The sequence below is a fragment of the Balaenoptera musculus genome, chromosome 10, assembly GCF_009873245.2.
Source record: "Balaenoptera musculus isolate JJ_BM4_2016_0621 chromosome 10, mBalMus1.pri.v3, whole genome shotgun sequence".
Classification (NCBI taxonomy): domain Eukaryota; kingdom Metazoa; phylum Chordata; class Mammalia; order Artiodactyla; family Balaenopteridae; genus Balaenoptera; species Balaenoptera musculus.
The window spans coordinates 97,986,407-98,125,599 of record NC_045794.1 but is presented as its reverse complement, the minus strand read 5'-3'; the positions used below and the strand labels follow the sequence as shown (position 1 = coordinate 98,125,599).

Below are 139,193 nucleotides of genomic sequence, written 5' to 3'. Positions count from 1 at the left end.
GGCGGGCTCTCAGCAGTCTCCCCCAGCCTCTTTTTTTTTTTTTAATATATATATATATATTTTTAAATTTATTTATTTATTTATTTTTGGCTGTGTTGGGTCTTCGTTTCTGTGCGAGGGCTTTCTCTAGTTGTGGCAAGCGAGGGCCACTCTTAATTGCGGTGCGCGGGCCTCTCACTGTCGCGGCCTCTCTTGTTGCAGAGCACAGGCTCCAGACGCGCAGGCTCAGTAGTCGTGGCTCACGGGCCTAGTTGCTCCGCGGCATGTGGGATCTTCCCAGACCAGGGCTCGAACCCGTATCCCCTGCATTGGCAGGCAGATTCTCAACCACTGAGCCACCAGGGAAGCCCCCCCAGCCTCTTTATTGACTAATTCATCATTCCTCCTCCTCAATTTGAAATGCCACCTTTATACTTAGGTCTATTTCTGGACTCTCAAAGGGTTCCATTGATGTCTACTCTGCATTGGACAGAACCAATTATTCTCATCTAGGGAGAGCAATAGGGCTTTCCGTGGGGCTGGGAGCCTCCTCTCACCGCCTGCTCCCGCTTCAGTTTCCCTGTGTAGGGGAGGAAAACTTCCGGCTACCCTCTTAGGTTCTGTGGCCGAGAATTAACTGACATAAGACAGATTACCAGGAGAAAAGCATATAAACTTATTTAGTATATTTAGGTGTAAAACATGGGAGTCTCCAGAAGAAAAATGAAGACCCAAAGAAGCCGTTGGGCCCCAAAGCTTATATACCTTTTTACGTAAAGAAGACACTTTGTGGGGATGTGACAGGATGAAGGGGCTGGGGCCCGGGCAGTAAGTTGTAGGACAGTGACAAGGAAATATGTGGGGAAAACTAATAGAAAATCAGGGTTGTTTTTTTTTTTTTAATTAATTAATTAATTTATTTATTTATTTATTATCTATTTGGCTGCACCAGGTCTTTGTTACCACCTGTGGGATCTAGTTCCCTGACCAGGGATTGAAGCCCAGGCCCCCTGCATTGGGAGTGAGGAGTCTTAACCTCTGGACCACCAGGGAAGTCCCAACTGGGGTAATTTTAGCAGTTTGTACAGATCCCCTTCAGCATCGAACCCCAGTCTCTGGTGATAAGAATGTTCTCTTCCTGGTGCAGGGAGGGCACCTTTCTCTTGGGAAGTGTATGACCTGCTTTTAGGTAGAAAAGGGAGGGCAGAGAGTCCCTCCTGCATCTTCTGTTTCTCAAGTACATTTAGCTCAAAGTAATCAGTGTTCCAAAGCAGCATATTCTGAGGTGAGATGTTCTGAACTCTTTTACCTGGAAGGGATTTTTTCCCAACACTTAGATCTCTGGCCCGTTATGTCACCATCAGAGCATTAGATTTGTTAAAATTGATGAACTAATATTGATACACTATTATTTACAAAAGTCCACCATTTACATTAGAGTCCGTGCTTGGTGTTGCGCAGTGCTATGAGCTTTGACAAATGTAAAATGTCACGGATCCACCATTACAGTATCACACAGAATAATTTCACTGCTCTGAAAATCCACTGTTCGTCCTTCAAAATCCACCTATTCATCCTTCTCCCCACTCCCCCAGAACCCCAGGTGTTGATCTTTTTACTGTCTCTATAGTTTTGCCTTTTCCAGAATGTCATATAGTTGGAATCATATAGTATATAGCCTTTCCAGACTGGCCTCTTTAACTAATCAATAGCATTTAAAGCTACTCCGTGTCTTTTTGTGGCTTGATAGCTCATTTCTTTTTAGCACTGAATAATATTCCGTCGTATGGATATATACTCCACTATCCATTCACCTAGGGAAGGACATCACTGTTGCTTTCAGGTTTGAGCAATTATGAATAAAACTGCTATAAACATCCACGTGCACGTTTTTGTGTGGACATAAGTTTTCAAGTCAGTTGGGTAAATACCTAGGAGTGTGATTGCTGGATCATATGGTAAGGCCGTGTTTAGCTTTGTGAGAAACCACCAAACTGTCTTCCAAAGTGGCTGTTTTGCATTTCCACCAGCAATGAATGAGAGTTCCTGTTGTTCCACCTCCACGTCGGTATTTGGAGGGTTTTTTTGTTTGTTTGTTTGTTTGTTTTTCAGTTTTTTTGGTTTTAGCCGTTTGGATTTTAACAGGTCTGTAGTGGTATCTCACTATTGTTTTAATTTGCAATTGCTTAATATATATGATATTGGCCATCTTTTCCTGTGCTTATGTGCCATCTGTATATCTTCTTTGGTGAGGTGTCTGTTTGGATCTTTTGTCTGTTTTAAACTGGGTTTTCTTATTGCTGAAGAGTTTCTTATTAGAAGAGTTCTTTGTATATTTTGGATACAAGTTCTTTATCAGATATGTGTTTTTCAAGTATTTTCTCACAGTCTGTTACTTGCCTTTTCATTCTCTTGAGTTCTACTTTAAAAAGCCCATTGTTGCCACCATCTACACTGCAGCCTCTAACCCAGCTTCCATCAGTAGTAAGAAGGATATATCGATCCCTGACTTCCTTGTCCTCCTCTCAGTGGGTTTGAACTTGGGCCGGGGAAAAGGGTCCATGTATTAAGCCCCTAAAACCCTAATCCCTACTCCTGCAAGTGTTGTAATGAAGATCAAATGGTGTGGTCTTTATAAAGCCCTTGGAACAGGGCCTGGAATATAATAAATGCTCAATTACCTTAGATAATTATAATAACAAGCATTATCTCTTTTAATAGCTAATGGAGTCAGTCCTTCCTCATTACTCTTCCTTTTCAGAATTTTCCTACAGCTGTTCTCACACATTTACTCTTCTAGATGAATCATTTGATTAATTTTTAAATATCCTGTTCGAATTTTATTAAATGATTAAGTAATTTAGAAAAAATAGACATTTTAATGATGTTGGGTTTCTCATACAAGAATAAAGCCTGTCTTTTCATTTTTTAATAAATTTATTTATTTATTTATTTAGGCTGTGTTGGGTCTTCGTTGCCGCATGCGGGCTTTCCCTAGTTGCGGCGAGCGGGGGCTAAAAGTTCTCATTGCGGTGCGCGGACTTCTCATTGCGGTGGCTTCTCTTGTTGCAGAGCACGGGCTTCAGTAGTTGTGGCTCACGGGCTCTAGGTGCGTGGGCTCAGTAGTTGTGGCACAGGGGCTTAGTTGCTCTGCGCTATGTGGGGTCTTCCCGGATCCCGGACCAAGGGCTCAAACCCATGTCCCCTGCGTTGGCAAGCGGATTTTTTACCACTGCACCACTAGGGAAGTCCCTAAAGCCTGTCTTTTTATTTAAGTCTTTATACCCCTTTCTTCACATAGAACTTACACAATCCTTGGTAAAGGATTTTTTCTTAAATGCCATGATGAATGAGGTCTTTTCTTCGGAGACATTCTAATCAATTACTATATATCTATATTTATGAATAGACAATTGATTTTTTTTTTCTTTTTTTCCTTTTTTTAAGTTCTTTTTGACAATTGATTTTTTTAATAAACTATTTTTTGGAGCAGTTTTAGGTTCACAGCAAAACTGAGTGGAAAGGTACAGAGATTTCCCATATACTCCCTGCCCCACATGTGCAGAGCCTCTCCCATATCGATGTTCCCCACCAGAGTGGTGCATTTATTACAATTGATGAAGCTACATTGACACATCATTGTCACCCAAAGTCCATTAGGGTTCATTCTAGGTGTACATTGCATGGGTTTGGACAAATGTGTAATGACATGTGTCCACCATTATAATCTCACACAGAGTAGTTTCACTTGATTTTTAAATATTAATTTTTTCTAATCTCCTTGAAGTTTCTAATAGTTTTTCTAATTGATTCTCTTAGCTTTTCCGGGTAATAATCTAAACACAGTGAAATTTTGCATCTGCATTTCCAACACTTAATCTATTTTATTTGTGTGTCCTAATTGCCTGGGTTAGCTCCCCCAGAACAGCATTAAATGGTAGTGGTGACAGGAAGTCCTTGCCTTATTCCAGAAGTTAATGGAAATGCATCTACTGTTTCACCAGTGAATATAATACTTGTTTTTAGTGTCATATATTTACATATTTTTATCATGTTAAAGCATAAAATCTGCTCCTATATCAATAAAGTCATTTTCTAAAATTAAGAATGGATGCTGGACTTTATCAAATACCACCTTAACATCTACTGAGAGGCTTATTTGGTGTTTCTCCCATAATCAATATATTTGGTGAAAGATAGGATTCTCTACAGTTCAGTAAACAAGGCTCACAGAGGTCAGGTCACCTGCCCAGGGTCACACAAGGGGCAGGTGGCAGAGCTAGGGTCTCTTTCCTTGAGCCCAATGTTGCCTGCTCTGAATGCCTGTGACCTTGCAGCTCCTGGGACACCCGCACCCCTGGTCCCCTGCCAGGCCTTACCCACCCCTTGCTGGCACAGTCCATATAGCTTCCGCGGTGCCCATGGCCCTGCTCTCCTGCAGGAGAAGCTGGCCCAGCTCAGCAGCCGCCCATGTCTCACCTGTGAACACAGCTTAACACAGGAGACTAGCCTTGGTGAGTGGAGAGGTATCGAGCAGGCCCCGGGTCACAAGTAGGAGGGTAAGAGAGAAAGACGTTTCCCTCCCTTCCACCAGGTTTGATAAAGAGGGAGGAGCGGGCCGCTGCCCTCCAGGCAGAGGCAGGATCTAAAGGGGGCAGAGAGAGCAGGTTCCGGTGGGCATGTGGGCTCAGACGAAGAACCTCAGGCTTTATATCAAGTCTACCCTGGTCATCCCAGGTCTCTGCCCCGGCTTTGCTGTGTGATCTGGACAGGGCCCCAGGCTCTGTGTGCATACTGAGGCACAGAGACCCATGAGGAGGACCCTGGGGTTCTGGGCTGGGACGTGAGGTAGGCGGCAGGGGAGGAGCTGGCCCACTTCGCTTTCTGCTCTGGGTGCCACCGCCAGGCGCTGCCTGCCCACCCCCACCTGGAACAGCTGAGCCTGGAGGTGTCTCAGAGCCCCAGCAGGACGAGCATTTATTATGGTGACTCTGCCCTAGGAATATATATATTTAAAAAAATATATATTTTGCATGCATTGTCTCATTTGCTTTAAATTAACTTATTGTAATTAAATCCTCAGAATAGTCCCACCTGGAAGATGACGAGGTCTTCTCAGTGTTGAGTGTTTTATATACCATCTCATTTACCCCATTTTACAGAGGAGGAGATTGAGGCCCAGGGAGGGAAAATAACGTACCCAGGGTTGTTCAGGGGGGTGGTGGCAGGGATGTTAGTATTCCAGCCTTCTGTAGACTTTCTGAGACCTACAAGGTCACCGCGGGGCTCCGTCCTCCTGTCACCACTTGGCTACACCAGTGAAAAAAAACGGTGTGAGGGGCAGGAAGGGACTGCCAATTAGCTGAGGGCCTCCTGGGATTGAACCCCACTTTACAAATGACAAAACTGAGAATTCCAGTGGCCTGCCTGAGGCCCCGGAGCAGGTAAGAGGTGGAGGCCAGATTCAGATGGGGTTGCCTGACGCTGCTCTGCGTGGGAAGTGAGGGCAATGCCCGTTTCCTCTCTCCTTTTTCAGGGTTTTCAGTCATTCTCATATTGTCCACCTGGGGGCGCTAGATAACAAGGCTGCGGCGGGAGCTCTGCAGAGAGATCTGTGCGCCGACTGGCCTAGGACGCCTCCCCTCTGGGCTGCACTGTTCCCTCCTGCTTCCGCTCACCTGCTCCTCCCCAACACCTGCCCAGCGGCCCGGGCAGACCACCAGGGGGCATCTTTTGCTCACCCTCCAGAGCCCTGAGTGTGAGAGGCCAGGCCTGTGCTGACCAAGATCACACATCCGGCCTAGATCAGGACAAGGGCGGTCTGGCCCTACTTCTCTGGCCTCTCACCTGACCAGCCAGGCCCCGGGCCCTGCCCCCTCGCCTCTTCCATCACCAGAACTCCTCCTTTTCCTTCTCCATCTTTGTCCTAAAGCCGAGGGCCCAGACAGATGGCTGTGACCTCACGGGGCTGCTCACAGGCTCACGGGAGAAGTCTGGCCTTCCCTCCTCTTGATGCCCACCCCCATGTACCTCTCTGTCACCACCTGTTTCTGGGCCTGAGCCCCCATTCCTGCAGCTCCTGAAGGCAGGCCCACAGGGGCCTCCATGCAGTGTGCTGAGTACACCAACAGCACAAGATCCCCTTGTGGGTAGAGAGGTGTGTCCAGACAGGACAGGGGCTCTGCGGGACAGGACCTCAGGGGCGCTGCCGTGGGGTCCTCTGCCCCTGGCATTCCCAGCAGGAATGGACTGTGGGACTTGACTTTCTGTTAACCAGACTCTAAGAAACTGACCAAGAACCCAGAGCGGCCAGGTCCTAGTTTACACAGAAGGACACACCTGTGGGGTGACCTGCCCAGCTCCCCTGAGTGTGGGCACGTCCCGCTGGGGCCAGGGGGTCCTTAGGTCATTTAGTGCCACATGGATGTGGCATTAACTAACGTGGACTTCCATGGAGAGAAAGCTCCTACCTTTTCAAGTCTCTTTCCAGCCTTCTGTCTGGGTAGAGGAGAAAGCTTGGTTCAGTGTGAGGACACCTGTGTGACTCGGGCTGAGCACACTTTATATCCAGAGGAGAGCAGGCGCCGCTCAGGCCTCTGGCCAGCCACAGCACACAGTTAAAATGTAGTCTATTTCCACTGGGCTTATCTTTATGGTTTCTATTTCTGGCAAGTGATACTTGTTCTCTACTTGTGATGACATAGTTTCTTTTTTTTTTTTTGGCTGTGTTGGGTCTTCGTTGCTGCACACGGGCTTTCTCTAGTTGGGGCAAGTGGGGGCTACTCTTTGTTGCGGTGCACGGGCTTCTCATTGCGGTGGCTTCTCTTGTTGCGGAGCATGGGCTCTAGGTGCGCGGGCTCAGAAGTTGTGGCTCACGGATTCTAGAGCACAGGCTCAGTAGTTGTGCAGGGGCTTAGTTGCTCCAGGGCATGTGGGATCCTCCCGGACCAGGGCTCGAACCTGTGTCCACTGCATTGGCAGGCAGATTCTTAACCACTGTGCCACCAGGGAAGTCCCTGACATAGTTTCTTTTTTAAGGAAAAAAGTGAATCCATTTAAAGACTTAACAGAAGAGGTGGGGCTCAGTGGAACAAACCTCTCGCAGGCCCTGGAATGGCTGGAGTTTGGGAAATGGAGCGTGTGCTCTTCTGAGCCTCCCAGACACCTGGTAGGTGGTGTCATCCCTTTGCGCAGATGAGGAAACTGAGGCCCTGAGCGGGGAAGTGACCATGACAGTGAAAGCCTCTTGACCGAGTGGGAATCTGCCTCCCCCCACTCCCATACCCACGCCTGGCGTCCCAGAGCCTGGACCCCTTCTCACAGGGCCAGGAGCCCACACCTTGGCTAGCAGCTGGGTTTAGGGGCTGGGATGGCAAAGCCCTGGAGTGTCAGGGGCCTGAGCAGCAGTTCTGTCTCCAAAGCACTTGCCACCGGCCCTCGTGTTCCTGAGAAGTACCCCCTTGTGGAGGAGAGAGCACAGACCCACAGAAGGGGTGTATGTCACACGGAGGACGTGTGTGTCATCATCTCCATGCTGCAAATGGGGAAACAGACGCCAGCCTAGCCACGTGCGCAAGTCACACAGCCAGTGGGTGGAGGGCCTGGGCCTTGAACCCGGGTCTGTTGGACACCAGACCTGTGTTCTTTCCTGTGCCCAACCAGCTGCACTGAGACTGAATCCTGGAGGCCGACTCCTCAGGGACCCACCCCAGGGCTCTCTCTGGACTCAGTTCTTTTTGCCTGTTTGTTCCCATGATGCTCCGTACTGGGGCCAGAGCCAGAAGCATGAAAGAGCCCTGCATTGCCGGTCCCCCAACCAGCCGTGGGCAGCTCCCGCGCTGCTGTGGGCCTCAGTCACAGCCTCTGGGAACTCTCTGCCCATATCCCACACAGGGCTGCAGTGGGGGACCAGGGAGGTGGTAGGCAAGCTGACACTGAAACCCGGCCCTCACTGCGCTTCCCTCCTCTCCCTGACACTGGGTCTCTCTCATCCATCTCCCCACACGGGGTGCTGTCATATGGTCAAGCTGTCTCGTCCTCCCCAGCTGGGACATGGATGGTCAGTTAGTGAAGAAGCCCATGGACTTAGAGGCACACTTGTGCCTTAATATTTATTTATTTATTTATTTATTTTGGCCGCGCCGGGTCTCAGTTGCAGCATGCAGGATCTTTAGTTGTGGCATGCAGGATCTTTTAGTTGCAGGCATGTGGACTTCTTTGTTGAAGCACGTGGACTCTTAGTTGTGGCATGCGAACTTCTTAGTTGCGGCATGCACACTCTTAGTGCAGCGTGCATGTGGGATCTAGTTCCCCGACCAGGGATCGAACCCAGGCCCCCTGCATTGGGAGCGCAGAGTCTTACCCACTGGATCACCAGGGAAGTCCCAGCACACACGTGCCTTAAACAGTTTGCTTTAACTGGTGTAAGTGGACATCCCCTTGGAATCTGTCGATGAGGACCCCAGACCTTTCTAGAGGCTGGGGCTGCTGCCTGGAGACACGATCATACTTTTGGCCTAACCCACCCCCATCAGGCAGCATCTGGGACTTCCAGGCTTGGCTCCCAGGTAGAGGTCAAACCTTCAGAGGCTTGAGAAGCCATCCAAGTACAGAGCCCATCTAGATTTTGATGATTTCTTCTCAATGTTAAACAGTCATTTCACTCACCTCATTTGCAGATTTTTTTTTTTTTTTTTTTTTTGGCTGCGCTGCGCAGCACATGGGATTTTAGTTCCCCGACCAGGGATGGAACCCGTGCCCCCTGCAGTGGCAGCGCAGAGTCCTAACCACTGGATCGCCAGGGAATTTCCCCATTCCGCAGAAAATTGTTAAGCAACTTACCTATATCAAACTTTTCCACGGGATTCAAGTTTATTTTCACAGAAACCTCCACAATTTTTCTGTTTGCCCTCAAGTTTCAGCAGCTTACATAACATTCAATTACTTCAGGGGTTACAATAGCAAAGACTCAACAGGGACAAACCAGTTTGGGGACAAACGTCCTGGATCTCATTCAGGTACGGGTGGCCTGGGGAGGAGCCCAGTAGGGCTCCTATGAGCATGGAGGGATGGGGTGCCAGAGAAGGGAGCAAGTTCTGCCTCTGTTTTGTGTCAGCTATTCAAGGACAGATGCCCCAGTGGTCCCCACTCCTACGGTTTTACGGACGAAGCGTGCCCTCCAGACCCCTCCCCGCTTCACAGAGTTAGGGCTCCTCATCCTTGCGGCTGCCACATTCTCATCGCACACCTGGTCACCAAAACCTCTGGGAATTGATGAGGTGGCCCCTTACCAAGGCCCACTGCGCCCCATTCGTTTCTTTAAAGTCAAGGTCGGGGCTGGAAGAAGCCAGAGGGGCTACCTCCTCAGGCCCAAGTTGAAGGGGCACCAAAAAGCAGTAATCAAGACAACCCAATTAACAGTGGGCACAGGGTCTGAATGGACATTTCTCTGAAGAAGATACACAAATGGCCAAAGAAGCGAAAAGATGCCCTTGACACCATTAGCTATTAGGGAGATACAAGTCAATGCCATTTCTCACCCACTAGCATGGCTAGAATCAAAAAGACAGACAATAACAAGCACTGGTTTGAATGTGGAGAAGCTGAAAGCTCAGGCACTGCTGGTGGTTATATAAAATAATGCAGCCACTTTGGAAAACTGGTGGTTCCTCAACAAGGTAAACATAGAGTTGTATGACCTCCACTTCTAGGTATATCACCAGGAGAAATGAAGACATACGCCCACACAAAAATTTGTACACAAATTTGTAGAAAATTTGTACACAAGTTCTGTTCATAGCAGCATTATTCATAATAGCCAAAAAGTGGAAACAGTCTAAACATCCATAAATAGATGAATGGATAAGTATATATCCATACAATGGAATATTATGCAGCCAGACCTTGGTTTCTAATGCCATTCTCCAATAAAAGGAACCCAGTCTCCTTGGAGAAATGCCTGATTCTAGAACTAGGGCAGGGATTATACAAAATGAGCCTGGAGCACCTTGCAGTGCCAGAAACTAAGGAAGGGCTCAAACACACACACATACACACACACACTACATTAAGGGGACACAGGCCAACTGAAAGAGCTCCCAATAGGCAAAGATTGAACAATCTGAAAGAAGAGAGGAAGGAAGGGAGGAAGGGAGGAAGGGAGGAAGGGAGGAAGGGAGGAAGGAAAGAAGGAAGGAAGGGAGGGAGGGGAAGGAGAGGGAAGGAGGGAAGAAGGAAGGGAGGGAGTTTCAGAGGAGGGACCGGGTGGGGCTGGTCCTTGGTCACCGGTCCTCACAGGTTTCTGCTGGTCACCCATCTTCACAAATCAGCATAGGATGGCTGAAACTGAGCAGTTCCCTGCTTTCTCTTCATCCCTATGGGGTTCAAGAGGCTTCTCTGGGGAGACTGCCTGGGTCCCAGTGGCCCAGATACACCAGGAAGGCCCCTGCTCTCCGGCAGTGTAGCCCACTCAGGAAGCAGGTGCAGTTAGAAACATCTTGTCCCGTTGTGCAAGAACCCAGCAGAGGTGGGAGTGGAAACCCAGCTTGACACACAGTGTGGTCACTCACCAAGCCCTGGATCCCAGCATGGGGCAGAGGTGGGGGCATCTTCCAGAGGGGCACCTTCCTCTAACTCACACAAGCCATCCTATTAGCCAGCAGTAGTGCTGGGGGACAGATGCCTTGGCTCCAGGATCTACACTCTCCCTTAGCTGCTCCCCACTTGCTCCAGCCCTGGGTCCACCTCACCTCTCCAGTCAGGGCTGGGAGACTTTCCTCCTCCGTGTGTCCTCAAGGAGCTCTGTCTATGCTGGGAATCCTCCCCGTACCCCAGGCAGGCTGCTGGCTTTCTGCTCTGCCTCACCCTTCCCCTTGGGCAGTGAGCACAGGGAAAGGGAAGGAGGAAAATACAGGGGAAAACAAGAGAAAGCAGAGCCCAGATCAACATCTCTGATCCGATCTCTCCACACAGGCAAAGCGCCTGGCCCTTGCCACATGCACAGTGCAGCTCGTGTGGGGCTGGCTCCCTTCCTCCTTGGACAAAAATCACACAGTGTTTTGAGGTTCTCAGAGCACCTTCCAATCCTCCCCTTGCCCAAGCAAGTCAGGGATGGAGCCTCTTCTAGCTCTAGGATCCAGTGGTGACTCCCATTGGGTGGCACCCAGCTCCCAGCTCGCTTTAACCACCAGCACCCACCCCACCGTGGTCACAGGCCTGCTAGCCCTTTATCCTGGGAACCCTCCCCGCGCCCACCTTGCACTACCCTTTCCATCCCAAGGGGAGTTACCAACTCCCCACTTGACTCCGCCTCCCTCACCAGAGTGATTGGCTAAGGGGTAGGCACCTGACCCAAATTGGGCCAATTGGAGAGTGCCAGCCCTTTGGCATCACTCATTGGTCCAAAGATGGGCACGTGGCAAAACAGACCAATCAAGGTCCTTCTCTAGGATTTCTCTACTCAGACCCAGCTGTGGAGCAGGAGGTCCACCCCCTGGGAAGACACCTGTTGTTGGCAAAAAGAGGCAAAGAAGTGGGGCAGGGAGTCCTGGCAGGGGCCTTCAGTAAACTTCTTCCTGCACAGGTGGTTTGAATCAGGTTTCCGTCCCAGGCAGTTGCGATCACGTTAAGAACATGGACCCTGGAGCAAGCCAGCCTTGGCTTTGAGTCCCTTCTAGCACTCACTAGTGTGTCGCCTTTGGCATGTTACTGAATAGCTCGGTGCTTCAGTTTCCTCAGCTTATTGGGGGATTGAATGAGTTACAATAGGAAGCCCTCAATAACATCAGCTCTTCAACCAGGAGCACTCTGGGTCCTACGCCTTCTCGGGCCCTTGACCCCTCCCATGTGGTACCCATAGTCGTTCAGTCTGCCCATCAGAATACCTGGGTATGGTTTGCTTCCTTCTTGCTGAAGCCTGCACACTGACTTTCCTTAATGATCCGGCTGCAGTGGTCAGCCCTTCCTTCACTGGCCTGCTCGGGCTCTTGTTTTCACATGGGCAGTGGCAAGATGGCAGGCAGCCCAGCCCCAGGGATGGCTCAGAGACCAATGCCAGTGATGGACACCATGAGAGAGACTCAGAATTGCCCCTTCCCTTGGTGGTTAACTTTGTTTTGGGGTCCAGCTCACCTCACATGGCACCCGAGGAAGTGCCTGGACAGTGCTGGGAGGTGCTCAGGAAGTGCAGGTACTGTCGTACGAGGTGCCCAGCTCCCTGCTCCCAAGGTAGCTGCCCTCCCAGGGGGCTGCTCAGCCCCTCACACAAACAGCTATCAGCCAGGCTTGCCCCATCACCATCAGGGACTTCCATCCAGACCTGCCCAGATCTGCTCAGATCTGCCTGAGCCCTAGCTTGAGCTCAAGTTGGGGATATCATTTCCTTTTTCTCTTTCTTTTTTAAAATGTATGTATTTATTTATTTATTTATATTTATTTTTGGCTGCATTGGGTCTTCATTGCTGCACAGGCTTTCTCTAGTTGCAGCGAGCGGGGGCTACTCTTCGTTGCGGTGCGCGGGCTTCTCGTTGCGGTGGCTTCTCTTGTTGCGGAGCACAGACTCTAGTGGTGCGGGCTCAGTAGTTGTGGCACGCGGGCTCAGTAGTTGTGACTCATGGGCTCTAGAGCACAGGCTCAGTATTTGTGGTGCACAGCATTACTTGCTCCGCAACATGTGGGATCTTCCCGGACCAGGGATCGAACCCATGTCCCCTGCATTGGCAGGCGGATTCTTAACCACTCTGCCACCAGGGAAGCCCTGGGGATATCCTTTCTATCCCCAACAACTTTTCTAACCAACGAACAACGAAAGACCAGGTTTGTAGTGGGTTGTAGTGGGTTCCACATGGAACCTCAGACTGTGACCTTACTTGGAAAAAGGTCTTCACAGATGCAATTATATAAAGATTTCAAGATTAAATCATCCTGGATTTAGGGGGCCCTAAATCCAGTGGCTGGTGTCCTTAAAAGAAGAGGAGAGGGACTTCCCTTGTGGTCCAGTGGTTAAGAATCCGCCTTCCAATGCAGGAGATATGGGTTCCATCCCTGGTCAGGGAACTAAGATCCCACATGCCATGGGGCAACTAAGCCTGTGCCCCGCAACTACTGAGCCCACACACTCTGGAGCCCACGTGCCACAACTAGAGAGCCTGTGCGCCACAGCTAGAGAGAGAAGCCCACGCGCTGCAACTAGAGAAGCCCACACACCCCAACGAAGATCCCAAGTGCCACAACTAAGACCTGACACAGCCAAATAAATAAATAAATATTAAAAAATAAAGAAGAAGAGGAGAGGACACAGACACAGAGAGAAGAAGGCCATATGGAAACAGAGGCAGAGATTGGAGTTACACTGCCACAAGCCAAGGAACACCAAGATTGCTGGCAACCACCAGAAGCTAGGAGAAAGGCACAGAAAGGTTTCTCCCTCAGGGCCTCCAGAGAGAACCAACCTTGATTTCAGACTTCTGAGCTCCTGAACTGTGAGAGAATAAATTTCTGTTTATTGAAGCCAGTAAGTTTGTTGTAATCCGTTATGACAGCCTCAGAAAACCCATACCCACTTACATAATGTACCCACTGGCAGTGTGGCTATATTACTAGGAAGCTTTAAAACTTTGCTCACTCTTTGCCCAAGTAATTCCATGTCTGAGCACTTATTTTTATGAAATAATTGGGACAATGCAGAGATATATGTGCAAGGTGTTCCCCACAGTGTTGTTCAACACAGTGAAAAGTTAGGAAAGAACTAAATACCTATCAATGGAGCTTGGTCAAATAAATGATAGCATCCCATGTAACAGAACATCGGGCAACTATCAAACACCATTATGTGTTTAACATCAAAAGAGATTACGTAGTCATATGTGAAAAAAAAGTTTCAAAATAGTATATCTGCACAAAACATATTAATCATAAAGAAAATATGGGTAAATTGGACTTCGTTAAAATAAAAAAACCTCTGTTCACCAAAATATAACATTAAGAAGCTGATTTCAAATGCTGGTTCCCCCACTAACTGGCTGTGAGAACTTGGGTAAACTTTTCAACCCTCTCTGCCTCAGTTTCTCGTCTGTAAAATGGGGAGGCTTTCTTCATGAGGTTTGCTCCAGTCAACTATTATCATGTAACCAACCGCTCTAAAACTTAGTGGTATAAAACAAAACAGTAGTCTTTTAATTTGCCTATGGATGTGAAATTTGAGCAGGGCTTGTGGGGTGTGGGTCATCTCTCCACAGGGTGTCAGCTGGGGTGCTTAACTGGGGGCTGGAGGACCTACTTCCAAGATGGTATACTCACATGGCCAGCAAATTGGTGTCAGCTGTTGGCTGGGGAGCTCAGCCAAGCTGAGGGTCAGAGACCTCGGCTCCTCTCCACGTGGGCCTCTCTATGGGCTGCTTGGGCTTCCTCATAGCATGGTGGCTGGGTTTCAAGAGCTAGCATCCCAAAAGACAGGAAATGGGAGCCACCAATTTCTTATGGTCTGGCTCCCACCAAAATGGCAATGTCACAGAGCTTCTATTGGTCAAGAAGTCACAGAACCCAGATTCAAGGGGAGGGGACACAGACCCCCATCTCCCAATGGATGGGATATCAAAGAATTTACAGATATGTTTTAAAACTGCTTTAGGGTTGCTGTGAGGATTAAGTCAAATCATATAATCACAGTCTCAAAGGACCATCCCATGGATGACTTATTAAATAGAGGGAAAAGACCTTTACAGGGAGAAGCCTGGCAGACATGGCTCGGCCAAGTGGTCAAAGCTAGCCTCACGGGCTTCCCTGGTGGCGCAGTGGTTGAGAATCTGCCTGCCAATGCAGGGGACACGGGTTCGAGCCCTGGTCTGGGAAGATCCCACATGCCGCGGAGCAACTAGGCCCGTGAGCCACAACTACTGAGCCTGTGCGTTTGGAGCTTGTGCTCCGCAGCAAGAGAGGCCGCAACAGTGAGAGGCCCGTGCACCGCGATGAAGAGGGGCCCCACTCGCCGCAGCTAGAGAGAGCCCTCACACAGAAACGAAGACCCAACACAGCCAAAAATAAATAAATAAAAATTAAAAAAAAAAAAGAAAAGCTAGCCTCACAGTAATGGAACAAACTGACATCATTGCTGCTTCTTAAAGAAGCCAAGCAGGCTTCCCTGGTGGTGCAGTGGTTAAGAATCCGCCTGCCAATGCGGGGGACATGGGTTCGAGCCCTGGTCCGGGAAGATCTCACATGCCACGGAGCAACTAAGCCTGAGCACCACAACTACTGAGCCTGCGCTCTAGAACCCGTGAGCCACAACTACTGAAGCCCGCATGCCACAACTACTGAAGCCCACGCGCCTAGAGCCCATGCTCCGCAACAAGAGAAGCCACTGCAGTGAGAAGCCCACGCACCGCAACGAAGAGTAGCCCCTGCTCGCCGCAACTAGAGAAAGCCCATGCGCAGCAGTGAAGACCCAATGCAGCCAAAAAAATAATAATAAATTAATTAATTAATTAAAAAAAAATAAAGAAGCCAAGCGTACTCCTGCTTCAGAGTCTTTGCACTTGCTGCTCTTACTTCCTGGAACACTCTTTCCCCAGTTATCCACAGGGCTTGCTCATTGACTTTCTTTAGGTCTCTGCTAGCATCACCTCAGGAAGGCCTCCCTGGCCCGTATATAAAACAGCAACTCCCACTACTACCTGTACCCTCTGACCCTGCTCTGCCTTTCCTTTTCTCAGCGAAGTTACATGTCTGTCTTTAAAAAATCGTTTCTTGTTTATTCTCCACACCACCACCCCCACTAGAATGTCAGCTTTTCAAAGGCATTTTTGTCTGTCTTTCTCACTGCTATACCCCCAGCATCTAGAATAGTGCCTGGAACAAAGTAGGGGCTCAGTAAAGATATGAGGAATGAATGAATGAATCGGGTGGTAGCAACTCAAATGTCACCTCCTTGATGAGGTCTCCCTTGATTTCACTCACACGTGAATGGCCTGGACCCACTGTTTTCAGCTTGGTGCTTCTGTGTGTCTCTGGGGGCTGAGCCGCATTCATCTGTGATTCCCCAGCCTAGCCCTCAGCATACCATAGACACTCAGGTAATGGTGCTGCTAGGTCTAATATCCACCTGTCCACACATCCAGCTTTGTAAAGCAGGTTTACACCTGGCATCTCGATTCATCCTCACCACAGCCTTCTGACATGGGTGTGTTGCCCCTGTTTATAGATGTGACCTGGAGAGGAATGATTGCTGGCCCAAGGTCAGACAGCTGGTTGGCGGCAGAGCCACACCTAGAACCCGTCTCCTGCTTCCCAGGGAGCAAAGAGTGTGAAAATTACACTCTATGGGGGCACCTTGGGAAGATCGTAGAATCAGCTCCACCAGAGGCTGCAAACCCAGCACCTGCAGGGCCTGCCTTTGGGAGCTGGTACAGCAAGAGTCTCAGATTTGTCACAAGAAGCCAGAAATCCTAACTTGGCAACTGATTCAAATGAAGCCAAAACCCAGAACAGCCTCTTCCGAGGGCTGGATTCTGACCTTTGGCCAACAGTTTGCAACCTTTGCTCTATTGGATTCTACTAGATTCTAGATGATCCTCCATTTTACAGCCGAGAAAACTGAGACCCAGAAAGGGGAGTAATTTGCCCAAGGTCACACAGCAAGAGCCAAGATTTGAAAATCTATGGTCTGGAGAAGGCAATATATGGGGGCAGTGACACAGACCCCCTTGCCCCCGAGTCAGTCCCTGACATTCTCTGCAAGGTGGCTCAGGCCAACAAGGAAAAGGAAAACAGATGCCTAATTCCGGGGGCAAGTGGCCGTGGGGAGAGCTGAGTTTCAGAAGCAAGTAGAACTGGGTTCAAACTCCAGCCGCAACCCTCACCAGCTGTGTGACCTTGGGCCAGGCCCTTCCCTTTCTGAGCCACGGCCTCTCCGCTGTGAGATGGAGACAGGATGCCCTGGGTAAGCGATGACTCACTCTCAGGCTCGGCTGGTCCAGGGGTGCGGGCCAGACTCCACTGGCTCCATGGGTTTTGGATCCTGCAGGCTGGGACTGTGCTGTGAATACTTCTGCAGAACTCTGATGCGGTTGCCACACAGCGCATGCGCGGCACCCATTCCTGTTTCATCAACCTCCCAGCTCTGCTGGCACAGAGATTGCACCAGAGCAGACTGTGGCTTCCAGAAAGGCCTCCGCAGGACAGGCTTGGTGACACCGGAGCCGACCTCCGGTCCCAGCACCCCCTCCCTGCTGAAGCCCGTTCACAGCCTGAGCAGGTGCCTCCTGCTTCTACCAGTAATGCCTCAGTCACCGGCTAAACAGCTATTCCAGTCCCTGCTGCTTCTTTCTTTTTTTTTTTTTTAACAAGCTCTCTCTTCAAATTGTAAATGCCCGAGGGGGTTAATACATTAGCTTGCAACAAATCATTTCACTGGCCTCTCCTGACACTCAGCTATGAGAGGGGGTGGGCAGGTGGCCTGTCTGGTTGGGCTCCTCACCCCTCTCCACCTCCAGGAGTGGGGAGACCCAGCCCTCCCCTCCCAGGGCCCAGAGGTCCAGCCAGCTCCTCCCACAGCAGAAATGTCATGGGGGAGTAATTTGGGCAGAAATGCCTCCTAGGAGGTCACTCCACCGCCCATCACACTGCCCTACCTCTGTGTCCCTCCTTCCCTGCCTCAGGGCCACTCTCTCCTCCTCGGCCCCAGCCCCTGCTGAACTCCAGACACTGGACTCCATTGCTGCTCAGGCTTTCCCCGCCCCCTCCCATGCCAGGCCAGAAGCCTCCCGCCCACTCACACCAGCTGGTGGGCCTCAGGCCCCATCAGTCCTGCCTCCTGAATGCTCCTTTCATCCCCCGACCATTGGCCCGAGCCTCATGGCATGTCACCAGCCACTGCAGTCTCCCCCGACTGGTCCCTGGCCTTTAGTCTTGCTCCCCTCTGCCCATGCTCCATAGCCAAAGAGAACTTTCTAGAACTGTCTGGCAAAGGGCCTCCAAACTTAAGTCCCTCTTTCAAGGCTGTCAGCTACTCTCAGAAGGAGAGCTCATCCCAGCATTCAAGGCCCCACTGACTTTACCTGCCTTCTTTCCTATATCTGATAACACGTGCCATGCATTTTTTAATTCCCCACATCCGAGCAAAAAAATTATTCATTGTTTCCCTGAAATTAAAATTGAACTGGGTGTTCTATATTTTACCTGGCAACCCTAATGTCAGTCCAAACACCCTGGACAACATCATGAGGTTTTTTTTAGCTTAATTTTTTTTTTTTTTTTTTTTGCTGTGCCATGCGGCATGTGGGATCTTAGCTCCCGCAACAGCGATCGAACCTGCGCCCCCTGCGTTGGAAGCACAGAGTCTTAACTACTGGACCTCCAGGGAAGTCCCCTTTTAGTTTAATTTTTTAGTATAGCTACATTTAAGTGCAATATCTTGGACATACTTATACCAAAAAACTGATTCATTGTTTATCTGAAATTCAAATCTAATTGGGCATCCTGCATTTTTATTTGCTAAATCTGGCAGCCTAGGTCCTACATAGGTAACAGGGACCAGGGGGAATGGCAAGGGTCGGACAGCCCCAACCTGGACCCTGAAAACTCTGCCCTGCAGTCAGCCTGAAAGCCTCCTTTCCAAACCTCTGCCCTGGTACCTGGAAGGGGCAGGAGCCCAGAGACTCCTTGGGAGGAATTATTCCACTGCTGCCCACTTCTCTCCTCTCTCTGGGCCTAGTTTCCTTCTCTGTAAAATGAAACTCATGGTTTCTCTGCCCCGTTTCCCAACCTCTCCCAAGGATCAAACACCTGAGTCGAGTAGGGGATTCTCAGCTGACCGAATGCACCCAGAAGGCAAACAGGCTTGTGAGAGTTTCTGTTCTTTGGCTCACCCAAGGGCCTTGAGGAATAATTAAGACAAAGGTCCTTTTTTGCTTGTTTTTTCCCAAAGTACCTCGTAAACCAGTTAAACTACCTCAGTGATAATTGATTCAGACATGATCATCAACTAAAAGCATTGGGTGAAAGTTTGTCGGGAATTAGGACATTCACAGGGTATCAAAGTAAAAGTTACCTTTACAATAGGGAGACCAGGCAGGCGCCAACAGGCAGGTGACCCATCACCTGCCCTTTGATCCAATCTGTCTCCAGACTAAAGGAGACTAAAGACACCCGGCCAAGTAAAGGCCATGCCTGACCTGGGATTACAGCCTGGACCGCAAAAAATAATGGCTAGAAAGGACATTATGGGACAACTGGGACAAGTGGAATGTGGGCTGGGGATTAGACAACTGTGTTGTTTCAATGTTAAATTCCCTGAATTTGATACTTGCACAGTGGTATGTAGGAGAATGGCCTTGTTCTTGGGAGATGTGTGGTGAAGTGGGTAGAGGTGAAGGGCTACATATCTGCAACTAACTCCCCATGGTGCAGCCAGAGCAAACAGACAGATAGGGAGGAAGGGAGAAAGAGGTCAAAGGATAACAGCTGGTGAATCCGGTAGTTCATTGTACTATTCTTGCAACTTCTCTGTGCATTGGACATTTTTCCAAATAAAAAGTCTGAAGGAACACCCACCCAGAATAAAATATCAGAAGTAGAAGGGGTCTTAAAGACCTTGTTCCCTGACCCTTTCCCAGAGAGGGGAAGGTCTTGGCCTGTGGTCACACAGTGAGTGGCAGCTGAACCCTCCCCACTTGGTCTGAGTCCCAAGAGCAGGAATGGGCCACCTAACCAGTGTCACCTCTCGTTCTTCTCCCCGCCGTCCCTCAGCCGCCAACACTCTGCCCCTGGGGCCACCCTACAGTCATATAGGAGGTGAGCAGCTCCCGGAGTGTGGGGAGAAATCCACCCTGCCCCTCTCCAAAGAAGCTGGACCACAACTCCCTCATGCGAGGCCAAGCCTGGCAGGTGGGATACTTTCTAGGGAAGCTTCCAGATGTAACCAGGAGTGAAATCTCCTTTTGTGCTTCACACACTGGAGTGTTTCAGTGGGGTGAGGTGTAAACACAACAGCTTTTACTGTAGTGAGAGCAAAATGCTTCAATAATTTATATTGTTATAATGTTGATCTTATATACTGCAACAATTATGAAAAGGTTCAGACAGATAAATAAGAAAAGAAATGGACAGTTAATATGATCTAAAGAGAGGCAACAACAGCATGATAACTTTAGGAGGAAAGCTGTTTCCTTTCTGAGTCTACAAGTGCATGTAATAATTTAAATGACAAGACGAAAAAATAGATTCCATCCTAATTGTGATTTTTTTTTTAAATTAATTTATTTATTTATGGCTGTGTTGGGTCTTCGTTTCTGTGCGAGGGCTTTCTCTAGTTGCGGCGAGCGGGGGCCACTCTTCATCGCGGTGCGCGCAGGCCTCTCACTACCGCGGCCTCTCTTGTTGTGGAGCACAGGCTCCAGATGCGCAGGCTCAGTAATTGTGGCTCACGGGCCCAGTCGCTCCGCGGCATGTGGGATCCTCCCCGACCAGGGCTCGAACCCGTGTCCCCTGCATTGGCAGGCAGATTCTCAACCACTGCGCCACCAGGGAAGCCCCCTAATTGTGATTTTTTAGGACTGTTTGTTGGACTAGCATTTATAGCCTTAGTCTAAATAGTATTTACGTTTTGTTTATTTAAGGCCATTTAGGTGATGATTAAAAGGAGAAAGCCAACTTCGTCACCTCCAAATTTCACGAGAAGAAAATCCAACATCAGACATCCACATTCGTGATAACCATCATCAATCCAGGTGTAACAAAGAACACGGAGAAAATCAGAAGTGACTGGGGGAAATGCTGAGGTTCGGGGTGGTCTGTGGCTCCCCTGGCCTCTGTGGAAGGTGTCTCTGGAGAGAGCACCTGTGCCATGGGTGGCCTAGGAAGCACCTAGCAATGAGAACTTACTGGCTGCACATGCTGAAGTTAAGCTTTCCTATTTGATTACTTGCTTTGCAATCAAGGCCAGAGAGCCCTGGCGGGCCAGCATGGGCCTACACAGAGCAGGCACCTGCCCACTGTGTTGAATTCACTCATTCAACAAGTATCTATTGAGCACCTACTACGTGCTACTCTATGTTCTGTGCTAGGTTCCAGGCAGGCAGGGGACTTCAAAGCAGAGTCCTGCTCTCAGGAAGCCCACAGTCCACTGTGATGGGGTGGGACTGGGGGCAGCCCATCCCTGAAAAAACACACAGGATGACTTTAGCTCAATGCTAAGTGCCGGGAAGACCACAAGGGGCTGCCTGGAGAGGGAGTCAGGGCAGGCCTTGCTGAGGACGGAACATCTCACCTGATGCCCAAGCAAGAAGCCAGGGCTGACCCTGAGGCAGTTGGGGATGGTGTTCCAGAGAGAGGGGAAGGCCTGGACGTGGGACCAAGCCAAGCAGTTTGAGGAACAAGAAGGCCTGTGAGGCCCAGCAACGTGCTCAGGGTCGCAGGCTGAGGTCAGGCCAAGCGGGGCTTCCTCCTGCAGGCCTTGGAGGCGGAGTTTCCGGATTTTATTTTAGATCCCATCAATGGGGGGCGCCATCTTCTCCCCTATAGGATGGCAAACGAGGCCCAGAGACCGCCAGCGTCCCACCCGAGGCCACAGAGCGGGTCAGAGCCCCGCCGCAGGCTGCCGGGGCGACTGCGCAGGCGGCCGGCCTCGCGTTCCAACGGCCCCTCTCCCTCCAACCCTCTCCCCGCGGACGGAAGCGGGCGGGGCGGGGCCGGGCCTCGAGCTCGGCCTCCCGCCCCCGCGCCCCGACTGGGCCGCGCTCGGGCCCGCCCCTCCTCCTCGGTGACGCAGCCGGGGGGCTGGCCCGGGGCGCGGCGGTCTCGGCGGTGGCGGCGGCGGCGGCGGAGCGAGCGAAGAGCGGCGCCACCATGGGGGCCCAGCTGAGCACGGTAGGCGGGGAGGGGACGCCGGCTGCCGCGGGCCCGGGGCGTCGCTGCGGGCCGGCGGGCGCCGGACCCCCGTCTCGGGCAGCGCCGACTGCGCCCGGCCGCTAGGGGCGGGGGGGGGCCGGGCTCGGACGCGGGCGCAGGACCCCACCCGGCCCCGCCCCATCCCGCCCGCCGCGCCCCGGTGGTCCCCGTGCGGCCGTGACTCACGCCCGGGCCTCTGCCCCCGGGCCCAGCCCTCCCGGCCGAGGGGCGTCACCCGGAGGCTGGCGGCCGCGCGTTCGGGGCGCCCCGCCCGCCGCCGCCGCCGCCGCCGCCCCCCTCAGCCCGGCCGAGGAGTGCGGATGTGTGCGCGAGTGCGCGGGTGAACGTGGCCGGTGCCCCCGCGTGTGAGTTAGTGTGAGTGTGACTGAACACGTGTGAAGTGTGAAGGAGGGAGCGCGTACGTGTGAGTGTGAGTTTGTGAGGGCGTGTGTGTGACCGGGTGTGCGGGTGTGACGTGTGCGTGTGCAGGAGTGTGTATGGGGGTGAGTGACAGTGAAAGAGTGAGCAGGTGTGCGGGAGTGTGACCGTATCTGTGAGTGTGTGCGTGTGGAGTGTGTGTGTGTGCGTGTGGAGTGTGTGCGTGTGTGGAGTGAGTGTGCGTGCGTGTGGAGTGAGTGTGTGCGTGTGGAGTGTGTGTGCGCGTGTGGAGTGAGTGTGTGTGTGCGCGTGTGGAGTGTGTGTGAGGTGTGTGCATGCGTGTGGAGTGTGTGTGCGTGTGGAGTGAGTGTGTGAGTGTGTGCGCGTGTGTGTGCATGTGGAGTGAGTGTGTGAGTGTGTGTGTGCACGCACGTGCGGTGTTGCTGGATCGCAGAGTTTTTACGGACAACAGCCCCTGAGCCCTCTCCGTGGGCTGCAAGCTAGGCTCTGGTCTCTCTTAACCCAGCAAACTTGAGAGGCCCCAGCCGTTGGCCCCATTTTACAGACGAAGAAATGCCACTCAGACTTGGCCACCGGCCGGGCTGGCGGAGTCCGAACTTGTGGAGCTGCAAAGTCCATCGTCATGCTGTCACTTTGGTTCGGCCCAGGGCTGCCCTCCCTCGCCCTCGGGCCTTTCAGAAGCTGCAGCGGTGGTGCATGACCCACGTTGAGGCTGTGGCCAGAGGGCGGTCCCCACCCACACACTCGGGCGCCTGGGCGCTGGCTGGGGGCACTTGGGGAGGGCTGCCACTGGGAGGATTAGGCCCAGAGCCTCTTGCCTGGCGTCCTCCTCCACCTCCTCCCTCTGGCTCTGTGGGGCTCCCCCTTGGGGACTCGGCAGAAAGCCTCTTGGCCTGGGTGTTGGCTTGTGAATGTGTGGCCCAGCCTAGGACTCTGGGTGACATTCAGCCCAGGGGGCAGCTTTGCCCAGGGCAAGCCTGGGGGCATCACCCCAGCTCAGCGTAACGTCCTGACCATGTTCCCAGAAATCCCCTTCCTCCCTCACTGCTCAGCTTCCGGACCGGAACCCAGACCCCCGCCCCTGCTGTTTTCCCGCAGTGCCTCTCACCTTCTAGCCGTGTTGGTTGGGTTTGTCTCTGTGTCCCCAGGATCTGGCTGCCCAGTGTTTTTGCTGAGTAGCCAAGGACCCCTTGTAGCCCCTCTGTGAGGGGCAGAGCCCTGCCTGCGCGTCAGGAGACCTTCACCAACCCTAAGCCTCCTCTATCCAAAGGGTGGGAGGATTGCCCTTTCCTCGTGGGCCCTGCCGGGGTCCCCACTTGGCCCCAAATACCCGGAGCAGCCCCCAGCCAGGCCTCCTGGCACAGCGGCTCCACGCAGTCTGCGGGAGGCCAGCCCGGGCTTTGGGCACCAGGCATCTTATCTGAGACGTGCAGGCCCAGAGGGAGGCCTCCTCCCACACACCGGAAGAGGGGACGCCGAGGGGTTGGCACTTAAACCTGCCAGCCACCTGGGGGTATGTTGGGGGCTTAGCCTGCCGTCCCCGACTCTGGCTCCCCTTCCCCCAGCACAGTTGTGAGTGCTCAGTGGACCCTGACAGGCCGCCACCACAGGTAGAGTCCAAGGCTTTGCCCCTGCCCCTGGCAGCTCTGTGCCCAGTCCGTGGTCCAGACCCGCAGCCCCTGGGAAGCAGGGCTGGGTCTCCCCCGTGGAGGGCAGCTCCGCTGTCCACCTGCCCCTCCTCCTGGTTCCCTTTCCCGGAAGCGCTGAGCCAGGAGCCCCTCGCTGCAGAGCTTCCTCCACTCCCTCCCACTTGCTCCTACTTCCCGAGAAGGGGGCCATGAGGGAGGTGGGCACGCAGATCCCAGCCGGACAGCTGGCGGGCAGGCAGCGGGCAGGTAAGCCTCAGCACAGGGGGCTGGCAGCTGGGGGGTCCTGGCAGGTCCCTTTGCCCACCCAGACCTGACCTGGGTAGAGTGGATGGCAGGGTCCCGGTGGGGAGTTCCAGGGGGTGAGCAGCTGGCTGGGTGCCACACGGGGGTAGTAGGGCTACCCAGCCCCTCGGCTGTGGTGGGTGAGCTGGGGCTCCCTGGAGACATCCTGGGACTCTGGCACCCCGTTTCCCTCTCCCCTTCCTGTGTTATCAGAGGTGGGGAAAGGCAGGTGGTGGGTTTCCTGGTGGGCAGAGTGTGGCCTATGGAGCACCAGGTCAAGGCCTGGAGAAGCAGCTGTCCCCTAGCTCCCCTGGGGAGCTGGGGTGACGTGGTGTGTGTGTGTGTGTGAGCAGCACAGCTGAGGACGAGCTGGGGTGGGACCTTGGCTTTGGCCGCCTGCCTCCTGTTCACTCTGCCCACTGCTTGCAGGGGTGGGAGTGGTGCCTTGGACAGGGAACAGGGCATCCCAACCCCTTGTGAGTCTGGTAAAGCCTCCAATTTTCCAGAGACGAAGCTTCGCCTTTCCACGGCACCCTTTTCTCTGCCCGTGTCCATCTCCCACACTGGCTTGAGCTCCCCAGGGACGGGGTCCCCTGACCTGTGTCCGCCGCATCCCACACGGGCCCTGGCAGCTGTGCCCGCTGGGGTTTGTGACCTGAAGGACCGACTGACAGTGAGGGTCGGCTCACAGCTGCCTCCCAGAGAGGAATTTGTACGAAGTCCACCCTTGCTCTCTCAGTGGCCAGACTGTCCGCAGATGCAGAGGGACCGTGCGGGGCTGGGGCTCAGTGCACGGGCCGAGCTGGATGCCAGTTCTCACCCTGCCTCAGTGTCCTCACTGAAGTGGAATGGCCATAGCGCCCGCGTCCCGGGCTCGAGGACTGTGTGAGATACGAGAGTGTCGCGTCTGGGCACGGGCACTGGAAGGAAGGCTGCGGACATTATCCACCTCTCACTGGCACAGCTCCTTCCAGCAGCGGCTCCAGTCCCAGCACACCTCTGGGAGGTAGGTGTGCCCAGCACGTGTGGAAACAGCCAGGAATTCAGGATCCAACCCCTCAGCCCTGTGCTCCACGGAGGACCGAGCCCCACCCTTCCCCTGGAGGCATCTGGTCTCTTGTCCTGGTTGCTGAAACTTTCCGACAAAGTAAGAAAAGTCAGAGAGAGACTGCAGTGCAGGGGCTTGTTCTTGTCCCTTTGTGAATTTATCCACGAATATTTACTGAGTGTCTCTGCTCTGAGTGCTAGAGATGAGACACCAGGTCCCCCGCCTTCCTGGGTCTGCTGTCGCGCATTGTCTGTGACCTCACATGGGGACCCTGGCCCAGCCGTTTGAGCCCAGGGCTGGCATCCAGGGCACACGAAGCTGGCGCCTGGGATCTGCAAGTTCTGTGTAAGGGCCAAGGCCAGTGTTGAGGACTTGTCTTCAGAACCATTGACAAATGAGTCTTTTTCACGGCCCAGCACGTAACCGTGGGCTGGCATTTGGGGCAGGTGAGGGATTTGGGGTGAGCGACAGAAAATTGGGAACCGAAGCCCAGACTCCACCCTGGGCCTCCCTGAGCCACAGTTTCCTCATTTGTCAAATGAAGAATGCAGTTGGCCTGTCTCCCAGTGCTGAGGGTCGGTGAGGAAATGGAAGGGAAGGTGCTTTGCAGGCTGTGAAGTGAGCTGCAGGCCAGGGGGTCTTAGTTACTAAACTTGGCTGAGCACTTAAACGGCTGTGCTGGGGGGAAATAAAACTCCAGAGAGCACCAAACATAACTCCACTTGGGCTCTTAAGGTCGTTTAAGTTTATTTCCAGGACTCCCAACAATGGTGATTTCCTGCAAATGTAACTTCACTCAACTTTTCCCCTAAACAATGTTCTCCATGGATATGGCTTCCCTGATTGATGTGGGAGAGGCCTGGAGCTGAGGAATCATCAGAGTCGCCCTCATCCCCGTGGGGTTTGCAGAGCTTGGGCGGGGGCTCCGGAAGTCTGCTGAGGGCTTGCTTAGCTAGAGGGTAAGAGCTGACGTTTGAGCTGGGCTCTGGAAGTGGAATAAGAGTGGTTGGATGAGGGAAGAGAAAGGGCATTCAGGGCAGAAGGGAGAGTGTGCAAAGGCCTAAGGCAAGAAAGGCTTGTGACTGGATAGTGGGGACCTTGAGTGTTGGCAGTGGGGAGCCGTGGTGGGTGTTTGGGGGTGGCGGAGCAGCCCCTTAGTCTGGGCAGCTGGGGCCTCACTGCGGGAGCCGGGAGATTGGACTGTGCTGGAGCAAGGGGATTTGGGCTGTGGGCTCCAGGACATCTGTCCTGGGAGGTGGCTTGGGAAGAACCACACTTTGGGCTAGACAGGCCTGGGTTGCGGGGCCATGGGCGAGTCACTTAACCTCCCTGAGAAATGGGTTTGAGTCCTCTGAGGACTGACTTTCCTTCTCTGTAACTTGATGATAATCACAGCACCGATAGCCTAGGATTGAAGTGAGGATTATGCCAGAGAATTCACGTCCCACTCTTGGAGCAGTGCCAGCTCGGGGACACTGGCCAGTTTGCTCCATGCATGGCCTTTTGCAGCCTCGATTCCTCCCCAGCCCTGGGTGGGACTGTCCTCATGAACTTGAGGAAGGTGGAGCGTGGAGAGGTGAAGATTCTCTCCTGAAGTCCTGAGCTGGGTCTCAAACCCAAGTCTCCTGACCCCAGAGTCCAGGGCTGCCAACGGGCCTTAAATTCGACCCGGGGTGGGTGAAATACCCCTTGGTGGCCAGGACATGGTAGGTGCTGGTTAAGTAGGCAGGTGGCCAGAGACCCTTTGTGTGGCCCTGTGCGGGCCAGAGGGGTGCGCAGGGGCCAGCTCCCTCAGGCCTTCTGTTTAGACCTATTGGTTACAGACCAGGGGCCCCGTGGGGCGAGGCCATGGCTGCAGCCAGCCTGGAGGCTCTGCCTGTGGGAGAGGCACGGTGTTCTGAGCCCAACAAAAGGCCTGTAACCAAAGCTGCGGCTGGGCAACTTGAAGCAGCTGGGCTGGTTTGGGGGGCAGGGCCAGGCCCAGTATGGGATCTTGGTGCCTCTACCCTTCCTTCATTTGGGTATTCCGTCTCCTGGGTGATGGTGGCCTCATGAGGGTGGTAGAAAAACCTCCTGTGTGTGTGCCCACATTCCCCAGGTTATAGACCCTTTGGTGACCTCAGCCCTCCATCTCATCTCATATCCCAACTCCCCTGGGCTGTTGGCCAGGCGGTGGCCCTCACCTTCCTTCTATAGCCAAGAATACCGAGGCACAGAGAGGCCTCAGGTACTCAGCCAGAGTGTCTTCCCCAGTTGATAGAGTGGGGGTTCCTGGCAGGGCTTCCGGGAAGGGAGGGAGCAGTGAGGCTGGGCCTTGAGAGGTGAGAATCTTCTCACCTGACCCTGAATAGGGCAGGGGCCCATTCCAGTTCTGTTCTCTGCAGAACATGCTACCTCAAGAGGCCTGCAAAGGAAGCAGAGAGGCCTCCATGCAAGCAAGGAACTTGGCTCTGAGCTTCCTGGCAGCCAAGGCAAAAAGGGGGATTTGTAGTGTTATGATAAGAAGAATACACACGGTCATCTGCTGTGAGAACTAAAGTCAGGGAGGTACACTAGGGAAGGTGAGTGAACAAGCTGTGAAACAATTTTCTTGAGAACCGGTATTTTGGGAGAACTTACGATTGTTGACCTCGCTGTGTGAACCACTAGTGTGGACTCCCTTCTTCACTTTTTATTTTGAAATAATTTCAGACTCACAGTAAAGTTGAAAAATGTATAAAGAGCCCTTATATACTCTTCACCAAGATATACCAGATATTAACGTTTGCTATATTTACTTTATTGTGTGTGTGTGTGTGTGTATTTTAAACTCTTTGAGAGTAAACGACAGATATGATGGTTCTTTGCCCCTAAATACTTCAGCGTCTATCTCCTAAGAACAAGGACATTCTTTTGTGTAATCACAAGACGATCAAATCAGGAATGTAACACTGATACAGTGCTATTGTCTCATCTATGGGCCTTCATGCATATTCCACCTGTTGTCTCAGGATTGTCTTTTACAACTGTTTTTTTTTCCCCTGGCCCAGAATCAAATTCAGAACCACGCATTGTATTCAGTTGTTCTGTCTCTTTGGCCTCTGTACAGTAAGTCCCCTACAAGTTGCAAACTTTCAAAGGTGCGAACGTGTGTGAGTGAAAGACGTCAACGTCAGGCGTGAGTGAAATTGTAGCTTGCCCTCCATCTCCTATTGCTGACGATCCTTCACCTCTACCGTCTCCCACCTCCTCTCCCTCCTCCAGTCAGTAACTCTTCTTGCCTGTTCACTCGATGCCAGCCCCTGTATGCTAGCTGTTGTACTGTCCTACTGAACTTTTCAAGGTACTGTACTGCAAGATTTAAAATGTTTTCTTTATTTTTCGTTTGTTTTTTGTGTATTATTTGTGTGAAAAGTATTATAAACCTATTATAGTACAGTACTGTATAGCTGATTGTGTTAGTTGGGTACCTAGGCTAACTTTGTTGGACTTAACGAACAAATTGGACTTACGAACATGCTCTCAGAACAGAACTCGTTTGTATGTAGGGGACTTACTACTGTATTCGTTTCCTACGGCTGCATATAAATTACCACAAACTAGGTAGCATAAAACAATGGAAATTCATTCTTGCACAGTCTGGAGGCCAGAAGTCTGAAATCAAGGTGTTGGCAGGGCGTGCTCTCTGGAGGCCTAGGGGAGGGTCCTTCCTCCTCGTCCTGCTTCTGGTGGCTTCCGGCAGTCCTTGGCCTCCTTGGCTTGTCACCACATCACTCCAGTCTCTGTCTTCACACAACCTTCTCCTCTGAGTCTTCTCCTCTGTCTTAGAAGGACACCTGTCATGGGATCTGGGGCCCACCGGGGAGATCCAAGAGGATCTCATCTCAAGATCCTTAGTTTAATTACACGTGCAAAAACCCTTTTCCATCCCCAGGATCTGGGTGGACGTGAGTTTTAGGGGAGCACCCTCCAACCCACCAGAGCCTCCTTTAATCTGGACCCATTCCTCGGCCTTCGTTTCTCATGGCTTTGACATTTTTGAAGAGTGGTGCCAGTTATCGCGGAGAAAGGCCCTCGGTGTTTCCTTGTGTTAGAGGCAGGTTGTGTGCTCCTGAAGGAAGGCACAGAGCCGTGCTGGGCCCTTCTTGCTTCGTGTCAGGAGGTGCACGGTGTCAGCTGGCCCCTTTCCTGTGCTGCTCCCTGGTTAGGGTGGGGTCTGCCAGGTTCTCCACTGTGGAGTTGGTCTGAGCGGTCTTGAGGCCGTTGTTGTTTTCTTCCTGAGTCTCACTTGTGGTCCAGATAGTGGAGGCTGCCCAGGACTCGACTTCCGGATGGCCAAGGGTAGCTGCTGCACACAGATACCCGGTGAGGTCAAGTGCCTGCTGGGGGACGGCCTGGGTTATCCATTTTCCATGGCTAATCTCCATCTTCACAGCCAGGGAGTGTAGCGTATGACCCCCATTTCACAGATGGAGAAGCAGGGCAGAGAGGCTAAGTGCTTTTCCCAGGGACACAAATAGCTAGAAAGGGCAGCAGGCTGGTTGTCTTTCTTTGCAAGGGTGTCCTCTCCAGGGTAAACCTAAGCAGTTTTATTTGGCCGTGGGATTTGGGTTTTCTCTGTTTTTAAAAAGTCCAAACTGCCTCTAGGGTCTTTGTGAGGCTGCGATATGTTTTCTCTGTTTTTAAAAAATCCAAACTGCCTCTAGGGTCTTTGTGAGGCTGCGATATGGGGGGCAGCGGGCTGGCAAGGAAGAGGCTCTCAGAGCCATGCAAGAGGGTGAGTGATGATGAGGGTGAGGCCTGATGTTTAAGAGTGTGACTGGGGAGGCAGGTGGACTCAGGTTTGAGCCGCAGCTCCCTACCTGCCCGCTGTGTGACTGGGGGTGAGTTGCTTCACCTCTCTGAGCTGTTTCCTCATCTGTAAAGTGGTGGTGATGACAGTGCCTACCTCATAGGGTTGTCATGAGGTTAACCCCTGTGCAGGGCTCTGCATGATGCTGAGCAGTAGACTCTCAGAGCTTGAGGGGACCTTGCAGATCACCTGGTCCAGTTCGGTTCAGAGAGGGGAAGGGACTTGTCCAGAGTCACACAGCCAGCAAGGAGCAGAGCTTCCTAACGTCTAGCTCAGTGCCTCAGCTGCCCCTCCCACCTGAAGGCAGAACCCCAGGGGCTCAGGGGTTTGTCTGTTTGTCTAAATAGAGCTAGCACTTGACATCACTTAATAGGGCCAGGGAAATTGACTAAAGGGAGAGAGGGAGGGAGGGAGGGAGCACAGATACACAGTGCTCAAGATTAAGCACAGGTACTTGGGAACTTTATGCTGAGTTTCCTGGCAGCCAAAGTGAAAAGGGCTACATGCTCAGTTATGTAGCTTTCTTTGTCCCCATTCCTCAGGGAAAATGGAGCTTTTCCAACGACTCAGTAACACAGTGATAGGTTTCATGAGTCTGATTTTTGTAACTTCTCCCAGCTGGCACCAAAATGGAGCTGGGGTTCCCTGAATGAACATGATGGGGAGAGGGTGTTCCTGGTAGGGGAGAGGCCCGGAGGTGTGTTTGGAGGAAGGGCAGGGGGCAGGCTGACCTCGTGGGTCTGTCCTGTCGTTTCAGTTGGGCCACGTGGTCCTCTCCCCAGTCTGGTTCCTGTATAGCCTGCTCATGAAGCTGTTCCAGCGCTCCACCCCGGCCATCACCCTCGAGAACCCGGACATCAAGTACCCGCTGCGGCTGATTGACAAGGAGGTCAGTGTGGGGCCTGAGGGGGTCGTGGGGCATGGGCACCTCTCTGTCCTTGTCAGCATCACAGCATTTCACAGGCACCTACTATGTGCTCAGGATATGGGCCCCTGTGAAGTAGGTCCCATTATCTGCCCGTTTTACAGATGCGGAAAGCGAGGTGGTCCCTTTCTAAGGCTACCAGTAAGCGACAGAGGGATTTGAACTCAGGTCTTTGCCCACAGAGCTGGTTCGTTGAACCACACTCACTATTCCCCAGAAGGTCAGAGTGGGAGGGACCCCGTAAGGACTCTGGGGTCCAAGTAACCATTTAATGGCTGTGAAAACAGAGGACAAGAGAGGAGTAACTCAGGTCACACTGTGAGTTAGGGGCAGGACCAGGACTTAGGCCTAGGCCTCGTGGTCATCCCAGCTGCCTCCCATCCCAGTGCCCCTTCCTTAAAGATAAGGTCTCCTCCCCTCCTCCTTCCCCTGCCCGCAGGGTCACCTACTCAAGGCCCCTAGAGTCTTCTGCGTCTGTCAGATTCCCCGCGTGATCTCGCGATCTCGCGGGTGGCTCCGTCTCCTCCTCCGACAGGCTTGCTCCTGCCCTCCCCACTTGATGCTTTTCCTTTTCAAACCTCTGATCATGACTTAAAACCATCCTCTCCCTCCTTTGCCCAGCTGCCCACCCTGTAAGGCTGTTTCCCTCCTTACTCTCTCTCATCAGAGCCCCTCCCATGTGCTATTTCTGGCCACCGCAGCTGCCTCAGGAGGGGTGTGACAGGGAAAACTGAGTCATGGGGCAGAGAAAGTCAGTCACTTGCCCGAAGCCTGAGTCCTGAGCTCTAGTCTGCACCCGGGCTCCACATGAGAGCTGGGGCTCCTGTGACTGTACTTGTACCAGGATTTCACAGAAGCTGAAAACCAGAGAGAGGCAAAAAGAAAAGAAAAAGAAAGAAAAATTACTGCTTCCCAGATGAGAACACACTTATCCTCTCAATATATCTTATACACAATTTTTTCTTACTAAAATGAAATAATAATGTTTTAAAAGCTTTTCCTTTTATAAAGTTCTTTTTCTTTGTTGTTTTATAATTCCCAAAGTAATGTATGATTTATATGTGCTCGCTATAAAAATTTTACTTTTATAAAATAAAAGCACATATTTATATGTGCTGTGTTCGTGAGGTGTGAATGTTCCCCTCCCCCATAACCCCTTTGCAGAGGGTCCCCTTCACGGGCACCGTGAGCCTTTCTGGTAGTACATTCCTGTGTACATGATGTGTGGAGGTTCAGGTGTGTGTATACTTAGTTTCTCTTTTTTAATAACCTGAGTTTTTACCCAGCTGTACAATATGGACATCTTTACATGTCTAACCCAAAGCTGATCCATTATTTTTGATGACTGTCTGGTATTTTGTCACAGGGATGTCACACAGTGGACCCTCCAGGCCCCTTTGATTGAGCGGGAGGCACACGTGCTAGCGGTTACCCTCCCCCATTGTAGCCTCGTGGTGGGTCAGCAGGTGGGGCTGCTCTTGATACTTTTGCTGCGGCACAGGGAGGGGTCCCGGCTGTCGGCCCTTCCCCTCTCTGAACGGGACTGGACCAGGTGGTCAGCAAGGTTGCCCACAGCTCTGAGAGTCTGCTGCTCAGGCCATCACGGCCAGCACCGTGCCGAGCCCTCACAGACGTTAGCCTCATGACTTTTGCTGTGCTGGGCTAGTAATCATCAGTGTCTTTCTCTCATTTCTGTTCTTCCTCCAAAAACATCTGGCACGTGGGTTTCTGACCTTGAGCCCCAGGACCAGTTGATAATCCTGGGATCCACTTGCGGGAGGCCCTAGGGCTCCGTTTGCAGCTTCAGGCCTGGACTGTGGGGCAGAGAGGCCCACTGGCCGCCAACAAGCACTGCGTCCTAAGTGGTGGCTGGGCACCGTCTCTCCTGAGATCCAGGCCACCTGCCTTGGCTCACATGCTTCAGTGATGCTTAGAGTGACGCTCTGTCCCTTTGGAGAGGTCTGGCGTCTCCCCTCCAGGTGGTAACACTGTCCATCACTGGACCTTGCCTCGTGTGGGCATGAAAATGTGCTGGACAGCTAGCCGCCTGCCTTCCAAACGGCCCCTCGACACCCACCATCCTGCTGCACCTGGTGCAGGGGAGACCTCACAGGGGCCTTCCGGAGCCCAGGTCGGAGTCCGGGCACTGGGTTCGGTTCCCAGCTCTGACGCAGCTCACTGTGGGATGCTCGCCTACCTGGCCCCAGTCAAGACTGGCCTCCTTGCTCGGCCCAGCCTCGCTCTTAAGCAGCCTCTGCCCCGCCCTGGAGGGGGAGTGGCCTTCACCCACTGCCCACTCCCTGGGTGCACGCCCTGCCTTGGCCGTGGCCAGCCCCAGTGACCTCCTGGGCAGCACGGCTGCCATGCCTCCTGCCCTCTGCAGCCCAGCCACGGTCGTGCCGTCCCGCTTCTCGGGGGGGCTTTTGCTTCTAGAGCCCCTCTCTTGAGTCCCAGGCCTGGGCACATGGGGCCTTGTCTCAGCTCTGCCCCACTTTGCTGGCCCAGTCCCTGAGCTGTTTCTGCCACCCCAGGACACTTCTCAAGCTGTGGCGGAGGTGGATCCTTTCCTCCTGTCCCTGGAATTTTCTGGGCTGTTTGGCAACCTCCCTTTGGGATCTTTTTTTTTTTTAAAGCACAGGCTCTATGTGCGCAGGCCTCAGTAGTTGTGGCATGAGGGCTCAGTAGTTGTGGCTCATGGGCTCTAGGGTGCAGGCTCAGTAGTTGTGGTGCACAGGCTTAGTTGCTCCACGGCATGTGGGATCTTCCCGGACCAGGGCTCGAACCTGTGTCCCCTGCATTGGCAGGCGGATTCTTAACCACTGCACCCAGGGAAGTCCCTCCCTTTGGGATCTTGAGCTCACTCTCTTCTCTGATCACCTTGCCCTGTGGCCCTGGGTGGGTCACTGCCCTTCTCTGGGCCAGTGAGAGCAGAGGCACACCCAGTGTGTGCCTGACCTCTGTGCCCTTGCACACGCATGTGCAGGTTGTATGTCCACATGTCAGTGTCACTTCTCTCAGTGACGCTCCGGTGCTGGGGAGGGGTGGGGACTCTGAGTCCAGGCACCCCTCTGCCCTGGGTGCCGTCCAGCAGCTCACGCCTCGTTGCAGGTCATCAGCCATGATACCCGCCGGTTCCGCTTTGCTCTGCCGTCGCCCCAGCACATCCTGGGCCTCCCTGTCGGTGAGTGCGGCCCCAACCCAGCGCACGTGGAGCCGGTGCTGGGACAGAGAGGTCGGGACTTTGCATTTCAGTTAGTGCAGGGAAGGCTTCAGGGAGGAGGTGACAGCCACCCTGGGCCTTCAAGGGTGAGTGTCAGAATAAGAGGCCAAATGCTTCAGTGTCCCCGGCAGTGGCACGAGCACGAGCAAAGGCAAAGAGATGGGACGTGATGGGAATCGCTGGGGGTGGTGAAGGGAGCAGTGGGAGCCGAGGTCAGGCTAGGCTTTGAACGCTGACGGGGTGCAGGGAAGTGGGTTGACAAGACCCAGGGGGCCCTGCAGGGATAGTCAGCCCAGACTCACCCCTGCTGTCCTGCAGGCCAGCACATCTACCTCTCGGCTCGAATCGATGGGAACCTGGTCATTCGGCCCTACACGCCCATCTCCAGCGATGACGACAAGGGCTTTGTGGACCTGGTCATCAAGGTGAGGTCTTGGGGCCACAGCTGCTTGGGGCGGGGGTGACCACCTCACAGCCAAGGCCCCACAGTCTGACCTCTGAAGGCCCTGTGCTCGCTGCGCCTGGTTTCCGAGTGAATAGCAGATCATAGTTCTTTGCACGAGCCAAGCTTCGGGGTCTCGGCAGAGGGCAGGGGCTGGGGCCAGGCTGAGCATCTCCAGACAAGGACAGGGCACCTGCAGAAGAGGGACCGGGCGGGCCCACCAGCCTGCGGAGGGCTCACCTTCCTGCTCTCGGACTGGCGAAGCCCAGTGAGCTGGGCACTGCTCATCCCCTGAGAAGCGTCCCGCAGGCCCGCTGGGGGGTGCAGTCTGAGGGGCTCACGGGACCTTGTCTGGGAGCTGGGGTGAGGGGCTTTCGGGGATCCATCACCGGTCAGGGGCTGGGTGTACGCTGTGGGAAGATGTAGCCATTAGAAGCAACAGACCAGAGAGACAGAGACCAACCAGCAAGGATCTTAAAAAACAAGATGCTGAACAGAAGGAGAAATGACAGCTATAGCCCGGTACATTTTTATGAAAATTAGAAACACAAACTTTCCAGCAGTGATCCATGTTCTCTGATTACACACCCAAAAGTGAGAACCAGCCTAGGCCGGTGGGCTGGGTGTTAGAGACCCTCCCTAGTCAAGGCCCAAACCTCCACGGCCGCCCTGGCTCAGCACCCCCGGGGACCAGGCTTGCTCTCTCAACTCCACTGTGCAGGCCCCAGGGCCCCCTCCCTGGACCCTTGGGTGGGGGGACAGGAGCAGAAACCCCCACTGGGCCTCAGCTTCAGCCCTGGGTCTTATAGGGTCCTGGGCTGGGCGCTGTGTCTGTGAGGGCAGGAAGGGAGCTGGGCCTGTCAGTCCCGGCTCTGGCCTGGATCTCCTCTTCGCTTGGTGTCATTTAGACCCTGTGCTGGGTGCCCAGGCCCCACCCGGCCTCAGTGTCTTGTCTTTGGCTGGAGGGTGGACACTGAACAGGTGGTCACACAGAGGTCAGTGTTTGTTCAGGGGACAAGCGCAAGAGACTGAGCACCTAGAATGGGCACCAGAGCTGGGGCGGGGGTGGGGTCATGAGAGCTGCCCCCCTGAGCAGGCAGCAGTGAGGCAAGATCTGGCGGCTGACGAGGCGGCAGCCAGCTGGAGACGGAGGAAGAGGACCTTCCAGGTGCAAAGGCCCTGAGGTCAGGAGGAGGCTTGAGGCCTTGAGGGACCGAAAAGGGAGAGGTCAGCAGGGCCAGGCAGATGCTTGGAGGCCCTGGTCGTCTGGGGCTTTGTCCGGAGGGAAAGGGAAGGTGGTGAGAGTTCAAGCATCTGTTCTTGCTGAAGTCACTCGAGCCAGATGTGGAGAAGGTGTTGGGGGGATTCAAGTAGAGACGGAATACTCACCAGGACCAGGCCCTTCCTGGCTTGGAGACCTCACTGTTCCCCTTGGCCCTGGCTAAAGGTCAGGGCCCCAGCCTGGCACACAGTCGGCTCTGCCCACTCTCGCTCCACTCTCCCTGCCCTGCACCCCAGACACACAGATACATCCCCTGTGCTGTAGCCACAAGCTCTTCTCCCCACCCCACCCCGAAGGCCCCAAACCCTATTAGGCCTCCTGGCCTTTGCCCACGCTGTCCCTCCCCCACTGCCTCTCCCCCTTCTCTGCTCATCACTCCTGCTTGCCCTTCAAGGCCCAGCAGAAATGCCCCCTGGTGCAGCCACCCCAGCCCTGGAGCTCCTCCCCTGTCTGCCCATCTCTTTGTACGAGGGTTGTAGCACATCCCTTTTTCCAAAGCTGAAATCCCAAAGGGCACAGGGAAGGAAATTGTTCCAAGAGTGATGTTTTTATGGCAGCACAAAGTGGAAAGAATTGAACATCCACCAGGAGGGCCTGGTGAGCCGGCTTCCCAGAGCCTTTACTGAGCTGACAGCCATGGGGATCTCCTGCCGGGAGGGGGTCACAGAGATGGTTTGTGGCAGAACATTATGCAGCAAGCCCTCGGGTCGCTGCCTTGGACACCAGGCTGATGCTTTGCCCTCCAAGGGGATGTTATGGGGAGGGCAGACCACTGGGGGGGACGGGACACAGACGGGTAAGTTTTGATTGGTGGAAGGGGCATTGTGTGAGAAGGCCACACACGGCCGCAGAATACCCCAGAAGAGGGTCTTCCCACTGTGGCCCAGAGCTCACCCCGGCAGCCCTGGGAACGGGGAGCTGAGGACTATGCGTGTCTTGCAGATTTACTTCAAAGACACCCACCCCAAGTTTCCCGCTGGAGGGAAGATGTCCCAGTACCTGGAAAGCATGAAGATTGGAGACACCATTGATTTCCGAGGCCCAAATGGGCTGCTGGTCTACCAGGGCAAAGGTGATCGGGTTGGACACCCCGAGGACCCAGTGGGGGCGGTGGATGCTGGGTGCGGGTCCCGACTCTGCTGCTGTCTGGATGGGTGACTCTCGTAGGGCAAGCCATCTCCTCTCTGGGGCCTCCGTTTCCCTGGCTGTTAGGAATTAAGGTGGCCAGCACGGGGGTTGCAGACCAGCTGCCTCTGGGGCCCAGGTGCGGCCCACAGACCAGCTTTGTTGGGCTGAAAGCAAAGGGGAGGGTTGAGCTGGAACGCCCCTGATTCTCCAGCCTCCCTGCCCCCCACGCCATCCGCCATCCGCAGTGAGGCGCTCATCCTCGTGCTCCTCTTTGCATCTGAGCTGGTCCCCATCCCACCTTCCCATCCCCCTCACCCTGACTGGCTGCGGGCTATGGTGGCCGCCACCCCCGAACCCCTGAGGCGGGGGCAGCTTCTCCAGCCCTTCCGATCCCCAAGCACAGCATGTCTGAGAGCTGGGCCTCACCCCTTCTCCTCTCCCCAGGAAAGTTTGCCATCCGTCCAGACAAGAAATCCAACCCTGTCATCACAACGGTGAAGTCTGTGGGCATGATTGCAGGAGGAACGGGTATGTGGACCCAGAGCCCCTCACTGAGTCCCTAGCGGGCGGATGTCGTGGTTCGGGGTCAGGTGTGGGACGTGGCACAGATAACAAGTGACTGGGAGCTTCCCAAGGTCAGGGACCTGGACCCCGTTGTCCTGGCACCTCTCTGGGCATCTGCCTGGCACCGGGCCTGCGTGTGTGCAGCAGGCGTTCACGCGGTGTGTGGGGGGCGGCTGTGTTGCAGGCATCACCCCGATGCTGCAGTTGATCCGTGCCATCATGAAGGACCCGGATGATCAGACCGTGTGCCACCTGCTCTTTGCCAACCAGGTCAGTGGGTGGTCCTGAGGTCTGCAAACCCGACTCCTGCTGAGAGGGGGCGAGGCCCAGCAGGCACTGCTCAGGGGTCTGCCCGGCTTTGCAGAGATGCTCAGGGAGGCTGAAATATGAGGGGTGCTCTGAACGTTCTGTGCACAGCAGCCCTCGCAGGGGCTGGTGGGGTCGGGCTTTTCAGTGTGGAGCTCAGAGCGTCTGACCCGAGTGGGGCTGCTTTGGTGGAGGGGTGAGGCACCTGGAGCACCCACACCCCGAGATTCGCTCCTCTGGCTGCTTCCTTGGAACCTCAGGGTTCCCTTCACCGCACACAGAGTGTGGAACCCACCAGTGAAGTGGGAGGAGCCCGAAGGGCCATTTTCACAGATGATGTGCCAAGGTCCCATCTGCGCGAGGTCCCTGAGCTGGGGGAGTTGGGACAGGGTTTGGACCTGGGCTTCCCAGCTCCTGAATGCATGTCCTCCTCCCCACACCCGCTGCCTGCCCGCCCCGGCCTGCTGTGTGGCCTTGGACAAGTCACTCTCCCTTTCTGGGCTTTGCTCCCTCACTGTGGAATGAGCTGATGAAGCAAGGTCATCACAAGGGTCTTTCTAGGTTCAGTGTTTCATGACTGAATATGTGGATCTTATAGTGATGCCCCTTTTGGGGGAAGCTAAGACGAGGCACCCCCCGCCTGTGAGGGGGTCATGCCCAGGCCCCCTGCGCCTCTCAGATATGGTTCAGGTCAGTTTGCCCCTGGGTCCATCCGGCCCAGGCTCCGCCCCGTGTCATCTGTGAGGACACCGAGCCTGGAGGCGGAGGGGCCGGGCTGAGGTCCCCGGGCTGAGGTCCCACACAGCTGCAGAAAACTGCTCTGAGGCCAACTGAGGTGGCCTTGACTAGGGGTGGGTGGAAACAGCCAGAAATTCCAAGCTGGCTGGTGGGGTTGAGAGGGTGGGCAGCGTTCAGCTTGGTAGTGCTGGGGCAGTCTCTGTGGAGGCCGTCAGCCCTCTGTCGCCTGGACGGGCATCTTTGTGCCCGTTAGCAGGGGCGATGGATTCTGTATCTCTTTCTGCATTTCAGTCAGTGCAATGTCACAAGTCACGTAGCCTCTGGAAGTTCCACTCCTCACCCGTGAGGGAGGAGAGTGAAGAATGCCAATAAAGTATCATATGAAAATCGTTCTGACCTCAAGGTCCCTCTGAAGGGTCTCGGGGACCCCAGGGGTCCGCAGGCCACACTGTGGGAACTGCTGCTTTGCTCCAGTTGAGTCGTTGCCCCTCCCTCCCCCCTCCTCAGTGACCTCCGTGCTCGGCTTGGACGGGGACCACAGCCCCTCCTTTCCCCATCCGTAATGTAGGGTAACGGGGGACCCACCTCTCGGGACGGTTGTGAGGGTTGAGATGGCCTTGGATAGGAGCGTTTAACATTGCAGACATGTGCATGCTTCCTGGAGTGACCGAGTGACCGGGAGTGGAGGCTGGTGGGGAGGCAGGTTGAGGACGGCAGCCTGAGTCCAGGGGAGGCTGGGGCTCTGACCCCAGCCTCAGCCTAAGGGAAGCACAATTTTTCAGAAGGGCATTAGGGAGTGTTAATAAACAGCGGGGCGACCTGGTTCTTGGACAGGGAGACTGATATTCTGAAGGTGTCGGTTCTTCATAAAGTAATACTCGAAGTCCCAGTGGGGATATTTTCTCCCCTTTAATATGACAAAATGATGCAATATGGCCTGGAAGACAAAGTACACATGCACAGCCAAGAAAGTTTTAAAAAAGAAGAGTGACAAGGAAGAACTTAGCGCACTGGATATTAAAACATACTAAAAAGTGTCAGTGATAAAAAATAGCATGGTTCTGGAGCCACACGTGAGACCTGGGCTTACTGGACTTACTAAGCATTTCTGGATAGCACAACAGGAAACCTAGACTGTGCTAGGACATGCTGGAACATGTGGCTAGTTACACTTAAATTAATTAAGATTAAACAAAATTAAAAGCTCGCTTTCCCAGTCTCACTAGCCACATTTCATTGGTTCCGTAGCCACATGTGGCCAGTGGTTACCCTATTGGATAACACAGATCTGTTGTGGAACACTCCGTTGAATAGCCCTGGCCTAGAAACAGACCCAAGTGTAGGTGAGGCTTTGTATCTGATGCAGGTGACATACCAAACCTGAAAAGAGAAAGGAAAAGGAGTGTTGAGTTAGTTGCTATGCACTTGGAAACAACGAAGTAGATCCCTACCTTACCTTATATAAAAATGGAGTTTAGGTTAAAGATATACATGTAAAAAATTGAAGCTTTAAAAGTAGAAGGTGAGCATTTTTACAGGAAATATTGATGAATGAGTGAACAAGGATGGTTAGTCTAAGCAAGACACCAGGGAGAGCCCGTCAAGGAGAAGATTGATGGAACCATCTGCTTAAAAATGAAAAGCTCCCCTGGGGAAAAACACAAAGTTTAAATAAGGTAGAAAGATAAGTAACTGGGGATGAGACATATAATGCATCACCAATGAAAATTAATATCCTTCATGTAAAAAGTTTTTACAAACTAATAAAAGATATTACTAGACCAGTGACAAACTTACTTATTAATAATAAAAAATAAAACAAGCTTTAGGGCTTCCCTGGTGGCGCAGTGGTTGAGAATCTGCCTGCCAATGCAGGGGACACGGGTTCGAGCCCTGGTCTGGGAAGATCCCACGTGCCGCGGAGCAACTGGGCCCGTGAGCCACAATTGCTGAGCCTGCGCGTCTGGAGCCTGTGCTCTGCAACAAGAGAGGCTGCGATAGTGAGAGGCCCGCGCACCGCGATGAAGAGTGGTCCCCACTTGCCGCAACTAGAGAAAGCCCTCGCACAGAAATGAAGACCCAACACAGCCATAAATAAATAAATAAATAAATAATTTTAAAAAAGCTTGGCTTTTAAAAAAAAACAAACAAAACATAAGGTTTACTTTCCATTAATCTGGTTGGCAAAGCTTAAAGGATCGTTACCCGGTGCTGGTAGAGGGGTAGGGAGACGGAGACTCCTGGGCATGCTGCTGGTGTGTGCATTGGCGTAACCTACCGGGGGATTGTAAAGCAGCTGCGTGTGTTGAACGCCCTAACCATGTGGAATTTTCTACCCTGAACTCCACTCCCTCAAGTTTATCCTCAGGAACAGGGCAGTGAGGGTGGTCAGAGAGGCACTGTTCATAAAGAGGACGCTCAGAGACGCAAGAGGGAAGAGATACGGGGATGGATATATGTACGCGTGTAACTGATTCACTTTGTTATAAAGCAGAAACTAACACACCATCGTAAAGCAATCATACTCCAATAAAGATGTTTAAAAAAAAAAAAAAAAAAGGAAAAGAGTATGCTCAGAACAATCTCCACGCCTCTCCCGTCGTCTGCCTCACCCAGCCCGGGGCTCAGTAGAGGTCTGTGAGCCAGTGACCTTTTCTGGTCGACAGAGTTCTTTGGCCCCCAGTTTCACAACAGTCTTATGAGATCAGTCACGCCACCCACTGGCCTGAGGAGCCCTGTCCGTCTGTGAGTGACCTGCAAACATACAGGGCAAAGTCTGTGGTTAGGAATGGAAAGGGGCTGTTTCGGGAGCAGATTGCTGATGCTCCCTGGGGGTCTGAGAAGGCTTCCTGGAGGAGGTGACAAGCTGCACTCTACAGGGCCACGTGGGGCTGGCTAAATGAAATCAGTGGGGATGGCAAGTGGGGAGCTGCAGGCCAAGCAGAGGGATTGCCGTGGGCAAGGCTGCGGAGGGACAGGTGTGATCGGGGGAAGTGGTATCTGTATTTCCTAGGCTGTGGATGTACAAGCTGAGACGCCAGAACATAGGAAGACTTGGACTTTCCCTGGAAGCTTTGCCAAGTGTGCGGCCCGTGGGTGGGCGGGGTGACGAGGGTCTCCAAAGGCAGTCCCTGTTGCTGTCCCTCCTGACCGCTGGGTCCTGTCCCCCCGCAGACTGAGAAGGACATCCTGCTGCGGCCCGAGCTGGAGGAACTGAGGAACGAACATTCTGCGCGCTTCAAGCTCTGGTACACGGTGGACAGAGCCCCCGAAGGTGAGCGCGCCCAGGCGGGTGGGCTGGGTGGAGGCGCCGGCCCACGCTCGCCTGGCGGAGCCCTCCGCCGTTGCGGAGGCTTCTGCTCGCATGGTCTCCTTTGGTGCTCATCACTGGGGCCCTGTGAGAGGAAGGTGATGAGGAGAGAGGGATTACAGAGGGAACGCAAGTGCCCCACAGCACACAGTGAGAAAAGCCCAGAGCTAGGGCTTGAGTTCACACCTGCCTCCTCCAGAGCCCCAGACCTTCCCCTGCCTGCGCTGCTCTCAGCTGGATAAAGAAGGCCGGTGTTCTCCCCTTGGGCTGGGGCTCACTCGGGGGCAGGTCTCCAGGGCCAGTGCTGGGGGTGAGGGTGAGTGTTTCCACATTGCAGTGTATATGCCCTGTAGGCACTTTACACCCATTTTCTCTCTAATCATCAGCCCTGGAGTGTGGGCTGGGCTGATGTACAGTTACTTCATTCTACCTGTCCAGGTGTTTAAACTGTTTGCCAAGGTCACATAGGAGGTGGTGAATGAGGGCTGCCCCTGAAACCTGAAACGAGGTTGCCCTCTGGGAGCTAAACTCTACTCCATTCTCCTGCCTTAGGTAGATGTGGCTACAAAAAATATCTTAACTTCTTCTCTGTTGTAAGAAAAGCAGCAGCTGAGGCTTCTTGGTAGATAACACCAGTGATGTTTGGCTTCAGGGTTAGGAGACTATAGGGAGTGGTGGGGACTGTGGTGAATTGGAGAGCATCTGCCTGTGCAGAGGGGCAGCCCCGTCCCAGCTGCGGGCAGCCCTGCTGTGCAGGAGTACCGCCCTGGAGGCCAGCCTTTCCATTTTTCAAGGGAAGCTGGGGGCCTGAACTTTCATGGGAAATTTTTAAATATTAGAAACTGGACATTTTCAAAGCACCCACATGGGCACCAGCTTGCTGCCACACTGCCCGTGCTTTGCCTCCTGCTCCTCACACAGCCACCGGTTCCCTGGGACTCAACCACCACAGTGCGGGGAACAGGCCACCCTCTGCTTCCCCCAGAAATGAGCAGGCAGGCTCTGGGGGTACCCATCTCAAGAGGGTCCATCCCTGAGAGAGGAGCCACCCTCCTGGGTTGACCAAATCAGATCCTGGGCCCCCTGGTGGATCCGTGGACCCGACAGTCTTGTTCCGGGGCCTCTGGCTGGACCAGCTGTCCTGGGCCCACCCGCATCTCAGTGAGTCTCCTCCTGGTCGGACCCCTCACTCTGTGTGTTCCCGAAACCAGCCTGGCCCAAGCTGATGTTCTAGTTGGGGAGGATGAATGGGAAACAGGTTCATTAGTAAATTATAAAGTACAGTAGCAGGTGATTAGTGAGACCCAGGAAAGACAAAGTAGAGTCATAGAGAGTGGAGGTCGGACAGGAGGCACTGGTTCTGGGAGTCCGAGCTGCCAATAAAGAAAGGAATATTCATCTTGTACCCACGTCTTGTTCAAAAGGGGGAAATGAAAGCTGGTTTAGCTCCCTTCTGGTTGCAGGTTCTAGAGTGTGGTCAGGTAGGCTCACTGACCACGATGGGCGTGTCCTTGCAGGGGCCTCTACCCCTGTTGCCTGCACACGGCCTGGCCGCAGGAGGAGTGGACACTGCCCTCTGGTGGTGACACCTGGCAACGCCTATACCGAAGTGCCTCCTGGGGACAGTTTTAAGAGTAACCAGTTACTGGCCAAGGAGAGATAACAGTTGGGAAGTCTCCCGGTATTTTACACTTACATTTATTATTACCCTGACCACAGTTCGAGAGTAGTTCGGGTACTGCCGTAACATTAGGTATAAGCTGAAAAGGGTAGATGCTGAGAAGGAAAATGGTACCAGGCCAGCGGGCAGTTGTGGAGCTAAGCAAAAGAACAGGGGAGAGGGGCCAGCTGACTATGTTTCCCCTACAAAGTCACCTTCAGTATACATGTAAAGAAAAATACACTATCTAAAAACGTCCTTGTGAAATTGAGATGTGTCTTACACACCTGTACATTCATTACACTAGCAAATATGGTTTAGTCCCATGCAGTTTTTTTCAAAGTAATTTTAGATCTGTTAATAAAATGTTATCTACCTACCTATGTCCCGCCTTGTTCCAGAGGGATTTTAGGCACCTTACAAAGACTCATAGAGTGAGTCGGAGTGGTATAAATGGAAAGTGGGAGTGAAAGAAAAACAAGGGCAGGGCCATCGAATGGAGCTGGGACTGAGGTTTGTACAGAAGCAGGGACTTTGATGCACACTTGCTGTGGGTGGCCACGTGTGTCACTCTGAGCTTCCCAGCAGCCACAGTGAAAAGGGAGATGTGGTCAGTTACTCAGCTCAGTGTCCGTGAGGTAAAGAATTCCCCATTGCTCAGCACAGCAGACTCTTCCTCATCCCAAGACCAGCTGGGACTGGCTTGGCCCCTCGCAAGGGACCCCCCCCATGGAGTGTACATGATGTGATGCAGAGAGCATTGTCCGCCGTGATGGGGGAGGACAGCCCTGAGCGCAGATGTGGAAGCCAAGGCGTAGATCGGAGCCAGAGCGGAGCCGGGCTGGGTGCCGCCTCCTCCTCCTCTCTTCGGGCCCCAGTCATCAGAGCCCCATTCTCCTGGCAGAGCCCTGCCAGCCTGCTGTCCCCGTGGGCCCACTGTGCGCCTGGAACTGGCTGGCCCCCCTCCCTGAGCAGCCCCTGCTGGCAGGTCAGTCCTGAGGGCCCGGGTAGGACTAGAGCCCTGCCAGCCTCGGGGCACCAGCAGTGACTTGTAGGAATAAAAGGTGGCTCTGGATCTCAGGTGAAACCTGGAGACACACTGCGCGTGTACATGTGCGTGTGCAAGACAGGGAGGCCAGCAGGACCTAGAGGAGCTGTTGCTGCCCCGAGGGTCCTGCATCTGCAGCTTCAGCCTGGGTCCTGGCCTTGCTGTTTTCAGGCTCACCGATTGCTTGTTTGGGACGCATTCCTTTACTCATTATTTATTGAGTAACTACTGTGTTGGGGGCTGTCTGGGCACTGGGACCACAGCTGTGGACCAGACACAGCTCCTCGTGGACCGACACGTAGTAGAGGGAAGAGTCAGACAGTGGGCACAGGGCCGGTAGGTAGCATGGAGGGTGGTGGGGTAGGAAATGTCACCCTGACCAGCCTGGCACTAGCTGGGGGACCTTTGGGGCCTGGGGCTAACGTCCCAGCCCTGTCCATGCCTTTTTGTGTGACCTGGGACAACTCAACTCTGGGTCCTCTTGGCCTCAGTTTCCACATCTGTAAAACGGGATCAGTAACCCCTGCCCTGTCCGCCCACAGGGCGGTTCTGAGGGCCACATGAGAGGCCAGTGGAAGTGAAATGCTTTGCACGCTGTGAAGCGTGGTGGGGGAACGTTGATGGGCTTGCCTTTGTGCTACAGGTGAGCCAGGCTTGGGGGCAGGGGATCAGGGTGAGGGTTTACTTGGCTCAGCCTCTTCATTCTTCAGTGTTTGTGGAAAGAAGGGAGGAATTCATGGCACAGGAACTTTGTCACGGAGGAGAGGGTGCTGGGCGGGTGGGCAGTCGGCAGTTGGTCACACGGCCGTACTCGGGCTCACCTGGTCTCCCACTCCGCAGCCTGGGACTACAGCCAGGGCTTTGTGAACGAGGAGATGATCCGGGACCACCTTCCGCCCCCAGAGGAGGAGCCGCTGGTGCTGATGTGCGGACCCCAGCCCATGATCCAGTACGCCTGCCTGCCCAACCTGGACCGCGTGGGCCACCCCAAGGAGCGCTGCTTCGCCTTCTGATGGGCCGGCCCTGGCCACTGGCTCCGCCCCGCACTCACCGCGCCCTGTCGCCCTGTCTGTACCCACCCCTCCTGCTGTTGTTTGTTAACACCTCTCCCCCCCACGTCTCCTGCTGCAGCCGGGTTCAGCCTGGCCTGCCCGTGCCTGGGAGGTCACCCCGCTGGGCTGGCCCCCGAGGGGCCCCTTTGGGAGCAGGGCTCTGTTACAGGTGGCCGCTGTCGGCCACCTTTAGGGCAGATTCCTGTCTGGGCCTCACTGGAGATGCCCCCCCCCCCGCCCCCGCACAAAACACACACACTACTGGGCCGAGGCTGCCAGCACCATGCTGCCCACCCTCCCCAGAGCATACCACACTCTGGAAATAAACACAAATATACGGGCAGCCCATAGCTGCAGGTGCCAGGCCCCTACCCACTGCCTGCTTCAGGGCCACAGCCAGGCCTCAGCACCTGACACTACGTGATAGGTAACACCAAAAAGTCCTCTTGACAGGGGCTGCTGGGGTGAGAGGCTGCCCCAACCCCAGGGCACAGCAGGCCCGGCCAGCAGGGAGTTGGGCTCTCCCTGGGGCTGGACTAGGAGGAGGGGGCTGACCAAGGGCCCTTCCATCTGGCACATGGGCCCTCCCAAAGCCTTAGCATTTCCCCAAAACACCAAAACGTTCGGGCAGCTTTGGGAGTTCCAAGCAGTCGACCTCTGATCGACCAGCTTGGGGTCCCGGGCCGCCAGTCCTGATGGGAGAGCTAAGATGATGTGTTTATCCCTCTGTCCCAGACCCCCCTCCTGCTGCCCTCACCCCGGGTGGGGGAGATTTTGAGCAGAGCCTCTTGTCTGAGGGACATTCTCAGTGGCCTCGACGTTGCCTTTAGACCACAGCGTGTCAGCCTCTTGCATATCAGCTTTTCAGAGTCATTTATGAGCAAACATAACGTTGAAGTAAAACTTTGCTAATCTGAACACTTTTGCAGTTCCTGGAGGCTCTGTGACCTACGTCATTGTGGGGGAGGGAGGGGGGGAGGAAGGGGCTGTGTAGGGCCTGGCTTTTATTTCTGTTTGTTTGTGTTTGTAGTAGAAAATTTGGGGACTTCCCTGGCAGTCCAGTGGTTAGGACCCTGTGCTTCCGCTGCAGGGGGCCTGGGTTTGAACCCTGGTCGGGGAACTAAGATCCCACAAGCTAATGTGGTGCAGCCAAAAAAAAAAAAAAAAAAAAAAATTGGGAGAGGAGTACAGAAGAGTATATACAGGAAAAAAAATGCCGGAATCTAGAGGCCAACACTTAGAACTTGGATGAAACCACATCATCCACTGTGTAGCCTCTGCTTTCCCCCTAATGTCAGACGTGCTTTCCCCCTGTGGTCAGAACTCACCATAGGCCCAGATGGATCATGATTTTTTTATGTAGCAAATCCCTGTTGTTGGACAGTTAGGCTGTTCACAGTTTGCGGATTTTGTAAATAACACTGGCCATGTTCACCCTCCTCTTTTTTTTTTTTTTTTTTTAATTTATTTTTACTTTTGGCTGCATTGGGTCTTCGTTGCTGCTTGTGGGTTTTCTCTAGTTGTGGCGAGTGGGGGCTACTCTTCGTTGCGGTGCATAGGCTTCTCATTGCAGTGGCTTCTCTTGTCGTGGAGCATGGGCCCTAGGCACGTGGGCTCAGTAGTTGTGGCTCGTGGGCTCTAGAGCGCAGGCTCAGTAGTTGTGGCGCACGGGCTTAGTTGCTCCGCGGCATGTGGGATCTTCCCAGACCAGGGCTCGAACCCGTGTCCCCTGCACTGGCAGGCGGATTCTTAAGCACTGCGCCAGCAGGGCAGTCCTTCACCCTCCTTTCTGATGACTTCTTTTAGGGTAGATACCTGGGAATAGATAGAGTGTGGACAGTGGGGGTCCAACTTTTTACCCTCCCCTCACACCCAGCCTTATTCACATCTCAGCCGTGTTAAAAGGTGTCCCCAGTCCCAACTTTGGACAGCCCCGTGTGTCCCAAGTGTTTTCCTTTTTACTCTGTCCTCTGGAGAGCCCTGAGAGAAGTAGAAGTCAGTAGCACCTCTTTCTGACAGGGAGAGTGAGGCTCAGGGCAGTGAATGGCTTTCAGGGTGGAGGTCGGGCCTGAGGCAAGGCAGGTGTCGCCCTGTCCTCGGGAAGCTACAGGTGAGGAAGGGAGCGCCTTCATTCATTCAGGCACTGTTCCAGGGCTAGGGCCAGGGCTGCTCCAGACACAGCCTTCCCTGCTCCTGGGGTGCTCTCGAGAAGGACACTATACGAGTAACAGGTGATGGGAAATGCCAAGATGGAAGTTAAAGACGGGACAGTGTGGGGCTTCCCTGGCGGCACACTGGTTAAGAATCCGCCTGCCAATGCAGGGGACACGGGTTCGAGGCCTGGTCTGGGAAGATCCCACGTGCCTCGGAGCAACTAAGCCTGTGCGCCACAGCTACTGAGCCTGCGCTCTAGAGTCTGCAAGCCACAACTGCTGAGCCCACGTGCCTAGAGCCTTGCTCCACAAGAGAAGCCACCGCAATGAGAAGCCAGCGCACCGCAACGAAGAGTAGCCCCCGCTCACCGCAACTAGAGAAAGTCCCTGTGCAGCAACAAAGACCCAACGCAACCAAAAATAAAAATAAATAAAATTTTTAAAAAAGACGGGACAGTGTGGGAATGAGGGCTGTTCTTAGAGTTGGGCAGCAGGAACTCCCTCTGAGGAGGTGACCTTTGTGCTGGGATGTGAAGGGAGGGAGCTGGCCCAGCTGTGGTAGGTGTTCAAGGCGGAACAGCTAGTGTGAAGGCCTTGTGGCTAGAACAAGCTTGTGGAAGAAACTTCCAGAAACAGATCAAGGAAGGCAGATGGCTGAGGGGACAGTGAGGATGAGACTGGAGAGGGAGGCAGGACTAGGGTACTCCAGAGGGAGTGACCAGCAAGTGCAGAGGCCCTGGGACACAGTGAGGGCCAGTGTGGCTGGAGTGGAGTGGGGAAGAGGAGAAGACGGGGGAGTTCACAGGAGGTCTCGGGGCCGGGGAGCCGCTTTCCCCTCTCATCTCTCACCTTCCATTCTGTCTCTGGCCCTCACACATCCTGGAGTAGGGCTGGGACTCCTCAGTGGGCAGGGGCAGGACTCAGCCTGGGCCTCTCAGGCCCTGATGGCTCTTCTCCACACCTACTGTCTGCTGAGGGCTCTGCTGAGCACTTGACACACATTCGGGCTCCTGGTGCCTGTCCCCGTCTGGAGGGTAAGAAAACAGGCCTGAGGGTTGAGACTTGCTGCACACTGCCTGAGCCCACAAGAGGCTGTCTGCTGAAGCTGGGAAGAAGGGCATAAATTGGACCTGGTCCCTACCCTCTTATAAGTCTGTCTCTCCATCTGTAAAATGGGTGAGTAAAGAGGCCCGTGATTCTCCACCCTCTCAGACGTGACACCATTTAAAAACATTTACAACAGCCCCTTTACTCTCCTGAAGTGAAGTCACCACTGATATCACCTACCTATACAGAATTTTTAAAAAACACCAAGGGGACTTCCCTGATGGTCCAGGGGTTAAGAATCTGCCTTCCAATGCAGCGGACGCAGGTTTGATCCCTGGTCAGGGAACTGAGATCCCACATGCCGTGGGGCAACTAATAAGCCTGCGTGCTCTAGAGCCTGCGTGCAACTACTGACCCCACGCACTCTGGAGCCCGCGCTCCACAACTGGAGAGGAAGCCCTGAGCGCCACAACGAAGAGCCTACACATCACAACTAAGACCCAACGCAGCCGAATAAATAAATGAATATTAAAAACAAAAACGCAAAATTCCAACTTACATTATAAAAGCAAAAAAGGAAAGGACTTTATAAAATGATGCACATTTCAGCATGTAAATGCTGGCCCCAAGGCCCCTAGACGGAAGCATCAGGAGTCTGCATGGACGCAGGGTCCCTGCACTGGCGCAGCCCCTAATGCCGCCCGCCTTCCCCGCTCTGCCGACAGGGGTGCGGTTTTCCGAGGCGGGGCACAATTGTTGGGTGGTCTCCAAATAAGGCGGGACCCAGTTCCTTTGGCTACAGCGCAGGTGCATTGCTGGCAATTCCATATTTGTTTACATCAGGCAAAAAGTCCTGCGTGTTCATACAAGAAAGGGAGCGAAACCCAGGATCAAAGAATCATTAAGCGGCCCCTCCGCCCCGGGCATTGGGAGAGCCAGCGGGACGTCCCATCCCGTCCCCGCCTCCACGTGACCGGATCCCTGCCGTTCCGACAACCAAACACGACCCCACGAAGTTCCGAAACGCTTCTGGGGGCGGGCCATCGCGCAGTCACAGAATTACATGACATCAATGACCCTATTGTGGTAGTTTAAGGAAATTATTATTATTTTTTTTTTATTTTTTTTTTTTATTTATGGCTGTGTTGGGTCTTCGTCTCTGTGCGAGGGCTTTCTCCAGTTGTGGCAAGTGGGGGCCACTCTTCATCGCGGTGCGCGGGCCTCTCACTATCGCGGCCTCTCTTGTTGCGGAGCACAGGCTCCAGACTTGCATGCTCAGTAGTTGTGACTCACGGGCCCAGCCGCTCCGCGGCATGTGGGATCCTCCCAGACCAGGGCTCGAACCCGTGTCCCCTGCACTGGCAGGCAGACTCTCAACCACTGCGCCACCAGGGAAGCCCTAAGGAAATTATTTAAGCGCTATTTTTACGCTTCGCTTTCTTCGTGTGGAGGCGCGAAAGGGCCTTAACTCCCGCGCTCCTCTGGTCCCTTCCTAGTTCTCCGCACCTGCCCTCCGCTGTACAGCCGGCCCGCGGCTGGTTCCTGGTTTCCGCGTTCTTTCCCGGCACCCACGGCAGGGAGGCGTTAATAGTCCTGTTTCACGGCTGAGGAAAGGGGGCGAGCCAGCACCCAATCACGGTTGCGCAGGCGGGACCCTGGATTTCCCTCCTCGGTCTGGTTCCCAGTCTTCACTAGCTCGTCTCTCCAGTTCTTTCTGATGCCAGGTTTTCAACTGTGGTGTTATGTTCTCTCAAGAACACACAACTCCACTCGCGGCGTTGTACTTACAGTAGTGATTCACAGAACACTTAGTCTATATGTTCGGCACTGCTCTAAGGGCGTTGCACCTTTAGTCTTTATGTTTCTGTTTTTCTGTTGTTGGTGTTGTTTTGGCCACACCGGGCGGCAGGCGGAGGTCTTACTTCCGCGACCAGGGATCTGACCCCGGGCCCGCGGAAGCAGAACCGCGCAGACCTCATCACTAGACCGCCCAGGAATTCCGTTTCTTGCTGTTGTTGTATTCTTCATTAATTGGTTCGACATACTGAACCTGACGCCAGGATCAGTGCTGGAGACTGAAATTGTACCAGTGAAAAACTTCCACATTCGGAACACTCCATTTGACGCTCGCAGCGATCTAGCTTATTTGCCCCATTTTACAGGTCAGGAAGGCGAAAACATTTCGTTGTAAAGATTCTACTGCCCGGAAATGTGAGCTGTGGTACATGAGCACCGCATTATAGACCACATAACGAGCCTCCTGTGTGCAGCACATTATCGCCCCCAAAGAACGAACTAATAACACTCTCCGTTACTACAATTAATATGCCCCCACAAAACTGACTATATTAACTAAACCCAACCTTGACAGCTCTACAGGTTAACAATCCCCGACAATACCGTGAGGTTTGACCACCCCGTTACTCAACAGCGGCGCACTCAAAAATCTCCTTAATTTCTCCTTAGTTAAATTACTATATTCTGCTTTTTAGATGCAAGAGGTACGGGCAGATCGCAACTCCCAGGCATCCCGCAAAGTAGGCGAGTCACCGTAGGGGCAACCTTTACCCGCTCAAAAATTCGTCTCACATTAGCAGTGAGGATTCGGGCGTCACCCCGAATCGTTATTTTCCTTACTCATAAGTTTAAGGCATAAACGTTTTTAATACTTACGTTCCTAGGTAATGAATCCCATTCTCATTAGCCCTACGGTGAGTGTCAAAGTTGACCGTCGAACCGAGAACCTCTTTCCTTTGAAGATTGTCTTACTTATTTAATTCTTTTCTGTTGCTTTTAATTTCATTTGCTCATCTTGAGAAAGAGGGAACCGTAGGGCTACGACCCGCCGTATGCAGATAAGCAGAGGACGTCGCAAAGGCTCACGGGGAGAGCCCCGCCCCTTCCGGTCCTTGCTCGGTTTGATCTGTCGCGAGACTTCCTCAGCCGAACGCCGGAAGCCGCTAGTTGCTCCGTAGCGGCCGAAGGGGCGGGCTCGAGGGCCGGGGGACGGTAAACTGCTCGCGGCTCGCGCGGCGGTGCAAGATGGCGGACATCTCCCTGGACGAGCTCATCCGGAAGCGAGGGGCTGCGGCGAAGGGGCGGTGAGCGGCCTTTTCTCCTTTCGGGGTTCACGGCCCGAGTCTTAGCGGGGCTCGGGGCGGAGGAGGGAACGGTCTGGGCGCGACGCGGAGGGCCGTCTGCGCCCGCCCCCTGCCACAGCCGCGCTCCCCATTGGCCCGGCCGCCGCCGCCGCCGCGGGCCCGGCCGCCCGGCTGCCCACTGGCTGCAGGCGCCGTCGCTCCGGCGGGCCGGGGGTAGGCCGGTGGGACCGCTGACGGCGGAGGGGCTGGACTGCGGGGCTTGTGGGAGCGGCCGGAGGGGCGCCTCGCGGGGGGCGGAGCTGCGGTTGCGGAGGGGACGCGCTGCTCGCGGCCCGGAGGGTCTCTCCGGCGCAGCCCTTCGTTTGAGGAGCCGGGCGCTGCTCCACGGTCTCAGCGCGGCCTCAGAGTTAGGACGACTGGAGTTGCGCGGGGAAGTGACTTGCTCAGACTCTGCCGGTCTGTTAGTGCCGAAACCGAGACCCACACCCAGACCTTTAATTTCCAAATCTTGCGCCTGGCTCCTCTCTAACACTCGCCTCCCTTTGTGCGGCATTTCAGGTTCTCTAAGCGCTTTGCTGCCCAGGCGGTCTCATTTGCTCTTTTCGCAATCCTGTTGGCCCGCTCTTAATGTTTTCCCCGTTTTCCAGATGAGGAGCTGGAGGCGGAGTGACTTGCCCGAAGCCACGGAGAGCTGAGATGGGTGCCGAGTGCACTTTATGAGCTGGCTGAGTTGGCCTCAGGCTTGGGCAGAAAAACAGGTGGGACGGGGCTGGAGGCCGGCCGTTTCTCGATGGTTCGCAGAGAAGACTGTTCTGTATCTGGGTGAGGAGTCGCGGGGGTGGTTCTCAGTTAGGTGCTCCAGACTTCCGCTGGACCCTCAAATGTTGTGAGTCATTTCCAGCCTTTGTGTGCTCCAGTTCACCTGTATGAAAGAGTGGGAACTTCGGCCAGTAGTTTTCTAGCACGCGTTAAATTAGTTCAGATGTTCTTGTAAACAGCCAGGCTGTAAAGGTCGATGTAGTTTTCTCAGATAGTCATTCACTCAGCAGACGTGAATTTATTAACACTGCCTGCGTGCCTGTGGCTCGAAAATGGATTCTTTTACTCTCTGAAAGGTATCCCCCCACCCTCACCTCTGCACACATAGCCACTGCCACTGCGCCCGCCACCACGGAATTCACCAGCCAGCACTTCACCTGGCTTCTGGTTCATGACAGGCACCCAGCATTAGTTTTCTCTACCATTACGTGTGAGTAGTTGTCTCCTAGGTCTTCCCTCTAGTAACTGGTGTGGAATTGGTGCTGGGTCCTCGGGCCACTTCTGAGGCCGTCCAGGTTTCACAGGTTTGCTCGACAGCTGCTGAAGGAGCCAGCTTCCCAGGACCTGCGCTTCCTGCAGTCCCTCCCCTCAGTTCCTGACTGCAGGCGGTCTGTACTTTTTTGGTGTTGATGCGTGCAGAGGCTTGTGTTGGGCATTGGGTGAGCATGCAGGGAAGGGAGGATGTGTGGACCCCTGGGAAGAGCAGAGACTGTGCAGCCAGGCGGACCTGGTCCCTTGGCAAGCCCCATTGTTGGGTTCTGTGCCTCCCTGGCCAGGTGACTTCTGAGCTGGGCAGTTTCCTCATTTGTAATAATGGTTCCTGGTATGTGGTTGAGAGAATTAAATGAGAATGTAAGAATGTATATTTTAAAGTTTGTACCAGATAGTAAGGGTTTAGCAAATGACTTTAAAGGAGTAGAAGCCCAAATCCCTCCCCCCAGGGGACATAATAGCTAAGCATTGGGGTCCTAGAGTCAGACTGCCAAGTTTCAATCCCTGCTTCTCCCACTTTCCATATGATCTTATGAAAGTTACTTAACCACTTCATGCCTCTCTTCCCTTATCTATAAAACATGGATAATATTCGCTTCATTAGGTATTGTCAGGACTAAGTCAGTCAGTGTATCTAAAGTACATCAAAAAGCATCTGATGGGTACTGAGTGCCCAATAGATGTTAGTGGTCATCATCGTTACTGAAGGCTTTTAAGTACAAAAGTAACATCCAGTCTTCAGTGTGAGAATATTGCTTTGCTTTTATGTGAAGATTGGATTGGGGGAAGTGCAGGCCAAGAGACAGTGTAGAAGAAACTGGACTGCATGCTGTGTTTGGGTTAAACCTGCTGGAAACTCCATTTTTAGTTTGCTTGCACAGCCAGCAAAGGGAAAAACTAGATGGGGTGGGGGGGGAGTCCCCATCAAGAACTGAAAGGTCTGAACAAATTTCAGTGAACAAATGTCATTTCCTACAGTAAACAAATGGCTATTTTACATGCTTCCTAGAAGAAATCACCTTACTGGAAACTTTGGTTTAATGTAGCATGGTCGTCCCAGGAAGAACTTTGTGCTTAATAATTTAGGAAGAAAGAACCTATGACCATCTCAGAAAACTTCTTTCCTCTTCTTAGTGGAAATAGCAAAGGACTGAGCCCGTGGAAGTGTAAATAACCCCTTTTCACAGGTCATGGAATGTGCTTGTTCTTCAGAGTAGCCACTCTGTTTTGTGTTCATCGCATCGTGTAAGTCAAGAAGGGTGTCATTATCATCGTTATTACCTGGCCCCAAGTTAATCATCAAAAGGTTCCTTGATTAATATGAAATTAGAGAAAGGGGGGAATGATTTTATGGTACTTCATCCAGGCCATGGTGAGGTGCTCTCCTTCCCCACACACAGCACATCTCTAGTGGCTCCAGTTGTTCAAGACCCATAGATGAGTCTTCCCAGGGCAGCACTGGGCACCAGCTGCAGCGTGGGCCTGCCACTCTTGTCGATTTCTTCCTTTAGATGTGAGAGTATCACTGATTTGGTTAGTCAAGTCACCCCGTCTTTGGTTTGCTCAGTTCACCCCTCACAGGATAGCTATCTGTCACTCCCTCCATGTAGTTAGATGAAGGTGACACGGCAGCCTTAGTGGGGAAGTTGGGCCTTGAGTATGCTGGAGGTGAGCAGCTCTGGGCCAGATGCATATGTGAGAGTCCTTGGAGCCATGGGGAGAGGAGGTAGGGAACTTTCGAGTTCAGGCCAGGGCTCTGGTCGTGGTACTCACTGCTGGTTTCCTTATTGAAATAAGGTAAAGGAAATTAGATCTGAAACAAAGAGGAGGGAAATGAGTTGTTACATTAGCTTAGAAGGGAAGAATTATAATTTTAAATGGAACATCTGCACAAGACTCTCTTGGAGGGTAAGGGGATCGTGTCTTGTTTTTCCTTGTGTCTCTAAAGCACATAGTTCAGACCCTCAGTAATTGTTAGAACGAAACTGTGTTTTCTCCCTAAGATGACCTCAACACACACGTTCTAACCCAGAGACCCCCATGGATTAAAACCCACTTTAGAGTAGTCCAGGGTCCCCCTTGTGGGCCCAAATCCTTTGGACTGGACATCTGTCCAGAGCCAGCTGCCACTCTGCTCTCCACAGGTAGATCCAAGAGGGTGAGGCATTCCTAGCCTCAGACAGACCCTCCCTGGTCATGTGTATGCCAGGCTCCAGTAGGGGACTGGGGGAGGGGGCTCAGGCTCCAGAGGGTGTTTGCCCTCTCGCCCACACCATTCTTCCTAGGACCTGGTGGCGTACCTGGTGAGCGTCTGGAAGCAGTGTACAGTTGCACTGTTTCAGGTGTGATGGGGCCAGGCAGTTAAGAGACTTGCTCAAAACCTCCCTCTCTCCCCCTCCCGAACATTTACTGAGGCCAAAAGTGCAGAATGTGTTTCGGGAACATCAGATAGTCTGGGAGGTGAGGCTGCAGGCAGTGGGGGCCAGACTAGTGGTTCCACAGAGGGGTTGGGCTTTGTTAGGGAACTCTTAGCAGTTCTTGGAGCAGGAGGGTAACATAACTGGTTCTATGTTTTAGAGACCTGCTTCTAGCAGGAATGTTTATTTGAAAAATTCCTGATGACTAATGCCTGCCATATAAGCAGTACTGCTGCCTGCTGGGATGAATGGCTGTCTTTTCGTGCAGGGAGAGGAGCAATGATTATAAAAAGCCTGAACACTGAAACCCCCTAAAGCTGCTTATGAAAGGAGTTGAAAGAATTGGTGTAACTAGGGAACTGAATATATGGAATTGAGGGAAAGTAGCTTACTCGTGCTCTTAGGTCCACAACTGTATCACCTCCCTCCCCGAAATGTACCTTTTGTGCTGTTCAAATAGATAAAAATACCAGCACGGGACATCTTGGTGGTCTTTCTTGCTAGACAAGCAGTATGGTGTGTGGGTCTCTGGTGGGTACACTGTCCGCCAGCCTCAGTGTGTGTGCTCACCCTCTCGTCACTAGAGGGTATGCTATATCCCTGGATGTGACTGGAGTCCTAATTTTTTCCTTAGCTTGGGGACAGTATTCACCCTTCCTTAACTCCTCGAGTCCTGTTCTTTATTTTTGACCCACGCTTGATTTATTGGTATTTTAACTAGGTATAGTGAAGTTCAAATCCAGCCTTCACCATTATAGCTCTGTTATTTGGGATAGTTACTCTCCTTGACTCTGTTTCCTCATCTATAAAAGGTGGATAATATCCTAATTCTCAGAGTTGTGAGGGTTAAAGGAGGTGGGTCAAAGTTTATGGATCTGTAGTAAGTGCTCAAAACTGTTAGTTGAGAGTGCCTTCTTTGTAAAATCTTTCATAAACCCTGGTAGCCAATTGCCCCTTGTGTGGCCATGGCAGACATTGCTTATCAACCATAGACTTCTGTGAATTCTCAATGCAACACTTCAAACAGCCATTACAAATTATCAGAGAAGGGAAATTGTTGAGGAATATGAATAAATTAAGGTTGCAGAAGCCTAATCTCCCCCGCCCCTCCTTCTGCAAAGGTTTACTGGTCAGACCCAATTGGAATGAACCAGAAAACTTTTGAATCTGCCCCTTTCTTCATTCTCTGTTCAAGGATATGAATTTTGTTTTCAAGAATCTCATTGTTGGGACTTCCCTGGTGGCGCAGTGGTTAAGAATCCACCTGCCAATGCAGGGGACACGGGTTCGAGCCCTGGTCCGGGAAGATCCCACATGCCGCGGAGCAACTAAGCCCGTGAGCCACAACTAGTGAGCCTGTGCTCTAGAGCCCATGAGCCACAACTACTGAGCCCACGTGCCACAACTACTGAAGCCCGCGCTCAGCAACTAGAGAAAGCCCGCACGCAGCAACGAGGACCCAACGCAGCCAAAAACAAATAAGTAAAATAAATTTTTTTTTAAAAAAGATAACCTAATAATCCTACATCCATTTTTTAAAAAAATCTCATTGTTCCTTTAATTATTCAAAATAGTTGCTTTCAGTAGCTTTTTCTTTTTTCCTTTTTTTCTTGGCAATAATGTTTAATTGCTTAAATGACTGGTGAAATTGGTAACTTGACTTTTTGAAAGCATAATGCCATTGGGTCTAGATTTGCCCAGTTTTATGGTATTGTAAAATCATGGTGTATCGCACGATAAGATCATCCCATCTCCTGTAGTTATAAAGATCAGGAACCTTTGGTAGGGGTACCCTGGTGATGGGAGGAGGTGGGATTTGGAGAAGACAGATGAAGATAGGAAATCTTCATTCAGGAGGCCAGGCTCAAGTTTGGGTTAGATGTGTCTGACCTCCACTGTGTGGTGGACCTGGTCATCAATGAAGTATTCCACTGTCAGTGTTTATGCAGCCTGCTTCCCTTTGTAATGTCCACTCAGTCGGAGACCAGCTGCTTTCTCTTCCAGGAGGCCTTTCCTGAAGCTCCTGCAGCTCGGCAAGATCCTTGTGGGTCCCACTTTTGGAGTAAGGGCCAGAGTGGCCCTGTGCCATGGCTGTGTTGGTGCCCCTCTCTCAGCTGGGAGAGCGATTGGTGGCCAGGATCCTAGCAGGGCACTGGACCAGTTGGTGAGGGCTGGGTGGAGGACTGGCCTTGCAGGGGCAGTCTTCTCTAGGAGAAGCCCTTCCAGGGCAGCCACCCCTTCTCCCGTCTTACCTCCCCCGGGGCTTGGAGTAGGAAAGAGAGAAGCTTGGAATCTGTTATAATGGAAAGAGTCTGGAGTCTGGGGTCCAGTCCCAGCCATGCCAGTAGCTCTTTGATTTGGTTTCTCCTCTGTAAAATGGAAGTGATGGCAGGTAATCTCAGAGATTGTGAACCTAAAAGGAGAATGTAAGTTAGTAGCCCTGTAGGGTCCCTGACATAGCTCTTTGAGCCTTTGTCATTCCCCTGGGGCAGTGTTGACATAGGGGAGGAGTTGTAGGATGTACCCCCTGGGAAGCTCTTAATCCTGTGGATGATGCAGGCTTGTAAACAAATCATTGTGATGCTGCGTGGTAGGTGCTTTAATAGAAGCTTTGTTCAGTGCTTTGAGGGCTCCAAGGAGAGAGCCTTCAGCTGTGGAAGTTATATGGGAGAAGTGAAGGAATGCTCTTGAGGGTGGGGAAATGGGGAAAACTTAAACGCCTCCTCAGCTCCGCCCTCCCGCTCTGCGAGAGCAAAGAAGCTACAAGCTGTGGGTTTTGGGGGGCGCTCTCCACATTTGGTCTGCCTAGGGTGCCTTTTGACACTACTCTTTCCAGAAACCCTGGGCTACCTCTAAGCCCTCCCACAGCCCCACAGACTTTGTTTTGTTTTGTTTTGTTTTGAACATCTTTATTGGAGTAGTATTGCTTTACAATGTTCTGTTTCTGCTGTACAACAAAGCTGTACATATACATAAATCCCCATATCCCCTCCTTCTTGCGTCTCCCTCCCACCCTCCCTATCCCACCCCTCTAGGTGGTCACAGAGCACCGAGCTGATCTCCCTGTGCTATGCGGCTGCTTCCCACTAGCTATCTGGTTTACATTTGGTAGTGTATATATTTCATGCCACTCTCTCACTTTGTCCCAGCTTACCCTTCCCCCTCCCCGTGTCCTCAAGTCCATTCTTTACGTCTGTGTGTTTATTCCTGTCCTGCCCCTAGGTTCATCAGAACCATTTTTTTTTTTAGATTCCATATATATGTGTTAGCATACGGTATTTGTTTTTCTCTTTGTGACCTACTTCACTCTGTATGACAGACTCTAGGTCCATCCACCTCACTACAAATAACTCAATTTCGGTTTTTGGTTTTTTTTTAATATATATACATTTATTTATTTATTTATTTATGGCTGCATTGGGTCTTCGTTGCTGCACGCAGGCTTTCTCTAGTTGCGGCGAGCGGGGGCTACTCTTCGTTGCAGCGTGCGTGCTTCTCATTGCGGTGGCTTCTCTTGTTGCGGAGCACAGGGTCTAGGCTCGCAGCTTCAGTAGTTGTGGCACGCGGGCTCAGTAGTTGTGGCTCACGGGCTCTAGAGCGCAAGCTCAGTAGTTGTGGTGCACAGGCTTAGTTACTCCGTGGCATGTGGAATCTTCCCGGACCAGGGATCGAATCAGTGTCCCTTGCATTGGCAGGCAGATTCTTAACCACTGTGCCACCAGGGAAGTCCCCTCAGTCTCCCAGAGTCTCTACATCAGAAAATAGAGCAAGGATGGACAAGCAGTCCCACCTACCCACCTTAAACCTAATCTGATTGATTCTGTAAATGACCCCTTCCACTCTCTCTTCCACCTGTTTTTGTTGTTGTTGTTGTTTTTAAATATTTATTTATTTATTTATTTATTTGGTTGCTCCACATCCTAGTTGTGGTATGCGGGATCTTCGTTGATGCGTGTGAGATCTTTCTTTAGTTGTGGCCTGTGGGATCTTTTTTTTAGTTGTGGCATATGAGACCTAGTTCCCTGACCAGGGATCAAATCCGGACCCCCTGCATTGGGAGTGCAGAGTCTTAACCACTGGACCACCAGGGAAGTCCCTTCCACCTGTTTTTTGTATAAACCCACCGGAAAGTACTTAAATCCTAATTTGCCATTTTTCAAAGAAAAATGACATTATGCATCACTGCCTTAGGTCGGGCTCTGGCATAGTAGTGGCAGCAGGTGTTTTTCCACTATGCTTAGAATAACAAGATGAAGGTCCAGGTTTTCTTTTATTGGTGCCAGGAAGACTCATCTTTGGTTGCACTCCTGCTGTTAGCAGAGGAGCTGGTGGACAGTCTCACTCCAGCTGGTTGAGGAAGAAAGAGGCAGTAGGAGAACGCAGTGGCTTGCCCACTATGAAGGATGCCTCCTGGGAGGCCTGCACAGTGATGTGGGACATGGTATAGGAACTTGTTTATTCAGTAGTTTTGCCTTCTAACTCCAGGTCAGAGAGTTTCAACACTGCTGTTCTCCAGGATCACCTGTTGAGTGAAAAATGCATATGCCCAGGCCTTCACCCAGATTTTGGACTCAGTAGCTCTGGGGTGGGGTTTAGAGAGCTGTATTTTTTTGTTAGTTTTCTTTTTTTTTTTTTTTAGAGCTATCTATATTTTTAAGAAGCTCTTTAGATGTTTCTGATACTGAGCCAGGGCTCAGCAACACTTACAAAGCACGGGGCGGTGAATCAGGAATGAGCCCCATCCGCCACTTCCCTCCCAGTCCAGGGTAGGGAGAGAAAGGAAGAACACAAAGGATAATAGACACAAAGGAGGGCTGGTCTGGAAGAATCAGAGAGGGTTTCCCAAAGAGGAGGCGTAGGAGTTGGTGTCCCCAGGCAGGGCGCCTGCCGCAGGACTGTTTGTGTGGCTGGAAGCCGTATGGTGGGGTGGGCAGAAGCCCACAAATCCCAGAGAGGACTTCCAGGATTGTAGTAGAAGCGTCTTCTGTTTCCTTGCAAGCCATTAGAAGAGCCAACGAAGGAGCCCCAGCAGAAAATGGGGCTTGTTTTATGGAGCTTCGTTCCTTTCCAGTTTTAACAGTTTCTGGATTGACATTTTTGTTGTTGCAGATTGTGATAAGTATGTATTTGGTCTTTGTCCTGGCACACAGTTTCTAAAACCCTTGGAATTTCCTGAGTGATAAGGGTGATAGGAGCATCTTTTGTTCTAATGAGGCAACTCTTGGTGGGCCCCTAGAGAGCTTCAGGACAGGGGCTGGTCACCAGAAAGACCTAGGCATGATTAGCCTGTTGGAACTTGCAGCTCCACCCCACTCCCCACCCTGGACCTCCAGGGAGAAAAGAGGGGCTAGAGATTGAGCTTATCATCAGTAGCCAGTGATTTGATCAATTATGGTAATGGAACCTCCATAGAAACCCCTATACAATTGAGTTTGGAGAAACTTTGGGTTGGTGAACACATCCATGTGCCAGGAGGGTGGTGTTGCCATACCCCTTCCCTGTACTTTGCCTTTTACACGTCTCTTCTGTTTGGCTGTTCTTGAGTCGTATCCTTTGTGATAAACCGGTAATAATAAGTACACTGTTTTCCTCAGTCCTATGAGCTATTCTAGCAAATTATGTAACTTGAGGACGGGGGGTCGTGTGAACCCTCCATTTATAGCCCGTCGATCAGATGAACAGGAAGCCCAGGACTTGGAATTGACCTCTGACTTGAGGGCAGTCTTGTGGGACTGAGCCTTTAACCTGTGGAGTCTGTGCCAACTCTAGGTAGGTAGTGTCAGAATTGAGCTGTCAGACACCCAGTTGGTGTCTAGAGACTTAGAGAATTAGTTGGCGTGAGGAAGAAACCTACACATTTGGAGTCAGAGTGTTGTGAATAGAAACAGTTCAGAGTGATTATTTTTCTTTCTACCAAGTCTTTATATCTTAGTCTGTTAGTCCTCTGGCTCCAAGCCAGACCCATGTGTTGGCTTTCCTGGTCCCAGCCCAGTGGGGGGTATCTGCCTGCCCTGGAGGCAGGAGGCTGCCAGAGGCCAGCTGGGCACCCTTTGTTAATCACTTAAGTTCTCTAAGCTTGTTTCTTCTACTGTAAAATGGGCATAATAATGCCCGCTTCACAGGGCGCTGAGAGTGCTGATTGAGAGCAAGGATGTGGAAGCACTTTGGAAACTGAAGTTGCTCTTCAGGTGTGTGGGGTTATGATGTCTGGGAGATATGCTTATTTTATGTGATATTGTTTGGAGGTGTCTATCATAGTGTCTAAAAACACCTGGTCTGGGGAGCAAAAACAGTTTTACCTAGTGATAGAAACCAGCAGGCCCTCCTTCCTAACTTTGTTTACAATGCAGAGTTAAAAGTCATAAAACTACGAAAGAAGTCTCTATTAATTGTTTCCTCTGACAAGGAGCAGCTTTCTGGTTTCTCCAGGACTTCCTCTGTTTCCGGTATTACCATGGCTCTACTTCCACAGCCTGCTGTTGATATCCAGATCCTCTTAATGTTGCAGTTTTTATTTGCAGGCTCAATGCCAGACCAGGAGTTGGAGGTGTCCGATCTCGTGTTGGGATCCAACAGAGCCTTCTCGGCCAGCCAGCACGCACAGCCACCTTCCAGCAGAGATTTGATGCTCGGCAGAAGATTGGCCTCTCAGATGCCCGGCTCAAGCTGGGAGTCAAGGATGCCCGGGAAAAGCTTTTGCAGAAAGATGCCCGGTTCCGGATCAAAGGGAAAGTGCAAGATGCCAGAGAGATGCTGAATTCCCGCAAGCAGCAGAGCACGGTGCCCCAGAAGCCCCACCAGGTGGCTGATGCCCGGGAGAAGATCAGCTTGAAGCGGAATTCCCCTGCTGCCTTCATGAGCCCACCCATCGGGACAGTGACCCCTGCTCTGAAGCTCACTAAAACCATCCAGGTAGGTTGTGGCTCCTGTCACAAATTCCTGGAAACCAGTAACAGCTGTAGTTTCAGGCAGGGACCAAGGACCAGGAGTGTTTAGGCAAAATGACAGTTCCCCCAGCTGTTAGTATAGTAACCATATGAGGAAGGCAAGATATCATCTCACTTTTCTGTAAAAGAAAAGGGTGGGGGGTAGTCCAGAGAAATTAAGTGATTTTCTAAGTGAGATAGTAGTAGAGGGAAGTGAGAGGAAAGAACAAAACATTTGTTGAGCTCGTGCTGTGTGGCAGGCACTTAACATTTATTCCTCACTGCAACCATGGACTATTACCCCAGTTTTATAAAAGAAGAATCTGAGTCTCAGAGATGTGAGTAATTGTGCACAGTTACACAACCGGTCAGTGGGAGGGAGGACCAGGATAGAAGCCCAATCAGACCTGGCTCTTAGTGCAGGGTCTTGGCCACCTGCACAGCTGCCGCCCCAAAGGGAATGGAAACAATATCATTTAATCTTCTCAGCAACTTTGGTAAAAGGAACAGCAGCAGCAGTGAACATTTATTAAGCCAGGTTCATTGAGCCCTGCAAATGCGTTGTCACATGATCTCTGGGATGATGAGTCTTCCTGTCGCTTTCCTGCTTTGGGCATAAGGCACTCTTGTAGGGCCTTTTACCACAGGCCAAAACTGAGTGCCCACCATATTTTAAGTTAAGTGATCCTCTCCTCATAAAGAGAACACATGCAGGCCCTGTGGGATGAATTGTGACCACTGGGTATTTCTAGGTTCCGCAGCAGAAGACCATGGCGCCGACTCATGCCCATCCTGCTGGAATGAGGATCAACGTCGTCAATAACCACCAGGCCAAACAGGTGGACTGTGTGTGTGTGTATACACACGTGTGTGGTTTTGTTTGTTTAAATTTTTTAATGTTTATTTATTTATTTTGCCTGTGCTGGGACTTAGTTGAGGCATGCGGACTTCTTAGTTGTGACGTGCAGACTCTTAGTTCCAGCATGTGGACTTCTTAGTTGCGGCATGCATGCAGGATCTAGCTTTCCGACCAGGGATCAAAGCCAGGCCCCCTGCATTGGGAGCACGGAGTCTTACCTCTTACCCCCTGGACCGCCAGGGAAGTCCCCCACACTTGCGTGTTTTGATGTGGCCTTCCAAGTGGATTAACTGAGGCCTGGCCCAAGGTTCCAATTTGAAGAGTTGGAGGAGGGATTAATTACATTTGACACTTTTTGCAGTGTATGAGTTTTAAAAAGAAATTTCTTCAATGCATAGGGAGAGAGAGGCAAATTGAAAGTTTTTTTTTTTTTTTTTTTTTAATAAAAGTGGTATGTGCTTATACAGAAAATTTGCAAAACAGAGAAAGGTTAAGGAGGGGAAAAAAAAAGTCCTCACGCTCTGGCTCTCTACAGCCAACCCCTGTTGAAATTCTGCCCTGGTTCCTTCCTGTGGTGTGTGGGTGTGTGTGTGTGTGATTATTATTTATTTAATGCATAGTTGTAGTTGTGATTATGTTATTATCCAGTTTCATGTTGTTTTGTTTTCACTTTATAACTCAAGCGTTTTTCTGTGTTTCACATTTACTGTAAACATTTTAATAACTGCTTGATCCATTGAGTTGACATTTGAGTTTATTTCAACCATTTTCCTGTAATTTTCACTGTTAGAAATCCTTCTATGAACATCTTGGAGGAAAAAAGCTCTTTTTAGAGTTTGGGTTTATTTCTATAGGCCAGATTGCCCGGCACAGACTTTGTAAGCCAAAGGATATAAACAGACAGTTTAGGGGCCCTTGATAGGTATCTACAAGGTACCCACTTGTAGAAAGGTACTTCTGATGTATCTGGAATTGCAGCACTTTCATTGGGCCCTTGGGGGCAGGGAGGCAGCCTGCCAGGACTTGAGCTCCAGTCTCCCAGACCAGTTTCCCCAGGCACTCCCCCTGCACCCACTTCTCCCCCCACCTCACTTACTCCAGCCCTCATCTCCCTGTTGTCCTTACTCCAAATGTCTGTTGAGAGCCTGCATACCACGTTAGCTTATATTTCTTTATTTTCAGAATTTATATGACCTGGATGAAGACGATGATGTTATAGCTCCCATTCCTAGTAAACAGATGACATTTGCAGCCTCAGGCAGCTTTCTCCACCACGTGGTATGACATCTTACCTTCTTGCTACACTCTGGGTGTGTCTGATCAGGTTCATGGGAGAGGTGGTGGAGAGTAGGGCCTTTCAATTCAGAAATATTTCTTCATTGGGGTCATGAGATTATCAGAAACGGAACTAGTCCACCCTCTGGCTTTTATAAATGCTGAGACCAGCAGCATGTCCACTGACTTGTTCAAGATCCCACAGATAGTGAAGTGCAGAGCTGCAGCTCCCAATTGCTGTGTCTGAGTCACTGCAGGGGAGATATGAGTGATCCCACAGAACAGAATCACATTTTATTTCCTTTGTGGCAGGACATTCTGCCTGGTCCCCTTCCGTCCATGGTCAGCAGCTCTGGCTCCATTCTTGAGTCTGGATTCCCTTGGTTAGTGTGTTAGCCAGAATAAACTGAGCCTTGCCTGAAGGCTCCACCAGGTGCAGCCTGCATGCCGGGAAAGCTTGATGGACTAGGATGCTGAGGTGCCGTGCAGAGAAGGAAAGGAAGTCGTTTCTCGGAGTATCAGGGACCTCTGAACATCGTGCTCAGCTCAGTGCACGCGGCCAAATGACACATAGGGAGGCGAGTGGGTGCCCAGGCTAAGTGCCTTTGTTTGGTCTTCAGAGACCCAAAGACTCAGTTTTGGTCACTGCACTGAATATGTGGACTAATTTCCTGGTTACCATGGAAGCTCTTAACGTGATGTGTGAAGCTGAATGATGCCAGTTTGTTACAAAGGGGCTGGGCCTTTCCTAACTCAGTTAGTGGCTAACCCTAATTGGAAAAAACCCTGTGTTTATATTAACTTACTTAAGACTTCCTTTCCTTCCCACCCTGTGAGATGGGTACTGTTCTTACCCCTATTTTACGGATGAGGAATTAGGCACAGAGAGGTGAAATAAATCTGCTCAGCTTGTAAGTAGTGGATCGAGGATTTAAGCATAAGCAGTCTGGCTCCCAGGCTACGTGTTTAACCACTACACTCACTGGCTCTTGAGACTCAGAAAACAGCTGGAGAAATGTGGGCTCCAGCATGAATCTGGATTCACCTGGATTGGGAGAAGCTGGTGAATTGACCCTGTCCCATCATCTTCCTGTCTGACTGCTGCATTCCTCCTTTTTCCTGAGTCGACAAGACCACCTGCCACTTCTGCCTCATGCATTTTTTTTCCTCAGACACATTAAAACCAGGGATTTCATTGGTTTGTATTTCCAAGGGGTCACATCCGCAGTTAGGGGTAACAGGGGAGGGAGGGAGGGAGCTGTTTCTGCTGCTTGGCACATGCTGACTCTGCCAGCACGTCCCTGACAGTCTGGGAGCTGAGGAGGCAGGGCTACACGTGGTTCCTCTATGCAGAACAGGGACCAAAAAGCTGGGAGTCCGGGCCTTCTTAAGAGTGAGTTCCTATTCCCAGCCAGCCCATCGTGATAGAAGCATATCTAGGAGTGAACTTGACCCCAAGCTTTTGGTCTCTAACTCCAAATTGTAGGGTTTTTATAAAGTCTAAATGGTACGGGTGAGCCTGTGGCTCCTGTTCAGGACGGCGTGGAAGCTTCTTGGAAAGGGCTTCCGGCGCTGGAAAGTGGCTTCTGTGAACACACGTGCAGGCTGCTTTTCTCTCCTCCTGCCCCTTCCCTGGCACCTGGCACCTTTCTGGCTTTAGATCGATAGTGGAACTGGGGAGGTGGGGGAGGCCTTGAGATACTGGGGGTTGTCAGCCCCCTGGGGTGTCTGGGTCCCTAGCTTTTCAGATTCCTCTCTTCCTCTTTGTTTAGGCTGGGGTGAGCAGTTCCAAGCTTTCCATGTCCAAGGCCCTTCCTCTCACCAAAGTGGTTCAGAACGATGCATACACAGCTCCTGCTCTCCCCTCCTCTGTTCGAACTAAAGCCTTGACCAGCATGTCCCGGACATTAGTGAACAAGGAGGATCCCCCCAAAGAGCTGCCGCCCGCTGAGGTGAGGTGAAGGTGAAGGAGCGGAAGTGACCACACTAGTTGAGAGTTAGCCTGTGCTGGGTGGGCAGTGTGCTGTGTGCATCCTGTTGGGTCCTCATAGTGCCTCTGTGAGGTAGGTGTTGCCGCCCCCGTTTTACAAATGAGCAAACCAAGATCCAGTGGCCCCTGCCCTCAGAGAGCTCACAGGCAAATAGGGAAAACAGAGCTGCAGACAGAGCACTGTGCCTGGTGATACAACAGAGGGCTGCCAGGAGCACTGAGGAAAGAGCATCTAATTCAACTGGACAGATACGGGAAGGCTTTAAGGAGAAAGTGCCATCTGAGCCTGGCAGGTCTTGAAACATGAATGGCATTCCAGGCAGAGGCTCGGGCCTGAAAGGGCCTGGCGTATTTGGGAAATGATGAGAGGTTCCATTCCCTAGCATAGGGTGATGGCATGATTAGAGGGGCCCAGTTGTGACAGGCTCTCCATGGGGGTTTCCTCTGGGCCTTCCTGGTCGTTTGCCTGAAGTGAGCTCTGCTGTTCACTGACTTCCGGTAATGTTCTTTTATCTGTGGCAGCCTGTCCTCAGCCCTTTGGAAGGCACCAAGATGACCGTGAATAACCTGCACCCTCGAGTCACCGAGGAGGACATTGTTGTGAGTACTGTGGCCGGCCAGAATTTCAAATCTCAGGCCACTTCTGTTTCAAGGGTCCCCAAGAGCACCGCCCGGTTAGCTGATTCTCTAAGAGGACTCACAGGACTTAGCATAGAGTTGTATCAGGGCTAAGATTCATTACAGGATACAAAGCAAAATCAACAGAGGGAAAATGTTCGTGAGGCAAAGGCTGGAGGAAAGCAGACTCCAACTTCTGGAGTCCTCTCCCATTGGAGTCACAAAGGATACACTTTATTCCCCCAGCAGTTGGTTGTAATGACACGTGTGAAACCAGGGAAGCTCATTAGCGACTCAGTGCCCAGGGTTTTTATCAGGGACGAGTCATGTAGGCACCCTCTGCCTAACACCAAAATTCCAGACTCGGAAGGAAAGCAAGTGTTTAGCATAAACCACATTGTCGGCACAAACAATTTAGGCTCAGTACGCCACTCTTATCAGTTAGGGTGATGGGAGCCCTCCCAGAATCCAAGTTCCCGGATGCCAGCCGAGGGCCAACCTTGGAAGCAGACCTTCCAAAGGAGAGCAGTCAGGCCAGATATGTAACCCTTTCCCTCACAGCTTCTAAACCAGAGCCAGGGGAACTCCCTGGCGGTCCAGTGGTTAGGACTTGGCACTTTCACTGCCGGGGCCTGGGTTCAGTCCCTGGTCAGGGAACTAAGATCCTGTAAGCCATGCAGTGTGGCCCCCCCCAAAAAAAAACTAAAATAAAAAAACCAGGGCTTCCCTGGTGGTGCAGTGGTTGAGAGTCTGCCTGCCAATGCAGGGGACACGGGTTCGAGCCCTGGTCTGGGAAGATCCCACATGCCGCGGAGCAACTGGACCCGTGAGCCACAATTGCTGAGCCTGTGCATCTGGAGCCTGTGCTCCACAACAAGAGAGGCCGCGATAGTGAGAGGCCCGCGCACCGCGATGAAGAGTGGCCCCCGCTCACCGCAACTGGAGAAAGCCCTCGTGCAGAAACGAAGACCCAACACAGCCATAAATAAATAAATAAATAAAATTAAAAAAAAAAAACCAGAGCCAGGTGCCCAACCTAAATCTCAGGGCCAGGGAATTGTGCTAGAATGGGATCATTTAGTCCCACTGTGCAAAATCCAGTGGTTCATATTTTCCTGAGTCTTTGGAATTTCTTCCTCCTTTAGGGGTTTTCATGATAGCTCCAAAGTAAAAGGAATGAGATGGATTGGTGTTACCTGGTGGTTGGCCCCTCTGGATTGCCCTTCTGGTCATCCTGTCCCACCCTTGGCAGTCATAGGCAAAACCCAATTCAGGTACCTAGTGAAGGGTGGCCCAGAGTTAGCCAGGACTTTTCAACCTCATTTTCATTCAGGCACCAGTAAGACAGTTAAAGAATCCAGGTGCCCTTTTCACTCAACTGTTAGATCACAGAATGAATGCAGCTGGACTCCAGCCTCTCCCTGCAGCTGAGTCCCAGGTTCTGTAACAGCCCACACTGGCCGCCACATTTGTTAATGGTTTTAATTGTGAAACATGAGTGCTAGGTGATCACTTTGTGAACGGTGCACATGAGAATGGAAATTGTCGCCTACTTTGTATAAGACTTGACAAATTAGAAAGAAAGCAATTTTTTCCTGATTATAAAAGTAATAATAGCTGTTATTTATTGAGTAATTATAGCTATTATTATTTATATACTTACTGTGTGGCAGGCATTTTGTATGCAGGATCTTTGAAATTACAGAGGAATGAAAAACGAATTACCTGTAATGATTACTACTCATAGTAAACTGCCAATAATCATAGTGAACTGCCAATAATAGTCATTCTCACCTCTTTTCTACCCAAATAGGTAATGTTAAAAGAAAAACTAATAGAGTTAGAATCACACTTAGTATTCAGTTCCATATCTTGGTTTTGATATGTAGCATTTTCCCTTTTATCATTAGAAACAAATCATTTCAACGACCTTTTCGTAAATCTTTTTGTCCCCATAACCACCTTGTGAAGGCAGTTGCAGGTGAAGAAATGGCTTGGGTGCTAGTTGGCCTTTGCGGTCTGTATCCATATTGGGTTCCCTCTCTGGCCTCAGTCTGTGAATTGAGGAGGGATTGGAGTTGGAATAAATGATGATGATGACACAGGTGTACAAAGCACTGCCTTGAAAATGATTTCAGTTGAAACCCCTCAGTCTAGCCAAACCAGGATGATTGGTCACCCTGCATAGAACTCCAGAATTTGTGTTTCTGATTCCCAGGTGATATATTAGCCACTGTCTTTGATGAGCCTATATGTCTGTCCATTCTCATTACAGACACTCTTGACAGAAATCCCGTATTCCATAACTATTACCCTTGTTGAGGAAGTGGGCACTGAGGCAGGAGGATTTTGGGGGTGACTTGGAGTCACAGGGACTCCAAGGCTTGTAAGCCCAGACTCAGTGCTCACTGCCAGAACAGCTGTTCCCCTCATCTGGTCCCAGGTTGAGGCCTGTGGATGTCCCAGGACCACCTCAAACGGAGCCTCCCTGAAATCTTGGCTGCTGGGCGTATGCAGTCAGAGCACGGCCACCAGTCAGCCCAGAGCCCTGTCTGGGGTGTGTGAACGGCAGGCAGGGAGGATGACTGCCCAGAATCCTCCCCCAACCCTAACTAACCCTTCTTGTTCTTCACAGGAGCTTTTTTGTGTTTGTGGAGCCCTGAAGCGAGCTCGGCTGGTCCATCCTGGGGTAGCAGAGGTGGTCTTTGTGAAGAAGGACGATGCCATCACCGCATATAAGAAGTATAACAACCGGTGTCTGGATGGTAAGTCAGGGAGAAAGCAGCCACCTCACCTTGCTGCTCCTCACTGCTCACAGCAGGCCTTCGGAGAAAGCCTTCCTCTGAGATGGGTGGGTGGACCTCCTGGTGCGTTAAACCCTCCGGGGCCACCTATGTACTAAGAGCAAGCAGAGATGTTATGTTTTTAATTGAAGTATAGTTGATTTACAATGTTAGTTTCAGATGTACAGCACAGTGATCCAGATACACACACACACACACACACATTCTTTTTCATTAGAAAATACTGAGTATAGTGCTATACAGTAGATCCTTGTTGGTTATCTCAGCCTCTGCTTTTGTATGGGATTATTTAATCTGTTCACATTTTATGTGGCTTTCTTTTGCATTATATGAAAATCTAATGCAGCATTTTAGTTCTTTTAATGATTTTTTTCCACTATATTTTTTGAGTCACTTTCTTTTTTTTTTTTTTTAATTTATTTATTTTTATTTTTGGCTGTGTTGGGTCTTCGTTTCTGTGTGAGGGCTCTCTCTAGCTGCAGCAAGCGGGGGCCACTCTTCATCGCGGTGCACGGGCCTCTCACCGTCGCGGCCCCTCCTGCTGCGGAGCACAGGCTCCAGACGCGCAGCCTCAGCAGTTGTGGCTCACGGGCCTAGTTGCTCCGCGGCATGTGGGATCTTCCCAGACCAGGGCTCGAACCCGTGTCCCCTGCATCGGCAGGCAGACTCTCAACCACTGCGCCACCAGGGAAGCCCTGAGTCACTTTCTTAATGGTTGCTCAGGGGTTTACAGTATACATTGTAGGTTATCAGAATCTATTTCAGATTAGTATTAACGCAGTTGCAGTGAGATTTAGAAATATCACTCCTATAGGGCTCTATTCCCTCTTCCCCTTTTTTTGTGCTGTTATTGTTACACTTATCACATGCTATATAAAGTGGGAATCCAGTACTTGTAAGGTTAATCCTTCATGGACAAAGTAGAATCTGAACATACACTTTGAATCTTTTTTTCACTTAATTTTATACCGTAAGCATTTTCCCTTACTACTCGCTTCACAAACAAGTTTGGATTGCTTCATGCTGAGTCCACTTTCTCCCTTACTTTGACTCTGATCTCCTGCATGAAGCTAGCTCTGTTGCCACTTGGCTTCTTGGTGCCATCATTGGCAAGGTTTCATGGACCTCATAACCCTGGGGTTTCCTTAGTCTCTGGGCTTTGCCGAAACCTGACAGCCCCATCCCTGGCTGTGCAGCCGGAGCTGCCAGTGGCGCATGCTTTGACTCCTGGTGATGAAAATGGCAGTCCCTGTCCTTTTGTGTGAGGAGCTGAAGTCTCATGGCAGAGCCTTTTCTTTTTTCAGGGCAACCGATGAAATGCAACCTCCACATGAATGGGAACGTTATCACCTCAGACCAGCCCATCCTGCTGTAAGTTCCAAAGGTGGGGTGCTGGGGACCAGGAGGAGCTTTTCTGCTTGCTTACTCTGCATGATCATCTCTCTGTTCTGAGGGGTAAACTGCCTGTATCACAGCTCCATTCCATTTCCTCTGCTCTGATAGGCAGCCAATCAGGAAGCTTAAATTTGTACAAAGTGGCTTGTCACATCATTTCTGCAGGGGATTGACCCCACAGGGGCTAACTTTAAGACCTCGTTCCCAGCCTTATAATTTAGAAACACCTGAGAAGAAAGTGGCGAGCAGGCCAGTTGTGTCCCTCTTTGCACAACTGTGTGTGCATTGTCCAGGTGAGCGGAAAACCCTGCCTCATGATTGACTCTGGGGGACAGTGCTGGGTGCTACCCCTTGTTTTGTTACATACCCAGGCATACATTGCCTGGTCCAGCACTGAGGACTTTTTGAAGCCTGAGATGCAGAAAATGTCTAGACTGACATTCAGGAGGAAGTCCTTTTGTAGACAAGGATGCAGAGACCCAGGGAGAATGTTAGCCTTGCCGAGGTGGGAGGGGTAGTGTGGGGCAGGCCTGAAATAGACTTTGAAATACCGAAAGACGGCACTTTGAACCCTGGATATTGCGTTGTGTGACTTACATAAGTTTCTTAAACTGTGTTCCAGGATTAAGTTGTATTCTGAAAAATGTGCGTTTTATGACCTAGTGAGTTTGGGAACCACTGGGCTAAACCCAGTTAAATCTACACGACTTCTCAGAATGTGTAATATGCCGATGTGTGTTTGACCATCCCTGAGGGACATGCAGTGTTTCCTAAACTTAGAACCCCAGATCACAGCAGACTGCATCTCAATTTTCTCATCATCAAATTTAAAAAATGATAGGTTTGCTATAAGAAATGGAGTAAAAGGGTATGGAAAGCATTATGTTTGGTGCCCAGCTTTTAAGAGATCCTCACCTAACGGTGGGACCACTCTCTACCTAAGGGAAACCCACAAGGACTTTGACTTTTCTCTGCTCTCTACAGACGGCTGAGCGACAGCCCCTCAGTGAAAAAGGAGAGTGAGCTGCCTCGCAGGGTGAATTCTGCCGCCTCATCCAACCCTCCTGCCGAAGTGGACCCTGACACCATCCTGAAGGCACTTTTCAAGTCCTCAGGGGCCTCTGTGACCACACAGCCCACAGAATTCAAAATCAAACTTTGAGCGGGGGAGCGAGACAGCCAGAAGCGGGGGCAGAGGAGGGTGGCTCTGTTTCCCAAAACAAAGATTGTGACCTATGGGCCGTTGGACTGGAGGCCCCTGAGCGTGGGAAGGGTCGCCGGGGGTAGAGAGCTTCCTCACTGGATGGTACCCGCCTTTCTGTGTTGTGTTCTACCCTGTGCCCTTCTGTATGTTAACATTTCCTGTAGTATGTTTCTTCTCTCTTCGCCTCATCACCAAGGTAAGCTTGTGTTGCTCAGAGTGTCTCCCCCTAAACTCAGCCCTGAATTGTTTTTTTTAATGTGGAAATGGTGCCCTGAATTCTCTGGGTGGCCTTCTTGTGGCCCCGTGGAATGCAGGGCAGGGGCTGTTTGAAGGACACTGCTTTCTTCAGGGGTGAGGGTTTGACTCCCCTTTCTCTTTTTTAAACTTTTCAAAGTGGGGAATGGAAGCCCCTGCCATCCTAATAGGAACCAGGTCAGCTCAAGAGCTCTGCCGCTCACTCTCCTGGTCAGTGGAGGTGGCCTAGGTAGGGATCAGGTCACAGGCCCCTTGTCCTCTCACCGCAGTTGGCTCCAGACCAGGGTGGTCTGGAGAGGACCCTGTGGCAAGGGCAGGGTGAGACTTGCTCTGCTGGGAAGAGTGCGCTGCTGGCTCTTGGTTTGGGGGACCCGTACTGTCTCAGTCAACCTAGAGTAAATTCTTGAGTTCACGCTCCCCTCTTCCCTTGAGTTGTGCCGCGTGCGCCACCCCAGCTCTCTTGGCTTTCTGGGTGTCACTGCTGGGAGGGGCTTGCATCGTTAGCCTCCCATTTCTCAGTACAGCATTGTCACACCCTGGTTTTGGTGCAAATGCCAGCTCTCTGCTGGTTGGGTGTTCAAAGGGTCTGCCTCCCGTTCTGTGATTCTGGGGGTCTGGGGGGTTATTTGAATAAGAGTTGTTGACTTACTCCTAGATTTTGTCTTCTGGCCTCAGGTACACGTACAGGACAATAGTTAGGGATGCTGAGATTCGGCAGATATCCAGCAGTCACCAGGGGGCACTGCTCCACTATTGTGAGGGACCCATCCATCCCTGACGGGAGGGTATTTTCCTGCCTTGGCCGTCGGGGTAGGGGAGCGGTGGGTGGTGGGGAGGGAGTTGAGAGAGCAAAGCAGCCTTTCCAGGCAAGCTGGTGTGTTGTTCCCTCAGCATGGTTCCAGGCATTTGGGGCAAAACTGTAGAACCTGGGGCAGCCCCAGAATATACCAGCACAGCATTGCTCCAGTGACATTCATTCTCCGTTTCCTGCCGGTTTGTTGGGACTGTAAAGGGAATCCAGCCTAGCAGAGCTGGTGTGTTTTGGGGAGCGGGATTCTGAGAGGGCTACAAATCAGTAGCAGGTGGTATGAAAGGCACAAGCCTAGAAAGTATAAAGGGGACCTGAGACACTAAGAATCTCTCATGACCTACTTGGGGCCAGTCCAATGAAGAAAAACCTGGAAACTCATTTCCACAGAGTGAAATCTGTCAAGCAGGGGGGACCCAGTGTTTGAACCGAGCTCAGTCCTCCAGGTCTGAGGTTGCCCAGGCCTGGGAAGTCCAAGGAATCTGCCTGATGGTGCTCCACTTTCCAGTACTTTAAATAAGGCTGCTTTCATTCCCTTCTCCCCCTTTGAATGGGTGCAAACTTAGTTCTCTTCAGCAGCTGGAAGACATGCCTCATACACTTTCCCCTCCCTGGCCCCAGAGAGTGTCCTTAAGACACTAGGACCTGGTTTCGCAGGTACTGGAGACAGATCACTGCGCGGACTCTGCTTTCGGTAGGGACGGTGCGTATCCCGACTGCACGGCTTTATCCTCCTGTCTCCCCTCCAGTACCACGCCAGGCTGCTCTGCTTACCACAGGGTTCCAGCGAGCCTGCCTGCAGCCGCCTGCCACCTGGGCCCTGTCCTCTGGCTGGCCATATGGTACATTGCAGGGCAGAGCCTGTTTGCCCCGCTGTTCTACAGGATGTCATCGTGGGAGACAGAAGAGAAGGTGGTAGGCCAATCCTTGTGTCCTTTGCCTCGCACTCCCCTGCATTCCCCATCTGTGTCTCTTTTGTTCAAAAGGAGAGGAAGAGGCATTAAGGGATGGAGGAGACTATGTGTTACCCATTTCTGAATAAACATTTGTTATTCCTATTTTTGAGCTGTCATTTCTTAAAAGATTATGCTAAGAGGCCTCATGGAATTCGGCACAAGAAAACGAGGATTTGCCTCTGCTTTACAGCTCACCAGCTATGACCTTGGGACAGTTGTTGCCAGGACTCGCTGAGCTGTAGTCTCCACAGCTGAGAGAATGTGAGCATCAATGTCTTGGAAACACCTGGCAGAGGAACTCAGTACCTTCTGGGCCTAAAGTGCCTCACTGTGTATTAAGCATGGTCAGCTCCAACATAGAGTTAGGTGTGTTCACAGGGAACAGGGGAGCCTTTGCCTTGAAGTTACACTTATGGGTGAAATTTACTTCTTAGATCAACTATGCATTAGAAAAAAAAATTATACACATAAAATTTATCATCTTAACTATTTTTAAGTGTACAGTTCAGTGGTATTAAATACATTCACATTGCTGTACAACCATCACCACCATCCACCTGCAGAGCTTTTTCATCTTGTAGAGCTGAAACTCTCTCCATTAAACACCAGCTCCTCATTCTTCTTCCGAGATCCTCCCCTGCCCCTGGCAATTACTCTTCTGTTTTCTGCCTTGATGATTTTGACTCCTCATGTAAGTGGAGTCATACAGTATTTGTCGTCTTGTGACTGGCTAATTTCACTGAGCATAATGTCCTAAGGTTCATCCATGTTGTAGCCTGTGTCAGAATTTCCTTTTTAAGGTTGAGTAATATTCCACTGTATGTATACACCACATTTTGCTTATCCATTCATCTGTTGGACACTTGGGTTGCTTCTATGTTTTAGCTGTTGTGAATAATACTATGAACATGGGTGTACAAATATCTCTTCAAAACCTTCAAGACCCTGCTTTCAATTCTTTGGATATATACCCAGAAGTGGAATTGCTGGATCATGCGGCAGTTCTGTTTTTAATATTTTGAAGAATCACCATTCTGATTTCCACAGTGGCTGCACCATTTTACATTCCTATATGGGAAGATGGGATGGAAGTACTTATCCCTATCCTTTCCACTAAATACAACCCTGGATATTTTATATAAAACAAACATAAGACTGGAAGGTGGAGAGAAGAAAGACTGGCTGGGGACCTTGGGACCCAATGAATGGCTGGGGACCTTGGGACCCAATGAATGACTGGCATTGAGTTCCCTGGGTTTTCTTTTAGCTTCATAATAAGCCAAGCTGGGTGCTGGAGAAGCAGACCAACAACCAAAAAACCCAAGTGAGGACCGGAAAGGGGTTAGCTCAACAAGACGGAAAGAAAGCTCGAGTGGAACACCACAGGAAGAACTGCAGCCCCACCTTCACCAGTAAATGCCAAGTTGGGTCTTAGACTTCCAATCCTTGCTAGGCTGTACTGGGGGCACCCCCAAATCTCTGCAGGGGTGGGGTCAAGAGAAGGCCAGATAGGGAGCTGGGACTTTAAGTTGGTGTCCGTGGAGGCCACTTGAGGAGAAATGGGGCACCCCAGTCCCTCCCAACCAGGGTATTAGCAGAGGTGTGGTGGGATGATGGAGCTCACTGCCACCCACACCTGGCAGTAATGAAGCAGTGCCTTTTCATGCCCATCAGAGGAGGTGTGCTGTAACAAGATTTAAATAAGATCCAGAGTCTTCTTAACATAATACCTAAAATGTCCATGTTTCAGTCAAAAGTCACTCATACCAAAGATCAGGAAAATCACACCCTGAAGGAGAAAAGACAATGAACATCAACACCACGATGACAGAGATGTTAGAATTATTGACAAGGATTTAAAAGCAGCCATCATAAATGTGTCGATGAGCAATTAACACTGCAATAAGTCTCAGCAAAGAAATAGAAAATGTAAAGAACCATTTAAAGTCGAAAAATACAGGGCTTCCCTGGTGGTGCAGTGGTTAAGAATCCGCCTGCCAATGCAGGGGACACGGGTACGAGCCCTGGTCCGGGAAGATCCCACATGCTGCTGAGCAACTAAGCCCGTGTGCCACAACTACTGAGCCTGCACTCTAGAGCCTGTGAGCTACCCCTACTGAGCCCATGTGCCACAACTATTGAAGCCTGCGCGCCTAGAGTATGTGCTCCGCAACAAGAGAAGCCACCGTAATGAGAAGCCTGCGCACCGCAACGAAGAGTAGCCCCTGCTCGCGGCAAGTAGAGAAAGCCCGTGTGCAGCAACGAAGACCCAACACAGCCAAAAATAAATGAATTATAAAAATGTATTAAAAAAAAAAATACAGGGAATGCCTTGGAGGTCCAGTGGTTAGGACTTTGCTCTCTCACTGCTGGGGCCGTGGGTTTTATCACTGGTCAGGGAACTAAGATCCCACAAGCTGTGCGGTGCAGCCAAATAAAGTTGAAAAATACAATTACTCCCCCCCTGCAAAATGGAGAAGAATCAGTGAATTTGAAGTTAAAACAATAGAAACTACCCAACCTGAACAGCAGAGAAAATAGACTTAAAAAATAATAATGAAGGACTTTGGGGACCTATGGTACTAAAAAAGTCTAAAATCTGTGTAATCAGAGTCCCAGAAAGAGAAAAGTAAGCGTGGGGCTGAAAAGTAGTTGAAGAAATAATGGCTGTCAGGAGTTCCCTGGTGGCCTAGTGGTTAGGATTCTGGGCTTTCACTGCCGTGGTCTGGGTTCAATTCCTGGTTGGGGAGCTAAGATCTCACAAGCCATGTGGCATGGCAAAAAAAAACAGAAAGAAAGAAAGAATGGCTGTAAGCTTCCCAGAAATGGCAAAAGATGAAAACCTGCATGGGACTTCCTTGGCAGTGGTTAAGACTCCACGCTTCCAATGCAGGGGGCGTGGGTTCGATCGCTGGTCAGGGAGTAAGATCCCACATGTTGCGCAGCATGGCCAAAAGATTAAAAAAAGAAAAAACACCCCTGCAAATTCAGAGAAGCCTAAACAAGGTAAACCTAACGAAATTCACACCAAGACACATCACAGCTAAACTGAAAACTAAAGAAAAGAGAATCTCAAAAGCAGCAAAAGAGAAATGATATCTTACCTATAAAGGGACAGGAGATTCCTCATCAGAAACCATGAGACCAGAAGGAAGTGGCACACTTCAAGTAGTGAAAGAAAATTATTGTCAACTGAGAATTCTATATCAAGTGAAAAATACCCTTCAGAACGTAGAGGGGACTTAGACATTCTTAGATGTAGGAAAACTAGGAGAATTTGTTGCCAGCAGTCCTACCCTAAAAGAATGGCTAAAGAAGAGCTCTGAACATAAAGGAGAAAATAAAAGAAGAAAACTTGGAGCATCAAAAAGGAAGGAAGAAGGAACAGCAGAAATAGTGAAACTTGGGTAAATATTTTACTTCTTTTGTGTTTTCTAAATTATGGTTGATGGTTGAAGCAAAAATTATAACATTGATGTTCTCAATGTATGTAAAGGAAATATTTAAAACAATTACTTTATAAATGGGAAAGGACTAAGGGATATCAAGAGAAGGAAGGTTTCTACACTTAGAAATGTCAACAACATTGATAAAATGTCAACAGTATACTGTGGTAACTTATGTGTATTTAATGTAATTCTTAGAACAACTTCTAAAAAAAGATAATACACCCCAAAACACTATAGATAAATCAAAATGGAATTCAAAAAAAAAAATTCAAGTAACCCACAGGAAGGCAGAAAAAAGAAAACAGAAAACAAAAAAGATGGGAGACTCAAGCCGTAACATCACTAATTCTGTTAAATGCAAGTGGTCTAAATATATCTATTGAAAGAGATTGGCAAAGTGGATGAAAAAGTGTGACTTAACTACATGCTATCTACAAGAAACTCACTTCAAATATAACTATAAGGTTGAAAGTAAAAGGATAGAAAAATATATCATGCAAACAATCAAAAAAGAAGTAGGTATATTAATATCAGATATATTAGACTTCAGAGCAAAGAAAAGTTACCAGGGACAGAGAGGGACATTATATAATGAAAATAGGGTCAACCCACCAAGAAGGTACAATCCTAAATACGTATTTATGAAACAATAGAGCTGCAAAACTGATACAAAAACTGATAGAATTGAAAGAAGAATAGCAAATCCACACTTCCACTGGAGACTTCAACACCTCTCTCTTAACAATAGGTAGAACAACTGGACAGAAAACCAGTAAGGATGTAGAAGAAGTTAACAACACTATCAGCCAACATGATCCAATCAATATAGAATACCTCACCCAACAAAAGAAGACACATTCTTTTCAAATATCCATGGAATGTATACAAAGATAGTCCATATCCTGGCCCATAAAACAAAAGTCAACAAATGTGAAAGAATTGAGACCATACAAGCTCCTTGGTCACAGTGGAATCAATAATCCCTGGGTTAAACATTGAAAGCTTTCCCTCTAAGATCAAAGGCAAGACAAGGATGTCCACTTTCACCACTTCTATTTAACTTTGTACTGGAGGTTCTAGCCAGGGGGTTCAGTGGGGGAAAAAAAGCATCAGATTGAAAAGAAAGAAGTAAGTTCATCTCTATTTGTAGATGGCATTGTCTTGTATATAGAAAATGCTAAGTAATCCACTAAAAGACAACTAGAACTAATAAACACAGCAAGGTTGCAGGATATCGATACACTTGCAATGAAAAATCTAAAAATCACATTAAGAAAATAAACAATTCCACTTAGCATAGAATCAAAAAGAATAAACTACTTATACATAAATGTAACAAGTGTTAGAATAGTTTTACATAAATATAACAAGGGTTAAACTCATAGTCTGAAAACTATAAAACATATTTTTAAAGAATTTAAAGGGAACCTGAGTAGCCAAAACAGTCTTGAAAAAGAATTGAAGGACTCACACTTCCTGATTTCAAAATTTAAGTACAAAGCTATCAAGACGGTGTGGTAATGGGACTTCCCTGGTTGTCCAGTGGTTAAGACTCCACACTACCAATGCAGGGGGCGCAGGTTCGATCCCTAGTCGGGGAACTAAGATCCCACGTGCCGTGTGGCGTGGCCAAAAAAAAAAAAAACCTAACTATTAAAATTAAAGTATAGAGGGCTTCCCTTGTGGTGCACTGGTTAAGAATCTGCCTGCCAGTGCTGGGGACACGGGTTCATGCCCTGGTCCGGGAAGATCCCACATGCCGCGGAGCAACTAAGCCCGTGTGCCACAACTACTGAGCCTGCGCTCTAGAGCCCACAAGCCACAACTACTGAGCCTGCGTGCTGCAACTACTGAAGCCGGTGCCCCTAGAGCCCGTGCTCCTACAACAAGAGAAGCCATTGCAATGAGAAGCCCGCGCACTGCAACCAAGACTAGCCCCCGCTTGCCCGCCGCAACTAGAGAAAGCCCGCGTGCAGCAACGAAGACCCAACACAGCCCAAAAAAATAATAAATAAAGAAATAGAAAAAAAATTTTTTTAAATAATAAAGTATAGAAAGTCTTGAAAACGAGAAAATTCTTAAAAAAAAAAAAAAACTATGGTACTAGCATAAGGATAGACATATAGATCAATGGAATACAGTAGAGAGTCCAAAAGTAAGCCTCACATATCCGGTCAATTAATTTTTTTTTTTTTGGCGGCATCCGGTGGCTTGCAGGATTTTAGTTCCCTGACCAGGGGTCGAACCCGTGCCCCATGTAGTGGAAGCGTGGAGCCCTAACCACTGGACCACCAGGGAATTCCCCTGGTCAATCAATTTTTGACAAGGGTGCTAAGACAATTCAGTGGGGAAAAAGAATAGTCTTTTCAACAACGGTGCAGACAACTGGATATCCACAAAAAATAAATTTCATCAAAATTTAAAAATTTGTGCTTTAAAGGACACCTTTGACAAAGTGAAAAGACAACTCACAGGAGATAGGAGAAGATGTTTGCAAATCATATATCTGATGAGGGAATTGTGTTCAGAAAAGATGAAAAATGAAACTCAACAATAAAAGGACTGGCACTTCCCTGGTGGTCCAGTGGTTAAGACTCTGTGCTCCCAATGCAGGGGGCCCAGGTTTGATCCCTGGTCAGGGAACTATATCCCGTGTGCTGCAACCAAGACCCAGCACAGCCAAATAAATAAATATATAGTTTAAAAAATAAAAATAAAAGGACAAATAACCTCCCAAAATGAGCAAAGGATTTGAATAGACATTTCTCAAAAGAAAAAAAAGATACACAAATGGCCAACAAGCACATGAAAAGATGCTCAACCACATTAGTCATTAGGGAAATTAAATCAAAATCCAGTAAGATACCACTTCAGTACAGTATCTTCCAGTAAGATACTTCTAATCAAAGATAGATAATAACAAGTCAAGGTAAGGATGTGGAGAACTTGGAAACCTCATACATTGCTGGTGGGATTTTTTTTTTAATTTAATTAATTTATTTATTTATGGCTGCGTTGGGTCTTCGTTGCTGTGCGCGGGCTTCTCATCGTGGCGGCTTCTGTTGTTGCGGAGCACGGGCTCTAGGCGCGTGGGCTTCAGTAGCTGTGGCTCGAAGGCTCTAGAGCACAGGCTCAGTAGTTGTGGCGCACAGGCTTAGTTGCTCCGTGGCATGTGGGATCTTCCCAGACCAGGGCTCGAACCCGTGTCTCCTGCATGGGCAGGCGGATTCTTAACCACTGCGCCACCAGGGAAGCCCTGGTGGGATTTTTAAATGGGACAGCCACTTTGGAAAACAGTTTGGCTGTTCCTCAAAAAGTTAAACATAGAGTTAAACATAGAGTAACCAAGAAATTCCACTCCTAGCTATATACCCAACAGAAATTAAAACATGTCTGCACAAAACTTGTACATGAATATTCATAGCAACATTATTCATAACAGCCAAAAGTAGGAACACCCATATGTCCATTGACAGATGAATGGATAAAGAAAATGTGGTATATACATACAATGAAATATTATTCAGCCTTAAAAAGACAGGAAGTTCTGATACATGCTACAACATTAATTAACCTTGAAAACATGGTAAGTGAAATAAGACGCAAGAGGACCTTATATGAAGTACCTAATGTAGTCGAACTCATAGAAACAGAAAGTAGAATAGTGGTTAACAGGGGCTGGGAAGAGGGGAAAGTGGGTACAGACTTTAAATTTGGGACAGTGAGAAAGTTCTGGAGGTGTATAATGGGAACAGTTGCACAACAATGTGAATGTATCAAATGCCACTACACTGTACACTTAAAAATGATTAAAATGGTGAGTTTTATGTTTATTTTATCACAATTTGAAAAAAAGGAATGAAATACTGATACATGCTGCAACATGGATGAACCTTGAAAAAATTATGCTAAGCAAAGGAAGCCAGTCACAAAAGACCACATATTGTACGATTCCATGTATATGAAATGTCCAGAATAAACAAGTCCATAGCGGGCGACTAGTGGGTACCAGGGGCTGAAGGCAGAAGGAGAAGATTGGGTGGCTGGTAATGGGTATGAGGTTTCTTTTTAGGATTCTCAAAATGTTCTAGAATTAGATAGCAGTGATGGTGGCACAACCTTGTGAATATACTAAAACCCACCGAATTACATACTTTGAAACAGCGGGTTTTATGGTATGTGAATTATATCTCAATAAAGCTGTTATGAAAAACTTAGTGACTTAAAACAGCAAGAATAATTTATGTTCTCAGTATTCTGCTACTTGGGCAGGGCTTAGCCGGGATGACTCGTCTCTCCGCCACATGGTGTTAGTGGGGTTCACTCCTACAGCTTCGTTCCATCAGTACAGCTGGGGCTAGAACAACTGATACAACTTAATTCACACGACTCAGCTGGCAGCCTCCCTCTCTCCATTTGGTCTCTCTCTCTCAGAAGTCTAGGTCAAGTTTCTTTATATGGCTAGATCCCAGGAGGATGGAGGCTATAAGCTTAAATCCTGGGCTTGAAAACCCCAGTATATGACTTCTGTCACAATCTGTTGGTCAAAGCAAGTCACAGACTGGCCAGATTCAAGTAGGGACATAGCCTCCAGCTCTTGATGAAAGGAGTGGCAGGTATTTACGGGGCTGGGAGGAATTGTTGGCAGCTACCTTTAGAAGAAATCTCCCAGAGATTATTTGAAGCTGAAAAAATAGGACCTTTGCTTCCAGCAATAAGCAGAACTAAGTTATATGGAAAGCCCTCTCCTTACAAAACACCTAGAAACTCTTCATATAACAACCTTCCTTTCATTGCTGTACATCTGTGAAAATAAGGAATATCTCCAGGCACAAAAATGAAGAATCTAGATATTGGAATGTTAAGTTAGCAGTGAAGATATAGCTACCCTACAGGTATTTGTTGATACAAGGACTTAAATACTGGATTTCAAAGGCTAAAGAGGGAAGAGGAGACAAAGCTATCAGTCTACTCAAGGTGGCGTGTTGGAACTTAGAGCCAGTGCACTAAATTCCCTAGTGGTATCTCCTGGGATTACCTACCAAATAAACTACTTGCGCCTCAATCCTTGTCCCAAGGTCTGCTTCTGGGAGAACCCACTCTAGAACAATTGGTACCAGAAGGGAGTCTAAGAAATAGATACTCAGAATTAGATTCTGGAATTGGAAGACTCAACAGCTAGATGGCAACAAAGATCCAGTTGGTGACAGTAACTGGAGTAGGTATTACGGTGGATTAAAGATAGCTGCAAATTATTTGACACTCTTCCCTTCAGGAGGTGGGGTCTGCGCCCCTCCTGAATCTGAGTAGGCTCTGTAACTGTTTTAACCAGACATGAGTCAGCCAGCTTCTGGCCCCAGACTTTGAAAGGTTGGCCACTTCCCCACTTCCTACCCCTGGAACACCCTCTGGAGGCCTTGAGCCACCACGTATGAAGACTCACTACTGAGACCATATACTGGGAAAGCCATGGGTAGGTGCTCTAGCTGACAGTCCCACGTGAGCCCAGCCTTCCAGCCATCCCTGCTAAGATGCCAGATATGTGTGAACCTGACTTGGACCCTTCAGACCAGACCATATGCAAACTGAATACCACAGAGTGACCTCAGTCAATGCTATATGGAGCAAAGGAATCACCTGGCACAAATTCCTAACCCACAAAATCATGAGAGATAATAAAACAGCTATTGTTTTGAGCAGTTAAGCTGTGGGGAAATTTGTTATGCAGCAACAGCTAGCTGAAATTTGTGGTGATAACACTTGGCATGCTGAATCTCATAATTACTAAGACTCATCTCTTCTGCCCTGGGATGGGGCACACTGGGGAAGGGGGTACACTGGCTTAGGCAATGTCTCTAACATTTGAGATACATGGGGCAATGGTGATTTATATGGAAAGTGAACTTGATTATTATTAAGTGGCAATGATGTGCTGAGGAAGAAAATAACAGGCTCAGGACAGACATTTATCAATCCATGGCCCAGTGTGAAAGCCAGGAGGCTTCAATATCAGTGTTTAAAGACTCTTGTCTACGGCAGCCTGTACTGGTGAAGGCCCAGAACCTGCCTGAGAAGAGTAGAGTTCTGCAGCAGGCCAAAAATATGACTCTGCTAAAGCCTGTGCTCCAGTCGTGGTCACAGAAGGGAAGGAGTGAGACACTGAAACCTAGCACGGGGACATCTGGTAGATGGGCTTAAGGATCTTGAACCCCAGATTCCCATTAACCCCCTGAGCCAGTAGAAGTGGCCCATTCCCTCTTGCTTGAGAATAGCAGCCTCTTACCTGGAGACCACGCAAAGTACCCCCTGTGATGGTTAATTCTTTTTTTTTTCCCCGTGAGGCTTGCGGGACCTCAGTTCCCTGACCTGGGACCAAACCTGGACCCCAGCCAGCAATGAAAGCCCGGAATCCCAACCACTAGGCCAGCAGGGAGCTCCCTGTAATGGTTAATTCTATATGTCAGTTTGACAGGGATAAGGGAGCCCAGATAACTGGTAAACAAATTCTTTCTGGGTGTTTCTGTGAGGGTGTGTCCAGTAGAGATCAGCATTTGAATTGGTAGCCTGGATAAGACGATGGCCCTCACCAGTGTGCGTGGGCATCACCTAATCTGTTGGGGGCCCAAACAGAACAAAAAGGCAAAGGAAGGGTAAATTGGCTCCCTCTGCTTGACCTGGGACGTCCATCTTCTTCTGCCCTTGGACATCCATGCTCCTGGTTCTCAGACCTCCACACACAGACTTAACCAAGCCACCGGCTTTCCTGGTTCTCCAGCTTCCAGACAGCCGATCGTGGAGCTTCTTGGCCTCCATAATCACATGAGCCAATTTTTATAATAAATCTCTTCTTTCTTTCTTTCTTTCTTTCTTTCTTTCTTTCTTTCCTTCTTTCTTTCCTTTCTTTCTTTCTTTCTTTCTTTCTTTCCTTTCTTTCTTTCTTTCTTTCTTTCTTTCTTTCTTTCTTTCTTTCTTTCTTTCTTTCCTTCTTTCTTTCTTTTCTTTCTTTCTTTCTTTCATCTCTATATCCTGTTGGTTCTGTTTCTCTGGAGAACCCTGACTAATACACCCCCTAAGGTAGAAGCCTTGAAGCAATGCTTTCCCTCCTCAAGATCTTCTCCCCTAAGTTCCCTCTTTGCTTCTGGACCAATAATTATGATCGAGTCTCCCCACAGCCCAACTGGGGAAGTCCTGTCCCTGCCATGAGAGAATTGAGATGATTCCCCACACTGGCTGCAGAAACTGGCTGAGATGTGCCAGCAGGAACAAGAACACGTCCAAGGTGGGTCTTGAGGGTTCTGGTGGGAAGAGAGCAGAATATTAGGTTGGGTGAGGGAGAGTTTACAGACAGGGAGCCACTCCCCCGAGGCTCAGGATGTGATCTGGCAAGACCCCTGGAGCCAGTCCTGATATGCCACTGAGATGGCTCCTTGAAGTGTGGAAGAAATGGTGGCCCCACTAAATAAGAGGGAGGTAACAGAACGATCTTGGCAGGGTATTCAGAAGGGACCAAAAGGCTCAGAGGTGGACGTAAGACCAGAGAACCCAGCTGGCTGCATGCTCAGAGGGCCCACAGGAGCTGCCTTCACTCAAGCACAATGAATGCATGAGTGAGGAGCACTGATACCACAGGGGGCTCGGGGGGCTGCCTCTGAGGCCAGAGGGGTAGACAGTACCTTGGAGCTGGGCTCCCAGAGGTCAGTGGGGATGATAGGATTCCAGAGAGCAGAGGTTGGGTTGATGTAACTACCAGAACGGGAGCAAGGCCAAGTGACAGCCAGGGAGCTTGGGCCTGCAGGGTTCTGTGCTGATGGCTAGCAGACCATGGTATTCCCAGGGACTATGGCAGCCATGATATTTCTTGACTTTTATCATCAAAGAAAGATGGAAAACAAGTAAACAGGAGGCTAACGCCAGCTGCTAATGGAAAAATCTCAACTCCTCATCCAGTTTCTGGGCCCAAGTCAGTCCTCAGACCCAGAGGTCACTGATTGAAAGGGAGGCTGGGTCCCCTTGAGAAGAATGCTGTAATGCCAGAGTGAACATTTGCGGTAGCAATTCCACCAGGCCTTCCCCAAAGGGACCCACAGCCACTTCCAAGAAGTAACTGTACACTGGGACAAGGGGAATACTGGAAATTTCAAGGGGAGTTGGGTACATGGTCTGAGTGGGCCTTTGGTCATCAGAAAAATAGAGTCCTTGGACTTCTCTCCTCTGTCTACATTCACTCCCTGGGTGATGGCACCCTCTCTCATAGCTTTCAATAACATCTGTACATCACCAGCTCCCACATGTATTTCCCAAGTCAGCCCTCTTCTGTGATCTTCAGTTTCATATCTATCTGCCCACCTGACCTCTCCCCTGGGATGTCTAATGGGCATCTCAACGTGGTCCGCAGCGAAGTCCAGATCTGCCCACCCTTTCCTGCTCCAAGCCCACCTCTCCTACAGTCTTCCCATCTCAGTAAATGACAACACCATTCTTCTAGTTGCTCAGACACTGAAACCTGGCAGTAGTCCTGGATCTCTCTTTTTTCTCACACTGCATATCCGATCGGTCAGCAAATCCCACTGGAATTGTTCAGAACATACCCAGAATCCAACTAGTCACCACCTCCACTGCTACTTCCTTGGTGACCAAGCCATCATCTTTCCCCCAGATTATTGTCATGGTGTCCTAAACAACCCTGCTGCTGCCCTTGCCCCCCACAGTCTGACTGTAACACAGTGACTCCTCTCTGCTCAAAATCCCACAGTGGCCCCCATCACACTCAGAGTAACAGTTAAAGTGCTTCCAGTGGCCTACCTGATCCTACCTGACCCACCAAGCCCCCCGCCCCCTGACCGATTCTTCCTCTGGCTCACCGTGCTCTCCGCTATTTCTCTACCACACCAGGTAGGCTCCAGCCTCAGGGCCCCTCGCCAGTTCCCTCTGCCCAGAATCTCTTCACCTGAACGCCCTGCTCCCCCACCTCCTTCAGTATTTTGTTCAAATGTCACTTCAATGAGGGCTTCGTCTTATTTAAAATGACAACACCTTCCCTCACCACACTCCCCGCACTTTGCACTGATGCGTATGCTTTATACGTTGCTTCTTTAGATGTTTACTGGTTTCTTTATTATTATTATTTTTCAAGTTATTTGTTTATTTTTGGCTGCGCCGGGTCTTCGTTGCGGCATCCGGGATCTTTAGTTGTGACATGCATGCGGGATCTAGTTCCCCGACCAGGGATTGAACCTCGGCCTGCTGCATTGGGAGCGCACAGTTTTACTCACTGAACCACCAGAGAAGTCCCTGGGGTCATAGTTTCTTTCCCTCGTTAGGAAATAAACTCTGGGAAGGCTCTATTTTATTTCACCCCTGTATCTCTAGCGCTGAGGACAGTGCCAGGAGTATTCACTGCTATTTGTGGAATGGATGAATGAATGAACGGAAAGTAGAGGTCGCACCCGTGAGCGGCCCAGCTCTACGCCATTTATCCCCACATTCACGCGCAGACTTTATTCCGAGCAAATGAAGGTGGCGCCCTGGGAGGACTGCAGGAGGGAGCGGGCGGGGGGGCGGGGAGTAGGGGCCGGGATAGGCGGGCCTGGAACCGAGGGGCGGGGCCCCCAGGCGGCGCCGTCGTCACGGAAACGGCTCTCTGAGCCGAACTACAACTCCCAGCGGCCCCCGCGGCTTCCGGTTGGCAAGATGGTGGCGCGCCGGAGGAAGCGTGCGGCGCGGGACCCTGAGAAGGGAATTCTGAGCCCGCCGGGCTACTCAGGTGAGGGGCTGCGGGACGCGGGGCCGGGGGACGGCCAGACTTCGTCGGGAGGAGGCTCGGGGTCGGCAGTGGCTCGGGGCCCCCAGGAGCAGCCACACAGTTGGACATGAGCCCCTGAAGGTTGTGAGGCCCGGGGCCCCCCAAGACCCACGCGGCGCCCTGTTCCCATCTGGCTCCACTCGCCCGGGACGAGCCTAGTTTGGCCAACGCTTCCCTTGAGTGAAGCCACCTCTGTCTACACTCTCCCAGGGTGAACCCGCGTCCGTCTACACTCTCCCCCTGAGGTGCGCCCATCCGCTTCCCAGCTCCCCTTTGCAGTTCCTAGTCCAGCCCCCTCAGCGCTCACCTGGCCTGTGCCCTCCGCACTGGTTCTCCTGCCTTCCGTTTTCCACCCAGGAGCCAGAATGTTCTTTCTAAAGTCAGATTTAAAGCAGATCTTGCCTCACACGCCCATACCCACTGAATTCCCTCCAGTGGCTAAAGTTAGCACCTAAAACAAAATCCAGACTTCCCACCATTGATCTGCGTGGCCCCGCATGGCCTGGCTCCGGCTAACCTACAGCTCTGTCTTTCTGTTCCTCTGAGGCAACAAGCTTTACACCCTCAGCGTTTTTGTACTTACTGGGACTTCTTCCTCAGACAGCTCTGCGCTGTTACACGGCTTCCTGTCATTCTGGTCTAGGCTTTAATGTTTCTTCCTCAAAGAGGTGGTCCCGATCGATGGCCTGTCCTAAGGCTTCTGCCACCCATCACCCTGCACTGCTTCACTCTGTGTTTCCTTCCTGTTTGATACGACCTTGTTACATGCTTACTTGTTGTCCTTTTCTCCCTTCACCATGTGAGCTTCCTGAGTGCAGGGATTGCAACTGTATCCTCACTGTGCTCTGAAGAAGGTGGTGAGAAAAGCAGAACATTCCTTAGCTTGATGAGGATTAGAGTTTATGGGAATGCCAGCGATGATCTTCATCATCACACGAGGGTCTTCCCTGGCGGTCCAGTGGTTAGGACTCCGTGCTTCCACTGCAGGGGGCACGGGTTCAGTCCCTGGTCAGGGAACTAAGATCCCGCATGCCATGGTGTGGCCAAAAAAAAAAAAATCACACAAATAGAGACATAGAGACCGTGAGAGAAGTTAAGAAGGCACAGAGCAGGTGGATCTAACCTGGCATGTGAAGCTCTCCTGAGGAAGTGAAGTGAAAACCTGAAGAATGGGTGGAAGGACGAGGGTTGATGTTTCAGGAAGGGGAGAGCATGTGTGAGGCCCTGGCTTATTGGAGGAACAGAGAGGAGGCCAGAGGGGCCAGCATGTGGTGTGGAGGGGGGAGGGTGGGGTGAGAAGAGGCTGCAGAGGTGGCCACGGTAAGGATTTGGCTGTTTACCCCAAGAGCAGCGGAGTTTGAACTTCTCTCCTTTCGCATCCTGTTCACATTCTCTCTCCCACAAGCTTGGGAGCCCTTTCTGGGCAGATTATCTGTTCACCCTCCCAGCCTGCATAATAGCCTGCACAGGCCTTGCCTAGGGGAAGGGCTCAGTGAAGGGTGGATGGACAGACAGACACACAGGACTAGAAAGGGACAGCCTGAACCTGACTTTCATGCTGTCCCTCCCCGCCCCCATTTTCCTTCCAGCCATTCCCATCAAATTCTCTGAAAAGCAGCAGTCTTCTCATTACCTCTACGTGAGAGAGCACAAAGTTCGAGAAGGCACCAAGTCTTCCTGGCCTCAGAAACGGACCCTTTTTGTCCTCAATGTGCCCCCATACTGCACAGAGGTAAACTGGTGTCTGGGAGGGAACCTGAGCCTGGGGCGGGGGCTCCAGGCAGAGCTGGGCTCCTACGGGCCCCCCACCAAGTCCTTAGTGGTGCAGTGGAAACAGCTAACTGAAGCCCTGAGGGGTGGTAGCTGTAAGGCTGCCTCTCTTGTGACAGGAGATTGGCCTTTTAAAGGTGTGTTGTGAAAAATATAATTCTCTAGGGAACCCAGAGCTTTTAATGTGTTACCCAGAATTGTTTGAGTTATGTGTTTTTTTCCCCTGATTATAAAATTAATACATGTCCATTGCAGGTACTGTTAATAATACAGCTGAAATGTTCTGTCGCTTAAAGCGATTGATGCATAACTGTCCCTGTCTACCATAATTCCATGTGAAGACAGAGACACATATTCTCAAATATTTTTCTTGAGTATTGTGAAAGTTGTGCCAACTACTTGTGTGACATCTGACAACATAATCATTGTCATTTTTTTAAAAAATTGAGGGACGGGACTTCCCTGGTGGTCCAGTGGTTAAGACTCCGTGCTCCCAATGCAGGGGGCCCAGGTTCGATCTCTGGCTGGGGAACTAGATCCCGCATGCTGCAACTAAGAGTCTGCGTGCCACAACAAAGATCCGTCGTGCCGCAGCTAAGACCCAGCACAGCCAAATAAATAAATAAATGTTTAAAAAAAATAAAAATCTGATACATGTCCATAGGAAAAGTAGAAGAAAATAAAATTACCTCTGAGTCTACTATGCAGACATGTCTGTTAATTTTTTTTCACAAAAGCTGTTAAATTTAGTATTTCATTAATTTACAGAAGAGAAACTAAGGGAATTGCTGGATTTTCGATGTTTTTTTTCAGAATAGAAATACTAATTTCAAAAAGATTCCTCTACAGTTAAAGAGAAAAAGAAACAGTGAGAGGAGAGGGTGTCATTTTTAACCTTTACTGAAGACTAATGTATGTATGGAGAAGGGCCTGGACCCAAGTGTAGCACTCACTGCATTTCACAAACTGAGCAAACCTGTGTCATCAGTACCCAGGTCGAGAAACAGAACGTCACCTGCACCCCCAGAAATCCCGTCATGCCCCTCCCCCCCACCAAGGATAACCAGCATCCTGATTCCAACGGAGTAGATTTAACTCTTTTTTTTTTTGGCTGTGCCTCACGGCATGTGGGATCTTAGTTCCCCAACCAGGGATTGATCCCGTGCCCCCTGCAGTGGAAGCATGGAGCCCTAATCACTAGACAGCCAGGGAATTCCCAGATTTAACTCTTTTTAAATGGCTGATTCAGGTAGTAAAACTTAGTTGGTTGTCTTATAAAATCAGAGTACTCAGAATAAAACTAAAAATGTCCCCACCTCTTGTAATAATTTTTTTAAAAAAGTTGAGAACCCACTCCTACTTTACGGATCATTCACTTTTTTTTTTTTTGTTTTTTTTTGTTTTTTTTTATAAATTTATTTATTTATTTATTTTTGGTTGTGTTGGGTCTTCGTTTCTGTGCGAGGGCTTTCTCTAGTTGCGGCGAGCGGGGGCCACTCTTCATCGCGGTGCGCGGGCCTCTCACCATCGTGGCCTCTCCTGTTGCGGAGCACAGGCTCCAGACACGCAGGCTCAGTAGTTGTGGCTCACGGGCCCAGTTGCTCCGCGGCATGTGGGATCTTCCCAGACCAGGGCTTGAACCCGTGTCCCCTGCATTGGCAGGCAGATTCTCAACCACTGCACCACCAGGGAAGCCCACTTTTTTTTTTTTTTAATTTATTTATTTTATTATTTATTTATTTTTGGCTGCGTTGGGTCTTTGTTGCTGTGCGCAGGCTTTCTCTAGTTGCGGCGAGCAGGGGTTACTCTTCGTTGCGGTGCGCGGGCTTCTCATTGCGGTGGCTTCTCTTGTTGCGGAGCACGGGCTCCAGGCACGCGGGCTTCAGTAGTTGTGGCTTGCGGGCTCTAGCGCGCAGGCTCAGTAGTTGTGGTGCACAGGCTTAGTTGCTCCATGGCATGTGGGATCTTCCTGGACCAGTGCTCGAACCCGTGTCCCCTGCATTGGCAGGCAGATTCTTAACCACTGCACCACCAGGGAAGTCCCGGATCATTCACTTTCAAACAGAGAAATCCCTTTCAGGAACAGACCAAGCGTACCCTGGGCACGTGCTTCTAGCAGGGTCCTGTCATAAAGCCAAAAAGCTTATACCTGAATTTTGTCTCACCTCTGTCTCCTCCCTCCCGAGTCCCCGGCCAGTGGACTTTTTACCCACAGCTTTGAACGTGAAAATTCACAAGGTTGCTGTCTGGGGCCGTGGGGGGCCGGGGTTGTGACCTCTGTGTTGAGGAGGTGGTGGCTTGCCCAGGCCCTCTGTGCACGCCCCCAGGTTGGACTCCGAGACCTTCTGGGCCCCGGTCCCCTGGCAGTGCTGCCCAGGGCGGAGGGAGGCTCCAGAAAGGCCCTGTAGCCGCTCATACTGTGCTTCTCTCCGGCCACGGCAGGAGTGCCTGTCCCGCCTGCTGTCCCCCTGCGGCCCTGTCCAGTCGGTGGAGTTACAGGAGAAGCCGGATCTTGCTGAGAGCCCAAAGGAGCCAAAGTCAAAGTTCTTTCACCCCAAGCCAGTTCCTGTAAGCCTCCAGTACTGGGGTCTGCTTGAATGATGGTGTGGGTCGGGCTAGGGCAGTGTCCCCAGTGCGTAAGGGGAAGGTGGCGTCGGGGGCGGCAGTGGGACTTGCAAGCGTTTCCTGTGCTCAGGCCAGTCCTGGCCTGTGTGGTCTAGGAGGGCTGTCAGGTAAACAGCTGCCACTCCTTTCCCAGATTTGCCGTGTCCTTTAGCTTCCTGTCTGGCTCTTTCCATTGTCCTGGGTGAAAGCTCAGAGGCATCTCTGCTCACTGCCCGAGGGGCCTCCCTGAGCCACCCCCTGCGTCCCGCATTGAGGTCGATTCTTCCTGAGGCTTGGTGGCCTGGGCCTCGTTTCCCTGTGTGCCTTGAGTCCACACCTCCTACTGTTTAGTGGAGTGTGAACTAGTGAGCGCCCCATCTGTCTGTCCACTCCTGGCCCAGGGAGACACGCGCTTCACTGAGTCCCTCCCACACCTGGAACAAAGGCCCTGAGTGTCTCACCTCTCCCTGGTGAAGAGGTGGGATCGGGTCATTTTTAGCAGAAGTTGCATAACTAGGAGTGTGGCCGCCCCACCCCTGGATTAGAACAACCTCCTGGTTACCTTCACGTTCAGGAACAGCCTGGCACATCTCCCCCGGCCCCGCGACAAGTCAGGCTGAGGGCAGGGGGGAGCCCTTGGGCCAGGCCTGGGATGGCTGGGAGGATGGGACGGCTCCCGGCACTGACATCTCTCCTCCTCCCAGGGCTTCCAGGTGGCCTACGTGGTGTTCCAGAAGCCACGTGGGGTGTCAGCTGCCTTGGCCCTGAAGGGCCCTCTGCTGGTCTCGACAGAGAGTCACCCTGTGAAGAGCGGCATTCACAGTCAGTACCTCGGGTGCCAGCGGGCGCCTCCTTCCTGTGCCCGGGGTCGGGGAGGGGAGCTTTGTGGGCTGGCGTCTGCCGTGTCCCCTCGCCCTCAGAGCAGGCGTGGGAGGCTTGAGCTTGGCACTCGGGGTGGGCATAGGTGAGGGGGTGAGGGCCCAGCTTGCCGCCACTAGGCTCCTCCTCACCCCCCGAACCCTGGCCCACGAGTCTCCATCCCTGCGGCCTGTGTGAGAAGATCCCGACTGGCCTGCCAGGTCCTGGGCGGGGCCCCGAGGGGCGGGCCTGGAACCCCGTGTCTCTCACTCCCTCCTCCCTCAGAGTGGATCAGAGACTACGCAGACTCAGTGCCGGACCCCGAGGCCCTGAGGGTCGAGGTGGACACGTTCATGGAGACGTACGACGAGAAGATGGCTGAGGTGGGCCTTCCGCACGGGCGGCTGGTGGAGTCCAGGCTCCTCTCTCTCTGCTGAGTCCTGGGCCTCCTGGCTGGGTAACATCTAGTCGCGGAATGGTCTCTAGGGAACGGACGGTCGAGGGTGGAGGAGGAGGCAGCGTCGGCACGTCTGCCCTCCGCCCTTTCCCCACACTCAGCCGCTCACGCTGTGCCGCGGCGCCAGGGTGGTCCCGGTGCCAGGGCGGTCCTGGGCACGGGAGGGAGAGCGGAGAAGAGGTGAGGTGCTCCTGGGCTGCAGGGCGGCTCCCAGGCACCTGCCCGTCACAGGGCCACGTTCTTTGCAGGAGGAGGCTAAGGCCAAGGAGGAGGAAGGGGTCCCCGACGAGGAGGGCTGGGTGAAGGTGACCCGCCGCGGCCGGCGGCCGGTGCTCCCGAGGACGGAGGCGGCCGGCCTGCGGGTGCTGGAGAGGGAGAAGCGGAAGCGTGCACGCAAGGAGCTGCTCAACTTCTACGCCTGGCAGCACCGCGCGACCAAGATGGAGCGTAAGGGCGCGCCCCAGGCCCCTGTCCTTCGGCCCCCTGCCCTGGGCGCCCGGGCTGTGGACGCGGTCTTGTGGCCGCTCTGCCAGCCCTGGCCAGACACGGAGCTCCTGACGGCAGGCGCTAGGCCTGCGGGAGGGTAGGGCATTCTTGGGCGCAGACTTCCCAACAGGCTCTGGGGTTAGGGTCCCAGCCTGGCAGCGTCCCCGTGTCGTGGGCTCCCTGTTGCTCCCAAGGCAGCTGCGGGTGTCTCTGGGTATTGAGGCTGCACAGGCACCTGGGATGTAGGCCCCACTTCCAGGCCCCCGTCAGCCTCCGGCACGGAGCCACACGCAGAGGGTGGCTTTCAGGAGCTCACGGCGGGGGTGTGTTGGGGGCGGGGCCGGGGGGGCGGCCTGCGGGGAGAGCGCCTGGGGGGAGCCCCTGACCACCTGTGGCTGCTCTGGGTGGCAGTGACGCTGAGCTCGTGGCCCGGGCCGCCCGGTCTCCTGCTGGCAGGATGGCTTCCCCGTGGACCCGGGAGAGGGTCCTGGCCTTGCACGGGGGAGGCCCTGGTCACACTGTGCTCTCACCTGCCTCACTGCTCCTGCCCACACCCTGCCCACCCCCTTCCACTCCTTCGCTCCGCGCTCCTCTGGACCCGCCTGACGGGCCTCCACCAGCCTCCCCTGCCTTGGGCTCAAAACCCCACACCCGGCGCCCCGACCCGGTCACTGGGTGACCAGAGTCGCCGCGTGAATTCTGTGGCAGTCTCGGGGTGGCGGCCCCTTACTTGCGCGCACCCGACCTGAGAGCTGCCGTGAGGAGGGGCTGGGAGAGGTGTCCCGGGACCTTCTTCCTTCACCCTGGGGGGGCGTTGGAGGTGGGGTGGTAAGGGGGCAAGTGCCCTTTTGCTTTCTCTGCTTTCTCTTTGACCTGGTGAGTTTTCCGTCTGAAACCTCGGGCGTGCCTTCCGCTCCACTTCAGCCTCTGCCCTCCGACTGGGCTGCAGTCCGGTTCCAGTTCCGGTTCCCACCGCAGAGGCGACGGGGGCGCCGTGCTGAGCGCCCCCAGCGGGGAGTGGGGACTGAGGGAGGGGCGGCTGCCCTCGCGAGTGGGGGCAGCGGGGGCAGCGGGGGCAGCTCCCGCCGGGCCTGATCCCGGCCCTGTCTCCTCCCCCCTCTCGCCCCAGATCTCGCGCAGCTGCGCAAGAAGTTCCAGGAGGACAAGCAGAGGATCGAGCTGATGCGGGCCCAGCGCAAGTTCCGACCCTACTGAGCCTCACCCGCCCGCGGGCCCCGTGGAGAGGGGTGGTGACTGGGTGGCAGCGCGCGGCCAGTGAGGACACAGGGCCTGCAATACTCATCTCAGTGGCCGTGCCCAGGCTGAGGGGCCACGCGTCAGCCCCCGAGATCTGAGCCCATGTGATGTGGGGTGCAGGACAGTGTCACCCTTTGGTTCCTGTGCTTTGGCAGTTCTGGGGCCCGGCGCAAGGACTTGGACTCCGGAAGCCACTGGCCCAGGAAGTGGCTCCTTCCCTGTCCTGGGCTGTCCCCAGCCTGTCTCTGGACTTTCCTCTCAGGGCTAAGTGTCCGCTGTGTTCTCCCCTTCCTCCTAACGGAGAAGCCCCCGCGTGCAGTGAGACAGCCTCAAAAGCAGAGAAAATACAAGAACATTTTATTTTTCATCCAGCTGGGTGGCAAGAGAAGGCTACAAAAGGCCGGTGGGCCTATCCCAGCCCCTCCCTCTGCCTGCTACCCAGTCACAAAACAGGTAACTCCCACACCCAGACACCGTCTCCCCCCTTGAATTCACAGATGTTAGAGTCAGAATCTTGTATCCCCTCCGCACACCGCCCCCCCCCCAGCTCTGCCACAGGATTCTCTTTCCGGCCATGCTGGTCCTCAGGACCAGGGGGCCCTGTCCCCACCACGCCTGGCCTGGGCTTGGGAGCTGGGAGTCTGGGGCTGAGCAGGCATCCGTAGCCCCGGGCCCAGGGCTACAGCTGGGCTCGGATCCTCTCCTTGCTCAGTAAAAAGGAGCTGATGACACCAGCCATGTGCTGGGGTTGGTTCATGTGGACGTAGTGGTTGCCGGGGACTTGCACGTACTGGAACCTCTGGGGAAGGGAGGGGACACGTGGTGAGGTGACCCAGTGGCGGGCTCCGCGGGCCCCTCCGGCGCAGCGGGGCTTTCCCATGGCCTGCTGCCTCTCCCAGGGCTTCCAAGCGTCCCCCACAGGAGCCTTGGCAGTGGCTGCCCCGCGGCCTCGCAGGCCCCCGTCAGTCACAGCACCCCCTGGGGGGAGTCAGGGCCTGGCTCAAAGCCAGTGAGAAAGGCCTGTCTGGAAGGGAAGAGCCCACACCCTGGGGTTCTAGGCCATTCTGAGCTGAAGTTGTAGAGCCAGGCCGGGGAGGGGGCTGGTAGTCGGGGCTGCTGCTGGCTCTGATCGTCATATAAGGTCCACTTGCGAAAAGAATAGACCATCAGCCTTTCAAACTCGCCCTTGCCCGGGAGACAGGCCGCCAAGGCAGGGAAGCACTGCAGTTGGCCGGCCAGCCATACGGGCTTCCCTCTTGTGACACCGCCAAGTCGTCTGCACAGGCCCCAGGGTCAGGTGTTTGTGGTGGATGATGGTCATAAAATGCCAGGTGCTCCCAGGAACCCAGGCAAAGGGCAACGTCACAGCACACGTCCTAGCCCTCCAACTTGGAGGTCAGCACCCACTGATGGGACTGGTCATCTGTTCCCGTGTGGGACCCTAGGAAATTGTGACAGTGCCGAGTTGGGTATGGCCCAGGGAATATGTGAGGACAATAAAACCGGGAGATTCTGCCAATGAAAAGTCTGCTTTCTGTGCTGATTTTTATGTGACCCCAGGTCTCCAGGGACCACAGCAGGGAGTGAGGCCTGGTAGCTCCTGGGGGTCCCCTGTTAGACCTGGGGCCAGACCAGGGGTCCCAGTGCAGGAAAAGAGATGGGTGAGGTGGAGCCCGGGGCGGCCTGGCAGCCCTTCCTGAGCCCCAGCTGCCCTGAGCCCTACGTACCCACCTCTTTCAGGATGGATCTCAGTGAGTTGGTCACGAATAGCATGAGCTCCATGTTGGCATCATTCTCTCTCCTCACATCATAATACCCTTGGGTTGCTCTGGGAAACGAGAAGACAGGTTCACCTGGGACCACCTCTTGCATGCTCTCCCCCAGCCCTGGGCTCCAGGCTCTGAGACCGAGACCGGCCTGGGCGTCCCTCTGATCTTCCCACAGCTGGGTCCCTTCGAGCCCAGGTTTAATTCAGGATTGAGTTATTCAGTCCCCGCAGGCACTCACAGCTCACTGAGGCCTGCACAAGTGAAGCAATTCAGGTTTATCTCGGGGGACCCGGCCATGGTCACAGCCACTGAACAGCAGAGCTGGGATCTGAACGGGCGCAGAGTCCATGCGTTCTCTTTCTCTTTTTTAGCAGCTTTATGGAGATAATGTCACCCATTTGAAGTGTACAATTCCATGGATTTTGGTATATTCAGAGTTGTGCAACCATCACCACCGTCAATTTTAGAACATAATTGATCACCTCAACAACAACAAAAAATCCCGCACCTACAGTTTCCACATAGAGCTCCCAGTCTTACACAACTACATACACAACTGATCAGCCTTGTCTCTATATGTTTCTCTATTTGGACTTGCATGTGAATGGAATCATATGCTACCTGGACTTTTGTGACTGGCTTCTTTCAATTAGCCTAATGTTTTCAAGGTCCATCCATGTCATAGTGTGTATCAGTGCTTCATTCCGTTTGTCACTGAAAAATAGTCCGTTGTATGGATGGAGCATATTTTGCTTATCTGTCCATTGATGGACATTTGGGTTGCCTCCAACACTCTATTCATTCTATTATGAAGGATGCTGCTGTGTGCCATCAGTACAAGCTGTTGTGTGCACAGATGCTGGAAACACACCTAGGAGTGGAACTGCTGGGTCATGGTAATTTAATGGCTTGAGAAACTGCCAGACTTTTCCAAAGCGGCTGCACCATTTTACAATACCAGGGACTTCCCTGGTGGCACAGTGGTTAAGAATCCGCCTGCCAATGCAGGGGACATGGGTTTGAGCCCCGGTCCGGGAAGATCCCACATGCTGCGGAGCAACTAAGCCCGTGCGCCACAACTAGTGAGCCCGCGCCCCACAACTACTGAAGCCCGCATGCCCTAGAGCCCCCACTCCGCAACTACGGAAGCCCGCGCGCCTAGAGCCCGTGCTCTGCAACAAGAGAAGCCACCGCAATGAGAAGCCCACGCACTGCAACAAAGAGTAGCCCCCGCTTGCCACAACTACAGGAAGCCCATGCGCAGCAACGAAGACCCAATGCAGCCATTAAAAAAAAAAAAAATTTTACAATCCTACAGCAGCGTGCAAGGGTTCTAGTTTCTCCGCATCCTCACCAACACTTGTTATCTCACTTTTAGAGTCCAGCCATCCTAGGGGTGTGCAGTGTATCTCACTGTGGTCTGGATTTGCCCCTATGGAGTCCATGCCTTCTAAATCCCTGTGCTCGGCAGATGTGTCCCTGGAAGTCACAGTTCCTGCCAATCCAGGATGGCTGCAGTGGAGTGGGTGGTGGCATCTAAGCCACACCAAAGGATGTTCACTGTGCTGTGGCACCCAGAGGCAGTGGATGGCTTCTGGCTAGCAGGTCGGGGAGGGGAGGACCGCAGACAGAGGAGCAGTGCAGGCCTGGGGATGTCAGGGGCCTGGGGTGGCTGGAGGACTGCGGAGGGCTAGGGCCAGACTCCAGTGTCTGCCAGTCTCTCTGCCCTACCTGGGCGTGCCCCCCACAGATACAGACACCTGCTGAAAAGTGCGGTGCAGTCCTTTCCCATCCCCAGCTGCCCAAGCCCTCCCACTGCCTTGCCTTCCTTCCACACACCAGCGGCCAGGGGGCTGCCCAAGAAAGATGGCGGCGAGGTCTCACACCAGGAGATCTGGAGATTCCTGGCACTCACGTCTGTCTGGGGCGCTTGGTTCAGACTTACTTGATGAGCAGGACGCGGGCCTGCAGCTTCCTGATGGAATGCACAAACAGCTCCCTGCTGATGAAATTGAAGTAATACTCTGGCTGCAGAGACAAAACCCCAGTGAATTCTCACCACAAGGCCCTGGCACTGCCGGGGGCAGAAACCGGTCTCTCTTGGGAGCAGTGGGGGCCCCTTCGGCCACCTAACCAGGACCAAGCCCACTGCCCAACCGTATCACTGCCTCAACAGAGGGCTTTAACTCCCTCAGGCCAGAGACTTCTCCCCCCTCCACCTCCAAATCTGTTCTCCCTCTTTCTGGGCTCATGGCTGCCCAGCTAGACAACACGTCCCAGACTCCCCTCAGCCAGGTGTGGCCATGCAACTAAATGCAGACAAGTGACCTGGGCTACTTCTGGGCTTAGGTTTGGGACTGAGGCGTGGCCCCTCCACACCTCCTTTCCTGGTCCACGGGCTGCCCTGTAACGCTGCCCAGCCAGCCTGGGCTCTGGACTCTTGGCAAGCAGAGCCCACTTACCTCCACCGACCGTTTCCATGAGAAAGAAATCTGCTTAAGCCACAGTGCAGAAAGAGTGCACCTTGGTGTCCCCGCAGCCGCTGCTGGCCTCCATCACAGCCCTGACCTCCCCGTCTTATGACCGTTTAAGAGGTCTAGGTCTATACTGTCCACACGGTAACCATCAGCCATCTGTGGCTACTGAGTGCTTGAAATGGGGCTAGTCCAGCCTGAAACACGCTGTAGATGTAAACTGCACACTGGATTTCGAAGACTTAGTATGAGAAAACAATGTCAAATATCTCAATAATTTTTTATGTTGATTACATGCTGAAGTGGTAACACCTTGGATACACTGAGTTAGAAAATATTATTGAAGTTGATTTCACCTGTTTCTTTTCACTCTTTTCATATGGCCACTAGAAGACGTGACGTTAACACGAGCTCACATTATACTTCTATTGGACTGTGCCGCTCTAGGCCAAGAACCCTCTGAGGGCAGAAGCTCTCAGGATTTTCTCTGTGTTCACAGCTCTCGGCACACAGCACGACAGAGGCGGGGCTCAGTGAGCGTGTACTGAGTGGGTTAATTCAAGAGAGCTCCCATACGGACTGACTGTTGCGTTGTGCTACAGCATCGTGATGAAGCTACGATTCCTGTGAAGACACAGGCACACAGCTACCTGGTCAGCCACTCACTGTCCTTGCTCTGCCCTAAGCCCTCCCAGCCACCTCCTGCTCCTCGGGCCTCAGTGACCTCAGGTGCTTTTCCAGAAACAGAGGCTCCCCTATCAACCACGAGGCCCAATGAATGAGCATTTACTGAGGACCCAGACACGTCACACGTTATCTCCTCCCTGAAGGACCAGAAACACTAAGTCCCTGTGTCACAGTCAACAGCTAACAGGAGGTGGTGCCAGGACTCAGCTCAGGCGTGAACTGCCCCTCACCCCCTCCTACCCCAGCTTCTCAGCCTCTTTTTTTCTTTTTTAATTAATTAATTAATTTTTGGCTGCATTGGGTCTTCGTTGCTGCGCGCAGGCTTTCTCTAGTTGCAGCGAGCGGGGGCTACTCTTCATTGAGGTGCGACGGCTTCTCATTGCGGTGGCTTCTCTTGCTGCAGAGCACGGGCTCTAGGCGTGCAGGCTTCAGTTATTGTGGCACGTGGGCTCAGTAGTTGTGGCTCGCGGGCTCTAGAGGGCAGGCTCAGTAGTTGTGGCGCACGGACTTAGTTGCTCCGCGGCATGTGGGATCTTCCCGGACCAGGGCTCAAACCCATGTCCCCTGCATTGGTAGGCAGATTTTTAACCACTGCGCCACCAGGGAAGTCCCTCTGGCTTCTTTTTTCTCTTCCTCTCCATCTCTCCTTTGACCTCCTTTTCCTAGTCCACTTCCATCCTCTGATCTGTATTTTTCTTTTGTAATTCAAGTATAACTTACAGCAAAGTCCACAGACCTGGGTGTCAGCCCATCATGGCCTTTGACATACGGATGCGGCCATGCAACCATGACCCGGATGAAGGCCTGGAACCCCTCAGCACCCAGCAGGCGCCCTTCAGGGGTTTTCTCCAAGGGCACACCCCCAGATCAATTTTGCCACTTTTTGAACTTCATATACATAGAATCATTGTGTTCTTTTTTGGTTTGGGCTTCTTTTGCTCTGTAAATGTGTTTTTTTCTTTCCTGTGTGGTGTTCCATTGTATGAATGTATAACAGTTTATGCATTCTATTGTTGATGGACATTTGGGTGATTTCTACTTTGGGGCTATGATGAATAAAGCTGCCAGGAATGTTCTCATACATGTCTTTTGGAGCACACAGCACACATTGTTGCCGGGTATATATCTAGGATTGGATTACTGGGCACAGAATTTACATATAGCATAAATATCATGCTATGTATATTTTACTACCATAAAAAAAGAAAAGCAAGAAGCTGACAGGCACACTGTGAAGGCTGGGAAGACAGTAGCACTCACCCTAGTGATCCTCCGATCTCTGTTCAGCAACAGACCTGGAAGGAAACACGGAGACATGGCCTCAGCGCCGCCTGTCAGGGAGCGGGGGACTCAGCTCGGCTCCCCTGGGACCCTGGGCCCGTGCAGCCGGGGCTCATTTCTTCAGCCTGGACCTGCGGGGACCACTCCCAACATCCTCTTGGGGTTCAGCCAGAGCAGAGCTTGCCCACAGCTACCCTGCCACGGACAGCAACGCCCACGCAGGTGCCTCCCCGGCCGTCCCAGAGGGCAGCACAGAATGACAGTGGTGGGACAATTACCCACCCGGCATTGTAGTCTCATCTCTGAGAACCTTAAAATGTTCACTCGGATCTTTAAGCACCAGGAAGTGCCCAAGAGCTAAGGATCGCATCAGCACTTGTTGGAGAGAAATCGAGCCAAAAAAGAAAGGCTGGAGGGGTCGAGAGGCCTGGGTGGTCCCAGCTCCAGCTGGATTCTCTGCCACGGTCCCAGTGGGGGCAACTTGGCCTCACCTAGGGGGGATGGACACCCAGCAATTCCCGCCTGGGTAATGTCTCCTCAAGAAAGGGCTGCCAGGGGACTTCCCTGGTGGTTTAGTGGATAAGACTCCGTGCTCCCAATGCAAGGGGCCCGGGTTCGACCCCTGGTTGGGGAACTAGATCCCGCATGCCTGCCACAACTAAGAGTCTGCATGCCGCAACTAAGAGGCCACATACCGCAACTGAGAGTCCACATACGGCAACTAAGAAGCCCGTGTGCCACAACGAAACTCCCACGTGCCGCAACTAAGACCCGGCGCAGCATGCATGTATAAATAAATACTGAAAAAAAAAAAAGGGCTGCAGGGTCTCAGGGAGGTCACAGAATCTCAGACCCTGGAGGCTGCCTGATGTGAGCAGTGCAGGGAGAAGGGGAGACGATACGCTGATGTGGGTCACCCCAGGAGAACGTGCCGGGCGGGAGAAGCAAGGCAGCTCTCTCCTCCCTACGCGCCTTTGCTCAAATGCCACCGTCCCAGCCGGGCCTCCTGGACCTCCCCTTTACACCCACAAACATCTTACCGGAGCCCCTCCATCCCCCGCTGATTTATTTCTCTCCATAACTCCCAGCACTTTCTTTCTTTCTTTAATATTTATTTATTTGGCTGCATCGGGTCTCAGTTGCTGCACCTGGGATCTTCACTGTGGCGCGCAGGCTTCTCTCTAGTTGTGACTCACGGGCTCCAGAGCACGTGGACTCAGTAGTTGTGGCTCGTGGGCTCTAGAGCGCAGGCTCAGTAGTTGTGGCTCGTGGGCTCTAGAGCGCAGGCTCAGTAGTTGTGGCTCACGGGCCTAGTTGCTCCATGGCACGTGGGATCTTCCCTGACCAGGGCTCGAACCCGTGTCCCTTGCATTGGCAGGCGGATTCTTAACCACTGCGCCACCAGGGAAGCCCCACAGCTAATTGTTGATAGAGGTTCTTAGGCATCTGTGACTCAAAATACTTAGAAGGACCATGTCGTTGGAAGGTTTTCTGGTTTCTGCACTACTAGATCATCTCAGCCTGATCAAACCGAGGCTGAGGCTTCTGGGCTGCCTTCAGTTCTGGCCACAACCTCCCTGCACAGATGACTGGCCCTGCTGCATGTGCAGGACCAGGGGTGACCCCTGGGTCCCCCCGCCCCCAGGCTCACTGCCCTCCTCCTTCCTCCAGGCCTGGGTTTCAGGTGCTGAGAGAATGTGAAAAGACTTAAAAAGGGGGTTTTCTTGGGGGTGGAGTGACCCCCAAGGTATTGGGGACCCCCATAGTGCTGTTTTCTCTGCCCTGAGCATTGCTCCTCCCTGTGGTCAAGTCCTCCAGCTCTTTTCAAGCCTCGCTTCCACCTGACACATCCTGACGTGCCCCAGGCACTCCCGCAGCCGGCTGCTTTTCTGTCTGCCTCTCCTGTGACAATGACCTTTGTGAGGGCAGGAATGGTGTTTCTCAGACCAGTGGGCCAGCGCAGATGTCACTTAAATAAGGAGTCCATGGGCTTCCCTGGTGGCGCAGTGGTTAAGAATCCGCCTGCCAATGCAGGGGACACGGGTTTGAGCTCTGGTCCCAGAAGATCCCACGCGCCATGGAGCAACTAAGCCCGTGCGCCACAACTACTGAGCCTGCGCTCTAGAGCCTGTGAGCCACGACTGAGCCCACGTGCCACAACTACTGAAGCCTGCGCGCCTAGAGCCCATGCTCCGCAACAAGAGAAGCCACCACAATGAGAAGCCCGCACTCCGCAACGAAGAGTAGCCCCTGCTGGCCACAACTAGAGAAAGCCCGTGTGCAGCAACGAAGACCCAACGCAGCCAAAAATTAATAAATAATTAAATAATTCTAAAAATGAAATGGTTTTGAATGCAGGAGATATTGTCAGGACCATAGACTCCCCGCTTCCCTGCCAACAGTTAGGGACTGTGACACTGTGATATAACAAAACGTATATTTTAGTCCTGGTCCTGGGCTCCTAGCCAGAGCTCCTAAAAACTGCGTAATTTCCTAAAGTGGTGAAAGTACAAGGAGCATCTTTTGTCCTAACATTTGGTCTCTGACACAGAGCTCCTAAATCCCTTGGAATTTCCTGGGCGATAGGAGTGTCTTTTGTTCTAATGAGGTGACCCTTGGTGGGTTCTTGATGGCTTCAGGATGGGGGCTGGTCACCAGAAAGATCAAGCCATGATTAGGAGCGTGGAACTTCCAGCCCCAGCCCGGCCCTGCGGGGAAGGGAGAGCGGCCAGAGCCTGGGTTAACCATCATTCACGCCTATGTGATAAAGCCCCCAGAAAAATCTCGGAGTTTGGAGAGCCTCTGTGTTGGTGGACGCGGGGAGGTATCAGGATAGTGGCTGCACCACCCGCTTCCTCTGCGGGACCTGCCGAGGTCACGGGCTCGCCCGCAGAGGCTGGGCAGAGGGGGTGCAGCGCCCGCTCACACACAGCAGGGTCTCCGCGCAGCTGTTCTTGCCTATGGGGAAGGCAGAATGTGCTGCCAGGTGTTCCCATTTTTCAAAAGAAACCGGAAATCTCCATTTTTACATAAACTCTCTCTTTTCTAAATATGAGCAACCTATTCAAAATCCCCCTCTTGCCAAATTGTTGCGTTTAAACTGCGCAAGTCAAAAGAAATCATGCCCGCAGCCCCAGGGCAGCCCAGCCTGTGACAGGGTCTGAGCACCCCCGTGGTGGGCCGGCTGCAGGGGGTGGATACTGACAACGGACAGTCCTTGGTCATTAACCCCACCCGGAGCTGGACCTTCCCTCCTTCGCGCTAACACGCTGACCTCACTTCTCGAAGGCCTGGGCCAGGGCTGTGGTGGGAACACAGATAAGAGGTAGATAAAATAGGAGCTGGCCTCCCTCCTCACCCTGGTTCACCATCTCCCGTTTCTCCCACAAGCCTGATCCAGCTCGCGCACCAAGCCCTTCCTGGCAGCTCATCTGCATCATGGGGTTCAGAAGTCACCTTCTCCACGAGGCCAACCCAGGCCCTTCTACTGAACATCCTGACCCCCTTACCCGCTGTTTCTTCCAAACTGCTCTCACCTCACACTCTGTGAAGACGTGGGGAGAGGGTCACACACGAGCCAAGGAACACCTGAGGCCACCAGAAGCCAGGAGAGAGGCATGCACAGCCTGTCACAGCCCTGCCAACGCTCTGGCCTTGGCTTCTGGCCTCTAAAACTGTGAGACAGTAAACGTCTGCTGTTGAAGCTGCCCCATCTGTGGGACTTTGTAACGGCAGCCCTAGGGAAGGAATGCAGAGTTGGGGGGTGTGGGGTTGGATGATGGGGGTGCGTGCTGCTCCAGAACGGAAGGGGGGCTGTCAGAGGCTCTGGGGCCTGAGGGAAAGGGCTCAGGAGGAGCCTGGAACGCCGGCTCCTCCACTGTCACCCCGCCCACTTGGGTCTGGGAGGCTGCTTGGTCTTCTTTTAGGTTAACCCTGGGCCTCAAAGGGCCACACTGCTGCGGAGTGGCTGGGCCCGACACAACGATCCAGCTGCCTGCCCACTGCCCACCCCTCCCACCTCCTCTCCCCACCCCCTTGATAAGTGGCTCAGCGGACCTCTGCTCACTGTTTCATGTGACCCTGGGCTGGCCAAATCGGCTTCCCAGGCCAGGTGCACGTCTAATTCTGGATTAGCCCATTTCTGCACGGGGGCCCCTCTGGCCCGCCATCTGTGCCAGCACATCAGGGTAGCTGGGGCCCACGGCCCTCTGCCCTCGACCTCCCTCCTCCATGACGGACTTGCAGGGAGGGGCAGACAAAGGCTCAGAGACGGTAACCAAGACAGGAACGGGTCTCCAATCCCCTTAGGTATATTCCACTCGACCTAATGGTGTGTTGGCAACTTCTGAGAAAAATTACAACACAGCAGGGACTTCCCCAGCAATCCAGTGGTTAAGACTCCGCGCTGCCACTGCAGGGGACATGAGTTCGATCCCTGGTTAGGGAACTAAGATCCCGCATGCCACGTGGTGCGGCCAAAAAAAAAAAAAAAAAAAATTACAGCACAGCAGACCTCTGGCTCCTTTTGAGCAGCTAGAAATTCTGGCCACAGGAGACCCGAGTTCCCACGTGATAACCACTGGGAGCCGCCCTCCTGCAGGGCACGCGGTCTCAGCGCCACGATCCCCACCGCTTCTCACGGCCCCACTCCCAGCAGCTGGGACAATTTCACAACTTCTTCAGCTCCCACAGGCATTTGGGGTTTTGACCCCTGCCTCGTTTGGTTCTTTATAAACTGAAGTCACCTAAGAAGACTACGGAGTCTGACGGTGGGAAGGAGCTTGCCCACAATCTCTGAGTTCCTGGGGCAGTCATTGCCAGCAAGGGCACTTGTGGATGGCGCCCCCTGGAGTTGTGCTAGCTGGGTACTGGGCCACCAGGAGAGGGCGGGTGTCTGTTCTGGTTCACCACGTTCCTGCAGCCTCGCAGGGGGCTGGGCACAGAGCGGACTCCTAGTAAAAGGTTTCCTGAATGAATATGTTGGGAAATAAAGTGTAGAAAACACAGGCCTGATGCTGCCCTGAAGCCAAGGTGCCCCCAACTCCACTTCTCCATTCTGAAAACCATCTTCAAAGTCGCTTGCCCCATGGGAGTCCTCAAAGCCTAGCCTCGGACACCAGGCGCCCACCACACAGGAGCAGCAGGGCAGGGCTGTGCTGTACCCCAACATTTAGTCCCAAGACCCCTGACCAAGCTCCCCACAGGACGTGGCTTTCCAGGGTAGGCAGTAGCCGTCTGACCCGGCACAAGCCGCTTGGCCCTTCCGAGCCTCAGTTTCTCCTGCTTTAAATGGGATGAAGATAGGGCAGTAGCACTAAATGAGATACTTTTTGTAAAGCACTAAGTGCCGTGCCTGGGCCACAGCAAGCAGCCATAAAGCTCAGCCATCATCGTTCCGCAGTAACAACGGCGCCAATAAGCAACGGCCTTGGACAGCAAGTCCCTTACCTGTGGCCACCTGTGTGGTTCCTCTCTGCAGGAGGAGTTTCGCACACTCGTCTCCCACGTGACTGTTGTTCTTCAGGAACCTGGGGGAGACAAGGAGACCCCTGGATGCCTTGGGGCAGGGGAGGCCAGATGAAAGGAGAGGAGGGCAGGGAAAAGGCTACCCCACTAGGACACAGGCCTGTACCGATGGGGATGTTCGCATCAGTGGGGGGTGTGTGTGTGTGTGTGGAGAGCGGGGCAGAGAGCATGCGGAGGGGTGCGGTGAAGGGTATGGCTACAGAGTGGGGAGAATGCAGATAAAGCCCCAGCTGGGGCGGCTAAGGAGCGCCAGGTGAGCACAGAGAGAAGCAGGCTTGCTGTGGATTTGCGAGTAGGAGAAGGAAGCTTCCTCCGTGCCCCAGAGCTTTCCTCCCTCCGTGGTCCAGAGCCCCCCCAGGCCTCTGACGCTACCGGTCTCACCCGCCGGCACCCACCCCTGCAGCATCTCCTCCGGGCTGACCACGTGCGAGGGCTTCTCAGAGGCCTCCACCTGCAGCACGTGCTCTATGGCTCTCCGCTTGTAGGTCAGCATGTTCTCCAGTTCCTAAGGGTTCGTGGGTTCTGCTGGGTGGGCAGGGCGGGGCTCCCAGCTGCACGCACACAAAGGGGCCTGCTCCCTCGCCCAGCCCCACCCTCCACCCTCAGCAGCCCCTCAGCTGCACACCCGCCTAGCCCAAGATGCATTCTGACCCAGGGGGCGGGGGCATGGGATCAGTCCCGGCTAGTTAGCCCTGTGACCACCTCGGTCACAGCCAGCCCAGCCCTGCCTGCGGCCCGGGATAGCTGGAGGGACCAGGTTGAAGACGGAGAGGAAAGGAAATCTCTGCCAAGTGCTTTGCAAAGGTGCACTATCGGGGTCCCTAAGTCACAGACCATCCAGGGTTGGCAACTTCACCTGTTTTAATTAACGCCATCACTCCACGTGATGGAGAGGAGATGGCAGAGGGGGTACAGTTCGGGGGGCTTCCAGTGTACCATTTCCAGCCCAGCTCACTCTCAGAACGGCCTGGCCTTGTCCCCGGTCCACTGCCTGGAGCGTCAGTGGTAAGTGACACTTCCATCCACCCCGAGAGGGCAGGGGACAGGGAGGACCAGTCACCAGAACGCCCAGGAGGAAGCCCCCGGGGGCACTGCGTGTGTCAACTCAGTGGCTGAAACCGGTAAAGAAGCAGAGTGGCAGCCACCGCTGTCTCGGTGAATCCTCGCGGTAACCTACAAGCTCTCTGCTCGGTGAATCCTCACAGGAACCTACGAGCTCTCTGCTCACGCAACGCCCGTTTATCGGGCACTTACTATGTGCCGGGACTGGGCAGGCGGTGGTAAAGAGACAGCTATGGTTCTTGCCCTTATGGAATTTGTGGTCATTTTATGGACAAGAAAACTGAAACTGATGAAGGACCTGTGTGAGGCTGAGCCCTCGGGAACAGAATGACCACCTGTCAGAGCTGGAGGGCACCTCCACAATCCTCTACTCCAACCTCCTCATTTTACAGGTGAGGAAACTGAGGCCCAGAGAGGCAAAGTGACCTGCCTAGGGTCACAGAGCAGGGAAACGGCAGAGCCAGCACTCAGATGCAGAGACAGCACTGGTTGTTGTCACTGGTGGTGGTGGTGGTGAGAGGGGTCAGCGCTTTTCCCACTGGTCCACACTCAGGTCTCCTGTGTGCAGTTGTGCAGTGTGTGCACAGCTCAAAGGCACTTGACTGAGCGCGAGTGCAGGTGGGTCCACCCAACCGTGCGCCCCCAGAGCTTCCTCAACCCACTGCTTCTACCCTCTCTCAGCCCTGCCGCCTCGTGACCCAGCTGGCATTCTGCAGACTCCAGGCCACACACAGGGTTCCCAAGGATGACCCAGGCCCGCATACCCTGTTCCTTGCCCACTCCTAGGGTGTAAGTAGCATAACCCTGTCCTCTGGGGGGGCCCCTGAGGCCCCTTGTCTACCCTCTGCCACCTCCTCCTGCCCCACTGAGGGAGGCAGGGCTGAGGGCACTACCTGGGACGGGACCCAGGTCTCCCCCAGAGACAGCACGCATGAAAGCCCTGTCCTTACGTTACTTTCCAGGATAAATGGCGAGGATTCCAGCAAGACAAGTTTATCCACCATCTCGGGGAAGATACAGGAAAACTATAATGTGACACAAAAGGGGAAAAATGAAGGGGAGAGTAGGCAGGGAAAGGGACTCACACTTTCCTGCGGGGACACCGGTGTTTTAGGCTGGGGAAAGGGTGCTGCCCAAGAGGCCAGCAAGAATCTCCTATCCCTTCAGGGCACCTTTCTCTCCCCTTCTCCCACAGTCTGCATCCAGCATCAAGCTCCTGACCCTGGTGATGGCTGGACTCCAGGGTTCTCTGTGACAGAGGAGATGGGCAATATTGGAACACTTAACTCCATCAGCAATGTCCTCACAACAGTGATTATCATGGGACCTACAAAGGAAGCTGGCACAGTCACTAAAACGCTGCCTGAAACTCCTGATGTGAGGAGGCACTTCCCCTTCCAGGTAACTTCCCCTTCGTCCTCCTGCTCTCCCCACCCCACCTGGAGCAGGAACGGAGATGGTCACTGTAATCTACTCACCATTCCACCCACAGTGCCACCTGGGGGACAAAAGAGTAGTTGGCTGATGTTCCCCAGCTCTCAAAGTCCTTCTAAAACTCCTTCCCAGGGGTCGAGCCACCCCCGAGCCAGGGGCCAGGCTCCCGTCTCCCACCAGCAGGCCGGGCTCTGCATTCACTATCAAACTTGAGGCTCCCTCTCTGGGGTCATGAGGTCCCTGCATCAGACCTGACCCTGTTTCCCTCGTCAGATCCACAGACAGTTATCTATGTGGCCACGTGTCCCTTGGGGAGCTATCTGAGGCCAGAGGGCATGGTGCCCAAGGGTCAATGTCTGATGAACCCCCTCCATCTCTCCTTGCAGTTCCAGAAGTGCAGGGGAAAGGTACCTGTGTACCAACTCCCCTCCCTTCCTCACAGCCCCACAGCCCAAGACCAGTCAGGTCTTGGCCAAAGTGTACTCACCAAAACTGTGGCCCAGGAGGGAAAATCGGTTCCATTTCAGGGCTGAAAACACACGGAGCCAGGTCTGGATGGGCCCAGCCTCCCCACACCCTCTGTCCTGCAGTAGCTGTGCTCTGGAAATCCCTCCCCAGCATCTGGGATGCCCCACTCAGGAAACCCACTTAAAGGGGCCCCAGTTCCACAGCAGGGGTGGAACTCGCAGGGGGAAGCGAGCTCTTCTTGCCAGCTCTCTCCAGCTTTCCCGAAGTCACCCGTGAACTCCTGGCAGAACTGGGGCCAGACCCCAAGTCACGCCCAGGTCAGCGTTGCTTCCTGGCCACCACACCCAACTCCAAGGATGAGGGCATGTCCCAGAGCACACCCCCCTGCACACACACACCCACAACACACAGAGACGAACATACAGGCTCTGTCTCTTACTCACCTGCCGCGACCCTGCGGACCTCACTCACGAAGTTTTGGTGGTCATATGGGAAACCTGGGCTATAATGGGATGACAGCCCATGACCCCCGAAATCCATGGCAACGTAATAAAAGTCTGAGACAGAGGGAAAGGGTAGGGGAAGGCGTCTAGGTCAGCCACCTCCCCTTCCTGATTCTCCCGCAGTCCCGCTGCCTCACCCCTTGGCTTCCATTCAGCCGCACGCCCACCTTTTGGGAGAAGAGGGATGATTCTGTCAAAGGAGTTGGCATTGTCCAGCCACCCGTGGAGGCAGAGAACTGGGGGGCTCTGATGGGAGCCCCAGGCTTTGGCAGCAATGTGGCCCCAGGGCACAGCGAGCTTCAGCTCTGAGATTAGACCTGAAACACAGAGTGACCCTTCATGGAGCCTGCACTTCCGGAGCCCCTCATCCACACCCAATGTGTCCAGAGCATCGGCACTACCCAGGGGGCTCAGCTGCCTGCGCTGCCCCCGGGGGTTATGGGGAGAGAGCCAGATGAGGAAAGCTAAGCTGGGTCCACTGGGTGAGGAAAACCTTGGGAGGGCTTCACAGCAGAACTTTCTAGAATAGGTTGGGGGGTTGGCTAGGCCTGGGCTCTGCCACTTGCTGGCTGTGTGACCTTGAGCAAGTTACTAAAACCTCTCAACCCTCAGTTTCCTTTTCTGTCCCTTCGCAAACCCAGAAACTGAGGCACAGGGAGGTGCAGGCCATTCTCCAGGTCACACAGAGAGAATGAGGTGGAGCGAGGATTTAGCGCGGGCGGCACGACCCCAGGCCCCAGTCCCGACCGCCGGGCACTACACTGTGTCCGGCCTGCTCAAGTCAGGGCTGCTTCCTCCGTCGCCCAGGGCTGACCTTTTCACCCTTCAGGCTCTCCCGGCCGGGCCTGAGACCTGCCTGCCCCCAGACGCCCGCGAGCTTGCTTCTCTAACTTGGGGCTCCCGGAACCCTGGGAGGTCAAGTGCGGCCAGGTCCCCGCCCCCCCCGGCCGGTGTGGCTCCACAGGCTGCTGACGCAGGACTTGCTACCGTCAGGAGCGCGGCGCGCCCCCCCTCCTCCGCGGTCCCAGGCAAGTGGGTGGGCGGATGGAAGCGCACACGTGGCCTCCCCCATCACACTCCGGTCTAGGGGGCCCCGGGCTGGGGACTTTCACCCATCGCTCGCGTCCCGCGGTCTCAAAGCGGCCGTCTCTCCATCCAGCTAAGTCGCGCCGGAGCCTAGAGACGCCAGAGTTCCGGGTTCCGCCCTTCAGCGGCCAGCCCCGCCCCTGCCCCGCCCCGCCCCGCCCGCAGGACTTCCGGCCGGCTGACTGGATCCCGATGGTGGTGGGATCTGACCCTCAGCTCCCGCCCGCCGCCTGCACGGGGAAAGTCGTCCGCGCCCGCCCGGCGCAGGCTGTGAGCCGAGCGGCTGGGGAACCCGGGGGCTGTGGCCAAACGACCTTCAAAATCTCGGGCTACACCCGGGGTCGCGTCGCAGGGAGCGGAGCCGGCCCTGCTTGACACGTGGGTGGTGGAACCGCGACCCTTGGACAGTCCACATGGCCACCCCTGCCCCTGTGCGGGACCAGGAGCTGGCGAAGGCCCAGGAGCTGGCGAAGGCCCAGGAGCTGCCCCAGCGAGCGGGGCACCCCGTGGGTCCTCACTGACCAGCACCGTAGGGCTAAAGGTGGGGTGACTCTTTATTTAGTGGTTTAATGTCCTCCTGGAAGGCCGGGCTGCGTCCACCGTGTTCTCACTGTGTCCTGGGGTCCTCACCCTGCCTGGCATGAGCCAGCCTTAATAGTTGTTGTACGAGTAAAGGAATGAATGTATAAATTGGGAACATGAGGAACCCCCCAGGTGAGGAAGGGTTATTGACAATGATATTGAGCCTGGAGAGGATCAAGTACCCCAAGGAGATGTTTGGGGTCCTAAATCCTATAATAAAGGCACTTTAGTGTGCATCCTTTGAGTCTCTGAAAGTGGCTAGTCTAGGACAAATAAGGGAAAATATTTCCTATTCACTCAGCACCATTTGCTAGTTGGAAGGCCTAGGAGAGAACCCATGTGGTCCCTGAGGGGTCACGGTCCAGCAGAGCTCCTAACTGGAACCAGAATCCAGCCAGCTGAGGGCTGGAGAGAGAGCTGTACAGTGAATTCTCCCTGGGGTGTGTGTGGGGGTGGGGAGAGGTGATCAGAGACCCTGGTCCTGAAGACAGGGGTAGTGGACATGCTGGGGGCTGGGGGTCACAATGCAGGGAAAGTTGGTGGCTGGAAAATGTGGATAAGGGTGAGGATGGGTCTGAGTGTGGAGCTAAGGAGTTTGGACCTTACTGAGTGGTGGGGGTCTGGGGAGGCTGGGAGCTGGGGTTGACGAGACCATCTCTAGGTGGTTACATGCACAGTGGTGTCCATTAGTTCCAGAAATGCTTTGGCTTCCTTGACAAGGTATGCAGGGGGTCACAAATCCTGAGGTGACAGAAGTGATCAATGGAATATTGCCTGCCATATCAGTAAACAAAGGATGTAACAGTTCATTAGCAGTTGCAGCCACAGCCAGTGGTGAGCTGGTGAGCCCTGAGGGAACTCAGGAAGGAAAGAATACCTGCCATCTAGCAGCCATCAGACTGCAGCCACTCCCTACGGCGAGCCCTGAGGAAACTCAGGATGTGAAAACGCAGGATACTGGCCCCAGATAGCTGAGGTTGTGTATCAAAGGAATAATTTCAGTGAGCCCAGACTCTTGCATCTTCCCATACACAGAAAAGCACTGAATTCCTTGAGATATCTGGTTTTCTTTATTTTTTATTTTATTTTTTTAATATTTATGTATTTATTTGGCTGCGCTGTGTCTTAGTTACAGCACAAGGGATCTTCGTTGCCACGTGCGGGATCTTCCTTGCAGCATGCGGGATCTTTTTTTTTTTTTTTAAGTTGCAGCACGTGTGATCTTCCTTGTGGCATGCGGGATCTAGTTCCCCGACCAGGGATCAAACCCAGGCCCCCTGCATTGGGAGCTCGGAGCCCTAGCCACTGGACCACCAGGGAAGTCCCTGGTTTTCTTTACTTAACAATAATCTTTTGATTTTCAGACTACCTGCCCTTTGTTGCAAAACTCGCATGTATCCTGGCTCCCCCCACCCCTCGCCTCCTCCGAGCAGTTCTCTCAGGGTTACTTGAGATGCTGCCTCCCAGGCTTGAAGTCCTAAAAATTTGCGCCGAATAAAACATAACTCTCAACTTTTAGGTTGTGAATATATTTTTTTAGCTGACGGAAGCAATGGGGACATGGCCCCTGTGAAGAGGCTCCTTCCTCCTCTGCCCTGGGGACACACTGCCACCTCTTCATGGATGATGCCACATTTATACCTGGCACCAGGCTCCAGCCTGACCTCTGAGTGGGGACTTCTAGCACCTTTGACCTCAGATTCCCTCAGCCCAACCAGCCCCTTCAGCACAGACCACATCCGCTGCCTCATCTCTGTCCCTCAGGCTCGCCTCAGTCACCCACCTCCGCCTCCTTCCTCATCCTCACATTCACATCTTGACTGTGATCCCACCGCAGCCTTTCCCTGCCTGTCTCTGCCCCCTTGCATTCCAGTGACACCCCCTGGGCTGGGTGCACATCACCCCAGGAAGACAAGAGAAATCCCTTCCCCCAGGCCGCCTGCTCCACCCCACGTATCCCATTGCCACCAGCTCGCCCTACAGCATGGCTGCAGCTCTGACCTTTGGCATCACTACCCGCTGGAGGGAGGTGGATCTCCCGCCCAGCACTGGAGGCCCTCCCTGAGGTCAGTCTCCCTCCTTTTAACACCGTATCCAGCACCAGGAATCCTGGGCTACCGGTTCTCTGCATGTGCCCACATTTTCACGCTGCTGCACCTTTGCTTACACCATTTCTTTGGTCCAGAATTCTGTTCCCTTTTGCCTAACCATTGAAACCCTACCCTTCTTTCAAGGCATGGTTCGAAAGTCACCTGCTCCAGGAAGCCCTCTTCAGTCCTCTCAGGTGGGATGCATCTCCCCATTTCTTGTTTTTGCTGCTGGTATGCTGCCTCTCACCCCCTGTCTGGTGTTGTATTCAACTGGGTCCACTCCCTGGGTGGGTCAGCTCCTAAAATTAGGAAAAGGTCTTACTCAACTCTGTTTTCCCCCTTAGCATCTACCAGAGTACCTTGCACACAGTAGAGGCTCAATCAACTTCTGCCGATTGGATTGGCTGAGAATTACAAAGAACATTCCCTCCCAGCCTGTCCCTCTGGGCTCACAAAAGCAGCAGCACACAGTGGGGGAAGTCAGGGAGTAATTCTTAAGGTCTTATGTCCTTACTACCTTGGTTATGTTCCTCAGGTTAAAATAGTGACCACATCCAGAGAGATGGGAAGGTATTAATAAGTGAGAGACAGAAATGTGCCCAGGAGTTCCTCCTTCATCAGCAAGCGGAAAGTCCCTCGGTTAAGTTTATGAAATAAAAGCAATCCTTGATACTAAATGCAGTGTGGTATCCTGGATTGGATCCTGAAACAGGAAAGGGACATTCTTGGAAAAATCTAAAATCCAGAGTTTAGTTCACAGTAATGTACCAATGTTAATGTATAGCTTTGTATCATGGTTATGCAAGGCATTAACATCACAGGAAACTAGGTGAAGGGCACAGAGGAAATTCTGTAGTACCTCTGCAACTTTTTCTGTGAGTTAAAATTATACCAAAACTTAAGAGTTTCATTAAAAAAAAACAACCCTGACAAGAAACTTGACTTATAATTTAGATTTGATTAAATATAATACACGAGGGACTAGCCTGTGTGTTGCACTGTGAAATGTACAGCCATTATTAACAAGCCTGTTTTGCTCTGCTCCAACTTTCTTTAACTAAAAAAAAAATTTTTCCCTCTTGTATCCTATTCAACGTATTTAAAGCTTTAAACTTCTAAAGACGATTTTAGCTGTGTCCCATATAACTCGACATGGTGTATTTCCTTCTCATTGAGTTATGCGTATTTAATTTTTAAAAGAGATAACGTACTCATGTAGTTCAAAGAAGAAACACACAAGAAGGTGTGCAGTGGGGTATCTTGTTTTCATCCCATCCCTGGCCAACCCACTCCCACCACTCACTTCAGGAAACTTCTATTAATTTCTTAGTATTCTTCGTGGTTTTTTGGTTTTTTGTTTGTAATGTACGTGTGGGCAAATCTTCCCACTTTTCTGGCACTAGGAGTAGCTTGCTATACTCACTATTCTGTGCCTTAGCAGTATATCCTTGAGCTTTGTCCATATTCATTTAAAAAAAAAAATGTCCTCATGCTTTTTTTATACTTATGTAGTCTTCAACTGTGTGAATAAGCCAGTTTTATTTATCTGTCCCTTACAGAGAGAAAATTGACTGTTTCCCATTTTTTGCTTCACAGCAATGCTGCATAGGATACCACGGTCAGGGATCACTGTAAGAATCTCCCAGAGGAGGGAGAGCTAGAGCAAAGGCTAACACATCTGTGATGTTGCTGGATGCTTCCACATCGCCAGACTGTCTCATTCTGCCCTCTACCTGTGCTGGACAAGCCTGCCTACTCCCGCGTGGCCTTGACAGAGGGGGCCAGTATCCAGCTTTTGAATTTATGTCAGTCTGATAGATGAGAAATTGTATCACAGGGCACTTATAATTAGAAGTTCTCTTTTTGGATTAAGTGGGCTTGATCTCTTTATGAACTTAAGGGCCATTTGTATTTTTAGAATGTGCTGTCTCTATTTTTGCTATTTCCACCCCCTCATTTTTTAGAACTCTTAATTATTAGAGAGACTAGTTCTTTCTCTGTGATATGAGTTGCATATTTTTTTCCTAAATGCTTGTCATTTGACTTTTGAATCTATTGCCACCCAGAAGTTTTTAAATTTTTATGTAGTCGAATCAGCCATCTTTTCTTATTTCACTTCTAGATTTGAGTCATCCGCAGAAAGGCCTTTGTCATTAAGTCTTGGGTGGATGGTTACACAGCAGTAAGTTACTGGAACAGCTATGGCACATGAAAGGAGCTTGGAAATTTGTTAAATGAATTAATGAATGAAAGAATAAGGAATGATACGTAACCTCGGAAAACCAGCGTACCTGAAAAATTGTATTTTTCTTTTTAGTTCCTTAGAGTGCCTGGAGAGTGCTCTAGGATGTTCGGGGGCCTCTGGTTTCCAGTTTTGTGGGTCAGTCTCTGTGTGGGACGTTGCTCATATCGCATTTTCAGTCCCCTGTGGGTCAGGTAGTTTCACACTGTTAGAAAAAACCGTTAGAGAGTCCCCTACTCTACACAAATACACACCCGGTCACGGGGGCCCTGACAGAGGGTGACCCTCATGGGCTCAGGGCAGTTCCCCCCTCCACCCCCTGAAGACGGGGCTCTGTGTGGAGGGCAGGAGTGAGTGCCCGCACGCTCCTGAGGCTTCAAGACAGCAGATCCTCTTTGGTTTGGGCACGGATTTAGGGATGCTGGCTGTAACTTAGGGGACATAGAGTATAGTCAGAGCCAACTGAGACAGTGACGGGTGTTGGCCCAACCTGGTCGGACTGAGGGGCTGGTGTGCCCGGGGTCTCGGCGAGGGGTACTTGAATGCCTGAAGGTGGGGATGGACAGAAATGCTGGGTCCCTGTGGTGTGCCTGGCCCTGGGCAAGTAGCTTCAGAGTAAGTGACATAGTCCAGGGCAGCTTGGCAAACCCTCTGGAGCTATTAAAAGCCTTTGCTGAAACCTGAACCCAGGGCTGGTAATACACTCTGTCACTCCACTATGTGTAGTCATAAGAGCTGCATCTGCCCTGCTGTCCTTAGGCTGCGTTGGCTGCCAGCCTGCCCTATCCTACTGGCCTAAAGCACAGAGGCCTAAGCACCCTCTGCCAAGCTAGCTGTTCCCGCCTCCCCTCCCCTTCCTGCCCTGAGGCAGGGCCTGACCTGTTTCCTTAGAGCCCTAAGGTGACTGATGAGGTGGAGGGAATTGACTCTGCTCTCTTTTTGTTTGCCACAAACAAAACCCCTTCTTTGAGGGGCTAATAGCAAGCCCCTTCTGAGAATACCCACAGCTTCCCTTTTAGCTCTTTTGCCCAGGGAGTCTGGGTTTTCACCTCATTTCATTTAGACCTTAAAAGTCACAAAATGGGGCTTCCCTGGTGGCGCAGTGGTTAAGAATCCGCCTGCCAATGCAGGGGACACGGGTTCGAGCCCTGGTCCGGGAAGATCCCACGTGCTGCGGAGCAACTAAGCCCGTGTGCCACAACTACTGAGCCTGTGCTCTAGAGCTTGTGAGCCACAACTACTGAGCCCACGTGCCACAACTACTGAAGCCCACGCACCTAGAGCCCGTGCTCCGCAACAAGAGAAGCCACCACAATGAGAAGCCCGCGCACCACAACAAAGAGTAGCCCCTGCTCGCTGCAACTAGAGAAAGCCCGCGCGCAGCAATGAAGACCCAACACAGCCAAAAATAAATAAATTTAAAAAAAAAAAGTCACAAAATGACATATATCCACTACCAAATGTAAAATAGATAGCTAGTGGGAAGCAGCTGCATAGCACAGGGAGATCAGCTCGGTGCTTTGTGACCACCTAGAGGGGTGGGATACGGAGGGTGGGAGGGAGATGCAAGAGGGAAGGGATATGGGGATATACGTATACGTATAGCTGATTCACTTTGTTATAAAGCAGAAACTAACACACCATTTTAAAGCAATTATACTCCAATCAAGATGTTAATAAGATAAGTCACAGGGATACAATGTACAGCATGGGGAATATAGTCAATAATATTGCATTAACTTTGTAAGGTGACACATGGTAACTGAGCTTATTGTAGTGACCACTTCACAATGTGTACACACGTTGAATCACTATGTTATACACCTGAAACTAAAAATAATATTGAATGTCAAGTATACCTCTATTAAAATAAAACAAAACAAAGTCACAAACGACACACTGGTATATTTAAAATAGATAACTAACAAGGACCTACTGTATAATTAATTAATTAATCAATCAATCAATTAATTTTAAAAGTCACAAAATAGAGTTCACCCAAACCAACAGATCTTGACTCAGTGAAACTAACTCTCCTCCCAGACTCACCCTTCCGGAGTGATATTCAAATGCGCAAAAACTCGCCAGGCTGGGGTCCACCTTAACCCCTCAGTGCTGGGGAGGTCTGCAGGGCATCCCTGGAGGGGCTCGCGGAGGCTCCTCACCATCAGGTGTGAGAACATCTCAGCAGTTCAACAACTGGTCCAGCTGCACCATCAGTGTGGCCACCACTGTCCTCCTGTTGCCTCAGGTTAGAAAGGGAAGCCGCTTTCTCTCTTTATCCCAGCATGTCTAACTGGAGGGGATCTTATGGTTCATCTGCCCCCAACACTTCTGTTTTCAGATTCATCAAAGAAACATTTTGTGGGCAGGCAGTTTTCTCCAGACCCTGTGCTGGGAGCTGGAGTAGAGAGATGTGTCAGCAGTCCCTGCAGTCCGCGATGACAGGAGGGAGGAGAGAGTCCAGGTCAGAGAGATTTGGAAGGTAGAACAGGCAGGGTTGGGGGTGGCTGAGGAGTGGGGAAGAGACTGGAAGAGGAGGGCATCAGGATGACTCCAAGGATTCTGACCAGGGTGATCGGGTGGATACTGGGATTGAGCCATCGGCTACAAAGAGGTGCTCTCACAAGCTACAGTGAATGTACCAGAAATAGTGAATGTCCCTGCAGAACTGCAGGAACGGCATCACGGGAGGAGCCCCTTCTGTGTTCCCAGAGAATGTCAAGTGCGCCTCTATCAGTTCTGAGCAGCCAGTGTTGGAGGATGTGTCAACCTTCCTCTCTTCTGTTGCATCAGCCCTAGGAGCTGTGTCAGCTTCTTGCAATTACTAATCTTGCAATCTTTCTTAGTTTGCCCTTCCTTTTGTATCAACATTTTTGTAAACAATTTCCCTCATTAAATTCCCTCTGTTGAAATACCTAGAGTTTTTCTGTTTACTTAACTAGACACTGGTTGCTGTGATTACATACCCACCAGATCAACAACAAAAAATTTTTTTAATTTTATAAATTTATTTATTTATTTTTGGCTGCGTTGGCTCTTTGTTGCTGCGCGCGGGCTTTCTCTAGTTGCGGCGAGCGGGGGCTACTCTTCTTTGCGGTGCGCATGCTTCTCATTGAGGTGGCTTCTCTTGCTGCGGAGCACAGGCTCTAGGCGCACGGGCTTCAGTAGTTGTGGCACGTGGGCTCAGTAGTTGTGGATTGTGGGCTCTAGAGCACAGGCTCAGTAGTTGTGACGCACGAGCTTAGTTTCTCTGTGGCATGTGGGATCTTCCCGGACCAGGGCTCGAACCCGTGTCCCCTGCATTGGCAGGCGTATTCTTAACCACTGCACCCCCAGGGAAGTCCGGCAACATTTTTAAAGTTTGATAATACCAAGTATTGGGTAGGATGTGGAGCAATTGAAGCTGCTGGTGGCAGGGGTGGGGTGTGTGTGTGTGTGTGTGTATAAATTGAGGCACTTTGAAAAACAGTTTGACATCAGCTATTGAAGATTGATACTCTATGACCCAACAGTTTATCTTTTAGGTATAAAACCTAGAGAAAATGGTGCACATATGCATTAAGATATATGTACAAGTAGTATTGCTTGTGAAAGCCAAAAGATGAACGATCTAAATGTCCATCAACAAAGATGAATAAATAAATTGTGGTATATGAATTTGATGGACTACAATATAGCAATGACAAAAAAATGAATGAGTGCTACACACATTACCAGAGATGAAAGTTACAAACGTCATGGTGAGTGAAAGAAGCAGTACACAAAAGAGAATGACAGGGACTTCCCTGGTGGCGCAGCGGTTAAGAATCCGCCTGCCAATGCAGGGGACATGGGTTTGAGCCCTGGTCCAGGAAGATCCCACATGCCACAGAGCAGCTAAGCCCGTACGCCACAACTACTGAGCCCACATGCTGCAACTACCGAAGCCTGCGTGCCTACAGCCTGTGCTCTGCAACAAGAGAAGCCACCGCAATAAGAAGCCCGTGCACCGCAACGAAGAGTAACTCACGCTCGACACAAGTAGAGAAAGCCCACACGCAGCAATGAAGACCCAACACAGCCAAAAATAAATATATACTTATTTTTATTTTAAAAAGAGAGAATGACAGTGTAATACACTTTACAAGGAGTTCAAAAAGGAGAAAAACTATAAAGTACATTGTAGTAGGCAGAAAAAAGCCCCCCAAAGACGCTCGTGTCCTAATACCTGGAACCTGTGAATGTGTTACTTTACATGGCAAAAGAGACCTTGCAGATGCAATAATAAGGACCTTGAGATGGGGAGATTAATGTGGATTATCTAAGTGGGCTCAAAGTAATCACAAAGGTCCTTGAAAGCAGAAAAGGGGGCAAAATAGAAAAGTCAGAGCGGAACATGTGATTACAGAAGAAAGGCACAGAGATGTGAAATGTTGCTGGCTTAGAAGATGAAGGAAGTGGTCATGAGCCGAGCAATGTGGGTGGCCTCTAGAAGCTGGAAAGGGCCAGAAATGGGTTCTTCTCTAGAGCCTCAGAAAGAAACGCAGCTCTGTGGATACATAGATTTTCAGCTCAGTGAGACCTGTGTCAGGCTTCTGACCTACAGAACTGTGAGATAATACATTTGTGTTGTTTTTAAGCCACTAAGTTTGGTACAGCAGTGATAGAAAACTAATACATATATATTGTTCAATCTTTTTCTGTTTTTCAGATTGGATAATTTTTATTGATCTATCTTCAGGTTCTTTATTTCTTCTGTCATCTTCAATCTGTTGCTAAGCCCATTCAATGAATTTTAAACTTCAGATATTGTACTTTTCAGTTCTAGAATTTCCATTTGGGTCTTCTTTATAGCTTCTATTACTCTGCTAAAATTTACTGTGTTTTCAATAGTTATTAGTGTATTTTCTCTTATGTCCTTAAGCATAGTTATAACAACTACTTTAAATATCTTTGCTAATTCCAACATCTGGGTTCTCTTGGGGTCAGTTTCCATTGCTTTTTTTTTTTTTTTCTCTTGGTCATATTTTCCTGTTTATATGTTGAGTAATTTGGATTCTGTTCTGGTTATTGTGAATAATACATGATATGGAGTCTGGATACAGCTCTTCCACAGAATATTGATTTATCTATTTTAGCAATTAACTTGGCTGAACTCCTTCTGCAAATTTGGTCTCCCTTTTAGTAAAAAGCAGCTCAAATTTCAGTTTTGTTCTTTTAGCTTCAGCTGGGCTTCTTGGAGTCTACCCCATGCCTACATAATTCAGTGGTCAATCAGAGATTTGGACAGGATATATATACAGATTTTTGGGCTCCTCATCTCTGGTTCTCTCCTTTGGAACTTCCCTACTTAACTTTCCAGCTGTTGTGCTTTTGCCACAATCTCTGGTTTTCAGTTTCCAAACTAGGAGGACTGTGGGGTTCTATGCAGGTTTTAGCTGCCTGTATGCCTATTTTAGCTGTGAGGATTGGGGCCTGCTTTTAGCCTAAATCCATTTTAAGAAGTGGGAAACTCACTCAGTTCCTTTCTTTTCCAAGTGTCAACCCCCATCCAGTATCTGCCTTGTTTTGGTTGCTTTCTGGTGCCTTCAGGTCATTGTTTTTTATATTTTTCCCAGAATTTACAATTGTTATCTGTGTAAGCTTGTTCAATAGAAGCCACTTGGTTCAATAGAAGTGGAATATATAAAAAATATAGCTTACGGATTAATACATAGTGGTAAACTATAAGGTATAGCAAGGGGAGGAATATTAGTCTTGGGAATATGATCAGGGAGAGACACATAGGGACCATCTAAAATGATGGCAATGTTCTAGCTCCAAAACTGTTTGGTGGTTATGTAAGTGTTTGCCTTGTTTTTATAAATCTTCAAAGTGTTACAGATATCTTACATACTCTTCTATATATGACATTCAATTTAAAATACGATGTTTAGTGTCTTTAAGGACGGAGATATAGAATTGGAACCATGGGCATACAGGTGGCAGGTGATGCCATGGACATGAATGAGGTCTACTTGGAGGGCGTGTGGTGCAGGAAGGGGAAAGGTCTGGGAGATCCTGAGGAGCCCTGGCATTTCCTGGACAGGCAAGGGGAGGGGAGCCCACAAAGGGAGCCTTATGTAGTGCAGTCAGACCCTTGGGAGGAGAAGTGGTCTCCCACCCATGGAAGTGTGCGATCTCCGGGAAGCCAAAGGAGGAGACTGTCAGGAAGGGAGCGGTCTAATGTACAGAGCCAAAAAAAAAAAAAAAAGAAGGGAGTGGTCAATAGAATCAAGCACTGCAGAGAGAACAACACAAGCTGAAGCTGGAGCTGTGCTAATGGGAGTGTAAGGTTAGGGGATGGTTATCATTCAGTTCACTGGTGAGATGGGGTCAGTATCCTGATACAGTGCATTGAGGAGTGAACAGAAGGTGAGGTGGGAAGGCAACAAGGCCAGGCTCGGTTTCCAGGGGCTCCGTCTCAAGGGCAGGGCAAGGTACTTAGGCACCTGGGAATGTTTGAAAGAAAAGTGTAATAAAGCTCAAATCAAAAAAGTAGAAGAGGAAAGACAAGGGTCAGAAAAAAGGGTGAAGTCACATCCCTGCCAACTGAAACTGATTAGGGTTTGTCTAGAGTTTGGAATGGAGAAGGAAGAGGAAGCATCTTTGTTTAATTTGTATACTTGTGTTATAATTACGTATTCATACATCTGGGCCACCTATCTGGAGTGAGTGCAAAGGCTCAGGGAAAAGTTAATAAGGCTCAGCCTGGCCTCTGCAGTGGAGAGGACCACACTCCGCAGGGAAAGGCCCATCCACGCCTGTCTCCCCATCATTGAAACAACTGAATGCTTCCAGTTCTTCTGCATGTTACTCCCAGAGGGCTCCTGGGACCACCATGGCACCCATCCCCACCCCAGCATAGGCCCTGGCCCAGGATGGCCTTCCATTTGGAATGTCTCCTCCTCCTTCCTGTTGCCTTTAAAGCATCTGAGGAGAAGTGGGTATGGGTGGAGATGAAATTTCCAACCCACCTGGGTACAAAAGTACCACCGGGACAAAGTACCACAGACTGGGGGACTTAAACAACAGACATTTATTGTCTCACAGTTGTAGAAGCTAGAAGTCCAAGATCAAGGTGGCAGCAAGGCTGGTTCTGAGGGAGAATCTCTTCAGGCCTCTCTCTCAGCTTTGGGGGTTGCTGGAGATCTTTGGTGTTCCTGGGCTTATAGATACATCACTCCGCTCTCTGCCTCCATCTTCACATGGTGATTTCTGTGTCTTCACATCTTCTTTCTTCTGTGTGTGTCTGTCTCTGTGTCCAGATTTCCCCTTTTGATGAGGACACCTGTCATATTGGATTAGGACCCACACTTAAGACCTCATTTTAGCTTGATTATTTCTGTAAAGGCCCTATTTCCAAATAAGGTCACATTCACAGGTACTGAGGATTAGGATGCCAACATATTTTTTTTGGGGGGGACACATTTCAACCCATAACATGGGTATATGGGGGTTTGTTATACTCTTTTTATACATGGGGTGTATGCTCTCTACTTTTGTATACGTTTGAAATTCTCCATAATAAAATGTTAAATAAGCAAAACAAAACAAAACAACCCCCCCAATCCCCTTTCAACTTTGGCCCCATTTCTCAATTCAGCTTCATATCAAAATTCCTTCAGAGATGTCTCCTCTCACTGACTTGCCCCCTCTCTGCCCAGCTGTCTTGAACCTACTTCAAACAGGCTTTTTTTTTTTTAACTTTTTATTTTATGTTGGAGTATAGCTGATTAGCAATGTTGTGATAGTTTCAGGTGCATAGCAAAGGGACTCGGCCATACATATACATGTATCCATTCTCTCCCAAACTCCCCTCCCATCCAGGCTGCCACATAACATTGAGCAGAGCTCCCTGTGCTATACAGTAGGCCCTTGTTGGCTATCCGTTTTAAATATAGCAGTGTAGGGACTTCTCTGGTGGCACAGTGGTTAAGAATCCGCCTGCTAATTCAGGGGACACGGGTTCAGTCCCTGGTCCGGGAAGATCGCACATGCCTTGGAGCAACTAAGCCCATGCGCCACAACTACTGAGCCTGAGTGCTACAGCCCGCGAGCCACAACTACTGAGCCCACGTGCCGCAACTACTGAAGCCAATGCGCCTAGAGCCCGTGCTCCGCAACAAGAGAAGCCACTGCAATGAGAAGCCCGCGCACTGCAATGAAGAGTAGCCCTCGCTCTCCGCAACTAGAGAAAGCCCGTGCACAGCAGTGAAGACCCAATGCAGCCAGAAATAAATAAATAAATAAACAAAGCAGTGTATACATGTCAATCCCAAACTCCCTGACTATCCCTTCCCCTCTGGTAACCATAAGTTTGTTCTCTAAGTCTGTGAGTCAAACAGGCTTTTCTTTCCACCAGTATCTATTTGTCAGGGTCCAGGCAGGGGGCAAAAATCATACAAGTAATTTGAACAGGGAAAATTTCAATACAAAGAATTATTAACAAGGTAAAAGATGGTTAACCACTGGATGGAGTAAAAGAGAACTCTAAGGTGTAACTGAGGTAGCAACCCAGCAGAGGCGAGCACCTCTGGGGCTGAGGTTAAAGTGAATAAGGAAGGATTGAGAAGCTTAGGGCAAGAGGCTCCACAAGGCTGAGATTTCTGACATGAGGCCCTGGCTGGCACAAGAACACGGTACCCCCATAAACGAAACAAAGGCAGCAGAAAAGGAACGCTGGGATGAAAATTACTGAATTTTTAAAAGTAAATTAATAACCAAAAATTATACACAACACAATACATAGGCATCTCTTGTTTTGGAGCCTGGTCACGGATATTTTGGGATAGGATGATAGCCGCGTGGGCCTCTACAGTGAAGTCCACATGGTGTGAGCCTCCAGAAGGGCTTCCCGTTACCCATCCTGACAATGAACAAGTGCAAAGTGGGTGAGGGGCTGACCCAAACAGAGTCCTTCCACGAGGAAGAGGGGGTGTAGCCAAATGCACCAGAAACATGTTCTGGGTGTTTAAGTAAAACCATGTCATTCATGTCACGTACCAGCGACAGACTGCATTACCTATAGACACTGGCTGTTACCCAGAAACACATGCCCCAAAGACCCTTGCACTTTTCAGGACTAAACGACACAGAGATCCTTGCTGCCGCCCGGGCATTACCCAGAGACCCTTGCTGCCGTCCGGGCATTACCCAGAGACCCTTGCTGCTGCCCGGGCATTACCCAGAGACCCTTGCTGCCGCCCGGGCATTACCCAGAGACCCTTGCTGCCACCTGGGCATTAGCCATAGACCTAAGTTGCTTAGGACTGCATAACCCACAGACCTTTGCTGTTGCCCAGGAAATACAATCCTGACAAGCAGTCAGAGATTCTCTCACTTTGGGCTTCTCTTTTTTTCAAAGGTTACAATTAAGGGAACTGCATTCTAGGTTGTCCTTGCTTCCTTAAAATGTCATTACAGCTTGGGCTCACATATGGTCACACATATGGACAACTGCTTTACCTTTTTAATCACAAAATGAATAAATCCTTGTTATAAAAATTCACATAGTATGGATTATCTTTTATTAAATCGATTGTCTTATAAGAGGCAGGGGAAGAGAAGATAAGCAATCCAGTAGATCCCTAACACCTGATTCATAGGGTAGACTAGATAACGCAGAGAAAGCTCCTAGCCCAATGCATGGCACTCGGTCAGCATTCAGTAATAATAGGCAATATCATTATCCTCAAGCCACAAGGGAGAGCTCGGGGAGAGGGACAGGAGTGAGGAGGGCTGACAGATTGTCAATGTAGTTATTGCCAGCGTCAGACAGAGGAGCCCAGGACCCAAATCTTCCCTGAGTTATGAAAGGAGCACAGAACAGGGAGCCCAACTGCGTTTAGTTCTTCTGACTCTAAGCCATGTATGCGACACGTTTTCTTGCTGTAAAATGAAGCAGTGTATGGTCTCCGTGTCTCCTAGTTCTAGTGTGTTAGCGCCCCCCAGTCAGCTTCAGGGCACGTCCTTGCCCTGAATCCTGCATCCTGCCCGCCATGGTCTCCACAGTAAAAGGGGGTAGGTTCTTCATGGTTTATTAAACAATCAGAGCAACACAGACTAGAATTCTTCAACTCCTACCATGTAACAGAGGTTTTCTCTTTCTTTCTTTTTGCTCAATGACTGTGACAAGGGTCAACTCTGCCTACACTACATTATTTTATTTTTTAAATGATATTTATTTATTTATTTGGCTGCGTCAGGTCTTAGTTGCGGCACACGGGATCTTTCGTTGCAGCGCCCGGGCTTCTCTCTAGTTGTGGCGTGAGGGCTCCAGAGTGCACGGGCTCAGTAGTCATGGCGCGCGGGCTCAGTTGCCCCGAGGCACGTGGGATCTTAGTTCCCCGACCAGGGATCGAACCCGTGTCCCTGTGTTGGAAGGCGGATTCTTAATCACTGGACCACCAGGGAAGTCCCTGCCTACACGACTTTATACATCAACATCTCACCAAAACATCTCAGGGAATTATTACGGTAGGTTCTACATTCAGCACTGCTGGGAAGTGCTCCGGGGCAGGCGGCTTAACGTCTCTGTCGTCAGTTTCCCAGTTTCTTAGCAGTTGTATTTCTAGCCTGAAGTTGCATCTGGTACATAGCAGGTGCTCAGTAAATGTTTGTCAAATGAATAAATGCATGAATTCTCTTAAATGTCGTACTTTTCACTCTCCCATGCCTTGGCGTATGTTTTACTCCAGTCTAGAAGCTCCTGCTCATTGCTGGGGTTACCTTTGGACGTGTGCCTAACTCACAAGAATTCTCCTTTGGGGAGATCTGTCCCCCTCCCATCCACAGAGTCACCAGGACAGCCACGTTTGTATCTTGGATTCTGTCCCTAGGCCACAACCAGTCACTGGGGTGGGCAACCTGATCCAAGTTGGGCCAAGTTGTCCCGCAAATCTGGAATTGGGTTTGATATTCCAGCCTTACTCTAGGCCTGTCTTCAGAATGGAACACATTTTTTTAAAAAATTAGGAGCTGTAGTATGATCATCATCTATCCCTGCAACCTAAGTGGTGGGGAAAAAAAATCAGATGTGCATAGAGCAGCGGAGAATGAAACAGGATGCCCTCAAGGAGCGGAGGGGGTGCTGTGGTGTGCCAGCCAGATCCTCCGAGGGCTGAGGTGCCATTCCTCCAGCCATCGGCTGTGACAGCTCACAGCTGAGTTCTTCCCTGAGACTTGCCCTTTACTGAAGGGACCAGCCATGACCAAGGATATGACCTCCCTAGCGCAGTCCACCACCAATGACTGGTCCATGCAGGGGTACAAAGGGCTGGCCCCCTACCTTGATTCAGGACAACTCTGAAGGACCATCCCAGCTCCTGAGCTCCCTATGGAATTGGGTCAGGCTCCCAGCTGCATCGACGTTCAACTCTTGTCCAGTGCAGCTTCTCTGATTTACTCAAAGGCCGGTTCCTGAGAGGCTGCCCAATAAGCTTTCTGCATGCACGAATAAGAGACTCCAGCTTCGTTTCCCAGGGCACCCAACCTAAGATAAGAGGCTTATAGTTGAAAGGGACTGGTGGTGTAACTGATGGTTGCTATGACGATGCAGTAGTTCCTCCCAATAAGCATCTCTGTTTCCTTGCTGGCTCTAGTGCTGGGTCTTCCTAGATTAATGTTTACTAAATGGAACATAGTTTGAGGGAGGTCAGAGTGGTAATCATTTCAGCCTCCAGCATAGCAGGGTAGGCCGGGGGACAACTTTGCAAGGGAGGTAAAGTTTGGCCTTGGCACTTCATCCTTTTTCTGAACCTCCCTCACACAGCCCATCAGGTCCCCCCACCGTCCTAGGGCAGAGATGTGAGGTGCTTCACCCAGCCCAGCCGGCTTCTCTCTTTCAACAAGGACTGAGGGCCCACAAGGTGCGGGGCTCCTTCCCTTACCCATCTCGCCATCACAGTGCCCTGGACCAGGTCCCATCTCTGATCCCTGCAGTAGGCGACACACACGTGCATTAATTCCCACCAGCTGCATTTTTACCACGGTGCTTCCCTTTGGGCTCCTGTTCCTGGTCTCAAGGAATTTCCTCCTCTGGTGAGACAGCAGCTCAGTCCCCATTTAGAATCTGGAAAAGTCTCCAGGCTGAAGGCGGTATAGACGCTCAGAGGCCCTCAGATGGGCTCCAGGAAAAAATTTCATCCAAACCTCTCGTATTGCCACTGAGGAAACAGAAGTATTTTAACCAATCCTGCAGGCCGGGACAGGCGGGTGGGGAAATGCTTTTCCAACGACTGAGAGGTTCGTTTCAATTTGATTCTCTCACCGCCCAGCACCAGCCGCCTCCCGCCCTTTGGATGGTTTCCAGGCGCGAATTTGCTTCCAGGTGCGCAAGGGGCGCGGGGAAGGCGGGGTGCGGGCGGGTACCGTGGGGCAGGGGAGCGGGGGCGGGTTGGGGCCAGAGGAGCCGTTCTGGGGCCGGGGGCTGCCTGCGTGGCTGGGAGGTGGGGAGGTGGGGTGAAGGGGTGGAGGAGAGAGAGAGCGCGTGTGTGTTTGTGTGTGTGTGTGTGTGTGTGGTCCTCACCGCGCCCCCAACCCCCGTTCTCCTTCCTTCTAGAACCCCTTCGGGGGCGGGGCGAGTCTCCATCCTGGCCGCGACTTATGCGACACTTTTTTGGAGAAAGAGAGCTTCCTGAATTGAGGGCAGTGGGGTGACAGGCCGAATGGAAGGGGAGGGAGGCATTTCATCCTACCCGGGACATAGAGTTCGAAGAAGACCCGCCTCCTGCAGACCCGGAATTCGGCCCTTCGAGAGCGGCTCGGGCAGCGCCGGCAGCCGCCCGGTGCGAGGACGCAGGTGGGCGCTGCGGGGTTTAGGGTGAGTGCGAGCAGAAAGGGGGAGACGCATGAGGGGGCGCTGGACGGTCCACGGAGGCCCCGGCCGCCGCAGGACCCCAAACACGCAGCGCCGCGCGGACCTCGGGCGGCGGGGACCTCGGGCGCGGGTCAACCACCAGGAAGCCGTGCGGCGCTTCCGGGCGGGACTGGAGCGCCCCCTGGCGGCCCCCCGCCTTACTGCAGCCCTTGCCCGCCGTTCTCCCCGGGCGGACGTGGGGACCCGGGCAGGCGCCGCGAGACCATCCAGCGGCTTCCTACCAAGGCCTGCAGTCCCTTCGCGCTTAGGCTGCTACTGATCTGGCCTTAATTTAAAGAGAAAGGGGAAGAAGGGTCTTCCTTCCGACCCCTGTGTGAGAAAATGGAGAGGAATACACATACACTCCGGTGGGGTTCTCTAGACGTTTTTGGTTCAAGGACCACTTCGGGGTCAAAGATTCTAAAGCACATCTCCTATTGCTGCCGTACAAAGTCTTAGGGCGCTTTTAATTGGACAGTCACTGAAAAGTCAGATTTGGCACTTGGGAATGGGGCTTCAGATATGTACAGAAAACAGAATAATGTTTTTGTTTGTTTTTACAACTTGTTGATTCGTTTGTGATTTGATTCTTTGAACGTTGCTTCTTAAACTGCCGGGAGGATCTTTGGCGTCAACTCAGAACCAGTATTGGAGAATACTTTTGGTTCACCAGGCAGGAATTGTAAGGATCGTCAGTTTGTTTTAGGTTGAATTGATGGCACCAGGGACATCCTGGGATCTCGGAGTATTCTAGAACTGTGTCCAAGTTGGGCTAGCGGTTGATAGAGTACGGTTTATCAAAGTAATGTAAGACAGAAAGGGCTTCCGAATGTAACCGATTTAGTGATAAGACCCACCGTATCTGCATCATTTAGAAGAACATACTTATTGGTCCATCGATACAGGGCTGGAAAGAAATAGATTTCACCTTCTTCCTTGCTCTCATAACATTTATTCTTCCGAAGTTCTAACTTAAACACTTTCTGTTACACTTTTAGCACACCATCTCTTGTTGCTTTTGGAAATGGAGGGCAATTTATCATTAACTTCTACATGATAAATTTCCAAATAATTGAAGACAATTATTAATTGTATGCGTTTCAACCTTCTTTCTTCCAGGTTAAATAATGAAAGTCTTTAACCTATCTTCATATCATGTATTTTCTGTCTCTTCTCTCTCTAGCTTTTTTCATCCATCTTCAAACATGAAACTGTACAATGATATATAATAATTATAATAATAATGCTCACAAAGAATATGTAAATTAAGCATCCCAAATGCCATCTTTATACGTTGCAACTAACTTCATATCCTTGGAGACAGTGGGAGACCAGCTCATATTGGAGGAATTCATAGTCCTAAGTTTTAGACCAAGTATATGTGAAAATAGCCACCCAACCACTCCCAGCACCCACTACGCTACCCCCTGCCTTCAACTTGAAAATAGATTAGATATTGTTTATATAGCTGTTTCTCAAAACTGTTTTCAGGTCAACTAATATCTTCAGTTGAAATAAAACTTTGCTTTCCTAACTTGGGATTTTACTAGGACAATGAGGCAAATATTGTTGGCTTTACCCAAGGGAGCTTTATGCTTTTTTTTTGTTTTTTTGGAGCCTTATGCTTTAGATACATAGTTGGAGAGTAACTGAAGTTTATAACACCAAAAAAAAAAAAAAAAAAAAAAAAAAAAAAGCCCTCATCTGTTTGGTTCATCCTGGTAGGTTTTTAGTTCATTACTAATGCATAGGGCAACACACACCTACTCAGTGTCTAAATCTGCCTTGAGCTCTTTGTGTTTTCCTTTGCCTCTTATCAATCGCTGTCTGTGGAGACAGCTCCAAAGAAGAATGTCTGGGCATCTACCCTTTGCCCCAGAAACTCGCAGTTGGAGGATCCTGAAAGCAAACATGAGAAAAAAAAAAAAAGTCAAGGTATTTAACCTAGCAAATGCCGCGCCTCCACCGCCCCTCCCCCACTCCCCGCCCTCCGCCCCCTCCCCCATTCTAGATGTTTCGTTGTCAAGGCACATACAAAACTTTCTTGATACTCTGGCACTTGTCACCCAAGAGTAGAATTTTGTCCTATGAAGTAAAAAAAATAAAAAAGAAAAGAAAAGAAAACGTATCCATTCAGTTTACCATTATGGAAAGTGCCAGGTGGATAGGAAAGAAGGAGAGTATATAGCTTCTCTTGTCCATAGCATTTAATTATAAAACATTTAGTAGGAAAAGTATAAGAAACTGCTACCTGAACATCTAAAGTTGTAACTCTAGTCCCCAGCTCAGCACCCTGTTTGCTTTCGTCATCCATCCCCGTTTGCAGCTCTTTTCTCTTTGTCTTTGGGCTGTTTTGCTGCTAGTCAGTTAGCTCCCCAGGGCAGTCAGCACCTCTGCATCAGTCCCCTGCCTGGCACAGAGGCAGAGCCCTCTCAGAAGCTGTGTTCAGGGTGGGACCAGGTCTCATGTGGTCTTCTGGCAGTCTCTGCGCCCTGTGTTCCCTCTTCCATGGATCTCCTCCAATTCCCACAGGGAATGAGTCAGTTGTCTCCTGTCCACATGGAATCTACGTTATGCCATGTGTCTGAAACGGACTATATTTTTTAACAAGCCACCAAATCCTTTCCAAGAATGTTCTGAAATCAAGTATGAAGTGAGAAGTGGCAGTGCAAGAAAGGACAAACCTGACCTCGGCTGGGCTCTGCCACGTACTAGATGGGTCACTCTGGACTTAACATAGTGTCCAGATTTGTGGTGGAGTATAATACTCCTTCCCTCGTTAGGAATGATGCAGCATGTGAAGCTTAAGTGAGATTGTAACGGCCAACATTTATTGAGCACTTGCTATGCCCAGCATGGGTCTTAGAACTTTGTGCACTGAATCATTTAATCAATGAGATAATGCCAGTAAGGTGCCTGGCTCGGTGTCCTACACAAAATAAATGGTAGGTAAAAATAGCATGAAAAATTTATTCAATGAGAAAAGAGACTATAGATAGAAAACTTCTTAATGCCACTTTAGCCTATTGGAAATGCAATTTATGTACACAGTCAAAATTCTTCTGTTTTACTATGTGAAAACTGACATATAATGTTCAAAGGTTGCAATTTTAACTGCTTTTTAAGCTTCTTGGTGTGATGTATTTTAAGTTTAAGAATATGTCAAGTTATTGTAAGCTGCATACATTTCATTTGAATGTTTATATTTTGGCATTACTGATTTAAAATGCATAAGTATTTTTAAAAATGGAGCTACATACTTAAAACTTATTGTAGGATTAAAGAAAATACTTATATTTAATTTAAATTTATTTTTATATAAATAATTTTATAAAATATATAATATTTAGCACAGTTTTTTTTTTTTTTTTTTTTAAGAAATTCACGTTCTTTTATTTATTTATTTATGACTGTGTTGAGTCTTCGTTTCTGTGTGAGGGCTTTCTCTAGTTGCGGCAAGTGGGGACCACTCTTCATCGCGGTGCGCGGGCCTCTCACCATCGCGGCCTCTCTTGTTGCGGAGCACAGGCTCCAGACGCGCAGGCTCAGTAATTGTGGCTCACGGGCCCAGTTGCTCTGTGGCATGTGGGATCTTCCCAGACCAGGGCTCGAACCCGTGTCCCCTGCATTGGCAGGCAGATTCTCAACCACTGCGCCACCAGGGAAGCCCTTAGCACAGTTTTGATATAGTATGTGCTCAATAGCAGCTTAGCTGTTATTATCGCTATTATTAGCTGGACCTCTGAAATAATAGTCAAAATAAAAATGTCCATGAGAGAAATAACTTATTTTTAAATATTCTTGAATATTCTTCAGGTACATTCTTTCGGGAGCCTGAGCTTTCTCAGACAGACATTTTAAGGGGCTTGGGGTCCTCATCCTAGGGACAGCCTTGAGCTGCTGGAAACATGCTAGTGTTTGTTCAAGTCTCTTAGTGTGGGGAGGTGGCTGAGATTGTGCTAAAAGCTGCAATTCTTACAGGCCAAGGTTGAGGTCTAGTGGAGAAGAGGACTCAGAGGAGCCCGACTAAATTTTTTTTTTTTTTTTTTTAAGGCTGGGCTGGGAGCTGAGAGGTAATAGCTTAATAAATGGCATACCCAGCTTTTTCTAGTTTCTTAATAATCACCTAGTAAATGAAGCAGAGGTGTAGTTTCTGTTTTTTTTTTTTTAATTATTAGCACCTTTAATTTTTATTTATTTATTTATTTATTTATTTATTTATTTGGCTGTGCTGGGTCTTCGTTTCTGTGCGAGGGCTTCCTCTAGCTGCGGCAAGCGGGGGCCACTCTTCATCGCGGTGCGCGGGCCTCTCACTATCGTGGCCTCTCTTGTTGCAGAGCACAGGCTCCAGACGCGCAGGCTCAGTAGTTGTGGCTCACGGGCCTAGTTGCTTCGCGGCATGTGGGATCTTCCCAGACCAGGGCTCGAACCCGTGTCCCCTGCATTAGCAGGCAGATTCTCAACCACTGCGCCACCAGGGAAGCCCCCGACTAAATTTTGGTGGAGGACAATCTTTGTCACTTTCCGTAGCAACCGTGCAGAGCTGCCTCTGTCCTTTTATGGATGATGGTCCCTATTGATGGGTATTTGAGTACGGTGTGGTGAAGGTTTCATAAACCCAAGCTATTTTCAAGAAAACAAATATTAAATGGAAATTGTTTTTTCAAAAATGATTAATGCAGCATATAAAGAAATGGTATAATAATCAATCTGAGGTTGGGTTGTTTTTTGTTTTTTTAAGAATTCTGAACTATTATCCCTTTCCTAGGACTAACCTTGTAAAAATGTGTGTGACGAACTGTTTATTACCTAAGATGCCATGGCCTGCTGCTTGGGTTTAAATCCTGGTTCTGACACTGATAACCTACATGGTTGTGACATGTAAGTTATCAGAGTCAGGTAACTCTGTGTCTCTTTGTCTGCATCTGTAAAATGGGATAATAATCTCATAGGCTTGTTGTGACATTTAAGCTAATGAGTCCATGTAAAGCCCTTAATAACTGTTAAATAGCTTAATCCAACTTTTTCTCACCTCCCACACCCAGGCCTAGGGAAGTCTTGGGAAAGATGAAGGGTGACTATGTGGTGCTTTTGTACCTTTAGTCTGCAATATCTATCCTATTTCTGTATCTTAAAAACTTCTCCAGCATTCACTGATGATTTCACAGGTACCTATTCCCTAAACCCCTTGCTGAGCCCACTGCCTTGCCATTAGCATCCTATGTATATTTTCCATTATAGAATTAACTTTAGCTCTCCATTCATTACAGTTTTTGGGTTCTTGTCTAATCTTGGCTACTCATCTTTTGACCCCCACCAACTCAATAAACCTTTAAGCATTTGCTGAGGGTCTCAACTCATGTGGGATACACAAACGGGGTGAGATGAAGTTTTCTTTCACAGAGAATATACAGTTCCATTATGGCTACTAGCTTTCCAAGCTCTATCAAGTGCCAAAAGATCTAGCACAGGTAATTGCTTTGTTTTTAATACATGTCCTGGAAACCTAGAGGAGTCAGAATCTTCAAGGAAGGAGGAGTGGGCTTGAGGTAGGTCTTCAAGGATGCTTAGAGTTTGATAGGTGGCCTTGGCAGGAGACAGGTGCCTGGGCAGACTAGAGAGCCAACCTTGCCTGTGGGGAGAGAATTCCGATTTGGGGTTGGATGGGTAGGACGGGACCAAATTATGGTGGACTTTGGAAACTAATCAGCTCTTTAGATGTGATAAGATAGGAAATGGAGAGGCCCTGTGTATCTTTTCTTTTTTAAAAAAATTAATTTTTTTATTTTTGGCTGCAGTGGGTCTTCGTTGCTGCGCATGGGCTTTCTCTAGTTGCGGTGAGCGGGGGCTACTCTTCATTGCCATGTGCGGGCTTCTCACTGCGGTGGCTTCTCTTGTTGTGGAGCACGGGCTCTAGGCGCGCGGCCTTCAGTAGTTGTGGTGCATGGGCTTCATTGCTCCGCGGCATGTGGGCTCTTCCCCAGGTAGAGCTCGAGCCTGTGTCCCCTGCATTGGCAGGTAGATTCTTAACCACTGCGCCACCAGGGAAGTCCCAGCCCTGTGTATTTTAAACAAAGTTGTAGGTAAATACAGCTCCTACTAAAAGAGCCTGTGTTAGGATGATAAGATCAGTGGAATCAATACAGCCTGGGAATTTTTCATGAAAAGCAACTTTTAAGTGTTTATTTACATCTCAGTTTTTGTCCTTAATCAGTAGGAATTGTAAGTGGAATTGAGATTGTGACACATTTTATTCTGTCTCCATTTCATGAAAAAAATGCTAACCTCCGATCCCGGTGGCACCTGGCATTGATCTTTCTTTTATGGTGACATTTCCTCTGTGAATTAGGAACCCAGTACATTCTCCCTTTCAAGAACACAGCAATGCGTTTGTTCACTAAATATTGAAATTCTGCTACATGCTGGATACAGTATTAAGGGCTACAAATAAACAGAGAAGTACAATAAATTCTTGTTTTTGTGGGTTTACTGTCTTGTTGAAAATTGACATCTATATAAATACAAAAATAGAGTAGCCCAAGGACTTCCCTGGTGGTCCGGTGGTAAAGAATCCACCTTCCAATGCAGGGGACGTGGGTTCAATCCCTGGTCGGGGAACTAAGATCCCACATGCTGTGGGGCAACTAAGCCCACATGCCACAACTACTGAGCCCACACACCTCAACTAGAGAGAAGCCCGCCAGCCGCAACAAGAGCCTGCGCGCTGCAACAAAAGATCCTGCATGCCGCAACTAAGACCCAAGGCAGCCAAAAATTAAAACAAACAAAAAAAGAGTAGCCCAGGGGTTGGCAAACTTTTTCTATAAAAAGCCAGATAGTAAATATTTTAGGCTTTGTGGTCATACAGTCTATTCAACTCTGTCACTGCAGCGTGAAAAGCACCCATGGACCCTAGCTAACTAAGTACACGAGTGCTGCTGTGTTCCAATCAAATTTACTTATGCACTGAAATTTAAATTTCATATAAGTTTCATGTGTCATGAAGTATTCTCCTTTTGATTTTTGCTCACCGCTTAACAATGTAAAAGATACACCTAGTTTGCAGGCCACACAAAAATCGGTGGCAGGCTAGATTTGGCCCACGGGCCATGTTTCGTTGACTCCTGGAGTGGGCTATGACAGACCTCGTACGTACAAAATGCTACAGAATACAGAGCAGGCAGGGGTTAACTATTTCTGCAGGACTGAGGTAGGATTGAGAATGCTTCCAGGAGGAGGGGAATTTTACACAGGCTTTGACAGTTAAGTGTTTGTTTGCCTGGGGTCAGTTGAAGGGGGTGGAGCATAAGGACCAATGGGGAGCTGATTCCAGGCTCCTTGAGCAAAGGCATAAGGACAGCAAGGCCTACAGGGCGTGGCATATTCGGAACCCTGACCGGTTTGGTGTGGCTTGAGCTTGGGTAACAGGAAGCAGGAGAATGGCCCGAAGCGGGCAGGGAAATTGGGCCAAGTTTTGTGAAGGGCCTTTATTGCCATGCCAGAGCGTTTGGATTTTATTTCATAGGCAGTGGAAACCTTGGAAGTTTCCCAGCAGAGAAGTGATTCAAAGCGTATCAGTGTTCTAGACATTCCAGGGCAGGGGCACGGGGGCCAGTTTAGAGAAGGGGACCCAGGAGCATTTAGTGGTCGGGTTAGGCAGGCGGGGTAGGATCCTGGAGTGTGGGCCATCCCCAGATGGCGGGTTGTGGGCACTGCCAGATGGAAAAGAGGCTTTAATGGAGTCCAGGGAGTGAAGCCAAAAGCTGAGAGCCAGAAACAGCCTGGCAGGCACTGCCTGGCAGGACTAGGGGGGCAAGGTATTGGGAGAGAAGAGAGCAAGAGATGGAGGGTGTGGGAAGGGGCAGAGATGGTCCCCTAGTTCCTGCAAGAGCCGGACAGGACCTTTGGGGAAAAGATCTCATTTTTTATTATAAAAGGAACACTTAATAATTGTAAAAAAGTAAAACAGCACAGAGATACATATGGTCCTCCCTCTCGACCTCTCTCCTCCCACACGTAGGGGGAGTAACCGTTCACAATGGGGTATGTGTCCTCCCTAACTCTCTGTTCTACACTCATGCAAATATATATATATAGGTCCATGGTACCAGCAAATGGACCTATATACTCATGCAAATATATATATCATGTCTTTTTAAATAAAAACGGAAAGCGTACATATTTTTATGCAATTTACTTTTACTGAAAATATCTATGTTGCAGACATCTTTCCTGTCAGCACGTATATATCTACCTCATTCTTTTTAACAATTTTGTCATTTTTCAGAGTATGGGTGTGCCATAATTTATCTGTGGATGGGTATTCACGTTGTGGCCATCCATTTATGCTTTTAGATAAGGCCACACAGCACACACACAGTGAATGCACGTGAACACTTGCAGTGGAATCTCGGGCTCAGGTTTGCCTGTACAGTTTGCTCGGTGCTGCTGGATTAGGGCAGGAGGCCAGTGCAGCCAACAGGGGCTGCCCTGACCACTTACATTTGGGCAGAAAAATGGACCTTGACTTGAGTGATGCATATGAAGTAGAACCAGTAGGACCTGGCACGATAGATAAGGTAGTAGCAGGAATTTAAAAAATGGGTAAAAGTGTTCTAGTTCATCAGCAAATCCCACTGGCTTTATCTTCAGAATTAATCCAGAGTCGGTCCGTTTCTTCCTCCCCCCACCCCAAAGCCCATTCTAATCTCAACCCCCTCCCGCCCCTGCACTAGGGAAACAGTCCCCAGAGCAAATGGAATGATCCTTTTAAAATGTAAGTGAGACCAGACTACGCCTCACCTCAGAATCCTTCGCCGGCTTCCCAGCCAATCAGAATTAAGTCCAGCTCCCCACCAAGACCTCCAGGGCCCTGAGGGCGCTTGCCCCTATTGCTCCTGCACCATCCCATCTAAACAGCCCCCCAGGGCTTCCCCGGTGGCAGTGGCACGGTGGTTAAGAATCCGCCTGCCAGTTCAGGGGACACCGGTTCGAGCCCTGGTCTGGGAAGATACCACATGCCACGGAACAACTAAGCCCGTGAGCCACGACTACAGAGCCTGCGCTCTAGAGCCCGCGAGCCACAACTACTGAGGCCCGCGTACCTAGAGCCTGTGCTCCGCAACAAGAGAAGCCACCGTGATGAGAAGCCCGCGCACTGCAACAAAGAGTAGCCCCTGCTCGCCGCAACTAGAGAAAGCCCACGCGCAGCAATGAAGACCCAACATAGCCAAAATAAATAAATAAAATTAATTAATTAAAAAATAAAAATAAATAGCCCCTCACCCATCTCCCCTCTGACCACTTACCACATGCAAGGTCCCTTCTTATTTGTTCCAGGGTTTACCATCTGTCTCCCTGCTAGAATGGAAGCTTCCCAAGCATAGGGACTTTGTCGCCTCTTTCACTGCTGCATCCTCTGTGCCTAGCACTGTGCCTGGCACAGATGGGTGGTCAGTAGACATTTGTTTCCTGGAATCATGCCAGATGGGTTGCACTGATTCAGACTGAGAGCTGGGTGAAGATGTCAGCAGATGGAGAGTATAGCATTGCTGCACAGTAATCA

At 51.1% G+C, this 139,193-nt stretch overlaps 4 protein-coding genes, 1 long non-coding RNA gene and 1 other non-coding gene across 13 annotated transcripts; 3 read left to right on the top strand and 3 right to left on the bottom strand.

Annotated features, from left to right (window-relative positions):
* Positions 1-21,697: 21,697 nt before the first annotated feature.
* On the top strand, positions 21,698-46,666 carry LOC118901815 (NADH-cytochrome b5 reductase 3). 2 transcript variants are annotated; one of them, XM_036865459.1, is made up of 9 exons: positions 21,698-21,837; positions 30,825-30,956; positions 34,101-34,173; positions 34,531-34,637; positions 36,879-37,008; positions 37,509-37,592; positions 37,813-37,898; positions 41,847-41,946; positions 45,531-46,666. In XM_036865459.1, the coding sequence occupies exons 1-9, from the start codon at positions 21,817-21,819 to the stop codon at positions 45,701-45,703; spliced, it is 906 nt and encodes a 301-aa protein (XP_036721354.1). In that variant the 5' UTR covers positions 21,698-21,816; the 3' UTR covers positions 45,704-46,666. The 2 variants fall into 2 exon arrangements, with proteins under 2 accessions (XP_036721354.1, XP_036721355.1); XM_036865460.1 differs by lacking the exon at positions 21,698-21,837 and adding an exon at positions 24,700-25,194 and having other exon boundaries at positions 45,531-46,660.
* LOC118901816 lies at positions 41,964-51,751 on the bottom strand. 2 transcript variants are annotated; one of them, XR_005021475.1, is made up of 3 exons: positions 51,616-51,751; positions 48,745-48,922; positions 41,964-42,067 (listed from the first exon to the last, which is right to left on the bottom strand). It is a non-coding gene; the product is annotated as an uncharacterized LOC118901816 (long non-coding RNA). The 2 variants fall into 2 exon arrangements; XR_005021474.1 differs by lacking the exon at positions 41,964-42,067 and adding an exon at positions 47,421-47,557.
* LOC118902907 lies at positions 51,447-51,596 on the bottom strand. The gene has a single exon (XR_005021623.1). It is a non-coding gene; the product is annotated as a U12 minor spliceosomal RNA (small nuclear RNA).
* Positions 51,752-51,886: 135 nt separating the features above from the next.
* POLDIP3 (DNA polymerase delta interacting protein 3) lies at positions 51,887-74,963 on the top strand. Of its 4 annotated transcripts, XR_005021473.1 has the most exons (10): positions 51,887-52,043; positions 62,293-62,683; positions 63,450-63,536; positions 64,739-64,834; positions 66,604-66,783; positions 67,344-67,421; positions 70,075-70,204; positions 71,548-71,614; positions 72,623-73,038; positions 74,655-74,963. XR_005021473.1 is itself a non-coding variant. In XM_036865454.1 (9 exons), exons 1-9 carry the CDS (start codon positions 51,985-51,987, stop codon positions 72,798-72,800), a joined length of 1,266 nt encoding a protein of 421 aa, XP_036721349.1. In that variant the 5' UTR covers positions 51,887-51,984; the 3' UTR covers positions 72,801-74,963. The 4 variants fall into 4 exon arrangements, 3 of the variants coding, with proteins under 3 accessions (XP_036721349.1, XP_036721350.1, XP_036721351.1); XM_036865454.1 differs by having other exon boundaries at positions 72,623-74,963; XM_036865455.1 differs by lacking the exon at positions 63,450-63,536 and having other exon boundaries at positions 72,623-74,963.
* A 13,022-nt stretch (positions 74,964-87,985) lies between these two features.
* RRP7A (ribosomal RNA processing 7 homolog A) lies at positions 87,986-97,063 on the top strand. Its single transcript, XM_036866042.1, has 7 exons — positions 87,986-88,073; positions 89,702-89,844; positions 92,325-92,450; positions 93,191-93,308; positions 93,630-93,727; positions 94,050-94,248; positions 95,417-97,063. Exons 1-7 carry the CDS (start codon positions 88,001-88,003, stop codon positions 95,500-95,502), a joined length of 843 nt encoding a protein of 280 aa, XP_036721937.1. The 5' UTR covers positions 87,986-88,000; the 3' UTR covers positions 95,503-97,063.
* Positions 95,885-111,946, bottom strand: SERHL2 (serine hydrolase like 2). 3 transcript variants are annotated; one of them, XM_036866041.1, is made up of 12 exons: positions 111,861-111,946; positions 110,916-111,065; positions 110,689-110,802; positions 110,265-110,306; positions 109,822-109,841; positions 109,294-109,368; positions 107,677-107,786; positions 107,204-107,283; positions 101,735-101,769; positions 99,259-99,341; positions 97,276-97,372; positions 95,885-96,343 (listed from the first exon to the last, which is right to left on the bottom strand). In XM_036866041.1, the coding sequence occupies exons 1-12, from the start codon at positions 111,862-111,864 to the stop codon at positions 96,224-96,226; spliced, it is 930 nt and encodes a 309-aa protein (XP_036721936.1). In that variant the 5' UTR covers positions 111,865-111,946; the 3' UTR covers positions 95,885-96,223. The 3 variants fall into 3 exon arrangements, 2 of the variants coding, with proteins under 2 accessions (XP_036721936.1, XP_036721935.1); XM_036866040.1 differs by lacking the exon at positions 111,861-111,946 and adding an exon at positions 111,736-111,855; XR_005021512.1 differs by lacking the exons at positions 95,885-96,343; positions 111,861-111,946 and adding exons at positions 105,292-105,492; positions 111,736-111,855 and having other exon boundaries at positions 97,358-97,372.
* Between the last annotated feature and the right edge of the window lie 27,247 nt (positions 111,947-139,193).

What these genes read in the sequence shown, in the direction of transcription:
- LOC118901815 (XM_036865459.1), top strand. Translation starts at nt 21,817, where the DNA reads ATGGGGGCCCAGCTGAGCACG. An exon ending in TTGTGGACCTGGTCATCAAG is followed by an intron (nt 34,638 to 36,878) that starts GTGAGGTCTTGG and finishes CGTGTCTTGCAG; the next exon opens with ATTTACTTCAAAGACACCCA. An exon ending in ACCTGCTCTTTGCCAACCAG is followed by an intron (nt 37,899 to 41,846) that starts GTCAGTGGGTGG and finishes GTCCCCCCGCAG; the next exon opens with ACTGAGAAGGACATCCTGCT.
- RRP7A (XM_036866042.1), top strand. Translation starts at nt 88,001, where the DNA reads ATGGTGGCGCGCCGGAGGAAGCGTGCGGCGCGGGACCCTGAGAAGGGA. An exon ending in TGCCCCCATACTGCACAGAG is followed by an intron (nt 89,845 to 92,324) that starts GTAAACTGGTGT and finishes CGGCCACGGCAG; the next exon opens with GAGTGCCTGTCCCGCCTGCT. An exon ending in TGTGAAGAGCGGCATTCACA is followed by an intron (nt 93,309 to 93,629) that starts GTCAGTACCTCG and finishes CTCCTCCCTCAG; the next exon opens with AGTGGATCAGAGACTACGCA.
- SERHL2 (XM_036866040.1), bottom strand. Translation starts at nt 111,820, where the DNA reads ATGGGGGAGGCCACGTGTGCGCTTCCATCCGCCCACCCACTTGCCTGG. An exon ending in CCTCCTGGGCCACAGTTTTG is followed by an intron (nt 109,842 to 110,264) that starts GTGAGTACACTT and finishes TTTGTCCCCCAG; the next exon opens with GTGGCACTGTGGGTGGAATG. An exon ending in CCGGAGGAGATGCTGCAGGG is followed by an intron (nt 107,284 to 107,676) that starts GTGGGTGCCGGC and finishes TGTCTCCCCCAG; the next exon opens with GTTCCTGAAGAACAACAGTC.
- POLDIP3 (XM_036865454.1), top strand. Translation starts at nt 51,985, where the DNA reads ATGGCGGACATCTCCCTGGACGAGCTCATCCGGAAGCGAGGGGCTGCG. An exon ending in ATAACCACCAGGCCAAACAG is followed by an intron (nt 63,537 to 64,738) that starts GTGGACTGTGTG and finishes CTTTATTTTCAG; the next exon opens with AATTTATATGACCTGGATGA. An exon ending in GCAGCTTTCTCCACCACGTG is followed by an intron (nt 64,835 to 66,603) that starts GTATGACATCTT and finishes CTCTTTGTTTAG; the next exon opens with GCTGGGGTGAGCAGTTCCAA.